We start from the raw sequence: 141,128 nt of genomic DNA on the forward strand, positions 1-141,128 counted from the left end.
TTTAAGGAGTTATGGCCAAAATAAGTTTTTCATAAAAAAATTTCAATTTTTCAGGATTTTCATCGGAATTTTGATTTTTTGGGGGTGGTCACGAATTAAGGTCCTTTTGGCTCTAGGACGCATATTTAAGGAGTTATGGCCAAAATAAGGTTTTCATAAAAAAATTTAAATTTTTCAGGATGTTCATCGAAATTTTGATTTTTTGGGGGTGGTCACGAATTAAGGTCCTTTTGGCTCTAGGACGCATATTTAAGGAGTTATGGCCAAAATAAGTTTTTCATAAAAAAATGTAAATTTTTCAGGATTATCATCGGAATTTTGATTTTTTAGGGGTGGTCACGAATTAAGATCCTTTTGGCTCTAGGACACATATTTAAGGAGTTATGGCCAAAATAAGTTTTTCATATAAAAATTTGATTTTTTTAAGGATTTTCATCGAAATTTTGATTTTTTGGGGGTGGTCACGAATTAAGGTCCTTTTGGCTCTAGGACGCATATTTAAGGAGTTATGGGCAAAATAAGTTTTTCATATAAAAATTTCAATTTTGTCAGGATTTTCATCGGAATTTTGATTTTTTGGGGGTGGTCACGAATTAAGGTCCTTTTGGCTCTAGGACGCATATTTAAGGAGTTATGGCCAAAATAAGTTTTTCATATAAAAATTTCAATTTTGTCAGGATTTTCATCGGAATTTTGATTTTTTGGGGGTGGTCACGAATTAAGGTCCTTTTGGCTCTAGGACGCATATTTAAGGAGTTATGGCCAAAATAAGTTTTTCTTATAAAAATTTCAATTTTTCAGGATTTTCATCGGAATTTTGATTTTTTGGGGGTGGTCACGAATTAAGGTCCTTTTGGCTCTAGGACGCATATTTAAGGAGTTATGGCCAAAATAAGTTTTTCATAAAAAAATTTACATTTTTCAGGATGTTCATCGAAATTTTGATTTTTTGGGGGTGGTCACGAATTAAGGTCCTTTTGGCTCTAGGACGCATATTTAAGGAGTTATGGCCAAAATAAGTTTTTCATATAAAAATTTCAATTTTGTCAGGATTTTCATCGGAATTTTGATTTTTTGGGGGTGGTCACGAATTAAGGTCCTTTTGGCTCTAGGACGCATATTTAAGGAGTTATGGCCAAAATAAGTTTTTCATATAAAAATTTCAATTTTTTCAGGATTTTCATCGAAATTTTGATTTGTTGGGGGTGGTCACGAATTAAGGTCCTTTTGGCTCTAGGACGCATATTTAAGGAGTTATGGCCAAAATAAGTTTTTCATATAAAAATTTCAAATTTTTCAGGATTTTCATCGAAATTTTGATTTTTTGGGGGTGGTCACGAATTAAGGTCCTTTTGGCTCTAGGACGCATATTTAAGGAGTTATGGCCAAAATAAGATTTTCATATAAAAATTTGAATTTTTTCAGGATTTTCATCGGAATTGTGATTTTGTGGGGGTGGTCACGAATTAAGGTCCTTTTGGCTCTAGGACGCATATTTAAGGAGTTATGGCCAAAATAAGTTTTTCATATAAAAATTTCAATTTTGTCAGGATTTTCATCGGAATTTTGATTTTTTGGGGGTGGTCACGAATTAAGGTCCTTTTGGCTCTAGGACGCATATTTAAGGAGTTATGGCCAAAATAAGTTTTCATATAAAAATTTCAATTTTTTCAGGATTTTCATCGAAATTTTGATTTTTTGGGGGTGGTCACGAATTAAGGTCCTTTTGGCTCTAGGACGCATATTTAAGGAGTTATGGCCAAAATAAGTTTTTCATAAAAAAATTTCAATTTTTCAGGATTTTCATCGGAATTTTGATTTTTTGGGGGTGGTCACGAATTAAGGTCCTTTTGGCTCTAGAACGCATATTTAAGGAGTTATGGCCAAAATAAGTTTTTCATATAAAAATTTGAATTTTTTAAGGATTTTCATCGAAATTTTGATTTTTTGGGGGTGGTCACGAATTAAGGTCCTTTTGGCTCTAGGACGCATATTTAAGGAGTTATGGCCAAAATAAGTTTTTCATATAAAAATTTCAATTTATTCAGGATTTTCATCGGAATTTTGATTTTCGGGGGTGGTCACGAATTAAGGTCCTTTTGGCTCTAGGACGCATATTTAAGGAGTTATGGCCAAAATAAATTTTTCGTATAAAAATTTCAATTTTTTCAGGATTTTCATCGAAATTTTGATTTTTTGGGGGTGGTCACGAATTAAGGTCCTTTTGGCTCTAGGACGCATATTTAAGGAGTTATGGCCAAAATAAGTTTTTCATAAAAAAATTTAAATTTTTCAGGATGTTCATCGAAATTTTGATTTTTTGGGGGTGGTCACGAATTAAGGTCCTTTTGGCTCTAGGACGCATATTTAAGGAGTTATGGCCAAAATAAGTTTTTCATATAAAAATTTCAATTTTTTCAGGATTTTCATCGAAATTTTGATTTTTTGGGGGTGGTCACGAATTAAGGTCCTTTTGGCTCTAGGACGCATATTTAAGGAGTTATGGCCAAAATAAATTTTTCGTATAAAAATTTCAATTTTTTCAGGATTTTCATCGAAATTTTGATTTTTTGGGGGTGGTCACGAATTAAGGTCCTTTTGGCTCTAGGACGCATATTTAAGGAGTTATGGCCAAAATAAGTTTTTCATAAAAAAATTTAAATTTTTCAGGATTTTCATCGGAAATTTGATTTTTTGGGGGTGGTCACGAATTAAGGTCCTTTTGGCTCTAGGACGCATATTTAAGGAGTTATGGCCAAAATAAGTTTTTCATATAAAAATTTCAATTTTTTCAGGATTTTCATCGGAATTTTGATTTTTTGGGGGCGGTCACGAATTAAGGTCCTTTTGGCTCTAGGACGCAGTTTTAAGGAGTTATGGCCAAAATAAGTTTTTCATATAAAAATTTGAATTTTTTAAGGATTTTCATCGAAATTTTGATTTTTTGGGGGGTGGTCACGAATTAAGGTCCTTTTGGCTATAGGACGCATATTTAAGGAGTTATGGCCAAAATAAGTTTTTCTTATAAAAATTTCAATTTTTCAGGATTTTCATCGAAATTTTGATTTTTTGGGGGTGGTCACGAATTAAGGTCCTTTTGGCTCTAGGACGCATATTTAAGGAGTTATGGCCAAAATAAGTTTTTCATAAAAAAATGTAAATTTTTCAGGATTTTCATCGGAATTTTGATTTTTTGGGGGTGGTCACGAATTATGGTCCTTTTGGCTCTAGGACGCATATTTAAGGAGTTATGGCCAAAATAAGTTTTCATATAAAAATTTCAATTTTTTCAGGATTTTCATCGAAATTTTGATTTTTTGGGGGTGGTCACGAATTAAGGTCCTTTTGGCTCTAGGACGCATATTTAAGGAGTTATGGCCAAAATAAATTTTTCATATAAAAATTTCAATTTTTTCAGGATTTTCATCGAAATTTTGATTTTTTGGGGGTGGTCACGAATTAAGGTCCTTTTGGCTCTAGGACGCATATTTAAGGAGTTATGGCCTAAATAAGTTTTTCATAGAGAAATTTCAATTTTTTAAGGATTTCCATCGAAATTTTGATTTTTTGGGGGTGGTCACGAATTAAGGTCCTTTTGGCTCTAGGACGCATATTTAAGGAGTTATGGCCAAAATAAGTTTTTCATATAAAAATTTCATTTTTTCAGGATTTTCATCGGAATTTTGATTTTTTGGGGGTGGTCACGAATTAAGGTCCTTTTGGCTCTAGGACGCATATTTAAGGAGTTATGGCCAAAATAAGTTTTTCTTATAAAAATTTCATTTTTTCAGGATTTTCATCGGAATTTTGATTTTTTGGGGGTGGTCACGAATTAAGGTCCTTTTGGCTCTAGGACGCATATTTAAGGAGTTATGGCCAAAATAAGTTTTTCATATAAAAATTTCAATTTTTCAGGATTTTCATCGGAATTTTGATTTTTTGGGGGTGGTCACGAATTAAGGTCCTTTTGGCTCTAGGACGCATATTTAAGGAGTTATGGCCAAAATAAGTTTTCATATAAAAATTTCAATTTTTCAGGATTTTCATCGGAATTTTGATTTTTTGGGGGTGGTCACGAATTAAGGTCCTTTTGGCTCTAGGACGCATATTTAAGGAGTTATGGCCAAAATAAGTTTTTCATAAAAAAATTTCAATTTTTCAGGATTTTCATCGGAATTTTGATTTTTTGGGGGTGGTCACGAATTAAGGTCCTTTTGGCTCTAGGACGCATATTTAAGGAGTTATGGCCAAAATAAGGTTTTCATAAAAAAATTTAAATTTTTCAGGATGTTCATCGAAATTTTGATTTTTTGGGGGTGGTCACGAATTAAGGTCCTTTTGGCTCTAGGACGCATATTTAAGGAGTTATGGCCAAAATAAGTTTTTCATAAAAAAATGTAAATTTTTCAGGATTATCATCGGAATTTTGATTTTTTAGGGGTGGTCACGAATTAAGATCCTTTTGGCTCTAGGACACATATTTAAGGAGTTATGGCCAAAATAAGTTTTTCATATAAAAATTTGATTTTTTTAAGGATTTTCATCGAAATTTTGATTTTTTGGGGGTGGTCACGAATTAAGGTCCTTTTGGCTCTAGGACGCATATTTAAGGAGTTATGGGCAAAATAAGTTTTTCATATAAAAATTTCAATTTTGTCAGGATTTTCATCGGAATTTTGATTTTTTGGGGGTGGTCACGAATTAAGGTCCTTTTGGCTCTAGGACGCATATTTAAGGAGTTATGGCCAAAATAAGTTTTTCATATAAAAATTTCAATTTTGTCAGGATTTTCATCGGAATTTTGATTTTTTGGGGGTGGTCACGAATTAAGGTCCTTTTGGCTCTAGGACGCATATTTAAGGAGTTATGGCCAAAATAAGTTTTTCTTATAAAAATTTCAATTTTTCAGGATTTTCATCGGAATTTTGATTTTTTGGGGGTGGTCACGAATTAAGGTCCTTTTGGCTCTAGGACGCATATTTAAGGAGTTATGGCCAAAATAAGTTTTTCATAAAAAAATTTACATTTTTCAGGATGTTCATCGAAATTTTGATTTTTTGGGGGTGGTCACGAATTAAGGTCCTTTTGGCTCTAGGACGCATATTTAAGGAGTTATGGCCAAAATAAGTTTTTCATATAAAAATTTCAATTTTGTCAGGATTTTCATCGGAATTTTGATTTTTTGGGGGTGGTCACGAATTAAGGTCCTTTTGGCTCTAGGACGCATATTTAAGGAGTTATGGCCAAAATAAGTTTTTCATATAAAAATTTCAATTTTTTCAGGATTTTCATCGAAATTTTGATTTGTTGGGGGTGGTCACGAATTAAGGTCCTTTTGGCTCTAGGACGCATATTTAAGGAGTTATGGCCAAAATAAGTTTTTCATATAAAAATTTCAAATTTTTCAGGATTTTCATCGAAATTTTGATTTTTTGGGGGTGGTCACGAATTAAGGTCCTTTTGGCTCTAGGACGCATATTTAAGGAGTTATGGCCAAAATAAGATTTTCATATAAAAATTTGAATTTTTTCAGGATTTTCATCGGAATTGTGATTTTGTGGGGGTGGTCACGAATTAAGGTCCTTTTGGCTCTAGGACGCATATTTAAGGAGTTATGGCCAAAATAAGTTTTTCATATAAAAATTTCAATTTTGTCAGGATTTTCATCGGAATTTTGATTTTTTGGGGGTGGTCACGAATTAAGGTCCTTTTGGCTCTAGGACGCATATTTAAGGAGTTATGGCCAAAATAAGTTTTCATATAAAAATTTCAATTTTTTCAGGATTTTCATCGAAATTTTGATTTTTTGGGGGTGGTCACGAATTAAGGTCCTTTTGGCTCTAGGACGCATATTTAAGGAGTTATGGCCAAAATAAGTTTTTCATAAAAAAATTTCAATTTTTCAGGATTTTCATCGGAATTTTGATTTTTTGGGGGTGGTCACGAATTAAGGTCCTTTTGGCTCTAGAACGCATATTTAAGGAGTTATGGCCAAAATAAGTTTTTCATATAAAAATTTGAATTTTTTAAGGATTTTCATCGAAATTTTGATTTTTTGGGGGTGGTCACGAATTAAGGTCCTTTTGGCTCTAGGACGCATATTTAAGGAGTTATGGCCAAAATAAGTTTTTCATATAAAAATTTCAATTTTTTCAGGATTTTCATCGGAATTTTGATTTTTTGGGGGCGGTCACGAATTAAGGTCCTTTTGGCTCTAGGACGCAGTTTTAAGGAGTTATGGCCAAAATAAGTTTTTCATATAAAAATTTGAATTTTTTAAGGATTTTCATCGAAATTTTGATTTTTTGGGGGTGGTCACGAATTAAGGTCCTTTTGGCTATAGGACGCATATTTAAGGAGTTATGGCCAAAATAAGTTTTTCATATAAAAATTTAAATTTTGTCAGGATTTTCATCGGAATTTTGATTTTTTGGGGGTGGTCACGAATTAAGGTCCTTTTGGCTCTAGGACGCATATTTAAAGAGTTATGGCCAAAATAAGTTTTTCTTATAAAAATTTCATTTTTTCAGGATATTCATCGGAATTTTGATTTTTTGGGGGGGTCACGAATTAAGGTCCTTTTGGCTCTAGGACGCATATTTAAGGAGTTATGGCCAAAATAAGTTTTTCATATAAAAGTTTCAATTTTTCAGGATTTTCATCGGAATTTTGATTTTTTGGGGGTGGTCACGAATTAAGGTCCTTTTGGCTCTATGACGCATATTTAAGGAGATATGGCCAAAATAAGTTTTCATATAAAAATTTCAATTTTTCAGGATTTTCATCGGAATTTTGATTTTTTGGGGGTGGTCACGAATTAAGGTCCTTTTGGCTCTAGGACGCATATTTAAGGAGTTATGGCCAAAATAAGTTTTTCATATAAAAATTTGAATTTTCTAAGGATTTTCATCGAAATTTTGATTTTTTGGGGGTGGTCACGAATTACGGTCCTTTTGGCTCTAGGACGCATATTTAAGGAGTTATGGCCAAAATAAGTTTTTCATATAAAAATTTCAATTTTGTCAGGATTTTCATCGGAATTTTGATTTTTTGGGGGTGGTCACGAATTAAGGTCCTTTTGGCTCTAGGACGCATATTTAAGGAGTTATGGCCAAAATAAGTTTTTCATATAAAAATTTTAATTTTTTAAGGATTGTCATCGAAATTTTGATTTTTTGGGGGTGGTCACGAATTAAGGTCCTTTTGGCTCTAGGACGCATATTTAAGGAGTTATGGCCAAAATAATTTTTTCTTATAAAAATTTCACTTTTTCAGGATTTTCATCGGAATTTTGATTTTTTGGGGGTGGTCACGAATTAAGGTCCTTTTGGCTCTAGGACGCATATTTAAGGAGTTATGGCCAAAATAAGTTTTTCATATAAAAATTTCAATTTATTCAGGATTTTCATCGGAATTTTGATTTTCGGGGGTGGTCACGAATTAAGGTCCTTTTGGCTCTAGGACGCATATTTAAGGAGTTATGGCCAAAATAAATTTTTCGTATAAAAATTTCAATTTTTTCAGGATTTTCATCGAAATTTTGATTTTTTGGGGGTGGTCACGAATTAAGGTCCTTTTGGCTCTAGGACGCATATTTAAGGAGTTATGGCCAAAATAAGTTTTTCATATAAAAATTTCAATTTTTCAGGATTTTCATCGGAATTTTGATTTTTTTGGGGGTGGTCACGAATTAAGGTCCTTTTGGCTCTAGGACGCATATTTAAGGAGTTATGGCCAAAATAAGTTTTCATATAAAAATTTCAATTTTTTCAGGATTTTCATCGAAATTTTGATTTTTTGGGGGTGGTCACGAATTAAGGTCCTTTTGGCTCTAGGACGCATATTTAAGGAGTTATGGCCAAAATAAGTTTTTCATATAAAAATTTTAATTTTTTAAGGATTGTCATCGAAATTTTGATTTTTTGGGGGTGGTCACGAATTAAGGTCCTTTTGGCTCTAGGACGCATATTTAAGGAGTTATGGCCAAAATAATTTTTTCTTATAAAAATTTCACTTTTTCAGGATTTTCATCGGAATTTTGATTTTTTGGGGGTGGTCACGAATTAAGGTCCTTTTGGCTCTAGGACGCATATTTAAGGAGTTATGGCCAAAATAAGTTTTTCATATAAAAATTTCAATTTTTCAGGATTTTCATCGGAATTTTGATTTTTTGGGGGTGGTCACGAATTAAGGTCCTTTTGGCTCTAGGACGCATATTTAAGGAGTTATGGCCAAAATAAGTTTTCATATAAAAATTTCAATTTTTTCAGGATTTTCATCGAAATTTTGATTTTTTGGGGGTGGTCACGAATTAAGGTCCTTTTGGCTCTAGGAGTTATGCCCAAAATAAGTTTTTCATATAAAAATTTCAATTTTTTCAGGATTTTCATCGGAATTTTGATTTTTTGGGGGTGGTCACGAATTAAGGTCCTTTTGGCTCTAGGACGCATATTTAAGGAGTTATGGCCAAAATAAGTTTTTCATATAAAAATTTGATTTTTTTAAGGATTTTCATCGAAACTTTGATTTTTTGGGGGTGGTCACGAATTAAGGTCCTTTTGGCTCTAGGACGCATATTTAAGGAGTTATGGCCAAAATAAGTTTTCATATAAAAATTTCAATTTTTTCAGGATTTTCATCGAAATTTTAATTTTTTGGGGGTGGTCACGAATTAAGGTCCTTTTGGCTCTAGGACGCATATTTAAGGAGTTATGGCCAAAATAAGTTTTTCATATAAAAATTTCAATTTTTTCAGGATTTTCATCGAAATTTTGATTTTTTGGGGGTGGTCACGAATTAAGGTCCTTTTGGCTCTAGGACGCATATTTAAGGAGTTATGGCCAAAATAAGTTTTTCATATAAAAATTTCAAATTTTTCAGGATTTTCATCGAAATTTTGATTTTTTGGGGGTGGTCACGAATTAAGGTCCTTTTGGCTCTAGGACGCATATTTAAGGAGTTATGGCCAAAATAAGTTTTTCATATAAAAATTTGAATTTTTTCAGGATTTTCATCGAAATTCTGATTTTTGGGGGTGGTCACGAATTAAGGTCCTTTTGGCTCTAGGACGCATATTTAAGGAGTTATGGCCAAAATAAGTTTTTCATATAAAAATTTCAATTTTGTCAGGATTTTCATCGGAATTTTGATTTTTTGGGGGTGGTCACGAATTAAGGTCCTTTTGGCTCTAGGACGCATATTTAAGGAGTTATGGCCAAAATAAGTTTTTCTTATAAAAATTTCATTTTTTCAGGATTTTCATCGGAATTGTGATTTTTTGGGGGTGGTCACGAATTAAGGTCCTTTTGGCTCTAGGACGCATATTTAAGGAGTTATGGCCAAAATAAGTTTTTCATATAAAAATTTCAATTTTGTCAGGATTTTCATCGGAATTTTGATTTTTTGGGGGTGGTCACGAATTAAGGTCCTTTTGGCTCTAGGACGCATATTTAAGGAGTTATGGCCAAAATAAGTTTTCATATAAAAATTTCAATTTTTTCAGGATTTTCATCGAAATTTTGATTTTTTGGGGGTGGTCACGAATTAAGGTCCTTTTGGCTCTAGGACGCATATTTAAGGAGTTATGGCCAAAATAAGTTTTTCATAAAAAAATTTCAATTTTTCAGGATTTTCATCGGAATTTTGATTTTTTGGGGATGGTCACGACTTAAGGTCCTTTTGGCTCTAGAACGCATATTTAAGGAGTTATGGCCAAAATAAGTTTTCATATAAAAATTTCAATTTTTCAGGATTTTCATCGGAATTTTGATTTTTTGGGGGTGGTCACGAATTAAGGTCCTTTTGGCTCTAGGACGCATATTTAAGGAGTTATGGCCAAAATAAGTTTTTCATATAAAAATTTGATTTTTTTAAGGATTTTCATCGAAATTTTGATTTTTTGGGGGTGGTCACGAATTAAGGTCCTTTTGGCTCTAGGACGCATATTTAAGGAGTTATGGCCAAAATAAGTTTTTCTTATAAAAATTTCAATTTTTCAGGATTTTCATCGGAATTTTGATTTTTTGGGGGTGGTCACGAATTAAGGTCCTTTTGGCTCTAGGACGCATATTTAAGGAGTTATGGCCAAAATAAGTTTTCATATAAAAATTTCAATTTTTCAGGATTTTCATCGGAATTTTGATTTTTTGGGGGTGGTCACGAATTAAGGTCCTTTTGGCTCTAGGACGCATATTTAAGGAGTTATGGCCAAAATAAGTTTTTCATATAAAAATTTGAATTTTTTAAGGATTTTCATCGAAATTTTGATTTTTTGGGGGTGGTCACGAATTACGGTCCTTTTGGCTCTAGGACGCATATTTAAGGAGTTATGGCCAAAATAAGTTTTTCATATAAAAATTTCAATTTTGTCAGGATTTTCATCGGAATTTTGATTTTTTGGGGGTGGTCACGAATTAAGGTCCTTTTGGCTCTAGGACGCATATTTAAGGAGTTATGGCCAAAATAAGTTTTTCATATAAAAATTTCAATTTTTCAGGATTTTCATCGGAATTTTGATTTTTTGGGGGTGGTCACGAATTAAGGTCCTTTTGGCTCTAGGACGCATATTTAAGGAGTTATGGCCAAAATAAGTTTTTCATATAAAAATTTCAATTTATTCAGGATTTTCATCGGAATTTTGATTTTTTGGGGGTGGTCACGAATTAGGGTCCTTTTGGCTCTAGGACGCATATTTAAGGAGTTATGGCCAAAATAAATTTTTCGTATAAAAATTTCAATTTTTTCAGGATTTTCATTGAAATTTTGATTTTTTGGGGGTGGTCACGAATTAAGGTCCTTTTGGCTCTAGGACGCATATTTAAGGAGTTATGGCCAAAATAAGTTTTTCATATAAAAATTTGATTTTTTTAAGGATTTTCATCGAAATTTTGATTTTTTGGGGGTGGTCACGAATTAAGGTCCTTTTGGCTCTAGGACGCATATTTAAGGAGTTATGGCCAAAATAAGTTTTTCATATAAAAATTTCAAATTTTCAGGATTTTCATCGGAATTTTGATTTTTTGGGGGTGGTCACGAATTAAGGTCCTTTTGGCTCTAGGACGCATATTTAAGGAGTTATGGCCAAAATAAGTTTTCATATAAAAATTTCAATTTTTTCAGGATTTTCATCGAAATTTTGATTTTTTGGGGGTGGTCACGAATTAAGGTCCTTTTGGCTCTAGGACGCATATTTAAGGAGGTATGGCCAAAATAAGTTGTTCATATAAAAATTTGAATTTTTTAAGGATTTTCATCGAAATTTTGATTTTTTGGGGGTGGTCACGAATTAAGGTCCTTTTGGCTCTAGGACGCATATTTAAGGAGTTATGGCCAAAATAAGTTTTTCATATAAAAATTTCAATTTTTCCAAGATTTTCATCGGAATTTTGATTTTTTGGGGGTGGTCACGAATTAAGGTCCTTTTGGCTCTAGGACGCATATTTAAGGAGTTATGGCCAAAATAAGTTTTTCATATAAAAATTAGAATTTTTTAAGGATTTTCATCGAAATTTTGATTTTTTGGGGGTGGTCACGAATTAAGGTCCTTTTGTTCTAGGACGCATATTTAAGGAGTTATGGCCAAAATAAGTTTTTCTTATAAAAATTTCATTTTTTCAGGATTTTCATCGGAATTTTGATTTTTTGGGGGTGGTCACGAATTAAGGTCCTTTTGGCTCTAGGACGCATATTTAATTTTGATTTGTTGGCTCTAGGACGCATATTTAAGGAGTTATGGCCAAAATAAGTTTTTCATATAAAAATTTCAATTTTTCAGGATTTTCATCGGAATTTTGATTTTTTGGGGGTGGTCACGAATTAAGGTCCTTTTGGCTCTAGGACGCATATTTAAGGAGTTATGGCCAAAATAAGTTTTCATATAAAAATTTCAATTTTTTCAGGATTTTCATCGAAATTTTGATTTTTTGGGGGTGGTCACGAATTAAGGTCCTTTTGGCTCTAGGACGCATATTTAAGGAGTTATGGCCAAAATAAGTTTTTCATAAAAAATTTTCAATTTTTCAGGATTTTCATCGGAATTTTGATTTTTTGGGGGTGGTCACGAATTAAGGTCCTTTTGGCTCTAGAACGCATATTTAAGGAGTTATGGCCAAAATAAGTTTCTCATATAAAAATTTGAATTTTTTAAGGATTTTCATCGAAATTTTGATTTTTTGGGGGTGGTCACGAATTAAGGTCCTTTTGGCTCTAGGACGCATATTTAAGGAGTTATGGCCAAAATAAGTTTTTCATATAAAAATTAGAATTTTTTAAGGATTTTCATCGAAATTTTGATTTTTTGGGGGTGGTCACGAATTAAGGTCCTTTTGTTCTAGGACGCATATTTAAGGAGTTATGGCCAAAATAAGTTTTTCTTATAAAAATTTCATTTTTTCAGGATTTTCATCGGAATTTTGATTTTTTGGGGGTGGTCACGAATTAAGGTCCTTTTGGCTCTAGGACGCATATTTAATTTTGATTTGTTGGCTCTAGGACGCATATTTAAGGAGTTATGGCCAAAATAAGTTTTTCATATAAAAATTTGAATTTTTTAAGGATTTTCATCGAAATTTTGATTTTTTGGGGGTGGTCACGAATTAAGGTCCTTTTGGCTCTAGGACGCATATTTAAGGAGTTATGGCCAAAATAAGTTTTTCTTATAAAAATTTCAATTTTTTCAGGATTTTCATCGGAATTTTGATTCTTTGGGGGTGGTCACGAATTAAGGTCCTTTTGGCTCTAGGACGCATATTTAAGGGGTTATGGCCAAAATAAGTTTTTCATATAAAAATTTGATTTTTTTAAGGATTTTCATCGAAATTTTGATTTTTTGGGGGTGGTCACGAATTAAGGTCCTTTTGGCTCTAGGACGCATATTTAAGGAGTTATGGCCAAAATAAGTTTTCATATAAAAATTTCAATTTTTTCAGGATTTTCATCGAAATTTTGATTTTTTGGGGGTGGTCACGAATTAAGGTCCTTTTGGCTCTAGAACGCATATTTAAGGAGTTATGGCCAAAATAAGTTTTTCATATAAAAATTTTAATTTTTTAAGGATTTTCATCGAAATTTTGATTTTTTGGGGGTGGTCACGAATTAAGGTCCTTTTGGCTCTAGGACGCATATTTAAGGAGTTATGGCCAAAATAAGTTTTTCATATAAAAATTTCAATTTTTCAGGATTTTCATCGGAATTTTGATTTTTTGGGGGTGGTCACGAATTAAGGTCCTTTTGGCTCTAGGACGCATATTTAAGGAGTTATGGCCAAAATAAGTTTTTCATATAAAATTTGAATTTTTTAAGGATTTTCATCAAAATTTTGATTTTTTGGGGGTGGTCACGAATTAAGGTCCTTTTGGCTCTAGGACGCATATTTAAGGAGTTATGGCCAAAAAAAGTTTTTCATATAAAAATTTCAATTTTTCAGGATTTTCATCGAAATTTTGTTTTTTTGGGGGTGGTCACGAATTAAGGTCCTTTTGGCTCTAGGACGCATATTTAAGGAGTTATGGCCAAAATAAGTTTTCATATAAAAATTTCAATTTTTTCAGGATTTTCATCGGAATTTTGATTTTTTGAGGGTGGTCACGAATTAAGGTCCTTTTGGCTCTAGGACGCATATTTAAGGAGTTATGGCCAAAATAAGTTTTTCATATAAAAATTTCAATTTTTTCAGGATTTTCATCGAAATTTTGATTTTTTGGGGGTGGTCACGAATTAAGGTCCTTTTGGCTCTAGGACGCATATTTAAGGAGTTATGGCCAAAATAAGTTTTTCATATAAAAATTTCAATTTTTTCAGGATTTTCATCGAAATTTTGATTTTTTGGGGGTGGTCACGAATTAAGGTCCTTTTGGCTCTAGGACGCATATTTAAGGAGTTATGGCCAAAATAAGTTTTTCATATAAAAATTTGATTTTTTTAAGGATTTTCATCGAAATTTTGATTTTTTGGGGGTGGTCACGAATTAAGGTCCTTTTGGCTCTAGGATGCATATTTAAGGAGTTATGGCCAAAATAAGTTTTTCATATAAAAATTTCAAATTTTTCAGGATTTTCATCGAAATTTTGATTTTTTGGTGGTGGTCACGAATTAAGGTCCTTTTGGCTCTAGGACGCATATTTAAGGAGTTATGGCCAAAATAAGTTTTTCATATAAAAATTTAAATTTTTTCAGGATTTTCATCGAAATTTTGATTTTTTGGGGGTGGTCACGAATTAAGGTCCTTTTGGGTCTAGGACGCATATTTAAGGAGTTATGGCCAAAATAAGTTTTTCTTATAAAAATTTCAATTTTGTCAGGATTTTCATCGGAATTTTGATTTTTTGGGGGTGGTCACGAATTAAGGTCCTTTTGGCTCTAGGACGCATATTTAAGGAGTTATGGCCAAAATAAGTTTTTCTTATAAAAATTTCAATTTTTCAGGATTTTCATCGGAATTTTGATTTTTTGGGGGTGGTCACGAATTAAGGTCCTTTTGGCTCTAGGACGCATATTTAAGGAGTTATGGCCAAAATAAGTTTTTCATATAAAAATTTCAATTTTTCAGGATTTTCATCGGAATTTTGATTTTTTGGGGGTGGTCACGAATTAAGGTCCTTTTGGCTCTAGGACGCATATTTAAGGAGTTATGGCCAAAATAAGTTTTTCATATAAAATTTGAATTTTTTAAGGATTTTCATCGAAATTTTGATTTTTTGGGGGTGGTCACGAATTAAGGTCCTTTTGGCTCTAGGACGCATATTTAAGGAGTTATGGCCAAAATAAGTTTTTCATATAAAAATTTCAATTTTTTCAGGATTTTCATCGAAATTTTGATTTTTTGGGGATGGTCACGAATTAAGGTCCTTTTGGCTCTAGGACGCATATTTAAGGAGTTATGGCCAAAATAAGTTTTTCTTATAAAAATTTCATTTTTTCAGGATTTTCATCGGAATTTTGATTTTTTGGGGGTGGTCACTAATTAAGGTCCTTTTGGCTCTAGGACGCATATTTAAGGAGTTATGGCCAAAATAAGTTTTTCATATAAAAATTTCAAATTTTTCAGGATTTTCATCGAAATTTTGATTTTTTGGGGGTGGTCACGAATTAAGGTCCTTTTGGCTCTAGGACGCATATTTAAGCAGTTATGGCCAAAATAAGTTTTTCATATAAAAATTTCAATTTTTCAGGATTTTCATCGGAATTTTGATTTTTTGGGGGTGGTCACGAATTAAGGTCCTTTTGGCTCTAGGACGCATATTTAAGGAGTTATGGCCAAAATAAGTTTTCATATAAAAATTTCAATTTTTTCAGGATTTTCATCGAAATTTTGATTTTTTGGGGGTGGTCACGAATTAAGGTCCTTTTGGCTCTAGGACGCATATTTAAGGAGTTATGGCCAAAATAAGTTGTTCATATAAAAATTTGAATTTTTTAAGGATTTTCATCGAAATTTTGATTTTTTGGGGGTGGTCACGAATTAAGGTCCTTTTGGCTCTAGGACGCATATTTAAGGAGTTATGGCCAAAATAAGTTTTTCATATAAAAATTTGAATTTTTTAAGGTTTTTCATCGAAATTTAGATTTTTTGGGGGTGGTCACGAATTAAGGTCCTTTTGGCTCTAGGACGCATATTTAAGGAGTTATGGCCAAAATAAGTTTTTGATATAAAAATTTGATTTTTTTAAGGATTTTCATCGAAATTTTGATTTTTTGGGGGTGGTCACGAATTAAGGTCCTTTTGGCTCTAGGACGCATATTTAAGCAGTTATGGCCAAAATAAGTTTTTCATATAAAAATTTCAATTTTTCAGGATTTTCATCGGAATTTTGATTTTTTGGGGGTGGTCACGAATTAAGGTCCTTTTGGCTCTAGGACGCATATTTAAGGAGTTATGGCCAAAATAAGTTTTCATATAAAAATTTCAATTTTTTCAGGATTTTCATCGAAATTTTGATTTTTTGGGGGTGGTCACGAATTAAGGTCCTTTTGGCTCTAGGACGCATATTTAAGGAGTTATGGCCAAAATAAGTTGTTCATATAAAAATTTGAATTTTTTAAGGATTTTCATCGAAATTTTGATTTTTTGGGGGTGGTCACGAATTAAGGTCCTTTTGGCTCTAGGAGTTATGCCCAAAATAAGTTTTTCATATAAAAATTTCAATTTTTTCAGGATTTTCATCGGAATTTTGATTTTTTGGGGGTGGTCACGAATTAAGGTCCTTTTGGCTCTAGGACGCATATTTAAGGAGTTATGGCCAAAATAAGTTTTTCATATAAAAATTTGATTTTTTCAAGGATTTTCATCGAAACTTTGATTTTTTGGGGGTGGTCACGAATTAAGGTCCTTTTGGCTCTAGGACGCATATTTAAGGAGTTATGGCCAAAATAAGTTTTTCATATAAAAATTTGAATTTTTTAAGGATTTTCATCGAAATTTTGATTTTTTGGGGGTGGTCACGAATTAAGGTCCTTTTGGCTCTAGGACGCATATTTAAGGAGTTATGGCCAAAATAAGTTTTTCTTATAAAAATTTCAATTTTGTCAGGATTTTCATCGGAATTTTGATTCTTTGGGGGTGGTCACGAATTAAGGTCCTTTTGGCTCTAGGACGCATATTTAAGGAGTTATGGCCAAAATAAGTTTTTCATATAAAAATTTGATTTTTTTAAGGATTTTCATCGAAATTTTGATTTTTTGGGGGTGGTCACGAATTAAGGTCCTTTTGGCTCTAGGACGCATATTTAAGGAGTTATGGCCAAAATAAGTTTTCATATAAAAATTTCAATTTTTTCAGGATTTCATCGAAATTTTGATTTTTTGGGGGTGGTCACGAATTAAGGTCCTTTTGGCTCTAGAACGCATATTTAAGGAGTTATGGCCAAAATAAGTTTTTCATATAAAAATTTTAATTTTTTAAGGATTTTCATCGAAATTTTGATTTTTTGGGGGTGGTCACGAATTAAGGTCCTTTTGGCTCTAGGACGCATATTTAAGGAGTTATGGCCAAAATAAGTTTTTCATATAAAAATTTCAATTTTTCAGGATTTTCATCGGAATTTTGATTTTTTGGGGGTGGTCACGAATTAAGGTCCTTTTGGCTCTAGGACGCATATTTAAGGAGTTATGGCCAAAATAAGTTTTTCATATAAAATTTGAATTTTTTAAGGATTTTCATCGAAATTTTGATTTTTTGGGGGTGGTCACGAATTAAGGTCCTTTTGGCTCTAGGACGCATATTTAAGGAGTTATGGCCAAAATAAGTTTTTCTTATAAAAATTTCAATTTTGTCAGGATTTTCATCGGAATTTTGTTTTTTTGGGGGTGGTCACGAATTAAGGTCCTTTTGGCTCTAGGACGCATATTTAAGGAGTTATGGCCAAAATAAGTTTTCATATAAAAATTTCAATTTTTTCAGGATTTTCATCGAAATTTTGATTTTTTGGGGGTGGTCACGAATTAAGGTCCTTTTGGCTCTAGGACGCATATTTAAGGAGTTATGGCCAAAATAAGTTTTTCATATAAAAATTTCAATTTTTCAGGATTTTCATCGGAATTTTGATTTTTTGGGGGTGGTCACGAATTAAGGTCCTTTTGGCTCTAGGACGCATATTTAAGGAGTTATGGCCAAAATAAGTTTTTCATATAAAATTTGATTTTTTTAAGGATTTTCATCGAAATTTTGATTTTTTGGGGGTGGTCACGAATTAAGGTCCTTTTGGCTCTAGGACGCATATTTAAGGAGTTATGGCCAAAATAAGTTTTTCTTATAAAAATTTCAATTTTTTCAGGATTTTCATCGAAATTTTGATTTTTTGGGGGTGGTCACGAATTAAGGTCCTTTTGTTCTAGGACGCATATTTAAGGAGTTTTGGCCAAAATAAGTTTTTCTTATAAAAATTTCATTTTTTCAGGATTTTCATCGGAATTTTGATTTTTTGGGGGTGGTCACGAATTAAGGTCCTTTTGGCTCTAGGACGCATATTTAAGGAGTTATGGCCAAAATAAGTTTTTCATATAAAAATTTCAAATTTTTCAGGATTTTCATCGAAATTTTGATTTTTTGGGGGTGGTCACGAATTAAGGTCCTTTTGGCTCTAGGACGCATATTTAAGCAGTTATGGCCAAAATAAGTTTTTCATATAAAAATTTCAATTTTTTCAGGATTTTCATCGGAATTTTGATTTTTTGGGGGTGGTCACGAATTAAGGTCCTTTTGGCTCTAGGACGCATATTTAAGGAGTTATGGCCAAAATAAGTTTTCATATAAAAATTTCAATTTTTTCAGGATTTTCATCGAAATTTTGATTTTTTGGGGGTGGTCACGAATTAAGGTCCTTTTGGCTCTAGGACGCATATTTAAGGAGTTATGGCCAAAATAAGTTGTTCATATAAAAATTTGAATTTTTTAAGGATTTTCATCGAAATTTTGATTTTTTGGGGGTGGTCACGAATTAAGGTCCTTTTGGCTCTAGGACGCATATTTAAGGAGTTATGGCCAAAATAAGTTTTTCATATAAAAATTTCAATTTTTTCAGGATTTTCATCGGAATTTTGATTTTTTGGGGGTGGTCACGAATTAAGGTCCTTTTGGCTCTAGGACGCATATTTAAGGAGTTATGGCCAAAATAAGTTTTTCATATAAAAATTTGATTTTTTTAAGGATTTTCATCGGAATTTTGATTTTTTGGGGGTGGTCACGAATTAAGGTCCTTTTGGCTCTAGGACGCATATTTAAGCAGTTATGGCCAAAATAAGTTTTTCATATAAAAATTTCAATTTTTCAGGATTTTCATCGGAATTTTGATTTTTTGGGGGTGGTCACGAATTAAGGTCCTTTTGGCTCTAGGACGCATATTTAAGGAGTTATGGCCAAAATAAGTTTTCATATAAAAATTTCAATTTTTTCAGGATTTTCATCGAAATTTTGATTTTTTGGGGGTGGTCACGAATTAAGGTCCTTTTGGCTCTAGGACGCATATTTAAGGAGTTATGGCCAAAATAAGTTTTTCATATAAAAATTTGAATTTTTTAAGGATTTTCATCGAAATTTTGATTTTTTGGGGGTGGTCACGAATTAAGGTCCTTTTGGCTCTAGGACGCATATTTAAGGAGTTATGGCCAAAATAAGTTTTTCATAAAAAATTTCAATTTTTTCAAGATTTTCATCGGAATTTTGATTTTTTGGGGGTGGTCACGAATTAAGGTCCTTTTGGCTCTAGGACGCATATTTAAGGAGTTATGGCCAAAATAAGTTTTTCTTATAAAAATTTCATTTTTTCAGGATTTTCATCGGAATTTTGATTTTTTGGGGGTGGTCACGAATTAAGGTCCTTTTGGCTCTAGGACGCATATTTAATTTTGATTTGTTGGCTCTAGGACGCATATTTAAGGAGTTATGGCCAAAATAAGTTTTTAATATAAAAATTTGATTTTTTAAGGATTTTCATCGAAATTTTGATTTTTTGGGGGTGGTCACGAATTAAGGTCCTTTTGGCTCTAGGACGCATATTTAAGGAGTTATGGCCAAAATAAGTTTTCATATAAAAATTTCAATTTTTTCAGGATTTTCATCGAAATTTTGATTTTTTGGGGGTGGTCACGAATTAAGGTCCTTTTGGCTCTAGAACGCATATTTAAGGAGTTATGGCCAAAATAAGTTTTTCATATAAAAATTTTAATTTTTTAAGGATTTTCATCGAAATTTGGATTTTTTGGGGGTGGTCACGAATTAAGGTCCTTTTGGCTCTAGGACGCATATTTAAGGAGTTATGGCCAAAATAAGTTTTTCATATAAAAATTTCAATTTTTCAGCATTTTCATCGGAATTTTGATTTTTTGGGGGTGGTCACGAATTAAGGTCCTTTTGGCTCTAGGACGCATATTTAAGGAGTTATGGCCAAAATAAGTTTTTCATATAAAATTTGAATTTTTTAAGGATTTTCATCGAAATTTTGATTTTTTGGGGGTGGTCACGAATTAAGGTCCTTTTGGCTCTAGGACGCATATTTAAGGAGTTATGGCCAAAATAAGTTTTTCTTATAAAAATTTCAATTTTTTCAGGATTTTCATCGAAATTTTGTTTTTTTGGGGGTGGTCACGAATTAAGGTCCTTTTGGCTCTAGGACGCATATTTAAGGAGTTATGGCCAAAATAAGTTTTTCATATAAAAATTTCAATTTTTTCAGGATTTTCATCGAAATTTTGATTTTTTGGGGGTGGTCACGAATTAAGGTCCTTTTGGCTCTAGGACGCATATTTAAGGAGTTATGGCCAAAATAAGTTTTTCATATAAAAATTTCAATTTTTTCAGGATTTTCATCGAAATTTTGATTTTTTGGGGGTGGTCACGAATTAAGGTCCTTTTGGCTCTAGGACGCATATTTAAGGAGTTATGGCCAAAATAAGTTTTTCATATAAAAATTTCAATTTTTTCAGGATTTTCATCGAAATTTTGATTTTTTGGGGGTGGTCACGAATTAAGGTCCTTTTGGCTCTAGGACGCATATTTAAGGAGTTATGGCCAAAATAAGTTTTTTCATATAAAATTTGAATTTTTTAAGGATTTTCATCGAAATTTTGATTTTTTGGGAGTGGTCACGAATTAAGGTCCTTTTGGCTCTAGGACGCATATTTAAGGAGTTATGGCCAAAAAAAGTTTTTCATATAAAAATTTCAATTTTTTCAGGATTTTCATCGAAATTTTGTTTTTTTTTGGGGTGGTCACGAATTAAGGTCCTTTTTGGCTCTAGGACGCATATTTAAGGAGTTATGGCCAAAATAAGTTTTTCATATAAAAATTTCAATTTTTTCAGGATTTTCATCGAAATTTTGATTTTTTGGGGTTGGTCACGAATTAAGGTCCTTTTGGCTCTAGGACGCATATTTAAGGAGTTATGGCCAAAATAAGTTTTTCATATAAAAATTTGATTTTTTTTAAGGATTTTCATCGAAATTTTGATTTTTTGGGGGTGGTCACGAATTAAGGTCCTTTTGGCTCTAGGACGCATATTTAAGGAGTTATGGCCAAAATAAGTTTTTCATATAAAAATTTCAAATTTTTCAGGATTTTCATCGAAATTTTGATTTTTTGGGGGTGGTCACGAATTAAGGTCCTTTTGGCTCTAGGACGCATATTTAAGGAGTTATGGCCAAAATAAGTTTTTCATATAAAAATTTAAATTTTTTTCAGGATTTTCATCGAAATTTTGATTTTTTGGGGGTGGTCACGAATTAAGGTCCTTTTGGCTCTAGGACGCATATTTAAGGAGTTATGGCCAAAATAAGTTTTTCATATAAAAATTTGAATTTTTTAAGGATTTTCATCGAAATTTTGATTTTTTGGGGGTGGTAACGAATTAAGGTCCTTTTGGCTCTAGGACGCATATTTAAGGAGTTATGGCCAAAACAAGTTTTTCATATAAAAATTTGAATTTTTTCAGGATTTTCATCGAAATTTTGATTTTTTGGGGGTGGTCACGAATTAACCTCCTTTTGGCTCTAGGACGCTTAGTTTAGGAGATATGAGCAAAACAAGTTTTTCATAAAAAAATTTCATATTTTTTAGGATTTCGATGAAATTTTTGATTTTTTGGGGGTGGTCACGAATTAACCTCCTTTTCGCTCTAGGAAGGTCACCAATTAACCTCCTTTTCGCTCTAGGACGCTTAGTTTAGGAGATATGAGCAAAAGAAGTTTTTCATATAAAAATTTCATTTCTTTAGGATTTCGATGGAATTTTTGATTTTTTGGGGGTGGTCACGAATTAACCTCCTTTTCGCTCTAGGACGCTTAGTTTAGGAGATATGAGCAAAAGAAGTTTTTCGTAAAAAAAATTTCATATTTGTTAGGATTTCGATGGAATTTTTGATTTTTTGGGGGTGGTCACGAATTAACCTCCTTTTCGCTCTAGGACGCTTAGTTTAGGAGATATGAGCAAAAGAAGTTTTTCATAAAAAAAATTTCATATTTGTTAGGATTTCGATGGAATTTTTGATTTTTTTGGGGGTGGTCACGAATTAACCTCCTTTTCGCTCTAGGACGCTTAGTGTAGAAGATATGAGCAAAAGAAGTTTTTCATAAAAAAAATTTCATATATTTCAGGATTTCGATGGAATTTTTGATTTTTTGGGGGTGGTCACGAATTAACCTCCTTTTCGCTCTAGGACGCTTAGTTTAGGAGATATGAGCAAAAGAAGTTTTTCATAAAAAAATTTCATATTTTTCAGGATTTCGATGGAATTTTTGATTTTTTGGGGGTGGTCACGAATTAACCTCCTTTTCGCTCTAGGACGCTTAGTTTAGGAGATATGAGCAAAAGAAGTTTTTCATATAAAAATTTCATATTTGTTAGGATTTCGATGGAATTTTTGATTTTTTTAGGGTGGTCACGAATTAACCTCCTTTTCGCTCTAGCACTCTTAGTTTAGGAGATATGAGCAGAAGAAGTTTTTCATATAAAAATTTCATATTTTTTAGGATTTCGATGGAATTTTAATTTTTTGGGGGTGGTCACGAATTAACCTCCTTTTCGCTCTAGGACGCTTAGTTTAGAAGATATGAGCAACAGAAGTTTTTCATATAAAAATTTCATTTTTTTAGGATTTCGATGGAATTTTTGATTTTTGGAGGTGGTCACGAATTAACCTCCTTTTCGGTCTAGGACGCTTAGTTTAGGAGATATGAGCAAAAGAAGTTTTTCATAAAAAAATTTCATATTTTTCAGGATTTCGATGGAATTTTTGATTTTTTGGGGGTGGTCACGAATTAACCTCCTTTTCGCTCTAGGACGCTTAGTTTAGGAGATATGAGCAAAAGAAGTTTTTCATAAAAAAATTTCATATTTTTCAGGATTTCGATGGAATTTTTGATTTTTTGGGGGTGGTCACGAATTAACCTCCTTTTCGCTCTAGGAAGGTCACGAATTAACCTCCTTTTCGCTTTCGGACGCTTAGTTTAGTAGATATGAGCAAAAGAAGTTTTTCATATAAAAATTTCATTTTTTTTAGGATTTCGATGGAATTTTTGATTTTTTGGGGGTTGTCACGAATTAACCTCCTTTTTGCTCTAGGGCGCTTAGTTTAGGAGATATGAGCAAAAGAAGTTTTTCATATAAAAATTTAATTTTTTTAGGATTTCGATGGAATTTTTTATATTTAGGGGTGGTCACGAATTAACCTCCTTTTCGCTCTAGGACGCTTAGTTTAGGAGATATGAGCAAAGAAGTTTTTCATATAAAAATGTCATATTTTTTAGGATTTCGATGGAATTTTTGATTTTTTGGGGGTGGTCACGAATTAACCTCCTTTTTGCTCTAGGGCGCTTAGTTTAGGAGATATGAGCAAAAGAAGTTTTTCATATAAAAATTTAATTTTTTAGGATTTCGATGGAATTTTTGATTTTTGGGGGTGGTCACGAATTAACCTCCTTTTCGCTCTAGGACGCTTAGTGTAGGAGATATGAGCCAAAGAAGTTTTTCATAAAAAAATTTCATATTTTTTAGGATTTTAATGGAATTTTTGATTTTTTGGGGGTGGTCACGAATTAACCTCCTTTTCGATCTAGGACGCTTAGTTTAGGAGATATGAGCAAAAGAAGTTTTTCATATTAAAATTTAATTTTTTAGGATTTCGATGGAATTTTTGATATTTAGGGGTGGTCACGAATTAACCTCCTTTTGGCTCTAGGACGCTTAGTTTAGGAGATATGAGAAAAAGAAGTTTTTCGCTCTAGGACGCTTAGTTTAGGAGATATGAGCAAAAGAAGTTTTTCATAAAAAAAATTCATATTTTTTAGGATTTTAATGGAATTTTTGATTTTTTGGGGGTGGTCACGAATTAACCTCCTTTTCGATCTAGGACGCTTAGTTTAGGAGATATGAGCAAAAGAAGTTTTTCATATTAAAATTTAATTTTTTAGGATTTCGATGGAATTTTTGATATTTAGGGGTGGTCACGAATTAACCTCCTTTTCGCTCTAGGACGCTTAGTTTAGGAGATATGAGAAAAAGAAGTTTTTCGCTCTAGGACGCTTAGTTTAGGAGATATGAGCAAAAGAAGTTTTACATATAAAAATTTCATATTTTTTAGGATTTCGATGGAATTTTAGATTTTTTGGGGATGGTCACGAATTAACCTAAGTTTCGCTCTACGACGCTTAGTTCAGGAGATATGAGCAAAAGAAGTTTTTCATATAAAAATTTCATTTTTTTAGGATTTCGATGGAATTTTTGATTTTTTGGGCTGGTCACGAATCAACCTCCTTTTCGCTCTAGGACGCTTAGTTTAGGAGATATGAGCAAAAGAAGTTTTTCATATAAAAATTTCATTTTTTTAGGATTTCGATGGAATTTTTGATTTTTTGGGGGTGGTCACGAATTAACCTCCTTTTCGCTCTAAGACGCTTAGTTTAGGAGATATGAGCAAAAGAAGTTTTTCATAGAAAATTTTAATTTTTTTAGGATTTCGATGGAATTTTTGATTTGTTGGGGGTGGTCACGAATTAACCTCCTTTCCGCTCTAGGACGCTTAGTTTAGGAGATATGAGCAAAACAAGTTTTTCATATAAAAATTTCATTTTGTTAGGATTCCGATGGAATTTTTGATTTTTGGGGGTGGTCACGAATTAACCTCCTTTTCGTTCTAGGACGCTTAGTTTAGGAGATATGAGCAAAAGAAGTTTTTCATATAAAAATTTCATTTTTTTAGGATTTCGATGGAATTTTTGATTTTTTGGGGGTGGTCACGAATTAACCTCCTTTTCGCTCTAGGACGCTTAGTTTAGGAGATATGAGCCAAAGAAGTTTTTCATATAAAAATTTAATATTTTTTAGGATTTCGATGGAATTTTTGAATTTTTGGGGTGGTCACGAATTAACCTCCTTTTCGCTCTAGGACGCTTAGTTTAGGAGATATGAGCCAAAGAAGTTTTTCATATAAAAATTTAATATTTTTTAGGATTTCGATGGAATTTTTGAATTTTTTGGGTGGTCACGAATTAACCTCCTTTTCGCTCTAGGACGCTTAGTTTAGGAGATATGAGCAAAAGAAGTTTTTCATATAAAAATTTCATATTTTTTAGGATTATGATGGAATTTGTGATTTTTTGAGGGTGGTCACGAATTAACCTCCTTTTCGCTCTAGGACGCTTAGTTTAGGAGATATGAGCAAAAGAAGTTTTTCATATAAAAATTTCATATTTTTTAGGATTTCGATGGAATTTTTGATTTTTTGAGGGTGGTCACGAATTAACCTCCTTTTCGCTCTAGGACGCTTAATTTAGGAGAAAAGAAGTTTTTCATATAAAAATTTCATTTTTTTTAGGATTTCGATGGAATTTTTGATTTTTTAGGGGTGGTCACGAATAAACCTTCTTTTCGCTCTAGGACGCTTAGGTTAGGAGATATGAGCAAAAGAAGTTTTTCATATAAAAATTTCATTTTTTTTAGGATTTCGATGGAATTTTTGATATTTGGGGGTGGTAACGAATTAACCCCATTTTCGCTCTAGGACGCTTAGTTTAGGAGATATGAGCAAAAGAAGTTTTTCATAAAAAAATTTCATATTTTTCAGGATTTCGATGGAATTTTTGATTTTTTGGGGGTGGTCACGAATTAACCTCCTTTTCGCTCTAGGACGCTTAGTTTAGGAGATATGAGCAAAAGAAGTTTTTCATAAAAAAAAATTCATATTTTTTAGGATTTCGATGGAATTTTTGATTTTTTGGGGGTGGTCACGAATTAACCTCCTTTTCGCTCTAGGACGCTTAGTTTAGGAGATATGAGCAAAAGAAGTTTTTCATAAAAAAAATCATATTTTTTAGGATTTCGATGGAATTTTTGATTTTTTGGGGGTGGTCACCAATTAACCTCCTTTTCGCTCTAGGACGCTTAGTTTAGGAGATATGAGCAAAAGAAGTTTTTCATAAAAAAAAATCATATTTTTTAGGATTTCGATGGAATTTTTGATTTTTTTTGGGGTGGTCACGAATTAACCTCCTTTTCGCTCTAGGACGCTTAGTTTAGGAGATATGAGCAAAAGAAGTTTTTCATAAAAAAAATTCATATTTTTTAGGATTTCGATGGAATTTTTGATTTTTTGGGGGTGGTCACGAATTAACCTCCTTTTCGCTCTAGGACGCTTAGTTTAGGAGATATGAGCAAAAGAAGTTTTTCATAAAAAAAAAATCATATTTTTTAGGATTTCGATGGAATGATTTCGATGGAATTTTTGATTTTTTTGGGGGTGGTCACGAATTAACCTCCTTTTCGCTCTAGGACGCTTAGTTTAGGAGATATGAGCAAAGGAAGTTTTTCATAAAAAAATTTCATTTTTTTAGGATTTCGATGGAATTTTTGATTTTTGGGGGTGGTCACGAATTAACCTCCTTTTCGCTCTAGGACGCTTAGTTTAGGAGATATGAGCAAAAGAAGTTTTTCATAAAAAAAATTCATTTTTTTAGGATTTCGATGGAATTTTTGATTTTTTTAGGGTGGTCACGAATTAACCTCCTTTTCGCTCTAGGACGCTTAGTTTAGGAGATATGAGCAAAAGAAGTTTTTCATAAAAAAATTTCATATTTTTCAGGATTTCGATGGAATTTTTGATTTTTTGGGGGTGGTCACGAATTAACCTCCTTTTCGCTCTAGGACGCTTAGTTTAGGAGATATGAGCAAAAGAAGTTTTTCATAAAAAAAATTCATATTTTTCAGGATTTCGATGGAATTTTTGATTTGTTGGGGGTGGTCACGAATTAACCTCCTTTTCGCTCTAGGACGCTTAGTTTAGGAGATATGAGCAAAAGAAGTTTTTCATAAAAAAATTTCATATTTTTCAGGATTTCGATGGAATTTTTGATTTTTTGGGGGTGGTCACGAATTAACCTCCTTTTCGCTCTAGGACGCTTAGTTTAGGAGATATGAGCAAAAGAAGTTTTTCATAAAAAAATTTCATATTTTTCAGGATTTCGATGGAATTTTTGATTTTTTGGGGGTGGTCACGAATTAACCTCCTTTTCGCTCTAGGACGCTTAGTTTAGGAGATATGAGCAAAAGAAGTTTTTCATAAAAAAATTTCATATTTTTCAGGATTTCGATGGAATTTTTGATTTGTTGGGGGTGGTCACGAATTAACCTCCTTTTCGCTCTAGGACGCTTAGTTTAGGAGATATGAGCAAAAGAAGTTTTTCATAAAAAAATTTCATATTTTTCAGGATTTCGATGGAATTTTTGATTTTTTGGGGGTGGTCACGAATTAACCTCCTTTTCGCTCTAGGACGCATAGTTTAGGAGATATGAGCAAAAGAAGTTTTTCATAAAAAAATTTCATATTTTTCAGGATTTCGATGGAATTTTTGATTTTTTGGGGGTGGTCACGAATTAACCTCCTTTTCGCTCTAGGACGCTTAGTTTAGGAGATATGAGCAAAAGAAGTTTTTCATATAAAAATTTCATATTTTTAGGATTTCGATGGAATTTTTGATTTTTTTGGGGGTGGGCACGAATTATCCTCCTTTTCGCTCTAGGACGCTTAGTTTAGGAGATATGAGCAAAAGAAGTTTTTCATAATTTCATATTTTTTAGGATTTCGATGGAATTTTTAATTTTTTGGGGTGGTCACGAATTAACCTCCTTTTCGCTCTAGAACGCTTAGTTTAGGAGATATGAGCCAAAGATGTTTTTCATATAAAAATTTCATTTTTTTAGAATTTCGATGGAATTTTTGATTTTTTGGGGTGTTCACGAATTAACCTCCTTTTCGCTCTAGGACGCTTAGTTTAGGAGATATGAGCAAAAGAAGTTTTTCATAAAAAAATTTCATATTTTTCAGGATTTCGATGGAATTTTTGATTTTTTGGGGGTGGTCACGAATTAACCTCCTTTTCGCTCTAGGACGCTTAGTTTAGGAGATATGAGCAAAAGAAGTTTTTCATAAAAAAATTTCATATTTTTCAGGATTTCGATGGAATTTTTGATTTTTTGGGGGTGGTCACGAATTAACCTCCTTTTCGCTCTAGGACGCTTAGTTTAGGAGATATGAGCAAAAGAAGTTTTTCATAAAAAAATTTCATATTTTTTAGGATTTCGATGGAATTTTTGATTTTTTTAGGGTGGTCACGAATTAACCTCCTTTTCGCTCTAGGACGCTTAGTTTAGGAGATATGAGCAAAAGAAGTTTTTGATAAAAAAATTTCATATTTTTTAGGATTTCGATGGAATTTTTGATTTTTTGGGGGTGATCACGAATTTACCTCCTTTTCGCTCTAGGACGCTTAGTTTAGAAGATATGAGCAAAAGAAGTTTTTCATATAAAAATTTCATTTTTTTAGAATTTCGATGGAATTTTTGATTTTTGAGGGTGGTCACGAATTAACCTCCTTTTCGGTCTAGGACGCTTAGTTTAGGAGATATGAGCAAAAGAAGTTTTTCATAAAAAAAAAATTCATATTTTTTAGGATTTCGATGGAATTTTTGATTTTTTGGGGGTGGTCACGAATTAACCTCCTTTTCGCTCTAGGACGTTTAGTTTAGGAGATATGAGCAAAAGAATTTTTTCATATAAAAATTTAATTTTTTTAGGATTTCAATGAAATTTTTGATTTTTTGGGTGTGGTCACGAATTAACCTCCTTTTCGCTCTAGGACGCTTAGTTTAGGAGATATGAGCAAAAGAAGTTTTTCAAAAAAAAATTTCATATATTTCAGGATTTCGATGGAATTTTTGATTTTTTGGGGGTGGTCACGAATTAACCTCCTTTTCGCTCTAGGACGCTTAGTTTAGGAGATATGAGCAAAAGAAGTTTTTCATAAAAAAATTTCATATTTTTCAGGATTTCGATGGAATTTTTGATTTTTTGGGGGTGGTCACGAATTAACCTCCTTTTCGCTCTAGGACGCTTAGTTTAGGAGATATGAGCAAAAGAAGTTTTTCATAAAAAAATTTCATATATTTCAGGATTTCGATGGAATTTTTGATTTTTTGGGGGTGGTCACGAATTAACCTCCTTTTCGCTCTAGGACGCTTAGTTTAGGAGATATGAGCAAAAGAAGTTTTTCATAAAAAAATTTCATATTTGTTAGGATTTCGATGGAATTTTTGATTTTTTGGGGGTGGTCACGAATTAACCTCCTTTTCGCTCTAGGACGCTTAGTTTAGGAGATATGAGCAAAATAAGTTTTTCATAAAAAAATTTCATATATAAGCAAAAGAAGAAAATTTCATATTTGTTAGGATTTCGATGGAATTTTTGATTTTTTGGGGGTGGTCACGAATTAACCTCCTTTTCGCTCTAGGACGCTTAGTTTAGGAGATATGAGCAAAAGATTTTTTTTATATAAAAATTTAATTTTTTTAGGACTTCAATGAAATTTTTGATTTTTTGGGGGTGGTCACGAATTAACCTCCTTTTCGCTCTAGGAAGGTCACGAATTAACCTCCTTTTCGCTCTAGGACGCTTAGTTTAGGAGATATGAGCAAAAGAAGTTTTTCATAAAAAAAATTCATATTTTTTAGGATTTCGATGGAATTTTTGATTTTTTGGGGGTGGTCACGAATTAACCTCCTTTTCGCTCTAGGACGCTTAGTTTAGGAGATATGAGCAAAAGAAGTTTTTCATATAAAAATTTCATTTTTTTAGGATTTCGATGGAAGATATGAGCAAAAGAAGTTTTTCATAAAAAAATTTCATTTTTTTAGGATTTCGATGGAATTTTTAATTTTTGGGGGTGGTCACGAATTAACCTCCTTTTCGCTCTAGGACGCTTAGTTTAGGAGATATGAGCAAAATAAGTTTTTCATAAAAAAATTTCATATTTTTCAGGATTTCGATGGAATTTTTGATTTTTTGGGGGTGGTTACGAATTAACCTCCTTTTCGCTCTAGGACGCTTAGTTTAGGAGATATGAGCAAAAGAAGTTTTTCATATAAAAATTTAATTTTTTAGGATTTCGATGAAATTTTTGATTTTTTGGGGGTGGTCACGAATTAACCTCCTTTCCGCTCTAGGACGCTTAGTTTAGGAGATATGAGCAAAAGAAGTTTTTCATATAAAAATTTCATATTTTTCAGGATTTCGATGGAATTTTTGATTTTTTTAGGGTGGTCACGAATTAACCTCCTTTTCGCTCTAGGACGCTTAGTTTAGGAGATATGAGCAAAAGAAGTTTTTCATAAAAAATTTTCATATTTTTCAGGATTTCGATGGAATTTTTGATTTGTTGGGGGTGGTCACGAATTAACCTCCTTTTCGCTCTAGGACGCTTAGTTTAGGAGATATGAACCAAAGAAGTTTTTCATATAAAAATTTAATATTTTTTAGGATTTCGATGGAATTTTTGATTTTTTGGGGGTGGTCACGAATTAACCTCCTTTTCGCTCTAGGACGCTTAGTTTAGGAGATATGAGCAAAAGAAGTTTTTCATATAAAAATTTCATATTTTTTAGGATTTCGATGAAATTTTTGATTTTTTGGGGGTGTTCACGAATTAAGCTCCTTTTCGCTCTAGGACGCTTAGTTTAGGAGATATGAGCAAAAGAAGTTTTTCATATAAAAATTTCATATTTTTCAGGATTTCGATGGAATTTTTGATTTTTTGGGGTGGTTACGAATTAAGGTCCTTTTGGCTCTAGGACGCATATTTAAGGAGTTATGGCCAAAATAAGTTTTTCATATAAAAATTTTAATTTTTCAGGATTTTCATCGGAATTTTGATTTTTTGGGGGTGGTCACGAATTAAGGTCCTTTTGGCTCTAGGACGCATATTTAAGGAGCCAAAATAAGTTTTCATATAAAAATTTCAATTTTTTCAGGATTTTCATCGAAATATCGACGCATATTTAAGGAGTTATGGCCAAAACAAGTTTTTCTTATAAAAATTTCATTTTTTTCAGGATTTTCATCGGAATTTTGATTTTTTGGGGGTGGTCACGAATTAAGGTCCTTTTGGCTCTAGGACGCATATTTAAGGAGTTATGGCCAAAATAAGTTTTTCATATAAAAATTTCAATTTTGTCAGGATTTTCATCGGAATTTTGATTTTTTGGGGGTGGTCACGAATTAAGGTCCTTTTGGCTCTAGGACGCATATTTAAGGAGTTATGGCCAAAATAAGTTGTTCATATAAAAATATGAATTTTTTCAGGATTTTCATTGAAATTTTGATTTTTTGGGGGTGGTCACGAATTAAGGTCCTTTTGGCTCTAGGACGCATATTTAAGGAGTTATGGCCAAAATAAGTTGTTCATATAAAAATATGAATTTTTTAAGGATTTTCATCGAAATTTTGATTTTTTGGGGGTGGTCACGAATTAAGGTCCTTTTGGCTCTAGGACGCATATTTAAGGAGTTATGGCCAAAATAAGTTTTTCATATAAAAATTTCAATTTTTTCAGGATTTTCATCGGAATTTTGATTTTTTGGGGGTGGTCACGAATTAAGGTCCTTTTGGCTCTAGGACGCATATTTAAGGAGTTATGGCCAAAATAAGTTTTTCATATAAAAATTTGAATTTTTTAAGGATTTTCATCGAAATTTTGATTTTTTGGGGGTGGTCACGAATTAAGGTCCTTTTGGCTCTAGGACGCATATTTAAGGAGTTATGGCCAAAATAAGTTTTTCTTATAAAAATTTCATTTTTTCATGATTTTCATCGGAATTTTGATTTTTTGGGGGTGGTCACGAATTAAGGTCCTTTTGGCTCTAGGACGCATATTTAAGGAGTTATGACCAAAATAAGTTTTTCATATAAAAATTTCAATTTTTCAGGATTTTCATCGGAATTTTGATTTTTTGGGTGTGGTCACGAATTAAGGTCCTTTTGGCTCTAGGACGCATATTTAAGGAGTTATGGCCAAAATAAGTTTTCATATAAAAATTTAAATTTTTTCAGGATTTTCATCGAAATTTTTGAGTTTTTGGGGGTGGTCACGAATTAAGGTCCTTTTGGCTCTAGGACGCATATTTAAGGAGCCAAAATAAGTTTTCATATAAAAATTTAAATTTTTTCAGGATTTTCATCGGAATTTTGATTTTTTGGGTGTGGTCACGAATTAAGGTCCTTTTGGCTCTAGGACGCATATTTAAGGAGTTATGGCCAAAATAAGTTTTTCATATAAAAATTTGAATTTTTTAAGGATTTTCATCGAAATTTTGATTTTTTGGGGGTGGTCACGAATTAAGGTCCTTTTGGCTCTAGGACGCATATTTAAGGAGTTATGGCCAAAATAAGTTTTTCATATAAAAATTTCAAATTTTTCAGGATTTTCATCGAAATTTTGATTTTTTGGGGGTGGTCACGAATTAAGGTCCTTTTGGCTCTAGGACGCATATTTAAGGAGTTATGGCCAAAATAAGTTTTTCATATAAAAATTTCAATTTTTTGAGGATTTTCATCGAAATTTTGATTTTTTGGGGGTGGTGACGAATTAAGGTCCTTTTGGCTCTAGGACGCATATTTAAGGAGTTATGGCCAAAATAAGTTTTTCATATAAAAAATTGAATTTTTTAAGGATTTTCATCGAAATTTTGATTTTTTGGGGGTGGTCACGAACAGAGAATGAAGCCGACCCATTTTTGTCGGCGGCGGCGGACACAAAATTTTTGCCTCCGGCGGCGGCGGATTGACGGCTGAGCCGATATAAATTTGTTCACTCGACAGCGGACAATTATCCATTATAAAATCAATTTGAAGTTAATCGAATGGTAATGAGATTAGTTGTACAACCTATCTTTCAAACAAATTTACTTTTCGTTCAAATTTTCTGAGCTAAATTTTTGCTAAATTATTATAGCAGATTAAATATGATTGGTTGTGTTCAAAATTTTGGAAAAAATACAACAATTTAATAAAAAATTTTCTGATTTAAATCGATATTTTTGATTACTTGGCGGCTAAATTTGAGTCGAGATGAGTCGACATATTCGGCGGCGGCGTCGATTGGCAAAAAATGGTCGGCGGCGACTGAAATCGGCGGCGCGACTCGGCGGCTTCATTCTCTGGTCACGAATTAAGGTCCTTTTGGCTCTAGGACGCATATTTAAGGAGTTATGGCCAAAATAAGTTTTTCATATAAAAATTTCAATTTTGTCAGGATTTTCATCGGAATTTTGATTTTTTGGGGGTGGTCACGAATTAAGGTCCTTTTGGCTCTAGGACGCATATTTAAGGAGTTATGGCCAAAATAAGTTTTTCTTATAAAAATTTCATTTTTTCAGGATTTTCATCGGAATTTTGATGTTTTGGGGTGGTCACGAATTAAGGTCCTTTTGGCTCTAGGACGCATATTTAAGGAGTTATGGCCAAAATAAGTTTTTCATATAAAAATTTCAATTTTTCAGGATTTTCATCGGAATTTTGATTTTTTGGGGGTGGTCACGAATTAAGGTCCTTTTGGCTCTAGGACGCATATTTAAGGAGTTATGGCCAAAATAAGTTTTCATATAAAAATTTCAATTTTTTCAGGATTTTCATCGAAATTTTGATTTTTTGGGGGTGGTCACGAATTAAGGTCCTTTTGGCTCTAGGACGCATATTTAAGGAGTTATGGCCAAAATAAGTTTTCATATAAAAATTTCAATATTTTCAGGATTTTCATCGAAATTTTGATTTTTTGGGGTGGTCACGAATTAAGGTCCTTTTGGCTCTAGGACGCATATTAAAGGAGTTATGGCCAAAATAAATTTTTCATATAAAAATTTCAATTTTTTCAGGATTTTCATCGAAATTTTGATTTTTGGGGGTGGTCACGAATTAAGGTCCTTTTGGCTCTAGGACGCATATTTAAGGAGTTATGGCCAAAATAAGTTTTTCATATAGAAATTTCAATTTTTTAAGGATTTCCATCGAAATTTTGATTTTTTAGGGGTGGTCACGAATTAAGATTCTTTTGGCTCTAGGACACATATTTAAGGAGTTATGGCCAAAATAAGTTTTTCATATAAAAATTTCAATTTTGTCAGGATTTTCATCGAAATTTTGATTTTTTGGGGGTGGTCACGAATTAAGGTCCTTTTGGCTCTAGGACGCATATTTTAGGAGTTATGGCCAAAATAAGTTTTTCATATAAAAATTTCAATTTTGTCAGGATTTTCATCGGAATTTTGATTTTTTGGGGGTGGTCACGAATTAAGGTCCTTTTGGCTTTAGGACGCATATTTAAGGAGTTATGGCCAAAATAAGTTTTTCTTATAAAAATTTCATTTTTTCAGGATTTTCATCGGAATTTTGATTTTTTGGGGGTGGTCACGAATTAAGGTCCTTTTGGCTCTAGGACGCATATTTAAGGAGTTATGGCCAAAATAAGTTTTTCATATAAAAATTTCAATTTTTCAGGATTTTCATCGGAATTTTGATTTTTTGGGGGTGGTCACGAATTAAGGTCCTTTTGGCTCTAGGACGCATATTTAAGGAGTTATGGCCAAAATAAGTTTTCATATAAAAATTTCAATTTTTTCAGGATTTTCATCGGAATTTTGATTTTTTGGGGGTGGTCACGAATTAAGGTCCTTTTGGCTCTAGGACGCATATTTAAGGAGTTATGGCCAAAATAAGTTTTTCTTATAAAAATTTCATTTTTTCAGGATTTTCATCGGAATTTTGATTTTTTGGGGGTGGTCACGAATTAAGGTCCTTTTGGCTCTAGGACGCATATTTAAGGAGTTATGGCCAAAATAAGTGTTTCATATAAAATTTGAATTTTTTAAGGATTTTCATCGAAATTTTGATTTTTTGGGGGTGGTCACGAATTAAGGTCATTTTGGCTCTAGGACGCATATTTAAGGAGTTATGGCCAAAATAAGTTTTTCATATAAAAATTTCAATTTTTTCAGGATTTTCATCGAAATTTTGATTTTTTGGGGGTGGTCACGAATTAAGGTCCTTTTGGCTCTAGGACGCATATTTAAGGAGTTATGGCCAAAATAAGTTTTTCATATAAAAATTTGATTTTTTTAAGGATTTTCATCGAAATTTTGATTTTTTGAGGGTGGTCACGAATTAAGGTCCTTTTGGCTCTAGGACGCATATTTAAGGAGTTATGGCCAAAATAAATTTTTCATATAAAAATTTCAAATTTTTCAGGATTTTCATCGAAATTTTGATTTTTTGGGGGTGGTCACGAATTAAGGTCCTTTTGGCTCTAGGACGCATATTTAAGGAGTTATGGCCAAAATAAGTTTTTCATATAAAAATTTCAAATTTTCAGGATTTTCATCGGAATTTTGATTTTTTGGGGGTGGTCACGAATTAAGGTCCTTTTGGCTCTAGGACGCATATTTAAGGAGTTATGGCCAAAATAAGTTTTCATATAAAAATTTCAATTTTTTCAGGATTTTCATCGAAATTTTGATTTTTTGGGGGTGGTCACGAATTAAGGTCCTTTTGGCTGTAGGACGCATATTTAAGGAGTTATGGCCAAAATAAGTTTTTCATATAAAAATTTCAATTTTTCAGGATTTTCATCGGAATTTTGATTTTTTGGGGGTGGTCACGAATTAAGGTCCTTTTGGCTCTAGGACGCATATTTAAGGAGTTATGGCCAAAATAAGTTTTTCATATAAAAATTTGAATTTTTTAAGGATTTTCATCGAAATTTTGATTTTTTGGGGGTGGTCACGAATTAAGGTCCTTTTGGCTCTAGGACGCATATTTAAGGAGTTATGGCCAAAATAAGTTTTTCATATAGAAATTTCATTTTTTAAAGATTTCCATCGAAATTTTGATTTTTTAGGGGTGGTCACGAATTAAGATCCTTTTGGCTCTAGGACACATATTTAAGGAGTTATGGCCAAAATAAGTTTTTCATATAAAAATTTGAATTTTTTAAGGATTTTCATCGAAATTTTGATTTTTTGGGGGTGGTCACGAATTAAGGTCCTTTTGGCTCTAGGACGCATATTTAAGGAGTTATGGCCAAAATAAGTTTTTCATATAAAAATTTCAAATTTTTCAGGATTTTGATCGAAATTTTGATTTTTTGGGGGTGGTCACGAATTAAGGTCCTTTTGGCTCTAGGACGCATATTTAAGGAGTTATGGCCAAAATAAGTTTTTCATATAAAAATTTAATTTTTTTAAGGATTTTCATCGAAATTTTGATGTTTTGGGGGTGGTCACGAATTAAGGTCCTTTTGGCTCTAGGACGCATATTTAAGGAGTTATGGCCAAAATAAGTTTTTCTTATAAAAATTTTATTTTTTCAGGATTTTCATCGGAATTTTGATTTTTTGGGGGTGGTCACGAATTAAGGTCCTTTTGGCTCTAGGACGCATATTTAAGGATGTATGGCCAAAATAAGTTTTTCATATAAAAATTTAAATTTTTTCAGGATTTTCATCGAAATTTTGATTTCTTGGGGGTGGTCACGAATTAAGGTCCTTTTGGCTCTAGGACGCATATTTAAGGAGTTATGGCCAAAATAAGTTTTTCATATAAAAATTTCAAATTTTTCAGGATTTTCATCGAAATTCTGATTTTTTGGGGGTGGTCACGAATTAAGGTCCTTTTGGCTCTAGGACGCATATTTAAGGAGTTATGGCCAAAATAAGTTTTTCATATAAAAATTTCAAATTTTTCAGGATTTTCATCGAAATTTTGATTTTTTGGGGGTGGTCACGAATTAAGGTCCTTTTGGCTCTAGGACGCATATTTAAGGAGTTATGGCCAAAATAAGTTTTTCATATAAAAATTTCAAATTTTTCAGGATTTTCATCGAAATTCTGATTTTTTGGGGGTGGTCACGAATTTGGCTCTAGGACGCATATTTAAGGAGTTATGGCCAAAATAAGTTTTTCATATAAAAATTTGAATTTTTTAAGGATTTTCATCGAAATTTTGATTTTTTGGGGGTGGTCACGAATTAAGGTCCTTTTGGCTCTAGGACGCATATTTAAGGAGTTATGGCCAAAATAAATTTTTCGTATAAAAATTTCAATTTTTTCAGGAATTTCATCGGAATTTTGATTTTTTGGGGGTGGTCACGAATTAAGGTCCTTTTGGCTCTAGGACGCATATTTAAGGAGTTATGGCCAAAATAAGTTTTTCATATAAAAATTTCATTTTTTCAGGATTTTCATCGGAATTTTGATTTTTTGGGGGTGGTCACGAATTAAGGTCCTTTTGGCTCTAGGACGCATATTTAAGGAGTTATGACCAAAATAATTTTTTCTTATAAAAATTTCATTTTTTCAGGATTTTCATCGGAATTTTGATTTTTTGGGGGTGGTCACGAATTAAGGTCCTTTTGGCTCTAGGACGCATATTTAAGGAGTTATGGCCAAAATAAGTTTTTCATATAAAAATTTCAATTTTTCAGGATTTTCATCGGAATTTTGATTTTTTGGGGGTGGTCACGAATTAAGGTCCTTTTGGCTCTAGGACGCATATGTAAGGAGTTATGGCCAAAATAAGTTTTCATATAAAAATTTCAATTTTTTCAGGATTTTCATCGAAATTTTGATTTTTTGGGGGTGGTCACGAATTAAGGTCCTTTTGGCTCTAGGACGCATATTTAAGGAGTTATGGCCAAAATAAGTTTTCATATAAAAATTTCAATTTTTTCAGGATTTTCATCGAAATTTTGATTTTTTGGGGGTGGTCACGAATTAAGGTCCTTTTGGCTCTAGGAGTTATGGCCAAAATAAGTTTTTCATATAAAAATTTCAATTTTTTCAGGATTTTCATCGGAATTTTGATTTTTTGGGGGTGGTCACGAATTAAGGTCCTTTTGGCTCTAGGACGCATATTTAAGGAGTTATGGCCAAAATAAGTTTTTCATATAAAAATTTGATTTTTTTAAGGATTTTCATCGAAATTATGATTTTTTGGGGGTGGTCACGAATTAAGGTCCTTTTGGCTCTAGGACGCATATTTAAGGAGTTATGGCCAAAATAAGTTTTCATATAAAAATTTCAAATTTTTCAGTATTTTCATCGAAATTTTGATTTTTTGGGGGTGGTTACGAATTAAGGTCCTTTTGGCTCTAGGACGCATATTTAAGGAGTTATGGCCAAAATAAGTTTTTCTTATAAAAATTTCAATTTTTCAGGATTTTCATCGGAATTTTGATTTTTTGGGGGTGGTCACGAATTAAGGTCCTTTTGGCTCTAGGACGCATATTTAAGGAGTTATGGCCAAAATAAGTTTTCATATAAAAATTTCAATTTTTTCAAGATTTTCATCGAAATTTTGATTTTTTGGGGGTGGTCACGAATTAAGGTCCTTTTGGCTCTAGCACGCATATTTAAGGAGTTATGGCCAAAATAAGTTTTTCATATAAAAATTTGATTTTTTTAAGGATTTTCATCGAAATTTTGATTTTTTGGGGGTGGTCACGAATTAAGGTCCTTTTGGCTCTAGCACGCATATTTAAGGAGTTAAGGCCAAAATAAGTTTTTCATATAAAAATTTCAATTTTTTCAGGATTTTCATCGGAATTTTGATTTTTTGGGGGTGGTCACGAATTAAGGTCCTTTTGGCTCTAGGACGCATATTTAAGGAGTTATGGCCAAAATAAGTTTTCATATAAAAATTTCATTTTTTCAGGATTTTCATCGGAATTTTGATTTTTCATATAAAAATTTGATTTTTTTAAGGATTTTCATCGGAATTTTGATTTTTTGGGGGTGGTCACGAAATAAGGTCCTTTTGGCTCTAGGACGCATATTTAAGGAGTTATGGCCAAAATAAGTTTTCATATAAAAATTTCAATTTTTTCAGGATTTTCATCGAATTAAGGTCCTTTTGGCTCTAGGACGCATATTTAAGGAGTTATGGCCAAAATAAGCTTTTCTTATAAAAATTTCATTTTTTCAGGATTTTCATCGGAATTTTGATTTTTTGGGGGTGGTCACGAATTAAGGTCCTTTTGGCTCTAGGACGCATATTTAAGGAGTTATGGCCAAAATAAGTTTTTCATATAAAAATTTCAATTTTTCAGGATTTTCATCGGAATTTTGATTTTTTGGGGGTGGTCACGAATTAAGGTCCTTTTGGCTCTAGGACGCATATTTAAGGAGTTATGGCCAAAATAAGTTTTTCATATAAAAATTTCAATTTTTCAGGATTTTCATCGGAATTTTGATTTTTTGGGGGTGGTCACGAATTAAGGTCCTTTTGGCTCTAGGACGCATATTTAAGGAGTTATGGCCAAAATAAGTTTTCATATAAAAATTTCAATTTTTTCAGGATTTTCATCGGAATTTTAATTTTTTGGGGGTGGTCACGAATTAAGGTCCTTTGGCTCTAGGACGCATATTTAAGGAGTTATGGCCAAAATAAGTTTTCATATAAAAATTTCAATTTTTTCAGGATTTTCATCGAAATTTTGATTTTTTGGGGGTGGTCACGAATTAAGGTCCTTTTGGCTCTAGGACGCATATTTAAGGAGTTATGGCCAAAATAAGTTGTTCATATAAAAATTTGAATTTTTTAAGGATTTTCATCGAAATTTTGATGTTTTGGGGGTGGTCACGAATTAAGGTCCTTTTGGCTCTAGGACGCATATTTAAGGAGTTATGGCCAAAATAAGTTTTTCATATAAAAATTTCAATTTTTTCAGGATTTTCATCGGAATTTTGATTTTTTGGGGGTGGTCACGAATTAAGGTCCTTTTGACTCTAGGACGCATATTTAAGGAGTTATGGCCAAAATAAGTTTTTCATATAAAAATTTGAATTTTTTAAGGATTTTCATCGAAATTTTGATTTTTTGGGGGTGGTCACGAATTAAGGTCCTTTTGGCTCTAGGACGCATATTTAAGGAGTTATGGCCAAAATAAGTTTTTCTTATAAAAATTTCAATTTTTTCAGGATTTTCATCGGAATTTTGATTCTTTGGGGGTGGTCACGACTTAAGGTCCTTTTGGCTCTAGGACGCATATTTAAGGAGATATGGCCAAAATAAGTTTTTCATATAAAAATTTGATTTTTTAAGGATTTTCATCGAAATTTTGATTTTTTGGGGGTGGTCACGAATTAAGGTCCTTTTGGCTCTAGGGCGCATATTTAAGGAGTTATGGCCAAAATAAGTTTTCATATAAAAATTTAAATTTTTTCAGGATTTTCATCGAAATTTTGATTTTTTGGGGGTGGTCACGAATTAAGGTCCTTTTGGCTCTAGAACGCATATTTACGGAGTTATGGCCAAAATAAGTTTTCATATAAAAATTTCAATTTTTTCAGGATTTTCATCGAAATTTTGATTTTTTGGGGGTGGTCACGAATTAAGGTCCTTTTGGCTCTAGGACGCATATTTAAGGAGTTATGGCCAAAATAAATTTTTCATATAAAAATTTCAATTTTTTCAGGATTTTCATCGAAATTTTGATTTTTTGGGGGTGGTCACGAATTAAGGTCCTTTTGGCTCTAGGACGCATATTTAAGGAGTTGTGGCCAAAATAAGTTTTTCATATAAAAATTTCAATTTTGTCAGGATTTTCATCGGAATTTTGATTTTTTGGGGGTGGTCACGAATTAAGGTCGTTTTGGCTCTAGGACGCATATTTAAGGAGTTATGGCCAAAATAAGTTTTTCTTATAAAAATTTCATTTTTTCAGGATTTTCATCGAAATTTTGATTTTTTGGGGGTGGTCACGAATTAAGGTCCTTTTGGCTCTAGGACGCATATTTAAGGAGTTATGGCCAAAATAAGTTTTTCTCATAAAAATTTCAATTTTTTCAGGATTTTCATCGGAATTTTGATTCTTTGGGGGTGGTCACGAATTAAGGTCCTTTTGGCTCTAGGGCGCATATTTAAGGAGATATGGCCAAAATAAGTTTTTCATATAAAAATTTGATTTTTTAAGGATTTTCATCGAAATTTTGATTTTTTTGGGGTGGTCACGAATTAAGGTCCTTTTGACTCTAGGACGCATATTTAAGGAGTTATGGCCAAAATAAGTTTTCATATAAAAATTTCAATTTTTTCAGGATTTTCATCGAAATTTTGATTTTTTGGGGGTGGTCACGAATTAAGGTCCTTTTGGCTCTAGAACGCATATTTAAGGAGTTATGGCCAAAATAAGTTTTTCATATAAAAATTTCAATTTTTTAAGGATTTTCATCGAAATTTTGATTTTTTGGGGGTGGTCACGAATTAAGGTCCTTTTGGCTCTAGGACGCATATTTAAGGAGTTATGGCCAAAATAAGTTTTTCATATAAAAATTTCAATTTTTTCAGGATTTTCATCGGAATTTTGATTTTTTGGGGGTGGTCACGAATTAAGGTCCTTTTGGCTCTAGGACGCATATTTAAGGAGTTATGGCCAAAATAAGTTTTTCATATAAAAATTTCAATTTTTCAGGATTTTCATCGGAATTTTGATTTTTTGGGGGTGGTCACGAATTAAGGTCCTTTTGGCTCTAGGACGCATATTTAAGGAGTTATGGCCAATATAAGTTTTTCATATAAAATTTGAATTCTTTCAGGATTTTCATCGAAATTTTGATTTTTTGGGGGTGGTCACGAATTAAGGTCCTTTTGGCTCTAGGACGCATATTTAAGGAGTTATGGCCAAAATAAGTTTTTCATATAAAATTTGAATTTTTTCAGGATTTTCATCGAAATTTTGATTTTTTGGGGGTGGTCACGAATTAAGGTCCTTTTGGCTCTAGGACGCATATTTACGGAGTTATGGCCAAAATAAGTTTTCATATAAAAATTTCAATTTTTTCAGGATTTTCATCGAAATTTTGATTTTTTGGGGGTGGTCACGAATTAAGGTCCTTTTGGCTCTAGGCTTTAGGAGTTATGGCCAAAATAAGTTTTTCATATAAAAATTTCAAATTTTTCAGGATTTTCATCGAAATTTTGATTTTTTGGGGGTGGTCACGAATTAAGGTCCTTTTGGCTCTAGGACGCATATTTAAGGAGTTATGGCCAAAATAAGTTTTTCATATAAAAATTTCAATTTTTTCAGGATTATCATCGAAATTTTGATTTTTTGGGGGTGGTCACGAATTAAGGTCCTTTTGGCTCTAGGACGCATATTTAAGGAGTTATGGCCAAAATAAGTTTTTCATATAAAAATTTGAATTTTGTAAGGATTTTCATCGAAATTTTGATTTTTTGGGGGTGGTCACGAATTAAGGTCCTTTTGGCTCTAGGACGCATATTTAAGGAGTTATGGCCAAAATAAGTTTTTCATATAAAAATTTCAATTTTGTCAGGATTTTCATCGGAATTTTAATTTTTTGGGGGTGGTCACGAATTAAGGTCCTTTTGGCTCTAGGACGCATATTTAAGGAGTTATGGCCAAAATACGTTTTTCTTATAAAAATTTCATTTTTTCAGGATTTTCATCGAAATTTTGATTTTTTGGGGGTGGTCACGAATTAAGGTCCTTTTGGCTCTAGGACGCATATTTAAGGAGTTATGGCCAAAATAAGTTTTTCATATAAAAATTTCAATTTTTTAAGGATTTTCATCGAAATTTTGATTTTTTGGGGGTGGTCACGAATTAAGGTCCTTTTGGCTCTAGGACGCATATTTAAGGAGTTATGGCCAAAATAAGTTTTTCATATAAAAATTTTAATTTTTTCAGGATTATCATCGAAATTTTGATTTTTTGGGGGTGGTCACGAATTAAGGTCCTTTTGGCTCTAGGACGCATATTTAAGGAGTTATGGCCAAAATAAGTTTTTCATATAAAAATTTGAATTTTTTAAGGATTTTCATCGAAATTTTGATTTTTTGGGGGTGGTCACGAATTAACCTCCTTTTGGCTCCAGGACGCATATTTAAGGAGTTATGGCCAAAATAAGTTTTTCATATAAAAATTTGAATTTTTTAAGGATTTTCATCGAAATTTTGATTTTTTGGGGGTGGTCACGAATTAACCTCCTTTTCGCTCTAGGACGCTTAGTTTAGGAGATATGAGCAAAAGAAGATTTTCATAAAAAAATTTCATATTTTTTAGGATTTCGATGGAATTTTTGATTTTTTGGGGGTGGTCACGAATTAACCTCCTTTTCGCTCTAGGACGCTTAGTTTAGAAGATATGAGCAAAAGAAATTTTTCATATAAAAATTTCATTTTTTTAGGATTTCGATGGAATTTTTGATTTTTGGGGGTGGTCACGAATTAACCTCCTTTTCGCTCTAGGACGCTTAGTTTAGGAGATATGAGCAAAAGAAGTTTTTCATATAAAAATTTCATTTTTTTAGGATTTCGATGGATTTTTTGATTTTTTGGGGTTGGTCACGAATTAACCTCCTTTTCGCTCTAGGACGCTTAGTTTATGAGCAACAGAAGTTTTTCATTAAAAAATTTCATATTTTTTAGGATTTTGATGGAATTTTCTATTTTTTGGGGGTAGTCACGAATTAACCTCCTTTTCGCTCTAGGACGTTTAGTTTAGAAGATATGGGCAAAAGAAGTTTTTCATAAAAAACTTTCATATTTTTTAGGATTTCGATGGAATTTTTGATTTTTTGGGGGTGGTCACGAATTAACCTCCTTTTCGCTCTAGGACGCTTAGTTTAGGAGATATGAGCCAAAGAAGTTTTTCATATAAAAATTTAATATTTTTTAGGATTTCGATGGAATTTTTGATTTTTTGGGGGTGGTCACGAATTAACCTCCTTTTCGCTCTAGGACGCTTAGTTTAGGAGATATGAGCAAAAGAAGTTTTTCATATAAAAATTTCATTTTTTTAGGATTTCGATGGAATTTTTGATTTTTTGGGGGTGGTCACGAATTAACCTTCTTTTCGCTCTAGGACGCTTAGTTAAGGAGATATGAGCAAAAGAAGTTTTTCATATAAAAATTTCATTTTTTTTAGGATTTCGATGGAATTTTTGATTTTTTGGGGGTGGTCACGAATTAACCTCCTTTTCGCTCTAGGACGCTTAGTTTAGGAGATATGAGCAAAAGAAGTTTTTCATATAAAAATTTTATTTTTTTTTAGGATTTCGATGGAATTTTAGATTTGTTAGGGGTGGTCACGAATTAAGGTCCTTTTGGCTCTAGGACGCTTAGTTTAGGAGATATGAGCAAAAGAAGTTTTTCATATAAAAATTTAATATTTTTTAGGATTTCGATGGAATTTTTGATTTTTTGGGGGTGGTCACGAATTAACCTCCTTTTCGCTCTAGGACGCTTAGTTTAGGAGATATGAGCAAAAGAAGTTTTTCATATAAAAATTTTATTTTTTTAGGATTTCGATGGAATTTTAGATTTGTTAGGGGTGGTCACGAATTAACCTCCTTTTCGCTCTAGGACGCTTAGTTTAGGAGATATGAGCCAAAGAAGTTTTTCATGTAAAAATTTAATATTTTTTAGGATTTCGATGGAATTTTTGATTTTTTGGGGGTGGTCACGAATTAACCTCCTTTTCGATATAGGACGCTTAGTTTAGGAGATATGAGCAACAGAAGTTTTTCATAAAAAAATTTCATATTTTTTAGGATTTTGATGGAATTTTCTATTTTTTGGGGGTAGTCACGAATTAACCTCCTTTTCGCTCTAGGACGTTTAGTTTAGAAGATATGGGCAAAAGAAGTTTTTCATAAAAAACTTTCATATTTTTTAGGATTTCGATGGAATTTTTGATTTTTTGGGGGTGGTCACGAATTAACCTCCTTTTCGCTCTAGGACGCTTAGTTTAGGAGATATGAGCCAAAGAAGTTTTTCATATAAAAATTTAATATTTTTTAGGATTTCGATGGAATTTTTGATTTTTTGGGGGTGGTCACGAATTAACCTCCTTTTCGCTCTAGGACGCTTAGTTTAGGAGATATGAGCAAAAGAAGTTTTTCATATAAAAATTTCATTTTTTTAGGATTTCGATGGAATTTTTGATTTTTTGGGGGTGGTCACGAATTAACCTTCTTTTCGCTCTAGGACGCTTAGTTAAGGAGATATGAGCAAAAGAAGTTTTTCATATAAAAATTTCATTTTTTTTAGGATTTCGATGGAATTTTTGATTTTTTGGGGGTGGTCACGAATTAACCTCCTTTTCGCTCTAGGACGCTTAGTTTAGGAGATATGAGCAAAAGAAGTTTTTCATATAAAAATTTTATTTTTTTTTAGGATTTCGATGGAATTTTAGATTTGTTAGGGGTGGTCACGAATTAAGGTCCTTTTGGCTCTAGGACGCTTAGTTTAGGAGATATGAGCAAAAGAAGTTTTTCATATAAAAATTTAATATTTTTTAGGATTTCGATGGAATTTTTGATTTTTTGGGGGTGGTCACGAATTAACCTCCTTTTCGCTCTAGGACGCTTAGTTTAGGAGATATGAGCAAAAGAAGTTTTTCATATAAAAATTTTATTTTTTTAGGATTTCGATGGAATTTTAGATTTGTTAGGGGTGGTCACGAATTAACCTCCTTTTCGCTCTAGGACGCTTAGTTTAGGAGATATGAGCCAAAGAAGTTTTTCATGTAAAAATTTAATATTTTTTAGGATTTCGATGGAATTTTTGATTTTTTGGGGGTGGTCACGAATTAACCTCCTTTTCGATATAGGACGCTTAGTTTAGGAGATATGAGCAAAAGAAGTTTTTCATATAAAAATTTCATATTTTTTAGGATTTCGATGGAATTTTTGATTTTTTGAGGGTGGTCACGAATTAACTTCCTTTTCGCGTTAGGACGCTTAGTTTAGGAGATATGAGCAAAATAAGTTTTTCATAAAAAAATTTCATATTTTTTAGGATTTCGATGGAATTTTTGATTTTTTGAGGGTGGTCACGAATTAACCTCCTTTTCGCTCTAGGACGCTTAGTTTAGGAGATATGAGCCAAAGAAGTTTTTCATGTAAAAATTTAATATTTTTTAGGATTTCGATGGAATTTTTGATTTTTTGGGGGTGGTCACAATTAACCTCCTTTTCGCTCTAGGACGCTTAGTTTAGGAGATATGAGCAAAAGAAGTTTTTCATATAAAAATTTCATTTTTTTAGGATTTTGATGGAATTTTTGATTTTTTGTGTGTGGTCACGAATTAACCTCCTTTCGCTCTAGGACGCTTAGTTTAGGAGATATGAGCAAAATAAGTTTTTCATATAAAAATTTCATATTTTTTAGGATTTCGATGGAATTTTTGATTTTTTGGGGGTGGTCACGAATTAACCTCCTTTTCGCTCTATGACGCTTAGTTTAGGAGATATGAGCAAAAGAATTTTTTCATATAAAAATTTCATATTTTTAAGGATTTCGATGGAATTTTTGATTTTTTGGGGGTGGTCACGAATTAACCTCCTTTTCGCTCTAGGACGCTTAGTTTAGGAGACATGAGCAAAAGAAGTTTTTCATATAAAAATTTCATATTTTTTAGGATTTCGATGGAATTTTTGAGTTTTTGAGGGTGGTCAAGAATTAACCTCCTTTTCGCTCTAGGACGCTTAGTTTAGGAGATATGAGCAAAATAAGTTTTTCATATAAAAATTTCATATTTTTTAGGATTTCGATGGAATTTTTGATTTTTTGGGGGTTGTCACGAATTAACCTCCTTTTCGCTCTAGGACGCTTATTTTAGGAGATATGAGCAAAAGAAGTTTTTCATATAAAAATTTCATATTTTTTAGGATTTCGATGGAATTTTTGATTTTTTGGGGGTGGTCACGAATTAACCTCCTTTTCGTTCTAGGACGCTTAGTTTAGGAGATATGAGCAAAAGAAGTTTTTCATAAAAAAATGTCATATTTTTTAGGATTTCGATGGAATTTTTAATTTTTTGGGGGTGGTCACGAATGAACCTCCTTTTCGCTCTAGGACGCTTAGATTAGGGGATATGAGCAAAAGAAGTTTTTCATATAAAAATTTCATATTTTTTAGGATTTCGATGGAATTTTTGATTCTTTGGAGTTGGTCACGAATTAACCTCCTTTTCGCTCTAGGACGCTTAGTTTAGGAGATATGAGCAAAAGAAGTTTTTCATATAAAAATTTCATTTTTTAGGATTTCGATGGAATTTTTGATTTTTTGGGGGTGGTTACGAATTAACCTCCTTTTCGCTCTAGGACGCTTAGTTTAGGAGATATGAGCAAAAGAAGTTTTTCATATAAAAATTTCATATTTAGATGGAATTTTTGATTTGTTGGGGGTGGTCACGAATTATCCTCCTTTTCGCTCTAGGACGCTTAGTTTAGGAGATATGAGCAGAAGAAGTTTTTCATATAAAAATTTCATATTTTTAGGATTTCGATGGAATTTTGGATTTTTTGGGGGTGGTCACGAATTAACCTCCTTTTCGCTCTAGGACGCTTAGTTTAGGAGATATGAGCAAAATAACTTTTTCCTATAAAAATTAAATTTTTTGGGATTTCGATGGAATTTTTGATTTTTTGGGGGTGGTCACGAATTAACCTCCTTTTCGCTCTAGGACGCTTACTTTAGGAGATATGAGCAAAAGAAGTTTTTTCATATAAAAATTTCATTTTTATACCCTCCACCATAGGATGGGGGTATATTAACTTTGTCATTCCGTTTGTAACACATCGAAATATTGCGCTATTTAAGACCCCATAAAGTAAATATATTCTGGGTCGTGGTGAAATTCATAGTCGATCTGAGTATGTCCGTCCGTCTGTTGAAATAACGCTAACTTCCGAACGAAACAAGCTATCGACTTGAAACTTGGCGCAAGTAGTTGTTATTGATGTAGGTCGGGCCATATCGCTCCACTTTTACGTATAGCCCCCATATAAACGGACCCCCAAATTTGGCATGAAGCAAATTTCATCCGATCCGGCTGAAATTTGGTACAGGGTGTTAGTATATGGTCCTTAACAACCATGCAAAAATGGTCCACATCGGTTCATAATTATATATAGCCCCCATATAAACCGATCCCCAGATTTGGTTTACGGAGCCTCTAAGAGAAGAAAATGTTATCCGATCCGGCTGAAAGTTGCTACATGGTGTTAGTATATGGTCTCTAACAACTATGCAAAAATTGGTCCACATCGGTCCATATTTATATATAGCCCCCATATAAACCGATCCCCCGATTTGACCTCCGGACCCACATGGAAGACCAAAATTCATCTGATTCAGTTGATATTTGGTACGTGGTGTTAATATATGGCCTCAAACACCCATGCAAAAATTGGTGGAAATCGGTGTATAATTATATATAGCCCCCATATAAACCGATCCCCCGATTTGACTTGCGGTGCCCCTTGGAAGAGCAAAATTCATCCGATTCGGTTGAGATTTGGTACACGATGTTAGTATATGGTATCCAACAACCATGCAGGAATTGGTTCATATTAGTCCATAACAGTCCCATATAAACCGATCCCCAGATTTGACCTCCGGTGCCTTTTGGAGAAGCAAAATTCATCCGATCTGGTTGAAATTTGGTACGTGGTGGTAATATATGATATTTAACAACCATGCCAAAAGTGGTCCATATCAGTGCATAATCATATATAGCCCCCATGTAAACCGATCCCGATATTTGGTTTTGGAGCCTCTTGGGGGAGCAAATTTCATCCGAGTCAGTTGAAATTTGGTACATTGTGCTAGTATATGGCCGTTAACAACCATGCCTAACTAGGTCCATATCGGTCTATAGTTATATATAGCCCTCAGATAAATCGATCCCCAATCACACAAAAATTGGTCCATATCGAGTTCATAATTGTATATAGCCCCCATATTTCAATTCTGGCTCTACGTACAGTGCAAAAGTCCATATCGATTCGTAATTATTTGTAGACTTACCTACACATACCTTTTTTGTCTAATATATACCACGTATGGACTAACTCACAATTTAAAAAACGATTTAAGATACCACAACCCAAGTAATTCGATTGTGGATGACAGTCTTTCGTAGAAGTTTCTACGCAATCCATGGTGGAGGGTACATAAGATTCGACCTGGCCGAACTTACGGCCATATATACTTGTTTTTATTGATGTTGATATTGTTTGAAAATTATCAATGTAGATACGTATGATGAAAAACATAACACTTCTCTTATTTTCTTGCAATGGCTGTAGCGAGCTAGGGATTGTAACGACAATCAAAAGTCGACTTTTCAAAATTTGCAAAAGTGGGTTGGTTTTTTTTTATTTTATCTAGTTGACTTTTCAATATTTCAAAGTTTTAAAAAGTCGATTTGTTTACTTTTGGGCTTTGGAAGACAGTGTTGTCAGCATTTTTCTGACTCTTGTCCCCAAATTAGGACGCTTTCGCCCCTAAAAACTTCAAATTAATTTTTTCTTATTTTTTAATTTTTTTAATTTTGATAATTAATTTAATTTATATTTTTTAATAGTTTTTTTTTTTGGTAATTTTCATAATTTTTTTGTTAATTGTTTTAATTTTTGTGCATCCGTTTGTTTCAAATTCTGTTTAGTCACTTATTGATACTATTTTTGTTATTAATTTCTAGTTTTTAAGCTCATAATTTTTATAATTTGTAATTATTGCTATGTTTGTGTAGTTTTGGAATCCGTATATGGCTTTGCGGCTTGGATTCGCCAAGAAAATAAATAATTAAAATAAAAAAATAAAAAACAGTAGTATTTCAAAAATTGAAAAAGTATTTATTTTTTCTCATACCATCTTGCGATCTGCAATAAGATCAAGATTTCGAAATACAACTCCAGGACACAGGTGATCGTCGTCCAAATGTTCGGGAAATGAAAGTGGTAGAATTTATGAACGTAAGCAATAATATTGGATGGAGGATCAATATGAAGGTCAACCACCTTCATCATGTCTATATTTATGAGATATATGATGAATACTTATACGAATCAGTGATGAATACTTTTAAGGGGGCAATATTTAGGACCGAGTATTAGGTTAGGTTAGGTGGCAGCCCGATGTATCAGGCTCACTTAAACTATTCAGTCCATTGTGGTACCACATTGGTGAACTTCTCTCTTATCACTGAGTGCTGCCCGATTCCATGTTAAGCTCAATCACAAGGGACCTCCTTTTTATAGCCGAGTCCGAACGGCGTTCCACATTGCAGTTAAACCACTTAGAGAAGCTTTGAAACCCTCAGAAATGTCACCAGCATTACTGAGGTGGGATAATCCACCGCTGAAAAACTTTTTGGTATTCGGTCGAAGCAGGAATCGAACCCACGACCTAGTGTATGCAAGGCGGGCATGCTAACCATTGCACCACGGTGGCTCCCACCGAGTATTAACGAAATGAGCCACGCTGAGTAAAATTCTAATTAAACGATTGGGCCCCCAAAATAAAACTCTGTGTCCGTTTCTAGTCGAAATGCTCCATTTGCACCCTTCTATATGTCGTGGAATAAAGAGAACCTAGGACGTTTTTTTTTTTTTTAATTTGGACGATTCAGCGTGTGCTTCTGTTCCAATAAAAATATCCAAGTAAACCATTATTCTAAACTAGATTTATTATACTAAACCGATTTCAAAAATATCTCCACAAAACCCCCCAATGACAATGGTCCAATAAATAGGGATATACAGTTGTCTATTGAACCTTTAGCCATATAAATAGCCATATAACCGTTAAAAATTTTTCCCAATAATGACAAAGCTTTTCCAAGTCGGGTTTTTGGCTTAAGGTTCGTACTAAGTTCGGGTTTTGCCGCTAAAATTGAAAATACATCTGTAAAAGTAGAATAAAATCATAACTTTTTTCCGCAAATTTTATTATAACATAACTTTGTGGGGAATAATCCAAAGCAACTATTGATAATTTTTTGATTACCTTTAAAGCGATTTATCAAAGAAAAGTAATCGTGAAAAAATTACTTTTTGAAGGCCAGTATTAAGTTGACATTATCGCGCTAAATTAGTCATTTTTAACGGTTACTTTTCTCTAATAATTCTTTTCACCGAAAATAAACATTTCAAATTTTTGCATTGGATCATTCCCCATCAAGTTATAATAAAATTTGCAACAAGATATAATTTTATTCTTTTTTGCACATTTGATTTCGATGTTAATGGCTAAACTCATACTTAGTACCCACCTTTAGGGTGATAATGCGATCTTAATGCCGGCCTTTGCGAGTAGTAAAATTTTCGATTTTTTAATTTTACTAAAAGCGTCTTTCAAATTTTGCACATATTGTAAAGTTGACGCTTCACTCCGTGACATCCGACCTTAAGATGGTCGTATATAAAGAGCTACAACAATGCTGTATCACAATGGACTGAATAGTCTAAGTGAACCTGACAATAAATCGGGCTGCTCCTTTAGCCTAACCTAACCTACAGCACCACATAACCTTTTTAATTCAATTCCGACTTTTTCGTTAAGCGATCGAGTAAATTTTGGTAACAATAAAAAGTCGATTTCGGACAACATTAAAAGACGATTTGAATTGATTTATAAATATCAAAATTTAATTTGTAATATTACAGAAAGTAGAATAGTTGAAAAGTCCATTATAGCAGGTGCAAAAGCTTTGAGAAAATGAGATGATCAAATAGTCAATGGTGTTTTTGTTGCATCCCATCATAGCAGAGGTTTTTACATCATTATATTTACTATTAGTTTATGGAAAAAGATGTTTAAATTTCGACTTTCTCAAAATTTTTTATTCAAATATGTATTTTGAAAAATCGACCTTTCGAAAGTGAAGGTTAATCTTTGAACGTTTAGGAAAGTCTCTACACTAACCACAGATTTTTAGTTCTACGTAGGGTGTGTTAATCGTCTGATAACTATAAGAAAAATGTTTACAATTTGGATTCTAACATAATTGATATTGTCTAGAAAAGTTTATATATGTCCATTTGTTTGTTAAAACTATTTGTCTGTCTGATTCTAGTTAGGGAAGCCGACCGATAAGTATCTAATATCGCTGTCAGATGCAAAAGAAACGGAGGAGGTGTCGCTGTATTATAGCGGATTTAAGCAACAATGCTAAAGCACCAATAACATTTGACTCTTATTTTCGTAAATTCATATAGAAATCCCCCGTGCTCCGTGAACATAAACTAACACTATATCGTATTGTCAAACTTCCGACTGAGGATACTCAAGATAACAGAAACGCTGTATATTTCGAAATATAGCGTTTTCTCCACCTCGGAAACTTATTTTTCCAAAATGGAGGTGGAGGGAGGATGTTATTGAGTTAAAATCGCCAATTTACCAAAATGATTGTTTATTTTTATATGGAAAAATCCATCATATACAAGTACATATTTGGAAATCTCAATTTTCATGAAGCATCCGTCTGCTTATTATAACTATAAGAAATGCATATAAAAACCAATGCGCTACTTACATACATGTCGCTTAGATGACTTACACATCTAAGCACAATTTTTGATTGTTTTTCTCCCTAAATTACTTACACCTTTTCTTTTGTCTAAAAATTAAGTACATAAAATTTCACTAAACACTCAAACATTTCCACATAAAAAGATTGAGACTATGGAGAAAAATCTTTGCTACACCAATGACACTCTATATTTGAGATCAAAACTTTATTAGTAGTTTGGAAAAATAGAAGAAAAAAAAACAAACACCTCACAAAAAACCGTTGGGATATAAAACCGTTGTTGGGAGTAAAAATTGCTTTTTGGCGCTATCTGGCAGTGATGTCAACTCGCGCGCGGGAAAAAGCACCAAATATATAAATTCTAATGCGCTTTACAGACTATCAGTTATTCCGGACGACAGTGCTCGACTTGTCGGCGATGACGAAATAATCGGTAAATGTGTTATCGATCCCATAAACATGCAGCACTATCGATTATGCCTTCGGACTTAACTTATAATGTGCACAATAATGGGATATGTTCGACACGAGCACTGTCGTCCGAACATACTGCTGCATGTTTATGGGATCGATAACACATTTACCGATTATTTAGTCATCGCCGACAAGTCGTATCGATCCGACACACTGTAAGATTCTGTACAAACACCGACATTCCGTCCGGAATAACTGATAGTCTGTAAAGCGCATTGACTACACCTATGCCATTAACCTAATACCGACAATCAAAGTGCAACAAAAAAGTCACCTAATAATTGCACTCATGCGATACATTTTTGTGGTAACTTGGCGTGGTACTACTTCTCAATAGTGATGACGAGTTTTGGATGTCGTATACGATTTTTTCGACGTGGAGAGGATTCTAAGAAGCGCCGTCAAATTAAAAAAATTTCCATTTCTTATTTCAATTAGAAGTGTCATTAGGAATTTGATACAAACGTGTTTAATAACATCTATATCAAGTTCAGAAATTCTGCACTCTTCCGTAGTCTTTTCAAAAGAATACCCTAAATAACAATATTAGGGCTGTTTTCTTTTAGCACTGGATATACTAAGCCGTTCAGGACTAATGCTTAGTACTAAGTTCGTTTCTGCGAAAAACGAATATCATCGTATATCTCCGTAAATAGGGTCTCAATCCCAGGAATGTTAACTTATTTATGCGAAATAATATGCCTGCCTATTTTTTCGTGCGAAAAATCCAGGGTTGTATAAATATGTGTCTGAAAAAGCTCAAAACAAAGGTTTCGCATTTATTCCGCGCTAACTTTTTTTATATGTATAACAGTTTTTCGTGCGAAAACGTGATCTTATGGTGTTTTCTTTTCCGAAAAAAGTGCTTTGCCTTCATTTTGTCTGTACAGAATGCGCATTTTTAAAATGTTGCTAACAACCTAACAAAATGCTGTCGTTTCAGCGGGCTGAAAAGAATTCAAAAAAGGAAACAGGGCAATCGCAGCACTCGTTTGTCGGCGGTGCTGAAAATGCCCGCACTTTGCCTCTATGCGTGGCGCTATTTTAACAAAAGAATTCGAAGCCTTTTCGCACTTTTGCCTGTTTTTTTAGAAAAGAACCCAAAAAGTACATTTTCCGGGCAAAATACAAAAAAGTGCGCATTTTATACAAGAAAAGAAAACGCCATTAGTACTAGGCTTAAAAGAAAACAGAGTACTCGTTTATCCAGGACATCTCAAAAAATATGCAACACTGTCATCAGCTGTTTAAAAACAGAAAAGAAGTGAAATCTTGCATTTTTAATGTATGAACTGCTCCAATTAGTAATAAACTGCTGCTGCGATTATTTATGACACTGAATCACTTTGAATTTCATGTTTTTCGATAAAATAGGCACAATAAATTGATGTTGTGAATCGAAGAAGCGTCACTTTATCCAAATACAATCTGGCAACATCGGCGCGACTTGCACTGATGAGATGTTCTGGATAAAACACCAGTGCAACAATGTTCTGGATAGCTCATACAAATGTTGCATCCAGTGCTAAAAGAAAACAGCCCTATTGATTAAAAAAAAAGGATCAATACCACCTTCATAACATTCAGGGCCATTTTCATGTAGCTCCGTTAGGCTTTAACTGTCAGTTAACAGAAAGTAAATTGCAAATATTTTCTCTCCGATTAACTTTAACTGAAAAATTTTCGTCAGTTAAGTTCCTAACTGGCCTATGGAATATAAAGGCAAGATGACAGCTTCGTATATAATACGGTTTAAAAGTTGGTTAGTTAACGGAACACTAACGGAGCTTTATGAAAATGGGGGTTAATATCTTAAGTTTTTGACAGTCTAATCAGAATTGTTGTATGAAAATATATCGTCAATTAAACTCAATGCTGTTCAAATTAAAAAAAAAAAAAACACTAAATGAAAACTCAAAAAGTTGGTGATTTTTTTTTTTTTGAAAAAGCACTAATTTGGTGCTCAAAAGCACCATATTGACATCACTACTTTCTAGAGGCTTTCGTTTTCACTACGTTAATACGTTTTAATTTAGGTTACATACTACTAGTTCTAACTGGTACCTATTTTTACAACCATGAGCTTTAAGTTCTTAATGCCGCAGCCTTGCAACCCTGAATTGTTTTTGTTCGGGGCGAGAGGAAAAAAAAAACATACAACAAATATAGTTATTTTAACAAAAAAAAAATATATTAATTATGACGATATACGAGCAACCACAACAGCTGTACGCATATCATAGGAAATAACAACAACAAGCGTGGAGTAATTAAGTATAATTGTTATGCTTTGCAAAGAATTGGATACTTTGACAATATCATCCATCTCTCGTCAAAAGAAAAGAATATATGTCGTTGAAAAAAGGAACAAGAAGAATATAAAATAGAACTTAACCATAAAGCGATTGTAAATAATATATTAACGTGTTTGTGTGTGCGTGTAGATGGTGTGTTTAACAATAATTGAAACATTTTTAACTATTTTGGGCCAATGTTCAACGAAACGAAAAGGAGTGGTGGTAGTGCGATAATTTTCGAAGGAATCCTGGATTTAGTCCTGGAATAGTGTGTGCTGCAGGTTACTACTATTGATTGGTGTAAATCCGAACATATATATATATATTGATACATGTGAATTTATTTGTGTGAGCAAAAAGTGTGCGTCTGTTGGTTCTTAAATTGGCTTGTAAAACTATTGACCAAATTGAACCGACACACACACGCCAGAGGAGAACCAACCCATTGCTATTATTACGGCGGACCTACTGTTGCACGGAAAAAGCCGATGCTATTTACTAAAAAATATGCCAAAGATATATATGAAGAAACCATTATCTAGTATGGTCATACGAAATCGGAACAACATCAAAGATGTAGTCATCACGGTAAGTTTCCAGAATGCTTAGTATAGCTCAAACTATAATGTCCAAGATATATTCTTAGACGATTTCTGAATTATTATAGGTTAGAGGTTTTTGGTGGCTATAATTTCCGAGTATATATTTGTCATTTGTCAATGTTGCCATCATACGAGAGACCATAGAACTAAGTATATCCACAATTGGGCGAAACACGTCATCGAGAACATTTGATGGGATTTTCCGAAATTTGAACAAAAACGTTGTCTTCTTTAAATGCCATAAAACAGAACAAAAACCGGACAAATGACAACAAGTGCCAATAACTAACAACGGCTAAACGCCTTTGTTAACTATTAATACATACGTGTATCTGTACCAGTTTCCGCACGTTTCTATTTTCTTATCACTATAGTACACGTTGTTTACAAACTAAGTGCTATTGCATGCATATGCATCTGGGATATTAGAATATTTTAGATGTAGGAAAAGTCAACTTAGATTTGTATAGCTTCTACAAACAAATTGTAATTGATTTCAAGTCGTTTCATGGCCCGTGGAATTTTAGGTATATCAGATATTTATGTTTCTACTATGAAAGGGAAAATACGGAGAAGTCAACGTTTATCAATGATTGCAGCTAATAGTAAACGATTGCAATACACAGAAATGCTTATTTAGTAGTTGTTTTAAACTGAATTTTGTCACTCGAAACTGAAAGCAATTTTAAATTTCTATCATTTTTTTTTGTAGATTATATATTGGGATTGCCAAATCCATTTTGCAATATCCCCAAAATTCCATCGCTTAAAAGACAAAAAAAATATTTTTCACATATACATCTCGATGCTCGAGGAGTCCCCCTACAATTCTAAGCCATACATTTAGAATCCCAAGAACATTTTCAATATCTGAGTTTGGCATTGGCAAGAGGACTAAAAGATGTATGTTCCACATATAAATCTTTTGCAATTGGCCATAGTGGACACAATCTCTCGTGGATCTATCTTTCACATATAAATCTCGATGCCCATCCTGTTTCCATGTGGTATTTCCCTCGAGGAGTCCCCCTACAATTCTAAGCCATACATTTACAATCCCAAAAACATTTTCAATATCTGAGTTTGGCATTGGCAAGAGGACTAAAAGATGTATGTTCCACATATAAATCTTTTCCATTTGGCCATAGTGGGCACAATCTCTCGAGGAGCATGGCTTTCACTTTTTTGTAGGCCATATGTATATTGGGAAACACCTACACGTATTGCAATATCCCATTTTTATTATTGAATCTATCTATCTATCCATTACTTTCTTTCACATACAAATTCATTTGGCTTTAGAGAACTCATATCTCTTTTCTTTCGTATATGCTGCATTAATGCGATTCAAATTTTTGGGAAAAGAGTTTGTAGCAATCAAATATTATCAATCTCTACCCGTTTGACAAATTTATGTAAATTTCTATTGAGGATTATATAGCAAATTAGCATTATAGCTATGCGTGTCAAATTTGGTGGAAATCGGTTCAGATTTAGATATAGCTCCCATATATAGCTTTCGCCCGATTTACACTCATATGACCACAGAGGCTAATTTTTTGCTCCGATTTAGTTGAAATTTTGCACAGGGAGTAGAATTAGCATTGTTGCTATGCGTGCCAAATTTGGTTGAAATCGGTTCAGATTTAGATATAGCTCCCATATATATGTTTTTCTGATTTCGACAAAAATGGTCAAAATACCAACATTTTCCTTGTATAATCGCCACTGCTTAGTCGAATAGTTGAAAAAATGACCCTAATTTTCTTAAACTTCTAATACATATATATCGAACGATAAATCATAAATAAACTTTTGCGAAATTTCCTTAAAATTGCTTCAGATTTATATGTTTCCCATATTTTTTTACTAACATTGTGTTCCACCCTAGTGCATTAGCCGACTTAAATTTTAATTCTATAGATTTTGTAGAAGTCTATCAAATTCTGTCCAGATCGAGTGATATTTAAATGTATGTATTTGGGACAAACCTTTATATATAGCCCCCAACACATTTGACAGATGTGATATGGTATCGAAAATTTAGATCTACAAAGTGGTGCAGGGTATAATATAGTCGGCCCCGCCCGACTTTAGACTTTCGTTACTTGTTTCTTTTGTAAACTAAGTTTTCTAATCCAACATAATTCCCTCACAAGAATGATATACTAATTACAGCGGCTCTTAAACTATCCCACACGATAGTTTGTAAATTGTAGTGCGACTTGTCCTTAACTTAAAAATGCCTTTGTTTTGAATATCTCCTATTCATACAGCGAACATTCTGTTGAGGTCTTGAAACCAGATCGGGAGAATACAGCAAATATAAAAGTAATTCGAAGGCAAATTTATAAATTTTTCCACCATTTCAAGAAGCTTGTGACACCGTCCATTGACTAAGAGAAGCATCACTTCCATTTTATTCAAATACGGCTATTTTTTGTGTGGTGGTTTTGTACAACAATGATATATGTTCTCAAGGACTATTAATCAAGTTTCTTAATCTACTTTGTCCATAAAGCACGAATAATAATTAATTGTAAATTAAAATAATCGCCTGTTTCAGTATCAGGCTAATATGAAAAAAAAAAAATAATGTGAGAGAACTTTTTCATGACATTCATACGAATACATATGATTGTTTTTTTTTTCTTTTTTATACAAAATTCGTAAATATGTTTTTTTATTTTTATTGAAAAATCTATTTGATAAAAAAAAACGACGATGTGTGGATCATGGTCAAAATCGAGCTATTCTTTATTTATTTAATAAAACGGATTACATTTCTATAAAATTTCTACATCGACTAGATTCTGTTTTAATAGCAAAGAAGAAAAACAACCACTGTATAAAATGTCTAAGTCTAAGTACCACAAATTCCAACTAGTGATATAACAGATGTTGTTTTTTTTTTAATAATATCGTATGTTTGATTTGTATTATATTGACATTTATGATACGATTTCTATTGGCGAATGAAATACAGACAAATCTTTATTGATCAACTACACTAGATGGATATCTTATCGTAAACCATATATTTATTCCAATGCCAATAGAGGTGGTTAGTTAAACATTTGAACAATTGAATTGAATATATTCCTTCGATGTCGTTATTCGATTAATCGAATAGTTTAAATTTTCAGATGCTTAGCAGTTTTCAGTATGGTTTTCGGACAGGTACTTCCTCATTGCTCTTGGATTTGACGGAGACGATAAGGGGGTTTGTTGATACTGGTGAGAGTGGTGTGCTACCCTGTCAAATGCTTTGGATTTAACCAAAGCATTTGACAGGGTAGATTACCTTAAGCTGATTGCTAAATTGAGGACCAAATTTTTATTTGGTCCTGATGCCTGTAAATTGATTTTTTCGTACTTATCAGACCGCTCCCAATTTGTCAAATTTGATGGCATTACGTCCGATACACTTTCAATTAGTAGTGGCGTTCCTCAGGGCTCGGTCCTAGGTCCATTGCTTTTTATCATTCTATATCTTAATGACCTTTGTAGCTACATTCCAAAGTACTGTATTCCTTTTCTGTATGCTGATGACATCCATCTCTTTTTTAATAATAATAGTTGTATTTCTCAGCTTCAAACAAGTGTTGACTGTGTCGCGAATATGGTTGGTTCTTGGTTGGAGTCAAATAACTTAGATGTCAATGTCTCGAATTTCAAATACTTGCTTTTTGGACCAGTACTTGAACAGCCGTGGAGAATTGATGTTGCTTATAAAGGTACGCCAGTTACAGGTGTTGATGAGATGAAATGTTTGGGTGTTTTTCTAGACGGAAAACTTAATTTTGGGGCCCATATTGATTACTTGTTTTCGAAGGTATTAATTTCCCTAAGAAGGCTCTACAGTACTAACATGTACTTACCCTTGTTTGTCAGGAGAAACCTTGCATTTGGTTTACTTATGTCGAATATTTGCTACTGTATTGAAGTGATTTCCGGTACGACTGGGAAGAATATGCATAGGCTGGAAAGGATATTCAATATGGTAGTACGTTTTGTGTTCAGTTTGGGTCGATTTGACCACGTTTCGGAACAAGCTATTGAATTCCTTTGGATGCATTTTGCACTGTACGTTCAATTGCGGAACCTGATCTTCTTTTATAGGGCCATCCATTGTGGATCTAGGTTGCTTTTTCTTGATAAGGTGTTTTTCTCCAGATCGACTCGCAATCCACAGATTATGTTGCCTCGTATATCGCATTCTATATGTGACCGTTCCTTCATTGTCCGCGTTGCTCGTATATGGAATAGACTACCTTTAAACCTTCGCAGTTTCAATTTTCCTATTAATACTTTTAGAGCTAGGTTTTTGGAGTTTTCTTTACCACGAATATAATCATTGTTAACGCATTATCCACGGTTGTTCCATAACTCTAAATACACATTTGCAAGTCCTTTGGCTGGGGAACCATTTTTCAACGCTTAGTAGGAGATATCTACTATATCTTAATATATATTTAACATTTAGTATACTTACTATTTATAAATATTTTTTATTAGTATTTCTATTTACTACACCATTGTCTTAAAGATTTTATTTAGTTTTTTTTTATATATATACCATTGTTGAAGTTTAAATTTTATTACAATTTTGTGTGATGCAGGCTTTTAGGTCTATTTATTGACATTTGTATCACTTTGTACGATAATAAATGAAATGAAAATTTAATCATAGGTAACAATGCTTTGCCAAAGGCATGGCCTGAGGTCGTAGTTCAAAAATCACTTGCTGATACAGTGCGCCAACTGATATTGCAAGATTGTCATATGACCTATCGTGAGATTGAGACAACCTTAGGCATTAGTGGGCGGGACCACAATAAATTCAATATAGAATGAACATTTTACCGTCAAAGAAATTTGTTCGCATTGGATCCCAGACAATGAATCAATCGCTAAAAATGTCTCGTGATGATTGATCAAACGAAATGTTCCAAAAATATGACATCGTGACATGTCATGAATCGAGGTTTTAGGCGTATGAGCCCGAAAGTAAACAGCAGTCGACTCTATGGAAGTTTCGAGATGAGCCAAATCCAAGTAAACGCAAATTAACGGTCAACGTTTTTTGACTGCAGCAATTCGCCAGATTTATCTTTATCGTCGCCTGGTCTGATAAATGACGTTTCATGGCAATCCGTCATTTCATTGGGATTAGACCACCTCCCTATAAGTCTCACCATTAACCGACCCTCCGGTTTTATAACCTCTGAACGACGGACGTTGATCAATCAAAAGAAAGCCAACTGGGAACACTTCAGAGAATACACAGATCGCCGCTTCAGTGAGCTCCCGTCCCCCTCTCATGTTCATGTTGCCTAGAGGGTGTTCCGCGACATCATCAACGCAGCAGCCGCTCGTTTCATACCCGCTGGTTGAGTAAAGGTGAATCGTACAGACCGATATCCCTTCTCTCGCCGGTAGCAAAGACACTTGAGGCACTACTCCTTCCCCGCCTTGTGGAGAAGTTTCCAGCTGCCCACCATCAACATGGATTCCGTAAAGTACATAGCACGACGACAGCCTTGCATGCCATTTCGGCACATATTAATATGGGACTCAATCTCGCAATCCGTGTCATAGGACGGTCCTCGTGGCGCTTGACCTATCGAAGACATTCGATACGGTTAACCATGCCACACTCTTCGAGGACATCGAAAATATGTCCCTACCGGCAGGAACGAAGCGTTGGGTTCTGAATTATCTGAGCGGACGCTAGTCGTATGAGGAACAGAGAATGAAGCCGATCCATTTTTGTCGGCGGCGGCTGACACTAAATATTTGCCTCCGGCGGCGGCGGCTTGACGGCTAAGCCGATAAAAAATTATCTATTCGGCGGCGCAAAGTTATCAATTATAAAATCAATTTGAAGTTTTCCGAATTGTAATGAGATTAGTTGTACAACCAATCCTACAATCAAATTTACATTTCATTCAATTTTTTTGAGCTAAATTTTTGTAAAACTATTATAGCAACTTGATACTAATTCATTGAAGGTGGAAAGTTCAAAATATTGGCAAAAACTATAACAAATAATATTAAATTTTTCTAATATAAATCAATATTTTAGATTAATTGGCGGCTAAATTTGAGTCGAGATGAGTCAACATATTCGGCGGCGGCGTCGACTGCTAAAAACGGGTCGGCGACGGCTAAAATCGGCGGCGCGACTCGGCGGCTTCATTCTCTGATGAGGAATTCAGGGACAAGAAGTCGAAACCTCGTAGAGTTAAACAGGGAGGGAGTTCCCCGAGTGGGGTGATATCTCCGGCACTGTTTAACCTCTACTTGTCCTCGATTCCACCCCCTCCTGACGGCATCGTGATTGTATCATAGGCGGACGACTGTACAATCATGACATCCTGGCCCATTGTTGATGACATATGCGATCGTTTAAACGTCTACATTGCTGACCTCACCAGTTATTTTACTGCTAGAAATTCGAGGATATCTGCCACCAAATCCTCAGCCACATTGTTCACTACATGGAAGGCGGAAGTATGTAGGCAGTTGAATGTTAGAGTCGATGGCGAAATAATTCCGACAGTAAATTACCCCAAGATACTCGGCGTCACATTCGATAGCATTTTTAAGTCGTCTGCCCATGCCACTGCAATTTGTAACAAGCTCCGCGGTAGAAACAAGGTCCTCAAGTAACTTGCCGGCAGCACTTGGGGTGCGGGCAAAAAAAAACCGTGCTGACTACTTATAAGGCAATTGGCCGGTCAGTGGTTAACTATGCAACTATGCAGTGTGACACTTCAAACAAGCGACACGCAGTGGAATAACATCCAGACCTGTCAGAACTGCGACAGTATGTCTCCGCAGGGAGTTCCCCAGGTTGGGGTGATATCTCCGGCACTGTTTAACCTCTACCTATCCTATAGACGGCGTACAATCATGGCATACGGGCCATTGTTGATGACATCTGCGATCGTTTAACCGTCTACATCGCTAATCTTACCAGTTATTTCACTGCGAGAAACTTGAGGATATCCCCCACCAAATCCTCAGCCACACTATTCACTACATGGACGGCAGAAGTGCGCAGACAGTTGAATATTAGTGTCGAAGGCGAAATAATTCCGACCACAAATTACCCCAAGATTCTTGAGGTCACATTCGACAGCCTTTACAGGTCCTAAAGTCACTTGCCGGCATACTTGGGGTGCGGACAAAGAAACCTTGTTAACTACCTATAAGGCAATTGGCCGGTCAGTGGTTAACTATGCAGCGCCAGTGTGGACACCTCAAACAAGCGACACGCAGTGGAATAACAATCAGACCTGTCAGAACGCTGTCCTTAGAACTGCAACAGGATGTCACCTTTATGCGGAGACCAAAATCATCCCAGTGCGTCGACGCAATTACATGTTGTCAAAGCAGTACCTCTTGGGTTGCTATCGAAGCAGTCATCCAAATCACCATCTTGTGGATAGACAACCTCCACCCAGGAAAGTAAGGGTTGATCTTCATCTTCTAAAGCGCGAAATCCAGCGTTATAAAATAGAGCGTCTAGATCAGGCAGCATACCAGACAGGTCTGAACAGGATTCATGAGGATACTGTAGCTGAAGCGGTGAGAAGCTACAAGGTTAATCCTGTTCTTGGATGCCGACCACCGCCCATAGCTCCGGAGGAGAGAGACCTCCCTATGCAGACCAGGGTAGTTTTGGCCTAACTAAGATCAGGCAAATGCAGCCGCCTCAATTCCTACTTATCAGTTATTGGTAGCTGACGTGTGTCCCATCTGTAATCAAGGGCCATATGACACTCGTCACCTTTACGCTTGTCCAGCTAAGCCTACCAGTCTCACCACCACATCACTCTGGACACACCCCATCCTTGTCGCAGAGTTCCTTGATCTGGCTACTAATTGAACTACATAAGCATAGAACAATGTACATCAAAAACTGTTACAACAACAACAACAACAATGTTTTTCGACAACTGAAGAAGCGGTTGATGCGTTCAGAATGCATTTTTTGGAGATACCTCAATCAGAGTGACAAAAGTACTTTGACGATTGGTTCAAACGCATTCAAAAATGTATAAATTTTAATGGGGAATTTTATGCTCAATTCAGAGCTCTTAAGAAATCGATAATTCGCTTGCTGCAGGGGTTTCTATGAGTATGTGATCTTTGCTTAACTCAGAAATTTTAATTTTATTTTTCATTCATTAAAAATTGTAACATATATTTCAAATTAGAATGAGTTTCTCAACTCTAAGCTTTTGCTAGATGATTGATTTGAAGTTTGAATTGATAGTAGCAATTATCATTTTTTCTTTATTTTCGTCATTGAAAAGTAATAATATTTCCATGAATCATACTTCCTTTCCCTGTGTTCTACCTGAAAATATGCAATACATTTCCCCATTAATTTAATGACACTTGAATAGACTATAGATAATCTTATCACCTCTATATATTTGAAAGGGGATAAGAAAGTATGGGAATAACATAATCTATGTTTTTCGTGGGCGTTAAGTAAAGATTGGGCTAATTCAATATTTATGCTGTTGTTTTGTTAGACCTACTGTCATATTTATTCCATTTACGAGGGCGGTTATCAATGAAAGAGAATAGTTAGTTTTTCAAAAATAGTTTTATTTTTCAATTGAACACATAGTCCAACGCTTTTCTAGCAATTCCCCAGTCAGAAAAAGACCATCGGAAAAGCGTTGTAAAAGCATTGTAAACGGTTGATGCACGGTGGGAAAAAGCGTTGTTACAACCCCAAAATGATAACATCATTCTACGATGTATCGATTTTCAAAGCGTCATGAAAACAATATTTTATACGTTTTTCCGATGGTTTAACGAACGCTTTGACAACCCCAAATTGATAACATCGTTATACGGTGTGTCGATGGTTTTTACAACCAATAAAAAATTATACAAAACAAAATACGTTGAATATTTTATTGTTATATATATATATATATATATATATATATATATATATATATATATATATATATATATATATATATATATATATATATATATATATATATATATATATATATATATATATATATATATATATATATATATATATATATATATATATATATATATATATATATTAGTGTATATTAACTTTGTCATTCCGTTTGCAACACATCGAAATATTGCTCTAAGACCCCATAAAGTATATATATTCTGGGTCGTGGTGAAATTCTGAGTCGATCTAGCCACGTCCGTCCGTCTGCTGAAATCACGCTAACTTCAGAAAGAAATAAGCTGTCGACTTGAAAATTGGCATAAGGACGAAAGGTTATTGTGTGTACTTTCAAGTGGTTTTAAGTTTAATTGCAGCAGCATCCGGCTTATAAATCAAAACAGTCAATGTTTCTAAAAATAAAAAAAAATTGAACTCGTAACATTTTGACTGCAAAAGGGTCGAAATTCCTTTGGTGTCGTATTTTCGAGGAGTGCAAAGTAAGCGTGCGTGGCATCAATAATTAAGAAAACATGTAATATTTTCGCTAGAGCCAAACAAAAATTGAAGAAAGACAAATAGCAGATGTGCCCCATTGGCTGTTTGCGGGAAATGCTTCACTAATTCTTCACTAATAAATGTTATAATAAAGACTTGATCAACTTGAAAGAGTTGGTCAAAGAAGGACTCGAGGAACCGATTTCCTCTAAAATCAATGGGGCTCTATCCTGACCCAATACTCATATGTTTGCAAAATTTAAAGTCAATTAGTCTAAAATTGCGACCTGGACATTGAATACAAAACCACAGTCTAGTGCAGGGTATAAATATTAACGTGTCAGTGGGCAAATCTATCTTAAAATTTCTATGAGCTCTTCTGACGTTATGCACAACATGTGTTCCAAATTTTAAACCGATAAGTGAATTTTTGTAGTCGTTGCCTCAAAATCGGGTCATTGGCCCCATAGTGCGGTGGTTAAATGAACTAAAAAGAGGAAAAACGTTATGTTATATACAAATATTCGTATATCACACAAAATACTTCCGAGTTTCTTAAAATTTGTAAATTTTACCCCAAATGCGCCAAAAGAACATTCTTGCAATTTTAACTTCCAATCTTTTCCTTCAAACAACGAAATTATCTTTAACATGTGGAAAAAAAGAAATTATGTCTAAAAAAATTCTCGAATTAGTCGAAAAACATTTACATATATTTGTGATATCGGCGTAATGTCATCGTTTGATTTGATGATTTAGTTAAAACTGTCTACAATTGCCTACAATCCTGGTGGGTTAACTGTTTTTTTTTTAGTGTACACATTCAATTTATACGAAAAAGGAATATTATCCTATTCTAAATAAATTCATATCAACAATAATACCTCCATTACTAATTAAAAACCATTAAATATTGATGGAACATGCACGATAATTTTGGGGTAAATATATTTTTTAAAAACCGTCAATTAATTTGTTTAGCAAGCGTTGTTTCAACGTTAGCTTACAACGCTGTTACAATGCTCAATATTTAAAACCATCAGGAATTTCTGACTGGGTCTATCCCTTGATTAAAATAGTTTTCCTCAAGGTCTTCAAATTAGTGGTTTACAACTGTAATTGCATCTTCATTTGAGGTAAAACGCTTGCCAGCAAGGATTTCTTTTACAAGTAAAAATCACCGGGAACAAGTAAAAATCACTGGGAGCAACTCGTACTTTAATTCGTTGATTTTAGCCATTGTTAAAACACTCTTGTGCGCTGGTGCGTTGTCTTGATGAAAAGATATTTTTTGTGTTGTAAGCCAGAACGTTTTTCTCGAATTTGTACATTTAATTGATCCAATAGTACTCTGAATTTATTGTTTTACCCGTTTGCCGATAGTCACTCAATAAAATACCTTTGAAGTCCAAAAAAAAAAACCGTTGTCATAACCTTACCAGCCGATTGAATGGTTTTTGCCTTCTTTGCGGCACTTCCTCCAGCTTCAGACCATTGTTTGGATTGTTCTTTTATCTCTGGAATATAGTGGAGGATCCATGTCTCATCAACAGTTATGTAACGAAGCTTAAACACCATTTTATTTCGCTTAAAACGATCCAAGCAAGCTTGTGAAATGTTCATTCTTATGCGTTTTTGATCGACTGTTAACAAATGCGGCACCCATCTTGCAGAAAGTTTTTTCATCTGTAGTTCTTCATGCAAAATTAAATGGACTCGATCATTTGAGATGCCCATGCTATTAGCAATTTCACGCACTTTTATTCGTCGATCATTTAATACCATATCATGCACTTTGGCTACAATTTCGGATGTTGTTGCTGTTTTTGGACGTCCACTACGTGGTTCATCTTCACTGCTTGTACGACCATGTTTAAATTCAGCAACCCAATTTTTTACTGTTGCATATGAAGGAGCACTTTCACCATATCATTATGAATTTCTTGTCCCGATAAAACTTTTTTATGTAAATATTTAATGACAGCACGCATTTCTAATTTTTCCATGTTCATTCTGATGTGTTTTTGAAAATTGCGGATGCGTCTTTTTTGAACACCTGTTTCTATATGAAGGAGTTGCCAAATCGAAACAAAATTTAACATTTCGATCTCCGTCATTTAACATGACAGAGATGGAAGTTTCCAAAACACTTCAATTTTTTCTGTTTATACCGCGCTTTTTGTGCTAGGCTAAGAATTTCCGAACTGCCCTCGTACTTGCTATTGGGAGCTTATGATGTTCGAGGTGTTCTATGGTTGTAATGTCTTAAGCAAAAATTAATAAATTATTATGTTTACTGTTTATTTTTTCCAATTGCTACTTTTCCACTTCAATGACATTTATGACCATTTTCATGTACAGCGCTTAGAATTTAACTGACAGTTAAGAAAAAGTACATTGAAGATATTTTCGTTACAAGTTAATTTTAACTGAATTTTTTTTCTTCAACAGATAGTTGCTAACTAACATGTGCACATAAGCGTTTGTACGTTTTACATTTTGGTTAGCTTACGTTGTTCTAACGGAGCTCCTTGAAAATGGGTGTTTTTTCTCAAATAATAGAAATCAATTTCTTGACTTTTATTTATTCTCTTGACGAATCCAAGCCGCAAGGCCATATACGTATTCCAAATCTACAAAAACATAGTAACTATTATAAATTATAAAAACTATGTGCTTTTGTATATTAGTTTAGTTTAATGCCATTGGAAAAATAGCTAGTACATTTATTTTTTTTTGTATTGTCTCCTTTTAACTCGGCATAGGAGGTTTACACCCAAAAAAATTTGATAGTAGATTCAGCTGAAAAAGTATATATAGTAGTAAGTTCGGCCGGACCGAATCTTAAATATCCTGAATCAAGTATTATAGTTTCCGTTGAATTTTCAAGGGGGTTTGATGACAGATATTCTACCAAGCAGAGCAGTTCAACTAGTACAATTCCCGAAGATAAATTTAAATATTTTACCTATATCAGATACTGGATATATAAGAACCATTTTTGTTTGAGTTTTAGACGAATCATAAACATCTCGTGTAAGTGTGCAAGAAAATTATGAAATATCGCCTTCACACAAAAAAATTTTTTTTCTGATTCAATCACGAAATTAATTGATTCAATTAATTTTTTAATTGAAATGTCTTCAATCTTCAATCACAGAAATGATAATATCAATAAAAAAAATTAATTGAAAGTCAATTAAAAAATTAATTGGTCCAATTAAAAAATTAATTGATACTATTAATTTTTGTGATTGATTTTTGTTTCAATTAAAAAATTTGTTGTATCAATAAAAAATTTTAATTGAATATTTTTTAAAACTCAGTTAAAATTTTAATTGGAAAAATTTTCGTGAAATTTTTTTCTGTGTTGATTTGAAATCTAAAATTTGTAGATTTTTTTTTAATGATTACAAGAAGTAAAATCTGGAATTTTAACATTCAGTTTCAAGCAATTTTCATGATCAGTGGGCCTTCTGCGCCTTCACTCAAGAAGTGAAATCGGTCTATATGGAGGCCTTATCAAATGCATCGACAAAAACTAAATCCTATACCGGTTTTTGTGAGTCTAAAATACCAGTTTACAATTTCAGACAAATCGGATAAAACCAACAGTTTCTAGAAACCCAAGGAGTTAAATTGGGAGATTGGTTTAATGGGAGCTATACTAAAATATGGACTGATTCTCACCGTTTTCGGCACACCCCTTTATGGTTCTAAAATACCTCTAGATTTGCAATTTCAGGCAAATTGTACAACAACTACGGTTTCTAGAAACCCAAACAAAAAAATCATTTTTTGCACACCTATTTATAGTCCTAAAAAACCTCAAGATTTTCAATTTCAGGCAAATTGTACAACAAATACGGTTTATACAAGGCCAAAATGTAAAATCGGAAGATCGGTCTATATGGGGGGATATACCAAAAAACTGAACCAATACACGGCACACGTATTTGTGGACCTACAATACATCTTGATTTCCAATTTCAGGCAAATTGGATAAAAACTACGGTTTCTAGAAGCATAAGAAGTAAAATCGGGAGTACGTCTATATAGGGGCTATATCAAAACATGGACCGATACGCACAATTTTCGGCACATCTTTTTATAGACCTAAAATACCTTTAAATGTTCAATTTGAGTCAAATTTTATAAATGCAACGGTTTCTATAAACCAATAATCGATTTTTTCGACTTTTATTGACTATTAATCAAAAATCGATTTTCGACTATTTTTACCAATTAAAATTCGAACATTCGATTTTTCATAATCGAATTTCATTGAAATAATGATTATACAAAATATTCGATTTTATGAAATCTATTTTTCCTTTTACGAGTCTTATAAGCACCAGTTGCTAAGAAACACCCAAAACTAGTAAAACATGTTAATTTTTTTTTTATTTTGTTTAATATTTATATTTAAAATGTTAAATATACCATGGATTGCGTAGAAACTTCTTCTAAACACTGCCATCCACAATCGAATTACTTAAGTTGCGGTAACGCTTGCCGATGGCAAGGTATCTTAAAACCTCCTAACACCGTCTTCTAAATTGTATGTAAGTCCATACGTGGTATATATTAAATCAAAAACAGGAAGGGAAGTCTAAAGTCGGGCGGGGCCGACTATATTATACCCTGCACAACTTTGTAGATCTAAATTTTCGATACCATATCACATCCGTCAAATGTGTTGGGTGCTATATATAAAGGTTTGTCCCAAATACATACATTTAAATGTCACTCGATTTGGATAGAATTTGATAGACTTTTATAAAATTTATAGACTCAAAATTTAAGTTGGCTAATGCACTAGGGTGGAATACAATTTTAGTAAAAAAATATGGGAAACATTTAAATCTGAAGCAATTTTAAGGAAACTTCGCAAAAGTTTATTTATGATTTATCGCTCGATATATATGTATTAGAAGTTTAGGAAAATTAGAGTTATTTTTACAACTTTTCGACTAAGCAGATTTTACAAAGAAAATGTTGGTATTTTGACCATTTTTGTCGAAATCAGAAAAACATATATATGGGAGCTATATCTAAATCTGAACCGATTTCAATAAAATTTGGTACGCATAGCTACAATGCTAATTCTACTCCCTGTGCAAAATTTCAAATAAATTGGGCCAAAACTCTGGCTTCTGGGTCCATATAAGTGCATATCGGGCGAAATATATATATATATATATGGGAGCTATATCTAAATCTGAATCGATTTCAACCAAATGTGACACGCATAGCTACAATGCTAATTCTACTTCCTGTTCAAAATTTCAACTAAATTGGGCCAAAACTCTGGCTTCTGGGTCCATATAAGTGCATATCGGGCGAAATATATATACGGGAGCTATATCTAAATCTGAACCGATTTCAATCAAATTTGGCACACATGACTATACTACCAATTGTACTCCTTGTGCAAAATTTCAACCAAATTGGGCCAAAACTCTGGCTTTTAGGACCATATTAGTCCATATCGGGCGAAAGATATATATGGGAGCTATATCTAAATCTGAACCGATTTCAATCAAATTTTGCACACTTGACTATACGACTATGTGTTATGTTTGTACAAAATTTCAAGCAAATCGGTATAAAACTCTGGCTGCTGGGTCCATATTAGTCCATATCGGGCGAAAGATATATATGGGAACTATATCTAAATCTGAACCGATTTCTTCCAAAATCAATAGGGTTCTATTCTGACCCAAAGGCGATTGGACTTAAATTGCGACCTAGACTTTGATCACAAAAATGTGTTCACAGACAGACGGACGGACGGACAGACGGACATGGTTATATCGACTCAGGGACCCACCCTGAGCATTATTGCCAAAGACACCATGTGTCTATCTCGTCTCCTTCTGGGTGTTACAAACATATGCACTAACTTATAATACCCTGTTCCACAGTGTGGCGCAGGGTATAAATATGGGAAACATTTAAATCTGAAGCAATTTTAAGGAAACTTCGCAAAAGTTTATTTATGATTTATCGCTCGATATATATGTATTAGAAGTTTAGGAAAATTAGAGTTATTTTTACAACTTTTCGACTAAGCAGATTTTACAAAGAAAATGTTGGTATTTTGACCATTTTTGTCGAAATCAGAAAAACATATATATGGGAGCTATATCTAAATCTGAACCGATTTCAATAAAATTTGGTACGCATAGCTACAATGCTAATTCTACTCCCTGTGCAAAATTTCAACTAAATCGGAGTTAAAAATTGGCCTCTGTGGTCATATGAGTGTAAATCGGGCGAAAGCTATATATGGGAGATATATCTAAATCTCAACCGATTTCAATCAAATTTGGCACACATGACTATACTACCAATTGTACTCCTTGTGCAAAATTTCAAGCTAATCGGGATAAAACTCTGGCTTCTGGGTCCATATAAGTGAATATCGGGCGAAAGATATATATGGGAGCTATATCTAAATCTGAATCGATTTCAACCAAATTTGGCACGCATAGCTACAATGCTAAATCTACTCCCTGTGCAAAATTTCAATTAAATCGGAGTAAAATATTGGCCACTGTGGTCATATGAGTGTAAATCGGGCGAACGATATATATGGGAGCTATATCTAAATCTGAACCGATTTCAATCAAATTTGGCACACATGACTATACTACCACTTGTACTCCTTGTGCAAAATTTCAACCAAATTGGGCCAAAACTCTGGCTTGTAGGACCATATTAGTCCATATCGGGCGAAAGATATATATGGGAGCTATACCTAAATCTGAACCGATTTCAATCAAATTTTGCACGCTTCACTATACTACTAATTGTACTCCTAGTGCAAAATTTCAACCAAATTCGGCCAAATCTCTCGCTGCTGGGTCCATATTAGTGCATATCGGGCGAAAGATATATATGGGAGCTATATCTAAATCTGAACCGATTTCTTCCAAAATCAATGGGGTTCTATTCCGACCCAAATTAGGAACATGTGCCTAATTTGAAGGCGATTGGACTTAAATTGCGACCTAGACTTTGATTACAAAAATGTGTTCACAGACAGACGGACGGACAGACGGACATGGCTATATCGACTCAGGAGCCCACCCTGAGCATTTTTGCCAAAGACACCATGTGTCTATCTCGTCTCCTTCTGGGTGTTGCAAATATATGCACTAACTTATAATACCCTGTTCCACAGTGTGGCGCAGGGTATAAAAATTAAGAAACATTTTCCCCACATCTAGGTATTTTTCAATTCTATTCAAACCAATGAATATGAAAACAGAAAACATTAAAATCGTTTTTTGATAGTCAAAATTATGAAATAGTTTAAAAATCTAAAATCGATTTTGCGTTTATTTTTAGGTTAATAATCGTTATCGATTTTTCTAGATTTTTATGCCAAAATTTGAATAATCGATTATTCGATTTTCGATTTATAGATCCCAAGTAACGACTGTTTAAATGGTGGACATCCGTCCTATGACAAGCCCATGTTAAATTCAACGCTTCTACGCCAATTTTGCACCACTTCCGGATCCGAAAAGAACATTTTCAGTACTCTGTTGGCGACGCTTTTTTTGTTGGGTATCAAATGAGTATGCAAAATTTGTCTACACGCAAAAAAATAATTCTTTCCTCCCAAACGAAATTTTAGACAAACAAAGTTCGTTTCTTATTTGCTTTTCGCTGTAAGGAAGTGTATTGCGAAGAAAAGTATATACTTTTTGTGATAAACGTTTATTCTTTTCCAGGATGTAAAAACAATTTCATAAAGACAAACTAAAAAAAAAAAACATTGTTTTCTTGCTAATTGCATTTTCCCTCACATCTTTCTCCAATCCACGAGGTTTTTTAGTTCTTAACACCTTTTCCTGTAATACCAACAATGTAGAAGAAATTATCCGAATTTATAAATTTTTAAAATTTGTTTACCTTTCGCCTGGTCGGAGAATCGAACCGCGGACCATGCACTTTGTAAGCCAACACACGAACCACTGAGCTATGTACCTGTAATGGTCATCAATAGATAAATATCCATATAAGTTATATTTATATAGCATAGCTTGCGGCGCCCACGAACCGAATAAACAAAGTTTATTTAACAGAAACAAACATTTAGTTTGGCACCGTGGAGCAGTGGTTGCTACGTCCGACTTGCATGCCAAGGGTCGTGGGTTCGATCCCTGCTTCGGGGTTCGATCCCAGACCTAAAGTCAGAAAAGAACAGTGTTTGATATAAACGAAATGGATTGTGTTGTTGTTTCAAAAATAACTTTTTTTATTGAAAAAATAAAAATTTTGTAACAAACGAATTTTTTTGGTGATAAAAGTTTAAAATTTTCGAAGCAATTCAAAAAACTCTAACAAAATAAAAACGTTTTCGGTACACGTTTTCCAAACGTTTTTTTTCTTTGCGTGTAACTCTCCTATATATGTTACTATATGCTATGTTAAGTTAAAATTGCTTAAATAAAGTTTATTGACAAAGATCTTCTATAGATGCAATTATTGTTTAATAGACGATTGTTATTTACCTTTGAATTTTCCTCAAATAAATATTAGCATTACAATGTACATATTTACATTTTTAACTCATTCGTGAAAAATGACTATAGAACGAAAAACAATAAAATAACCAACAAAGAAGATTATGACAATTACTCATAAGTGTGTTAGTTATCTTGGAATTTAGCACATTTAGATCGAAAAAAAGTGTAATTAGTTTTTAGAGGCATTTAACACTTTGCCTATTCAATTGGTGTCTAATAATTACTCGAAAAAAATGAAGAGAAAGGAATATAAAAAAATAGTTTGCAATACATATTAGACGTGTTTTATACAATCCAATTGATAGACAGTGGTTCGAAATAGCTTTTTTAATAATTCCGAAATTTTTTAAATATATCCTAGAACTAAATATTTTTTTTAATTCGTCTTAATGTCTACATTCAACCATAGGGTCTGTAGGTAGACCAACCATTCACTCAAAAAAAACTTGCACGAAGGGAAGGTCAAAATCTTTGATCTTCCCTTAAGAATTTTGGTATTGATTCCGAGGCTAGGATGCTGCTTCTTTAAAATAAAGACATGTTTTTAGGGGCCTATCTAGCCTTAAATCTAAGCTCTATAAATTTTGAATTAGAATACGGATCTCATCGAATTGGCGTTCTCCTTTTTATACCCTCCACCATAAAATTTTATTTCTATAGAAAATTTTGTCAAACTTAATTATATACGTATTTAATCGGCCATTTTAAGTTTAATATATACCACGTATGGACTACGTGGTATATATTACGGTATTAGGAAGTTTTAAGATCGACAAAAGTTACCGCAACCCAAGTAAATTGATTGTGGATGACAGTCTTCAGTAGAAGTTTCTACGCAATCCATGGTGGAGGGTACATAAGCTTCGGCATGGCCGAACTTACGGCCGTATATACTTGTTTCTTCTTCTTTTATATGAAAAAAGTATTCATGTACAAATAAATGTCAGTCTAAAAAAATTGTAACAGATACTTCAAAATAAAACAAATGTTCTCTTAATTTCAAACAACGTTAAATCTGGCAGATGCTAAATCCTTAATATAAGTATAAGCCTATATTTGAAGCTTTTTTATCTTTAATCCATAGATTCAATAACTCAAGTTAATTTTAAGATTATTAAAAAAAATTTTGACTTACATCAAAGACATTCAACTTTACCAGAGAGACGCGAATTATAAATATTCGTGTCCTATATTTGAAGAAGGAAAATTTTTAAAACAAAGAATAATAGCTTTATTTTAATTTCAATTGTTTATTTTAAAGAAATTAGTCCTTAATATTGTGTAAATCGCATGTTTTAATTACAACCAAAGGGACTGTTGGTAGACGAACCCTTCACTAAAAAGAAACATTTACTCGAATTAGAAGATTATGACCTTCGCTTAAAATTAGGATTTTGGTCTTGATACCAAGCCAAAGATGCTGCTTCCTTAAAATAAAGACAGGGGCTGTATAGGCTCGATAAATTTAAATCTCGTACACAGAAAACAATTTCACGAAAATTTTTCCAATTAAAATCTTAATTGAGTTTTAAAAAATATTCAATTAAAAATTTAATTGATTCAACAAATTTGTTAATTGAAATAAAAATCAATCACACAAATTAATAGTATCAATTAAATATTTAATTGGATCAATTAATTTTTTAATTGACTGTCAATTAATTTTTTAATTGATACTATCATTTCTGTGATTGAAGACATTTCAATTAAAAAATTAATAGGATCAATTAATTTCGTGATTGAATCAGAAATTTTTTTTTGTGTGTATATTGAATTTTCGTGCTCTCAACAAAATATATCAACAAAAGTATCATTTTTGCAATTTAATTGCAACGGGCTCCGTGGTAAGATTAGTGAGATCGTGGACTTTATAAATCGGAAAAGGATCAGGGTCGCAGCGATCCAAGAAACCAAGCTGAATCCCACCTGCAGCCTAAGCCATTGCGATGGATACAATGTGCTACGAAAGGATCGCACAAGAAATGGAGGTGGTGGTCAGGCTTTCATATTACACCGTTCCGTGCAGTATAGACCTATCCCGCTTTTTTTCCGACAAAGATCATCCCTGTGCGAAGACACAACTACATGTTGTCAAAGCAGTATCACCTGGGTTGTTATCGATGTAATCATCCAAACCACCATCTCATGGATACACAACCACCACCCAGGAGCGTAAGGGTTGATATACAGCGAGAAATCCAGCGTTACAAAAGTGAGCCTCTATATCAGGCAGCATATCAGACAGGCCTGAACAGGATTCATGAGGATACTGTAGCTGAAGCGGTGAGAAGCTATAAGATTAACCCTGTTCTCGGAGTTCGACCACCGCCCATAGCACAGGCGGAAAGATACCTCCTACGGCAGACTAGGGTAGTTGTAGCCCAATTAAGATCAGACAAGTGCAGCCGTCTCAATTACTATTTATCAGTGATTGATAGCAGTGTAGCTGACGTTTGTCCAATTTACATCCAAAGGACACACGACACGCGTCATCTTTTCTCTTGCCCGACTTACCACCAGATCACTCTGGACACACCCCACCTTAGTCGCAGAGTTCCTCGATCTGGCCACAAGCTGAAGTACTAAAGCGTATAACATAAAATGGATGAAATCACATAACACTGTTACAACAACAACAACAAAAGTATTTATTCACTCAAAAAAAGTTTACTTGGATGCAAAGAATTTGCCATTCCCTTAAGGATTTTGGTATTGATTCCGAGCCAAAGATGCGGCTTCTTTAAAATAAAAATATTTTTAGGGACCTATCATGCTTTAAATGTAGGATTAATATAATTAAAATTAGGATACAGATCTCATCGAACTTACGTTCTCTTAATTCCAAAAAAATGTTTAACCAAATATGCTAAATATTTTTTTATCTTAAATATAACGATTCAATATGTCAGTTAATTTAAAGATGATATCTTGAAACAATTATGTGTTTCTTAACTTTAAGGAAAATTTGCCTTAGTTTAAAGACATAACAGGTTGGCTGATAAGTCCCCGATCTACAAAGAAAAACACATTTTTTTGTCAAAATTCGTTTTTATTATTCAACAAAGTTTCCTTCAAGAGCGATACAACGACTAAATATAACGACCTTCCAATTTTTTGATACCATTTTGGTAGTACTCCTTCGGTTTTGCCTCAAAATAGGCCTCAGTTTCGGCGATCACCTCTTCATTGCAGCCAAATTTTTTCCCTGCGAGCATCATTTTGAGGTCTGAGAACAGGAAAAAGTCGCTGGGGGCAGATCTGGAGAATACGGTGGGTGGGGAATTCATGATTTTTTGCCATCGTTCTCAATGACTTGTGGCACGGTACGTTGTCTTGGTGGAACAAAACTTTTTTCTTCTTCATATGGGGCCGTTTTGCCGCGATTTCGACCTTAAAACGCTCCAATAACGTCATATAATAGTCACTGTTGATGGTTTTTCCCTTCTCAAGATAATCGATAAAAATTATTCCATGCGCATCCCAAAAAACAGAGGCCATTACTTTGCCAGCGGACTTTTGAGTCTTTCCACGCTTCGGAGACGAATCACCGGTCGCTGTCCACTCAGCCGACTGTCGATTGGACTCAGGAGTGTAGTGATGAAGCCATGTTTCATCCATTGTCACATATCGACGGAAAAACTCGGGTGTATTAGGAGTTAACAGTTGCAAACACCGCTCAGAATCATCAACACGTTGTTGTTTTTTGTCAAATGTGAGGTCGCGCGGCATCCATTTTGCACAGAGCTTCCGCATATCCTAATATTGATGAATGATATGGCCAACACGTTCCTTTGATATCTTTAAGGCCTCTGCTATCTCGATCAACTTCATTTTACGGTCATTCAAAATCATTTTGTGGAATTTTTTGTTGTTTTCGTCGGTAACCACCTCTTTTCGGCATCCACTGCGTTCACCGTCCTCCGTGCTCATTTCACCACGCTTGAATTTTGCATACCAATCAATTATTGTTGATTTCCCTGGGACAGAGTCCGGAAACTCATTACCAAGCCAAGTTTTTGCTTCTACCGTATTTTTTTCCTTCAGAAAACAGTATTTTATCAAAACACGAAATTTCTTTTTTTCAATTTTTTTCACAATAACAAAAGTTGCTTCACAAAAGACGCTCTATCTCACAAACTAATTGACTTACAGACGTCAAATTTTGACACGAATCATTTGAAGGTTGGTACTATATAAAAATAATATGCATTTAATACTAGCGACGCCATCTATGCGTCAGACCGGGGACTTATCAGCCAACTTGTTACAACGGAGGGACGCAAATTTCCAAAATTGTTGTCCTAAATTTAATAAAAACATTTTTTTGCAGCAAAGTTTATAAACTTTATTTAAATTAAAATTTCATTATTTTAAAGAAATTTGTCCTTAATATTTTGTAAATTGCGCATCCTAAAATTTAGATTGCGTAATATCACGTAAATATATTTTGCAGTGTGTACAAATAAATGTCATTTTAAAAATCCTAATTACAACAGACATTTCAAAGCAAACAATTTTCATAATTGCAAAAAAGACCATTCCTTGATATAAACGAAATCGATTGTGATTTTGGAATATTTAAATATATAATACAGGTTAGGTTAGGTGGCAACCCGATGTATCAGGCTCACTTAGACTATTCAGTCCATTGTGATACCACATTGGTGAACTTCTCTCTTATCACTGAGTGCTGCCCGATTCCATGTTAAGCTCAATGACAAGGCACCTCCTTTTTATAGCCGAATCCGAACGGCGTTCCACATTGCAGTGAAACCACTTAAAGAAGTGGTAAATATATATATTTTTTGTAACAATTTGATGATAAAAGTTTGAACTTTTCGAAGAAATTTATTGAGTTTTTGATTTGCCATTTTCCTCCTAATCTTAATTATTTATTTTTAAAAATAAAATAAATATCCGTTTCGTTTGAGAAGAAACAATTAGTTTTGCAAGCACACTCCAAAAAAAGTTTACTCGGATCCAAAGATTTTGACATTCCAATAAGGATTTTGGTATTGATTCCGAGCCAAAGATGTGGCTTCTTTAAAAATAAAAACATTTTTTAGTGACTTATCCGGTTTTAAATCTAGGATCAATAAAATCAAAATTGGGATACAGATCTCATTTATCGAATTTTCATTTTCTTTTCGCGGTATATTAATAAAGCTATTCACGTACAAACAAATGAAATCCAAATTATGGCAAATACTTCAAAGTATAAAATGTTTTCTTAATTCCAAAAAAACTTTAAATCAAAGATGCTAAATCCTCAAAATAATTCTTTGCCTATATTTGATTTAATGTTTCAGGTAATTTAAGGACGATTTCTTTAAATCAAAAATTTAAAAAAAAAATTACTTTAAGGAAAATTTGCCTTAGTTCAAAGACATGCGACTTTAACGGAGGGACGCAAATATACACAATTTGTGTCCTAAATTTAATAAAAAAAATTTTTAAGCAAAGATTATAAACTTTATTTTAATTCAAATTTCATTATTTTAAAGAAATTTGTCCTTAATACATTGTAAATTTCGCATCCTCAAATTTAGGTTGTGTAATCTTTAATAATACAGTATGTCAAGAAAGTCTTTTGACATTGCCAAATATTTAAAATTCCAGAAATAATTGAAGTAAAAATCGAGTTGTTAATTCGTTTTGAGAAAAATAAAATATGTATACTTTGCAAAATACATAAAGGGTGATACGGTCAAAATTTGGTCATTATAAACTTGACGTATTTCTTTCAATTTTGCATTTAAAAAACCTGAACACCCCTCATTTTGAAGGTGTGTGTGTGTAGAATGTTGCTCCTATTTTGATTTTGGAATTCACTCTTCAGTTGTCAAAATGCCGTCCAAGCAAAAAGAGCAGCGTATCAAAATTTTGCTCGCGCATCGCGAAAATCCGAGCTACTCGCACGCAAAGCTGGCAAAATCGCTAAAACTTGCCAAATCAACTGTTACAAATGTAATTAAAGTGTTTGGGGAACGTTTGTCGAAAGCCAGGAAGTCTGGATCGGGAGGAAATCGAAAACCGGAAGCCGCTGAGACGACAAAGAGAGTTGCCGGTAGTTTCAAGCGAAACTCTAACCTCTCTCTCCGAGATGCCGCAAATAAGTTGGGTGTATCGTCTACAACCGTTCATCGAGGCAAAAAACGAGCCGGACTATCGACTTACAAGAAGGTAGTGACTCCAAATCGCGATGATAAACAAAATACGACGGCCAAAGCGCGATCCCGGAGGCTGTACACGACGATGCTGACGAAGTTTGACTGCGTGGTAATGGACGACGAAACCTACGTCAAAGCCGACTACAAGCAGCTTCCGGGACAGGAGTTTTATACGGCAAAAGGAAGGGGAAAGGTAGCAGATATTTTCAAGCACATAAAACTGTCAAAGTTCGCAAGGAATATCTGGTTTGGCAAGCCATCTGTACCTGTGGCTTGAAAAGCAGCATTTCCATAGCTTCCGGGACTATCAACCAAGAAATTTACGTGAAAGAGTGTTTGAATAAACGTCTGCTGCCTTTCCTGAAGAAACACGGTTGTTCCGTACTTTTTTGGCCGGATTTGGCATCTTGCCATTACGGTAAAAAGGCCATGGAGTGGTACGCCGCCAACAAAGTGCAGGTGGTTCCCAAGGACAAGAACCCTCCCAACACGCCAGAGCTCCGCCCAATTGAGAAATACTGGGCTATTGTCAAGCGGAACCTAAAGAAGACCAAAAAAACTGCTAAGGACGAGCAGCAGTTCAAGGCAAACTGGCTTTCTGCGGCGAAGAAGGTGGACAAGGTGGCTGTACAAAATCTGATGGCAGGTGTCTAGCGTGAGGCCCGGTAATTCGGATTTGGAAAAGCGAAAGCCTAACTGAATATTTTTCCTGAATTTTATACTAATTGAACTTGAAAAAGAAATTTAATTTGATTTTTTAAATAAACGATTTCACCGATTTACACGCGTTTTCCCTTGACCAAATGTTGACCGTATCAGCCTTTAATAAAATATTTTTTAAAATTAAATTATATTTAATTTTGGAACAAAACATAAGTTTTATCCTATTGTCAAAACACTTTCTTGACATACTGTACGTAAATATTTTTTTCAGTGCAAAAAATATAACTTCCTATGTATTTTTTAGTATACATCTGGCAACACTGACACTTACCAGTAAATGATACATAGAAATCCCCATAAACATTTTCTATTAGCATAGAAATAAATGCATTATAACCTTTGTTGTTAATACATATTTATTTAAATTAAAAAAAAATAAAAACAAATATCAAACAAATTAGCATTATAACATACACTTCCCATGACATTGATTATAAATCTCTTATAGTGCATAAATCTCTTACTTTGTGTGTTATCATCATGTCAATGGTGGGGAATTTCGTATGCCTATCGGCACGCTTATATCCAACCTCAGAGTGTATTGTGGTAGGTTTAAAAGACAAGAGAACTTGTTATTTTGGCCCCCCACTTGGGTAAGGGCAAAACGAAAAAAAAAATCAACAAAAACAGTGAGAGTGAATATTGATGAGAGAATATAAACGTTTTGTTATTGGCGAGAGAGTACATACATTTTTTTTTCATTCTTAGCGTTTGTGTTTGTTGTGCTTTCATGTTTCATTTGTTTGAGGCATTACACTAACAATTCGGTTATTGGGTATATGGGACAGCCAATGTGTTCGCTTGGAGTGAGTGTTGGAGCAGACAAACGAAAGCGAAAGATGTGAAAAAAAAAATTCTTATTGTCTGTTTTCTATCTTTCTTGGGGGAATGAAATTTAAGGAATGCACGAACGAAGATGAAGGTCTCAAGACAATCAAATGTAAACATAACTACGCATATCTAAATCTGTATGTATTTGTCATAGTCGATTGAAGATAAGATATGTGTCTCAGAGCAAACATGTGTACACACTGTGTGTCTGTAGATTATACAATGCCAAGAACTTTGGAGATAGATGAAAAGCCCTTGATTTTATATTCCAGATTAATGCCTAAATAGCCCTTTACACATGTATATTAGTTGGAAATTATCTTATGGCGATTAGAAAAGCAGAATGAAAGAATAAAAAAATAAACAAACATTCTACATACATTAGCCCCGAAACTTTGTCTGTCATTGTCAATGAAAAGCTTTCTGGTTAAAGAAAGCTTTTCTTTAGTTACTCATCTCCATCAACTGTTGCCCTCCCCATTCTGAGTTTCCCTGGACCATCACTAATACCTAAAAGGTGAATACCAAAGCTGCTCTATACTGCTACCGTTGATGGCTTCACAATGAGAAAGAACTTACAATTTTTGGTCAGATGAATTTGAAACATGCACGGGCAATGTTCACGCGTACTATCATAATGGTTGTCGTTTTCGTTTGTCGGTTTACACCACCAATACCATTATTAAAATAAAAACAAAAACAAGAGATTTGTGTGTGGGATTCTTTTTCATCGGTAGTCGTTTGTTTTTTTCTTCCGAGGTTTGATAAAAAAATTTTCCGTTTTAAGTGAAGGAAACCCCAAAAAATAAATAAAATAAAATCTAATATTAGCTTTAAAAAATAATAACCAATAAATGCTATCATTTCTAAGATATGTGATATTGTTTCAACCAAAATAATATATACATATATAAAATTAACATTCGAGGATATTTCTCAGATTTACCCAATCACAAGTCAATATAGATTTTGTGTTCGTGTGTTTTTTTTCTATTGAAAGGAAACAAAAATCGAAAGTGGTGATATAATTACAACACTTTAATGAATGTGTGTATACATAAAAAAAAGAAACAACAACAACTACAGTCACGACATATTAAAATCACAGTAATTGATCAAAACAATAAAAAACAAAAACAAGAAAAATAACAATAACAGCACCAATGTCCGCCATAATGATTACTTTCATATAGAGAATGAAAGAGAGATGCTTTGGAGTGAGAGCAAGAAGTGATGATAATTGAATCAATCAAATGGAGAAAATTGGTTGGAAACAAATATCGATGACATTAATCACATTTCACAATATGTCAGTCATCATATTGTTCATTTAGCTTGCTAAAGAAATTCTAAGAGCGACGTTTTTTGTTTTTGGGCTTTTCTACCATAGAATTACTATATTTCCTTTCTTTGTCATTAATTCAGTGGAGTGTGATATACAGTGTTGCCATTACGCTTCCTGTAATTATCTCCTATATGATAATGTATTATTATCACGATATGAAATATCCTGTTGTTTGTCGGTTCAAGGGTAATTTATATTCTTAAAGAATAAGAGGTGTTTTGCTGGTAATATTATACAAAAACAAGTAAAGAAAGTCTAAAGTCGGGCGGGGCTGACTATATTATACCCCATATTATTAAAAATTGGCATCTGTGGTCATATGAGTGTAAATTGGGCGAACGCTATATATGGGAGCTATATCTAAATCTGAATCGATTTCAACCAAATTTAGTCCCTGTGCAAAGTTTCAACCAAATTGGGCCAAAACTCTGGCTTTTAGGACCATATTAGTCCGTATCGGGCGAAAGATATATATGGGAGCTATATCTAAATCTGAACCGATTTTAATCAAATTTAGCACACTTGACTATACTACTAATTGTACTCCTAGTGCAAAATTTCAACCAAATTCGGCCAAAAATCTGGCTTCTGGGGCCATATAAGTCCATATCGGGCGAAAGAGATATGTATATGGGAGCTATATCTAAATCTGAACCGATTTCAATCAAATTTTGCACACTTGACTATACGACTAAGTGTTATGTTTGTACAAAATTTCAAGCAAATCGGTATAAAACTCTGGCTGCTGGGTCCATATTAGTGCATATCGGGCGAAAGATATATATATGGGAGCTATATCTAAATCTGAACCGATTTCTTCCAAAATCAATAGGGTTCTATTCTGACCCAAATTAGGAACATGTGCCAAATTTGAATGCGATTGGACTTAAATTGCGACCTAGACTTTGATCACAAAAATGTGTTCACAGACAGACGGACGGACGGACAGACGGACACCCTGAGCATTATTGCCAAAGACACCATGTGTCTATCTTGTCTCCTTCTGGGTGTTACAATCATATGCACTAAATTATAATGCCCTGTTCCACAGTGTGGCGCAGGGTATAAAAATATTGACCTAATATGGAAGATTATGCAACTTAAATTTTAAGACTCAAAATTTACGCAATGCTAAGGACAAAATTCTTTAAAATAATGACATTTTAATTAAAAGAAAGTTTATAAGCCTTGCTTCAAAAACTTTTTTCATTAAATTTAAGACACAAATCTTGAAATTTTGCGTCCCTCTGTTGAAGTTGTAGATCTTTGAAGTAAAGCAAATGTTTCTTAAAATAAAGAAAAACATTTTTAATTTAAAATAATCGTCTTTAACTCAACTGACATATTGAATTTTTAAATTTAAGATAAAAATGCTTCAAATATAGGCTAAGACTTATTTTAAGGATTTGCATCTTTGCTAAAGCATTAAGAAAACAGTTTTTACTTGGCATAATTTGGATTTTGAAACTGGAATTTGTTTGTAAATGTATACCTTTATTAATATATCGTAAACAGAGAATAAAAAATCGATGAATGAGATCTGTATCCAATTTTAATTTTATCGATCCTAGATTTAAAGCCAGGGAGGTCAAAATCTTTGGATCCAAGTAAACTTTTTTTTAAGTGTAAATATTGACGAATTATATGACCAACACGTTCCTTTATATCTTTAAGGCCTCTGCTATCTCGATCGACTTCATTTTACGGTCATTCAAAATCATTTGGTGGATTTTTTTTGATGTTTTCGTCGGTAACCCCAACTTTCGGGCGCCCACTGCGTTCACCGTCCTCCGTGCTCATTTCACCACGCTTGAATTTTGCATACCAATCAATTATTGTTGATTTCCCTGGGGCAGAGTCCGGAATCTCATTATCAGTCCAAGTTTTTGCTTCCACCGTATTTTTTCCCCTTCAGAAAACAGTATTTTATCAAAACACGAAATTCCTTTTTTTTTCACAATAACAAAAGTTGCTTCTATCTCACAAACTAATTGACTTACAGACGTCAAATTTTGACACGAATCATTTGAAGGTTGGTACTATATAAAAATACTATGCATTTAATACAGTTTGTCAAGAAAGTGTTTTGACAATGGGATAAAAATTATGTTTTGTTCCAAAATTAAATATAATGAAATTTTAAAAAAATATTTTATTATGTATTTTGCAAAGTATACATACGTACACAGAATTAAAAATTTAATAAAATATTTAATATTTCAATTATTTCTAGAATTTGAAATATTTGGCAATGTCAAAAGACTTTCTTGACATTCTGTATGTGTCAGACTGGGGACTTATCAGCCAACCTGTTACTCACTCATAAGATAGAAATTCACCACTGTGTTAACGCAATGAACTGAATAATCTAAGTGAGCCCGAAATATCGGGCTGCTACTATACCTAAGCTAACGTTTTAATCAAACTCTGGAAACTAAGCCAGTTAAAAAAAATTATAGATTTTTTTTTTAATTTTTAATTAAAACGATTAGTGAAACAATTAAATTTTGCATCAAAATAAAAACACAAAGTCAGTTAAGAAAATGAGTTTTACAAGCGATATCAATTAAATGTTTCTAATGAAACCAATTAATTTTTTACTCAAATATTTTTTATGACCAATTAAAACTGGGATTGATACTATCATTTTCGGGTTTGAAGACATTTCAATTAAAAAATTAATTGGATCAATTAATTTCGTGATTGAATCAGAGTTTTTGTGTGTAAAAAATACAATTAATAATACACTCAAAAAAAAAATAGGATCTGAGCTCTAACACTCGGTCAAAATTGTAATGTTCTGTCAAATTTGTTTACAATTTGTACTGCTAAGCAACTTTTACCGAGACGAAACGAAAATTGGACTAAAACAGTTTGAAACTTGAACATGCAAGTGTACTTTCTAGAGGAAATTTTTATACCATGCGCCACACTGTGGAACAGGGTATTACAAGTTACACTGAAAAAACAGTGAACCCACCAGGAAGAAAACTTTCGGTTAATTTTAGAAAATTTTGAATATTTGTAGAAAATTTTAACTAAACAGTATTACAAACGTTGGCATCGCACCGAGGTCATAAAAATAAGTAAATATTTTTCGACAAATTCAAGAAAATTTATTAGACATAACTAAATTTTTTCATTTGTTAAAGAAAATTTTGTAGTTTGAAGGAAAAACTTGGAGTCCAAAATTGCAAGAATGTCTTTAGTGCCATACGAAGTTCATGATGGATGCATTTTTGGTAAAATTTACAAATTTAAAGAAATTCTTAACTATTTTGTGGAAGGCACGAATTTAGTTAATCTTTATGCTTCATTTTAGTATATTTTTTTCCTCGGTTTTAGTTAATTTAACTAACGTACACAAAAAATTATTAGAGTAAAGGAAACTTTCTCCAAACATAATAATTCCATGAACTAATATAAAGTAACCTAACATATAAAGTTAAATTGGCTTTAGTGAAATAGAGAGTTCACTTTTTTTTGAGTGTAGTGCATATGTTTGCAACACCCAGAACGAGTCGAGATAGGCACATGGTGTCTTTGGCAATATTGCCCAGATCGGTCCCTGAGTCGATAAACCCATGTCCGACTGTCCGTCAGGTTGCAATTTTTCCCAAAAGCCAGAGTTTTACCCTGATTAGCTTGAAATTTTGCACAAGCAGTACAATTAGTAGTATAGTCAAGTGTGCTAAATTGTATTGAAATCGGTTCAGACCAAAGTTGTACTCTGATTTACTTGAAAATTTTCACAGGGAGTAGAATTAACATAATAACTATGCATGCCAAATTTGGTTGAAATCGGCTCAGATATACATATAGCTTCCATAAATATGTTTTTCCGATTTGGGCAAAATGGCCAAAATACCCACATTTCCTTGCCACTGCTAAGTCGAAAACATGAAAAAATTACTCTAATTTTCCTATACTTCTAATAGATATCTATCGACCGATAAATCATAAATACACTTTTGCGAAGTTTTTTTTACTAACATTGTGTCCAACCCCAGGGCATTAGCCGATTTAAATTTTAAGTCTATTTTGTAGAAGTCTACTAATTTTGTTTAGATCGGAACAAATTTTGTCCAGATATATGTATATAGGAACATAAACCTTTATATATAGCACAGCGGTGGAATATCTGGCGACATTACTAAGTGTTTTAGAGTTTCTCTAAATGTTTTCACAATAATGTGAAACGTCCTTCGGACTAGCTAACTATAAAAAGAAGATCCCTTGTCATTGAGAATCGAGCAACGCTCATTGATAAAAAGAGAAGGTCACCACCTGTGGTATCACTACACTGTTAGAAAAATATGTTTTTCATATGTTCCGATATAAACAAAATGTGTTTCGGGCACAATTTTTAAACACAATATATTTAAGTGCTAACATGCAATGTTCCTAAACTAACACAAAATGTTTGGGACACATATGTTAATATGTTAGAATATATTATGTTTGGGGCATGAATGTTTCATAAAAATAAATAGAGAATGAAATGAGAGCAATTTCTGTGAAACCGCTTGTATGTTGTTTCGGAAAAATGTTTTATAATATGGCCAAAAATTTGGTATGCTTAAGTCTAAATATTATTTAATTTGAATAGTAGATTGAGTATTCGGAATAAAGAGAATAGACATTCGGAACCAAGAAAATAGACATTTGAAAAAAAAACAGCATATTTGTATTACAGAAAAAGATGCGAAGAACTCAAAAATTTCGTGGAAGTTAAAAATAAGTGAGGGAATGAACACAATCTTCTTTGGGGAATTCTTCCAAGCATATACTATTTTTGGACTCAAAATGCTTTCAAACATATAATATGCTCACATAAAACAAACATATTAATGTTTCGGCGGTATCCAATAATATATGTGCTTCCTGCAAAATATGTTTGGAACATATGTTAGAGAAGCGATTTTTTTTGAGGGTGCATAAAGTTCAAAATATTAGCTTCAAACGTGTTTTTTAATTAAATTTAGGACACGAAACTTTAAAATGCCCATCCATTTGTTGTCGTATGTCTTTGAAGTAAAGAAAATTTCCTTAAAATAAGGAAAAACTTTATTGAATTAAAGAAATGGTCTTTAAATCAGAATCTTTAGATTTAAGATAAAAAAAAAACTTTTCGATTATAGGAAAACAATGGGCTGAATAGTCTAAATGAGCCTGAAACTTAATCGAGCTGCCACTTTAACCTTTGACCTACACAGAAAAAAATATCACCAAAATATTTTCAATTAAAAAGTTAATTGAAGTTGAAAATTTTTTTAATTAATAAATTAATTGATACAATTAACTTTTTAATCATGATAGAAACATTAAGTTAATTAAGTCAATGATTGAAAATTTTTAAAATTTTAATTAAAAAATTAATTGATACAATTAACTTTTTAATCAAATTCGGAAGACTAATTCAGTTAAAAAAATGCTGATTTTTTTTTAATTAAAAATGTATTTCAAACAATCATTTGTTAATCCAAATAAAAACTCTAAGACAATTCAGAAAGTAATTAAAAATAGTTATCTTTTTTAAAATAAATTAATTGAGTTTTGCAATCAACATCAATTAAATTTTTAATTGAATCAATTAAAAAATTAATTGAAAATTGCTAAAAAATCAATTAATTTTTTAATCAAGAATTTTTTCTATGCCCAATCAAAACTGTGATTGATACTATCATTTTCGTGATTGAAGACATTTCAATTAAAAAATTAATTGGATCAATTAATTTGGTGATTGAATCAGAATAAAATTTTTTTGTGTGTAACCTAGGTTAACGGTATGGTCACACTGAGCAAATATTTGACAGAAATCAAAAAGAAAAAATTCGTTGCCACAGACAAACTACCAAACATTTATATCTTATATTAGATATATTATATAACAATAGGAGTATTTTTAAAAAATGGTATTTAGATATTTCCAAAAAATGTTCCGAATTATCAACTCGTCGTTGTTCTTGGTCAAAATTAGCCTTTATCATACGTAAATATCTTCAAACTGCCTATTATTTTAGTTAATACCTTATAAAAGAAATGATTTTACTTACATTTTTAATAGATTTCGAGCCTAATGTGAATGGGCAATAAGTTTTCACTTTTAAATATTCTCTCAAAATCATCATTATATATTTTCATGAAAATTACATTGCAAAACTTGTCCTTTTTGGGCATACAAATTTGTTTTGTTGAACATGGCAACACTGTATTTATTGACATCTGCTTTTAATCATAATAAAAGTCCATAATTAGTAATTTGCGGTAAAAAGTTTAAACAATTGTAATATTTGAGTGCTGCTGTTGGTTGCGTATGTTTGTGCCAGTGTGTGTATGCATGTGAAAACATATTAGAAAGCCAAAAATATTTTCCAGATTTTCAAACAAAATAGTAAACACATAATAATACTCTCAGTCCAAAAAAAAAAACATTCTCTGTCATCTTGTTCTCTTTCTCTCACCCTCACACTCTCTCTCTCTTGAAATTGAAAATGAAAATGAAAGCTTAACTATCACATCTGTTGTGAGTACACGTATTATGTGTGCATTTAAATTGCACACAGGATAAAAACAAAACAAGAAAAAAAAAGAATTTTCAAAAAGAAAAAATGTGAAGAAGAAGAGGAGGTGTGCAAAAAAAAACGAAAGCTTTAATGTTGTGTTCATGCCTTCGTGTGTGTCTAAGTCATCGTTAGTATGAAAAAGGATTTATGAAATTGTCGGCGTAGCACTTCGCATTGAGTGGTCTTATTTTTATACATGCAAAAATTTTTATAGAATTCCTGTAATGAAAGTGAAAACAATGTGAAAAAAGTACTAAAACGAATATTTCCTTAAGGAAATTAAAAAAAAATAAAGCGAATATGTGTATTAAATAAATAAGTCTTTAAAAATAAAAAATAAATAATTTTTCTGTTTTCTCTTTGCTCTTAAGTCGACTATTGGCAATTACGGGATTGAGAAGAGAAAACTCCATCTCATGGTCATGGTTAGAGTTTGAATGACAAAACTTTCTAAAAAATGGAATGACCATTACTCTTGTGATATAATCAAGCTAATGAAATAGCGAAGATTAATTATATTAAAAAAAAAAAACAATAGTAAAGGCTTGCTTTAACAAACAGGCAAGCTGTCAAATGTTTGTTGCTAGACCCTTTTGAAAACCTAAAATAATAGAGAAACAAACAAATCTACAAAAAGAAACGGAATGCCCCTCAACACTTTTAGTAGCCAATCCGACGACCAACAAAACGAAGGCGAGGAGGATAAGAAAGACAACAACTATAAGATTCAAAGGCAAAACGACATTCACATAGACATCATAGGTGTGCTCATACAACGTTAACAAATATCCCTTTTGGAACGAGTTGATGACGACGGATACCACAGCAAAATTGAAATAACTAAAAATGTTTGCAAAATAACATCACAGTCACCACCACACCACTTTCTTTACAATTTGTCTAAGGAGGATTAGTTCCAAGTGCACCACCATACCGCTTGCCAACAAAGAAGCAAAAAATACCAAGAAAAAAAACGGAAAATTGGATACATAAAACATATACCCAAGACTGGTGTTAGAGGACCTACAACTACCCACAACAATAACACCATTATCCTCACTAAAACACACAAGAAGCAAAAAAACATAGACTAAGCACCATCATCAGTAGCAGTCACCCAGAGAGTACGACAACGGCAACTAACTTTCACGAAAAGTGTCCTTGTAATTTTTTGAAGTATCAACGACGACAACCATATACCCCACACATAATATATTGTGTGGTTAGCCATATCCCCTCTCCTCTACCAAGTGTATAACACAACCATTCATATTTTGTGTGATTGAATGTTACATTGGTCTTCATTTGTTTCTTGTGTTGGCTTATATCCAAATTGAGGGAAAATCAATGAATTGAAATAACGACGACGACAACAACGTCAACGAGGTGTAACTAAAAAAATCTATAAAAAATTTATTTCTTTTTTTGAAAAATTACAATAGAAATTTAATTTCTTGTTTTTGTTTTCTGCCATATGTGAAAAAATAACGGAAACCCAAGAGATTGACAGTTATACACCACTGTCACCACAACAGCTGTCTCGTTGCAATATCATATCAAACATATGTTGTGTTTGCAGTTATTGACATATAGCAAAACGTATAGGAATCTGGTGATCTAAACTGAGAGAGACACACAAAAAAGGAAGAGACAAATGGGAAATCGTAAAAAACTCAACACAAAGAGGTGAATACTCCAAAAGCAAGATCAATCGTAACTAAGAGAACGGGGTGAATTATTTCAAAGAGATACCAACAACCGACATTCCTTCAAGAATCTTCAAAATATCAGAGAAAGAAAAAATTTCCAATTATTTTAAGAATTTTCAAATTGTCAATTAATTACTTGAATCAATTTTGTTTTTGGAAAAGTAAATACAAATCAAATGATTACTCAAAAAAACATCAAATGAGTTATGAAACGGAAGGAATAAACTAAGAAAAAGGCATTTGAATAAAGATCTATTGATCCTTTCAATATTCAACAAAAAAGCAAAGAGAAACTTAATTCCTGCTTTAATAATTTGAATACAATACAATGAGCAAACAAGAAACGAGAATTTATTGATTATATAACAAAAACAAAAGAATTCTATAAAGAGTAAGAGGAAACTTGTCCAAAAGCAAAAAATGGAAATGAAGATTTATTAATTACTTGAAGAATCTTCAGAATATCACAAGACGAAAGGGGAGAATTTCCAAAAACGAAAAGTAAATAAAAATTTAATAGAATTTACAGATACCATCAGGAATCATAATAATACCCAAGAGAAAAAGAAAATATTTGCAGAATCTAAGAAAGTGCTCAAAAAAGGGGAAATTTTCATCAAACAAGAAAACGAAATCAATTGATTGCTTCAAGAGCCTCCAAAAATACCAAAGAAAAAGATTTGCAGTCTCTCAAATAAAAACCAACACACAATTGACTCCCTTAAAATATCTACGTACGAGTAAGAAACTCTCCAAAAACTGAGAGAAAGAGGCGAACTCTAAAAAAACAATGATTCTTTCAATTTATCTTAGAAACAGTTAAAAATTATAAGAGCAAGGTTCCATTTGACATATGAGAGGAGAGAAAATAAGATAAATTGCTTCTCCAAGAGCCTTTAAAAATACCAAAGAGAATAACGGGACTCTCCGAAGAAAACAAAACATCAATTGATATCTCTGAATTGAAAAGGAAACATTAAGGCAATCAATCAACCAATTCCCCAAAGGAGAGAAAAAGTAGGAAATTTTCTTCTTTAAGAGCCTTCGCAAATACCCAAGATAAGAGAGCTGAAAGAGTAACCAATATTAATTGAAATTCTCCAAAGAGAGTCTAATCAATTCATACAAAAGAGAAAACAGAAAACCCTTTGCCCCTAGAATTAACTTCAAATTATCAAAGAAAACGAGAGAGAGTTTGAGTACTACATTTTTTAAGGAAAGAGAATGAAAAAAAGTAAAGTGTAACCAAAGCGCAAGAGAAAAAAGAGCACAAAAAACCGGATATCAATTGATCGATAGACTGAATGACACCTTAACCAAAGAAATTTTTCTTTTGCAATGTATAGATAAAATTGATGGTGATCAATAAGTCTGAACTGTGATTGCTAAGCACAACGTAACTATTACTAGAAAATAAGAAAAGCTTTAAGGAAACGAGAAGAATAGAACAGGAGAGCGAGAAGGAGAGAAATATCTACAACAAAATACAACTTTATGGATTAAAGATACAAAAATAAAGTGTCCCGAGTGTGATAAAGAAATCTTAAAAATAACCAAAGAGAGAAATCCTAGTGCAATTAACTAATTTGAGTGCAATTAATGTTAAAGAGTCTATGTTATCGGTTAAGGATCAAATCAATTATTATATAAATCAAGAAAGTAAGAAAGGCGAGAATTACCAAAGGAAGCCGAATATATGCCAAGAGAATAATATCCACTGTCTAGCTACTACAAATACAAAGTCATGATACGTGGCAATGATTCTAAGGCAACGCCTTCGTTTGCTTCCCAAAATGATTTGGAGAAGGTTCATCGTAGCACCCATTTAGACTATGGTGGAGATAATGATACGAGTTTCGAAATTGAGGAACCTGAAGACGAAGAAATTGTTGACCAAGATACTGGAAATCATGGTCGTTCTACGTCAATAAACAGCCGACAAAGTCTAACAAATGACCACGAAAACAAAAGGGAGACAGAACAGAAAGACCAAACATCAGACAATAAATCGAATGGCTTAAATACTCCCACAAATGAAAGTAAATTACCCAATAGACATTCAACTTCTGCTGGGAGTTCAATAAGGAGGAAATCTATACCAAACCACATTGCCACCACCACCACGACAAGGGCCATAATGGTGAATGAAATAAGGCCCCGGGGAAGCGATGACATTGATGTTCATATAGCATTACCAGGTCAATGCAACAGTAGTAGTAGTACAACAGCAGTATTTTGTGCCTCCATACAAGATGATATTTCCAATGAAGATCTATCAGATGCCTCTTGTGACTCATATACTTTTTCTTCCACACCCACCACAGCCGATGTAGCTGATGTCTCGGCTGCAGCTGCCTTACAGCGTTATAATCATAACAGTAGTGGGGGTAGTGGCACAGCCAGTAATAGTAGCAGTAGTGGCCATAGACAATCACTTCCATATCATCAGAATAATCATCATAATGTACCCGCTTATCTAGGCCATCATCATCATATTAATGCTGCCGATGATAATATCTCAGGTTCTTTGGCCACAACAACAACAGAAATTGATTTGGACAATACCACAAATACCCCAAACAAACATTCTGTTAGCCCTAATTTAGCTTCTCTTAGGGCCACTGGTGGTGGTGAAGGTAGTAGTAGTAGTGGTGGTGGAGTGGGAGCTCGAGGAGGTGGAACAAGTAACAATGGTACCACAACCTCAACCCCTTCGCATACACAAAAACCTCGTCATCCTGCTACTCATCGCAGAGTTCATTCAACGGTCTTAAGTGTACCCACTATGCTCCTAACACATCCCAGTGCTGCTCTCCAAGATAATCTACCCTTACGTGGATCCACCTCATTAGATTTACCCACTACCAGCGGTTGCGTTGGTGGTAGCCGTCGAAATCATCAACGTTCATTATCTGCAGCTTCACATCGTTCCGTAATTTCACAGCATTCAGTGCACACGGCTAATACCACATTATCAATTGTAGAACCAAAAAGTCGCATATGGAGCTCCTTGAGTTGGATATGTGTTCATTTTCAGGTGAATATAGATTTGTGTTTTATGTAATTGTTTATGAAAAGTATAAAATTTTCTATTATCATTAAAATTTTTAATCGAATTACATTTGAAAAACTCAGATTTTCAAATGTATTGCAATTCCATCTGAAAATCATTATAATTCAATTTAAATATAATTGCTATTCAATTTGGATAGCTTTGACTTGACATTTTTTGAAAAAAAGAATTTGGGACACTTTTACAGTGGATTTGAAATCAATATTATACAAATGTTGAAGTTTTAAGATACAACAGAAAATGTTCTCAAACATTTACTTCTATGGAAAATTTTCTAAAAAAAACTAATTTTGTCAAAATTTTATTTCTATAAAAAAATTTAAAAATTTTATTTCTATAGAAAATTTTGTAAAAATTGTATTTCTATAGAAAATTTTGTCAAAATGTTACATCTATAGAAAATTTGGTCAAAGTTTTACTTCTATAGAAAAATTTTGTAAAAATTTTATTTCTATAGAAACTTTTGTCAACATTTCATTTTTATGGAACATTTTGTCAAAATTTTATTTCTATAGAAAATTTTGTCAGAATTTTATTTCTATAGAAAATTTTGTCAAAATTTTATTTCTATAGAAAATTTTGTCAAAATTTTATTTCTATAGAAAATTTTGTCAAAATTTTATTTCTATAGAAAATTTTGTCATCATTTTCTTTCTATAGAAAATTTTGTCATCATTTTCTTTCTATAGAAACTTTTTTCAACATTTCAGTTTTATAGAACATTTTGTAAAATTTTTATTTCTATAGAAAATTTTGTCATCATTTTCTTTCTATAGAAAATTTTGTCAAAATTTTGTTTTTATAGAAAATTTTTTCCAAATGTTATTTCTATACGAAAATTTTGTCAACATTTTATTTCTATAGAAAATGTTGTCAAAATTGTATTTCTATAGAAAATTTTGTCAACATTTTATTAGGATAGAAAAGTTTGTCAAAATTTTATTTCTATAGAAAATTGTGTCAAAATTTTATTCCTATAGAAAATTTTGTCAAAATGTTGTTTCTATAGAAAATTTTGTAAACATTTTATTTCTATAGAAACTTTTGTCAGCATTTCATTTTTATAGAACATTTTGTACAATTTTTATTTCTAAAGAAAATTTTGTCATCATTTTCTTTCTATAGAAAATTTTGTCAAAATTTTATTTCTATAGAAAATTTTGTCAAAATTTTATTTCTATCGAAAATTTTGTCAAAATTTTATTTCTATAGAAAATTTTGTCAAAATTTTATTTCTATAGAAAATTTTTGTTTAAATTTTTATTTCTATAGAAAATGTTGGCAAAATTTTATTTCTATAGAAAATTTTGTCAAAATGTTGTTTCTATAGAAAATTTTGTCAAAATTTTATTTCTATAGAAAATTTGGTCAAAATTTTATTTCTATAGAAAATTTGGTCAAAATTGTATTTATATAGAAAATTTGGTCAAAATTTTATTTCTATAGAAAATTTGGTCAAAATTGTATTTCTATAGAAAATTTTGTCAAAATTTTATTTCTATAGAATATTTTGTCAAAATTTTAATTCTATTGAAAATTTTTTCAATATTTTATTTCGATAGAAAATTTTGTCAAAATTTTATTGTAGAAAAAATTTTTGTCAAAATTTTATTTCTATAGAAAATTTTGTAAAATTTTTATTCCTATAGAAAAGTTTGTCAAAATTTTATTTCTATTGAAAATTTTTTCAAAATTTTATTTCTATAGAAAATGTTGTCAAAATTTTATTTCTATAGAAAATTTTGTCAAAATTTTATTAGGATAGAAAAGTTTGTCAAAATCTTATTTCTATAGAAAATTGTGTCAAAATTTTATTCCTATAGAAAATTTTGTCAAAATGTTGTTTCTATAGAAAATTTTGTAAACATTTTATTTCTATAGAAACTTTTGTCAACATTTCATTTTTATAGAACATTTTGTAAAATTTTTATTTCTAAAGAAAATTTTGTCATCATTTTCTTTCTATAAAAAATTTTGTCAAAATGTTATTTCTATAGAAAATTTTGTCAAAATTTTATTTCTATAGAAAATTTTGTCAAAATTTTATTTCTATAGAAAATTTTGTCAAAATTTTATTTCTATAGAAAATTTTGTCAAAATGTTATTTCTATAGAAAATTTTGTCAAAATTTTATTTCTATAGAAAATTTTGTCAAAATTTTATTTCTATCGAAAATTTTGTCAAAATTTTATTTCTATAAAAATGTTGTCAAAATTCTATTTCTATAGAAAATTTTGTCAAAATATTATTTCTATAGAAAATGTTGGCAAAATTTTATTTCTATAGAAAATTTTGTCAAAATGTTGTTTCTATAGAAAATTTTGTCAAAATTTTATTTCTATAGAAAATTTGGTCAAAATTTTATTTCTATAGAAAATTTGGTCAAAATTGTATTTATATAGAAAATTTGGTCAAAATTTTATTTCTATAAAAAATTTGGTCAAAATTGTATTTATATAGAAAATTTGGTCAAAATTTTATTTCTATAAAAAATTTGGTCAAAATTGTATTTCTATAGAAAATTTTTTCAAAATTTTATTTCTATAGAATATTTTGTCAAAATTTTAATTCTTTTGAAAATTTTTTCAATATTTTATTTCGATAGAAAATTTTGTCAAAATTTTATTGTAGAAAAAATTTTTGTCAAAATTTTATTTCTATAGAAAATTTTGTAAAATTTTTATTCCTATAGAAAAGTTTGTCAAAATTTTATTTCTATTGAAAATTTTTTCAAAATTTTATTTCTATAGAAAATGTTGTCAAAATTTTATTTCTATAGAAAATTTTGTCAAAATTTTATTTCTATAGAAAATTTGGTCAAAATTTTATTTCTATAGAAAATTTGGTCAAAATTTTATTTCCATAGAAAACTTGGTCAAAATTTTATTTCTATACAAAATTTTGTCAAAATTTTATTTCTATAGAAAATTTTGTCAAAATTTTATTTTTATAGAAAATTTGGTAAAAATTTTATTTCTATAGAAAATTTTGTCAAATTTTTATTTCCATAGAAAATTTTGTCAAAATTTTATTGCTATAAAAATTTTTGTCAAAATTTTATTTCTATAGAAATTTTCTCAAAAATTTTATTTCTATAGAAGACTTTCTGAAAACTTGTAGTTCTGTAGAAAATTTTTTCAAAAATTTTATTTTTATGGAAAATATTCTTTAATATTTTATTTCGATATAGAGACAGACAATAACTACTGTTACTAGCTAAAATATTAAATTTTTCTTAAACCAGTATAATAAAATAGGTTAGGTGTAGTAGCAGCCAGTTATTTCAAGGTCACTTAGATTATTCAGCTCATTATGACAACACAGTGGTGAACTTCTCTCTTATCACTGAGTGCTAGCCGATTCCATGTTTAACTCATGACCCTTTGTGAGCATGACAATTATGCTAACCATTGCCCCACAGTAACTCCAAATCTAAAATATCCATTCGAAAATTTATTTCACAAAAATATCAATCTGGCATTGCTGAAATTATATTCATTCTTTTTAGCCCAACTTTTTCTCTTTCTCTCCCTTCTATTGAATACCAATGGGTTATATGAGCATATACGTTACATTAATTATGTATGTTGACATTGCGTATACGCCATGTGTGTGTGCCTCTGTGTAGAGTGTTTACTTCATTAACATCAAGCAAATGGAGAAGAAGAAAAAGATTATACATCGTATGTGTGCGTGTAAAATTGGCAATAATAATAAAATATGATACGTATATGTGTGTGTGTGTGAAAAGGGCAAATTAATGAAGTGTGGTTTACAAGTGAAGCTACTTTGCAGATTTCTTCGGTCTAATAATTGAAAGAGAATAATAAAAATGTTTTGAGAATGGAAACTTGTGATTAGAAGAAGTTTCTGGAAATCCTTGTTTACAAATAAATTTTCACAAGACCCTATTCTATGTCCTTCAAATGGCCAGTGTTCAAAATGTAAAGAAAAGCGCCATAATACATTCATAAAAGGTATAGAGTAAAATTTAAAGAGTTTAGGATTATTTTGACCTACTTCAATTAAAACCAAATAATTTAAAATTAGATTAGATTAAAACAAATTAATTTAAAATTATTTACCATAAGCTTGGTTATACTATACTAAAATGTTTTTTTTTATATACACTCAAAACACTGTGAACCCACCAGGAAGGAAAATGTTGAGTTATTCTTGGAAAATTTTAACTAAACTGTATTACAAACGCAGATTTCACAAAAATAAGTAAATATTTTTCGACAAATTAAAAAAAAATTATATATAATTATTTTTTTTTCACTTGTTAAAGAAAATCTCATAGTTTGAAGGAAACAAATTGGAATTAAAAATTTGCAAAAATGCCTTTAGTGGCATACAAAGTTCAAGATGGACGCATTAATAGTAAAATTTACAAATTTTAAGAAATTCTGAACTATTTTGTAGGAGACACGAATTTAGCTAATCTTTATACTTAATTTGTATATAATTTTTTACACTTTATTAGTCCATTTACCCAAAAATTATTAAAGTCAAGGAATCTATCTCAAAACAGCAAAAACAGAGCTTCCAAAAAAGTAGTTTGTATCCCCAATCTGTGATGCGGAAGTAGTGCAAACTTAGATCATCTCCAATGAATTTTACATGGGCTTGTCATAGGATGGAAGTACTCCCTTTTTGGATCCTTTGCATTGTTTTAGAAGTTGTGCCCTGGAAGTTAATTTGAATGAAGAAATTTAAAAAGCGAAAAAAAAAAAAATTTCAACCAATTTCACTTTTTTCATCCATATTTTTTTTTTTACACTATTATTTTCCTATTATCTAATTTTTTACAATTTGAAAACCTTTTTCGCTCCGACCAGGGGTTGAAGCTGGGTTTGTTGGCACCATAACAGAACGCCTTAGCACACTCAGCCACAAACACCATTGAACATAAAGCGTCGAAAGGTCAATTCAAATGTTTGTGGTATGATCGTAATACGACACCAAGGAATAACATTCTAATTGATTCTCGATATGTTCTTTATTAGTATGAAAGAAAAAATAAGAAACGCAGGTTCAATTCTCACCAGCGGCAATTTTTTTATCAAATATTTTTTTAAAAAAATATTTTTTTTTTTATGTTATGCATTGTTTTTATTTTCGGCATATATTTTCGTATAAATATATTTTGTCCATTAAAAATCAACAAAAATATTAAATATTGTCATAATTTGCAAAACCTTCGCAAAAGAACTTCCATGGAAGCGAAAAAGTCAAACGGCACAGGTTCAAATCCCAGCGGAAATTAAATTTATTTTTTTTATTATTTTTTTACTTTTTTATTAATTTTTTATTTTTTATTAATTTTCTTTTTTTTTAATTTAAGTGTCAAAAATTTGCTCTTAAAATAGCCTCATTGCGTACTTTCTAATACTTGTCCACAACGACTGCATCGGAAGTAGAAAAAAATCATTGGGGGATCTCAAGATGCGCTTTAGAAGAAATGGACTTGTCCAAAAGGACTGCAGCGGGAGTGGAAAAAAATCATTGGGAAATCCCACGATGCGCTTTAGAAGAAATGTTTGTGAACTTGTCCAAAAGGACTGCTTCGGAAGTTGAAAAAAGTCGATGGGGGATTCTGGGATGTGCTTTAAAAGAAATGTTAAAGGAACAACTTCAAATTTTTTTGCTGGGATAATAATTCCATGAATAAAGTGTTGACAAGATTTTCTATAGAAATAAAATTTTGACAACATTTTCTATAGAAATAAAATTTTTACAAAATTGTCTATAGATATAAAATTTTGACAAAATTTTCTATAGGAAAAAAATTTTGACAAAATTTCCTATAGAAATAAAATTTTGACAAAATTTTCTATAGGAATAACATTTTGATAAAAATTTTTTATAGGAATAAAATTTTGATAAAATTTTTTTATAGGAATAAAATTTTTACAAAATTGTCTATAGATATAGAATTTTAACAAAATTTTCTATAGGAATAAAATTTTTACAAAATTGTCTAGAGATATAAAATTTTGACTAAATTTTCTATAGGAATAACCATTTGACAAAATTTTCTATAGGAATAAAATTTTGACAAAATTTCCTATAGAAATAAAATGTTGACAAAATTGTCTATAGATATAAAATTTTGACAAAATGTTCTATAGATATAAAATGTTGACAAAAAATTTCTATATCTATAGGAATACAATTTTGACAAAATTTTCTATAGAAATAAAATTTTTACAAAATTGTCTATAGATATAAAAGTTTAACAAAAATATTCTATAGGAATAACATTTTGACAAAATTTTCTATAGGAATAACATTTTGACAAAATTTTCTATAGGAATAACATTTTGATAAAAATTTTTTATAGGAATAAAATTTTGATAAAATTTTTTTATAGGAATAAAATTTTTACAAAATTGTCTATAGATATAAAATTTTAACAAAATTTTCTATAGGAATAAAATTTTTACAAAATTGTCTAGAGATATAAAATTTTGACTAAATTTTCTATAGGAATAACGATTTGACAAAATTTTCTATAGGAATAAAATTTTGACAAAATTTCCTATAGAAATAAAATGTTGACAAAATTGTCTATAGATATAAAATTTTGACAAAATGTTCTATAGATATAAAATGTTGACAAAAAATGTCTATATCTATAGGAATACAATTTTGACAAAATTTTCTATAGAAATAAAATTTTTACAAAATTGTCTATAGATATAAAAGTTTAACAAAAATATTCTATAGGAATAACATTTTGACAAAATTTTCTATAGAAATAAAATTTTTACAAAATTGTCTATAGATATAAAATTTTGACTAAATTTTCGATAGGAATAACATTTTGACAAAATTTTCTATAGGAATAAAATTTTGACAAAATTTCCTATAGAAATAAAATGTTGACAAAATTGTCTATAGATATAAAATTTTGACAAAATGTTCTATAGATATAAAATGTTGACAAAAAATTTCTATATCTATAGGAATACAATTTTGACAACATTTTCTATAGAAATAAAATTTTTACAAAATTGTCTATAGATATAAAAGTTTAACAAAAACATTCTATAGGAATAACATTTTGACAAAATTTTCTACAGCAATAAAATTTTGACAAAATTTTCTATAGAAATAAAATTTTTACAAAATTAGCTATAGATATAAAATTTTGACAAAATGTTCTATAGATATAAAATGTTGACAAAAAATTTCTATATCTATAGGAATACAATTCTGACAAAATTTTCTATAGAAATAAAATTTTTACAAAATTGTCTATAGATATAAAAGTTTAACAAAAATATTCTATAGGAATAACATTTTGACAAAATTTTCTATAGAAATAAAATTTTGACAAAATTTTCTATAGAAATAAAATTTTTACAAAATTGTCTATACACAGAGAATACAGATTGGTTGTGATAACCGAATTTATTGCCAACCTCCTTTTGGCAGTTGCACCAACTATCAGTTGGCAGTTGTGTCACCCGACAAATTCGGTCGACTCAATCGAATTATGGGAACTCCAACTAATACTATATATGGAGTTGGTTGTATCAGACGATGGAATTTTTCGTTGTTCCCTTCATTTGGTTGTGTCACCCATCCCCAATTACAAATTAATTTCATTTAAATTTTATTTTTTTATTTGGTTTAAATACGTTTAAATATTTGTATTAAAGATGTATAGCTAAATACAATGTTAACAATTAATGTCCTTAAAATGTTTTGGCGGTTGGGCAAACAAAATTTAATACACATCCCATTATGATCTTCAGTTGAAAGTCGACTTTTTTAAATATTAAAATGCATAAAAATGGATCCGTATTACTAGTTTTTGCATATAAGTTATTTTTGGTCGCTATAAGTTATTTTGGTCTGTGCCTACAGACACGTTTGGACAAGCAAGCCAATTTTGAAACCACAAGTGATGAACTTCTTCTTATTGCTGAGTGCGTCCCGATAGTGTGTTAGGCATTATGAAAAATAATCTGGCCCATGGCCCTTTGTATCCACTTGGGTCTGTTGTACAACGTTGACATATTGGATTATTGTTTAAAAATAAATCAAATAAGATTAGTTAGATTTTGGTGCACTCATGTTTATATAAACAGTTCAGAACCTACCAATTTATTCACAATGACATCTCTGTGAGGTTCGAAGTACACAAAGCATCCTGGAGATATGTCATTAAATCCGATTGGGGTACGTATGATTTTTATGCCCTATAATATACCCAACATAAATGATCCACTCCTATATCGTTACGTATCTTTTACTTACGTCCTCAAAATAATGCTTTGAACAACATTGTGGATGCCACTTTGTAGCGCTTTAAAAATTGTCATTAGTTACGTTTAATTGAAAAACAAACAAAAAAAAATATCTTCTTTGAGAACCAAGTAATTAACAAAAATTGAAGTGACATTTAAAAATATTTCAAATAGGATTCGGTTGTGAATACTGTATGTCAGTTCTGATTGCTAAATGGCAGTTACGAAATTTATTTAAAGTTGATTGTGCCAACAGAATTTGAAACAAATGCTTCAAAATATATAGATTTTGTTGCTTCAACCATTTGTCTTGTATCACAAACGAAATTCTGTTGAAATGATTGCCAAATGATAGTAAGCATGAAAAGATGATTGCATTAAAGAAAATAGGTTGACACACCTAATATATAATTCTAAATGTAGAATTTTCATTATCAGAACCGATTTCCAACCAAATTGTTCTCTGTGTGTAGATATAAAATTTTGACAAAAAATGTCTATAGAAATCCGATCAGAATTACATTCATATATGTAAGCTAAGATTTAATATTTAATGAATAGTAATTCACATTTACATTTACTAAAATATTCAGATAGTTTTTCTCTCAAAAACTACATTTCCACTCATTACGATTTTACTTCCAAAGTTTATTTCATTATATGAGTACATCATAGTGTATACTTAATTATGACGTATACGTCCATTGTACGCAAAACTTAAAATATCCTTCAATAGACAATAAATTATAACTAAAGCTTACGGTATAAATGCAACTTACTTGTATATAAGATAAATTTTGCTATTCTTCTTTATGCATTCGTAAGTGTCAATGACATATTGCACATCTTATTGAAAACTTTAACTACCGCTTTATTGTTGTACATCATTGAAGAAAACACAGGGTATTTGGTTAACTAGTATTGACCTTCTCATTAATTTGACCAAGGAGAATTACGATATTATGGATAATTGAAAATTCAGTATGGAATAAAATAACTTGCTGTATTTTCCTTTAGTGATTGTGATCACAATTAAAACATTAAAATCGGCTGAATCGGACTATATTAGAGTCCACGGTAAATATACTGAATGGAAGTCGACACTTTTGAACGATAATTTTATTTCCACAAATTACAAAGTCTTAAAAACGGTCAGACCAGGAGACGTGTGACACTTTATTTCTATAAAAAAATTCTCAAAAATTTTATTTCTATAGAAAATTTTCAAACATTTTATTTTTATAGTACATTTTTTCAAAATGTTATTTTGTCAAAATTTTATTTCTATAGAACACAGAAAAAATTTCACGAAAATTTTTCCAATAAAAATTTTAAAAGAGTTTTACAAAATATTCAATTAACAATTTGAATGATTCAACAAATTTTTTAACTGAAACAAAAATCAATCACAAAAATTAATAGTATCAATTAATTTTTTAATTGGATCAATTAATTTTTTAATTGATACTATAATTTCTGCGATTGAAGACATTTCAATTGGATCAATTAATTTCGTGATTGAATCGGAAAAAAAAAATTTTGTTTGAAAATTTTCTCTAAATTAAAATTATAAATTTTTGTAATTTGTGCCGTATGTAAAAACATATTTTCCCGCTTTTCTATTGAAACTTTTCTTGAATTTCTCGGCTCACGGAGCCCGAGACCTTTCCAACGAATGCAAAACCGTGGAAATCGGTTCGTGCGTTCTGGAGTTATTGCGTCAGGAAGGAAAACCTGACTTAAAAAAAATTTTGTCAAAATTTTTATTTTTGTAGCAAATTTTGTCAAAATTTAATTTTTGTAGAAAATTTTGTCAAAATTTAATTTTTATAGAATTTTATATAAACATAAAATTCAAAAACTTTTTTCTCAAAAATTTAATTTTTATCGAAAATTTTCTCAAAAAATTTATATCTATAGAAAATTTTCTCAAAAATTTATTTCTATAGAAAATTTTCTCAAAAAATTTATTTCTATAGAAAATTTTTTCAAAAACTTTACTTCTGGAAATTTTTCTAAAAAAAAAAAACATTTCTATGGATATTTTTTTCTAAAAAATTTATTTCTACAGAAAATTTTCTCAAAAATTTTATTTATATAGAAAATTTTCTATGAAAATAAAATTTTGTAAAAATTTTATTTCTATATAAAAGTTTTAAATTTTTTTTTTTATAGAAATAAAATTTTTGAGAAAATTTTCTGTAAAAATAAATTTTTTAGAAAAAAAAAATATCCATAGAAATATTTTTTTAGAAAAAATTCCAGAAGTAAAGTTTTTGAGAAAATTTTCTATAGAAATACAATTTTTGAGAAAATTTCTATAGAAATAAATTTTTTGAGAAAGTTTTCTATAGAAATAAATTTTTTGAGAAAATTTTCGATAAAAATTAAATTTTTGAGAAAAAAGTTTTTGAATTTTATGTTTATATAAAATTCTATAAAAATTAAATTTTGACAAAATCTTCTACAAAAATTAAATTTTGACAAAATTTTCTACAAAAATAAAATGTTGACAAAATTTTTTTATGAAAATGAAATTTTGACAAAATCTACTATATAAAAATAAGTCGGGTTTTCCTTCCTGACGCAATAACTCCAGAACGCACGAAACGATTTCCACGGTTTTGCATTCGTTGGAAAGGTCTCGGGCTCCGTGAGGTTTATAGCAAAGATATTTCAAGAAAAGTTTCAATGGAAAAGCGGGAAAATATTTTTTTTACATACGGCACACATTGCAAAAATGTATAATTTCAATTGATAACATAATTGTATTTTTTCACATGAAAAATCTTTGGAGAACGTAGAGGGTAATCATGTGGTGAAAAAAGGGTACCTCATTTTTTGATATCTGGTGGGGGAGGGGGACACTTTTCCAAAATTGAGTAAAAGTTCTCAGATTGGAGTGAAATTTCCAATGAAGGTTATTGATGATGTCTAGACAAAGACCCGCTACTTTATTTTTCGATATTTGGTCGCGGAGGTGGACCACCCCTTCATACGGTTTTTGTTTAAAGTACAGTAAAAAAAACAAAAATTCTCTGATTTACTTAAGATTTACAGAGAACACATCGTTAGGTTATGAATTTATAATGGAGTACCTAATTTTTTTAATATTTTGACGAGAAGTGGGACCTCCCCTTGCCCGACTTTTTGAAAATTGGAACAAAATTACGGTGAAACAAACTTTTCCAATTTACTTGAAATTTACAGAGGATGTGGGGTATGTTATATTATTATAATGGATATCTGATTTTGTGATATTCGGAAGGGAAGAGGGGCCTGCCTTTGCCCTGCCGTTTAAAATTTTTTTTCAAAATTTTATTTCGTTAGAAAAATTTCTCAAATTTTAGGTCTATAGAAAATTTTCTCAAAATTTTATTATTGGGCTTATAATTTGCATTAGATTTTCTGGGACGTCTACACAATATACGTTATATAATTTTGACAAAATCTTCTATAGAAATAAAATTTTGACAAAATTTTCTATAGATATAAAAGTATAAAATAAAAAAGAAAGACAATTTTGTCAAAACTTTATTTCTATAGAAATTTTATTTTAATTTCTATAGAAAATTTTCTCAAAAACTTTTTTCCCAAACATTTTAGTTTTATCGAAAACTTTCTTAAATATTGTATTTCGATAGAAAATGTACTCAAAAATGTTATTTCTATAGAAAATGTTCTCAATTTCTATAGAGAATTTTTTCAAAGTACTTGATACAAGAGTATCGTATACGGCTACTGTGCGGATGCGGGAGAGTTCTCGGTATTAGAGGTGTGGACGTGACACGAAATTGACGTGACTCACGAAAATTTTCTTGACTCACGCGTGAGTCGTGAGCCACGCTCATGTTGACGGCGTGAGTATGCGTGAGCGTGATTAACAAACCAAAATGTCGTGCGTGAGCGTGAGTCAGGAAAACAACATCTTCGTGAGTGTGCGTGAGTAACGAATTACGCTCACGAAAAAAATCCCGCTCTCCAACGTAAAACGCTTAAAAGTTAAATTCATTTGCAATTTTAGTGGCAACTAGAATGTTAAGAGTTTAATAACGCTCTGGATTTTAATCGTGCTCATGATTTCAGACACGTCCCTCATGTAAATTACTCATAAAATTATTCGTGAGTCACGGCATATTTCGTGAGTCACGTTATTTTTCGTGAGTCACAACATTTTCGTGCGTGAGTACAAGTTTTCTTTTCGTGAGTGTGCGTGAGCGTGAGACCTACCAAACAATATCGTGCGTGAGTGTGCGTGAGTAAGATATTTCTGTCGTGAGTGTGCGTGAGTAAAATATTATTCACGTGCACACCTCTACTCGGTATGTGTACATTTTTGGCATATTGCCAACTAAACTAGGCTTCGACCGACATTTGTCGCCTCTATTGCTGTAGCACGTGAGATGTTGAGTTTCTGAACATATGGTCTACGAACATCACAATGCGTGTGTCATAGAGTCTACAGTGTGCTATTTTTTTACATAGCACACTGACAATCAGACAAATCACATTTTTTCTCCATCTCAATCTCAGCCAAGAATTTATTCGTCATAAATGTGTTACACAAGTCTGAGTGTGTGATTGCACACACTATTCACATTTGAATGCTGCCGACAAAATAATTTAAATTATATTTATTTTCCACAAGTTCAAGCCTCTGTGATGTTGATGATGATATGTGCTAATAGTCGCGACGTAAACATATTTGACACCGCTTTAATGATTATTCCCTTGGCCTCTCTTTTCGTTTGCTCCAATAATGGCACTTGCCCCTGCCAGGTTTGTATGATAAAAAATAGGATTTTATTCTATATTTAGAATAATAAAAAAATAAATGAATTAGATATATTTTTTTGGTACTAATTCAAGTCACTGGTGTGTTGATGTGGTGATATGAGCATTCATTGTCTGCTCTTTGATGGCGAAAATTGTTTTGTGTATAAGTTTCACCCGGTCCCACTACCATCACTACATCAAACTGTCATTGTGGCAGTGAATATAAGCGAAAAATTTACATGTGAATAAAATATGGGAAATTTGATTGTAGAGATATAGGTATAAGAACACATTTAACATTCGTTATGAAGGATTAAACTTCTCCAGATATTACTTAAAACATAGGTGCACTCAAAAAAAGTATACTTGGATCAAACAAATTTGACCTTCACTTAAGGATTTTGGTATTGATTTCCAGACCAAAAACCCAGCTTTTTTATTATTATCTTTAGAAAGTAACGCTGATTTAAATTTAAGTCCAAAAAATCTAATTTATTACTAAACTCAATTACAAAAACTTCAATTTTCTGGTTGCGATATATTAACAAAGCTATGCCATATCCAAAATTAACAGAAGTTATGCCCAAATTTTATTCCTATAGAAAATGTTGCCCAAAATGTTATTCCTATAGAAAATGTTATATCTATAGGAAGAATGCTATTTCTATAGAAAATTTTCCCAAAATTGCATATCTTTAAAAAAATCTCAAAAATTGTATTTCCTATAGCAATACAATTTTTGAGCCTTTTTTAAAGCAATGCAATTTTGGGAACATTTTCTATAGAAATAACATTTTTTTATCAACAATTTTATTTTCCATAGAAATTTTTTTCAAAATTTTATTTCTATATTCCTATAGAAAAATTTCTAAAATTTTAGGTCTATAGAAAATTTTCTCAAAAATGTTATTTCAATAGATTTTTTTAAATTTATTTCATACAAAATTTTTCTCAAATTTTTTATCTATAGAAACTTTTTGCACAGTTTTATTTTTTTCAAAATTTTACAGAAAGATTTCTCAAAATTTTATGTCTATAGAACTTTTTTCAAAATTTTATTTCTGTAGAATTTTTTTTTCAAAATTTTATTTCTTTACAATATTTTCTCAAAAAGTTATTTCTATAAAAACTTTTTTGCAAAATTTTATTTCTATAGGAAATTTTATTTCCCATATTATTTATTTTATTTCTATATAAAATTTTATCAAAATTTCTTTTTTATAGCAAATTTTATTTCGGTACAAAATTTTTTCAAAATATTATTTCTATAGAAAATTTTGTCAAAATTTTATTTATGTAGAAAATTTTGTCAAAATTTTATTTCTATAGAAAATTTTGTCACAATTTTATTTCTATAGAAAATTTTGTCAAAATTTTATTTCTATAGAAAATTTTGTCAATATTTTATTTCTATAGAAAATTTTGTCACAATTTTATTTCTATAGAAACTTTTGTTAAAATTTTATTTCTATAGAAAATTTTGTAAAAATTTTATTTCTATAGAAATATAGAAAATTTTGTCAAAATTTTATTTCTATAGAAAATTTTGTCAAAATTTTATTTCTATAGAAAATTTTGTCAAAATTTTATTTCTATAGAAAATTTTGTCAAAATTTTATTTCTATAGAAAATTTTGTCAAATCTGTATTTCTATAGAAAATTTTGTCAATATGTTATTTCTATAGAAAATTTTGTCAAAATTTTATTTCTATAGAAAATTTTGTCAAAATTTTATTTCTATAGAAAATTTTGTCAAAATTTTATTTCTATAGAAAATTTTGTCAAAATTTTATTTCTATAGAAAATTTTGTCAAAATTTTATTTCTATAGAAAATTTTGTCAAAATTTTATTTCTATATTAAATTTTGTCAAAACTTTATTTCTATAGAAAATTTTTTTCAAAATTTTATTTCTATAGGAAATTTTGTCAAAATTTTATTTCTATAGAAAATTTTGTCAAAACTGTATTTCTATAGAAAATTTTGTCAAAACTTTATTTCTACTGTCAGAAGTTTATTTCCATAGAATATTTTATCAAAATTTTATTTCTATAGAAAATTTTGTAAAAATTTTATTTCTATAGAAAATTTTGTCAAAATTTTATTCCTATAGAAAATTTTGTGAAAAATTTTATTTCTGAATTTTGTCAAAATTTTATTTCTATAGGAAATTTTGTCAAAATGTTATTTCTATAGAAAATTTTGTCCAAATTTTATTTCATAGGAAATTTTGTCAAAATTTTATTTCTGTAGAAAATTTGGTCAAAATTTTTTATTTCTATAGAAAATTTTGCCAAAATTTTATTTCTATGGAAAATTTTGTCAACATTTTCTATAGAAAATTTTGTCAAAATTTTATTTCTATAGAAAATTTTATCAACATTTTATTTCTATAGAAAATTTTGTCAAAATTTTATTTCTTGGAAATTTTGATTTTATTCGATCTTTCTTTTTTCCAATAGAAAATAATTAATCATATAATAAATAATCTCAAGCTTGATTAATTATTTTCTATTGAAAATTTTATTTCTATAGAAAATTTTGTCAAAATTTTATTTCTATAGAAAATTTTGTCAAAATTTTATTTCTATAGAAAATTTTGTCAAAATTTTATTTCTATAGAAAATTTTGTCAAAATTTTATTTCTATAGAAAATTTTGTCAAAATTTTATTTCTATAGAAAATTTTGTCAAAATTTTATTTCTATAGAAAATGTTGTCAAAATTTTATTTCTATAGTAAATTTTGTCAAAACTTTATTTCTATAGAAAATTTTGTCAAAACTGTATTTCTACAGAACATTTTGTCAAAATTTTATTTCTAAAAAATTTTGTCAAAATTTTATTTCTAAAAAATTTTGTCAAAATTTTATTTCTATAGAAAATTTTGTCAAAATTTTATTCCTATAGAAAAGTTTGTCATAATTTTATTCCTATAGAAAATTTTGTGAAAAAATTTATTTCTATAAAAAATTTTGTGAAAATTTTTATTTCTATAGAAAGTTTTGTCAAAATTTTATATCTATAGAAAATTTTGTCAATATGTTATTTCTATAGAAAATTTTGTCAAAATTTTATTTCTATTGGAAATTTTGTCAACATTTTATTTCTGTAGAAAATTTGGTCAAATTTTTTTCAAAATTTTATTTCTATAGAAAATTTGGTCAATATTTTATTTCTATAGAAAATTTTGTCAGTATGTTATTTCTATAGAAAATTTTGTCAAAACTTTGTTTCTATACAAAATTTTGTCAAAACTTTATTTCTATAAAAACTTTGTCAAAATTTTATTTATATAGAAAATTTTGTCAAAATTTTATTTCTATAGAAATTTTTATCAAAATTTTATTTCTATAGAAAATTTTGTCAAAATTGTATTCCTATAGAAAATTGTGTTAAAATTTTATTTTTATAGAAAATTTTGTCAAAATTTTATTTCTAAAGAAAATTTTGTCAAAATTTTATTTCTATAGAAAATTTTGTTAAAATTTTATTTCTATAGAAAGTTTTGTCAAAATTTTATTTCTAAAGAAAATTTTGTCAAAATGAAAATTTTGGTGTCTGTTTTTTGAAATCCTCATTGGATTATCTGGCATTTGGGTATTGCATACCTACTATATGTATGAAAATCGGTAGCGCCACGGCTACTCAAAAGCACACCTTTGTATAATAGCCTAAAGAGAGTGAGAGAGAGTTCATTATAAAGCAAATTTTTATTCACAAACACTGAGCAAAGTAGAAACAACAGAAATGAATCAAAGAGGGAATGGATCGTATTGCAGTAAGCAAAGCCTTATTTTATTGTGACATTAACAGACGATCCAATAGTACCATTATATCCACATACATGAATATATCCATGGAAAAGTTTAAGCAATAAAACCACAAAGTTAATCAAAAAGCAAAAGGAATGATGACGGTATTGTTCTGTGGTTTCATTGGAGATTGTTTCATTTTTTAATAGTTTAGCGGAATATTGTTTTATATTTTAATTATTTTGTGTAAATGAATTTCCAAAAAAAAAAATACAAAGGAACATTAGTGATATTTAATTATCGTTTCATTTTCTTATCTTTACAGAGTTCTGGAATAGGAGCGCCAAGTGTGCATCATGCTATGGTTGTGATATTTTTAGAATTTTTTGCATGGGGTCTTTTGACAATGCCTGTTATATCGGTAAGTTCATCCACAATGCATTCCAAATATATTCTCTGTCATTAATTTCCAATTTCCAATTCCAATTTCAGGTGTTAAATCAAACATTTCCCGAGCACACATTCCTTATGAATGGTCTAGTCATGGGCATTAAGGGCATATTATCATTCCTAAGTGCACCACTTATAGGTGCCCTATCCGATATATGGGGTCGTAAGTTTTTTCTACTTATAACAGTATTCTTTACGTGTGCTCCCATACCTCTGATGACAATAAATACCTGGTGGTTTTTTGCTATGATCTCAATAAGTGGCATATTTGCGGTAACATTTTCGGTGGTATTCGCTTATGTGGCCGATGTAACCACAGTGGAGGAGCGTTCAAAAGCCTATGGCTTGGTTTCGGCAACATTTGCCGCTAGTTTGGTAAGTAAATTAATTAATATAGAAATACGTAGCGCAAAAAGATTCTCTTGTCCCTAGTTCCCAAGTTTTGCGCGAATCTACAAATGTGGTCCATTTAATACTTATCCTACAAAAAAAAAACGAAAAAACTTTTGGCGATTTAGTTTTCAACATACACTGGTTCCTTTAAATTCGATTCACTTAGCTTCTGGTGCTGATTTTCTAATTTTTAAAAATAGGTTTCCGTGATCCAAAATAGACTTCCATGGTGATGGATTTGACATTCGTCTGATATTTATGATCAGCAAGTGCCTTATTTATGTAAAGATGTCACACTCTGGGATAAATTCTGAGAATACTCGTACGTTGGAATGGGTAGCAGCTTGTAGTTCAATTCATACTATAAACCTATGGCAAGACTTGAGACGTTTTTCTACGCTAATTTTTTAATTCAGCTTCGAATTGGCTCAATAATTCCCTAAAATACAGCTAGTAATCAATATGGATCACACCTTCTGAATCGGAGTAGATATCACCTTTCCAGTCTTAAAATGGCTCTACTGCACGGAGAAAGCAAACATTGCACCCACGTGGTATATAGCTTATTTATACTGAAATGTCGTACAGGATATGACCCTCGCGAACTTTTGAAATGCAAGATAGCTGAGACAGTGAATATTATCCTTTGATATAGCAAATGCTGCGACCTATTAAAACTTGTTAGACTAATTTTTAACGGTAGACATAGGAGAAGAGGACTGACTCACCGGACTCAACTTTCAAATTGCGCCGTGCGATTGGCCTTCTAAGAAAGAATGTTTGACTTTGCCACGCCTATACAATGTACAACTCGTGTAATTTGCTCCAACAGAGTTATAGACCCATTGCTCACCGCTGTGACCATAGGGTAAAGTGGCAGCCCGATTAAGATTCAGGCTCACTTAGACTATTCAGTCCATTGTGATACCGTTGTGACCATGCTTCTTCTCCAATTGGTACAGCATGCAAATAGGTCCCTCGTGATGTTAAGCGAGCAGTCGCTTTTCGGACATTCATAATGGGTCAGGTACCAAGAAGTACCGAGCTGGGATAGCATCTATTTGGTATCTCTAGTTTCCCTAGTCTTCACTGATCGGAGGTTGTCTTCTAGAAAAGTTGATCCAAATTATATTTCTATATAGAAAAGTTTTGCAATATTTTATTTCTAAGAAAATTTTTGCAAAATTGTATTTCTAACATATAGAAAATTTTGTCAAAATTTTATTTCTATAGATAATTTTGTCAAAATTGTATTTCTATAAAAGAATTTTGTCAAAGTTTTATTTCTGTAAAAAATTTTGTCAAAATTTTATTTCTATAAAAACATTTTGTCAAAATTTTATTTCTATAAAAAAAAAATTTGTCAAAACTTTATTTCTATAGAAAATTTTGTCAAAATTTTATTTTTATAAAAAATTTTGTCAAAATTATATTTCTATAAAAAATTTTGTCAAAATTTTATTTCTATAGAACATTTTGTCAACATTTTATTTCTATAAAAATTTTTGTCAAAATTTTATTTCGCATTGTTGTTGTTTTTTTTTTTATTTCAGCTTAAAACCATACATTGACTAAACTACAAGTGTAGCTTAACCAACAGAGGAAAAGAATGTTTGTCAAATTTATTTGGACAAAACCCTATAGACTGCAAGATGGTTGGATGGACGCACGTTTCGGAATTACCACATTCCTCATCAGCATCCTCTACTTGCAGCAAAACTACCAATTATCAGAATAAATTCAGGCAGTTCATTAAACCCAACAATGAACCACACTTGAACCTTCCGAAAAAAGGTTTTGCATGAAAGCCGGCTTATGCCGATATAAATTCGAAACAAACATATCTCTTTTCCTATGCCACTGTCAAATCATCGATTTGAGTGCAGTCCATCCAACCATCTTGCAGTCTATAGGGCTTTGCCCAAATAAATTTGACAAACATTATTTTCCTCTCTTGGTTAAGGTACACTTGTAGTTTAGTCAATGTATGGTTTTAAGCTGAAATAAAAAAAAAAAACAAGTATATACAGCAGTAAGTTCGGCCGGGCCGAATCTTAAATACCCACCACCATGAACCAAATATTAGGGTTTCCTTTCAAATTTCAGGAGGGCTTGAGGACTTGAGGACACTTCCCGAAGATAAATTTAAAGATTTCACCTATGAGGACTATATCAGATTCTGGATTTATAAGAACCATTTTAGTTTGAGTTTTAGAGGAATCATTAACATCTCTTGTAAGTGTGCAAGAAAATTATAAAATAACGTCTTGATTTGAAATCTTAAATCTGTAGAAGTAAAATCTGGAAATTTTACATTGAGTTTCAAGCAATTTTCATGATCAGTACGCATTCTACACCATCAAGAAGTGAAGTCGGTCTATATGGAGGCATTACCAAATGGACCAATAAGAACTTAATCCGATACACGTTTTTGTGAGCCTAAAATACCAGAATATTTACAATTTCAGGCAAATCAGAAAAAACTACGGTTTCTAGAAACCCAAGGAGTTAAATCGGGAGATCGTTTTTATGGGGGCTATACTAAAATATGGACCGATACTCAACGTTTTCGGCACACCTCTTTATGACCCGAAAATACCTCTAGATTTCCAATTTCAGGCAAATAGGATAAAAACTTCGGATTTTAGAAGCCCAAGAAGTAAAATCGGGAAATATGCGGGCTATACCGAAATATGGACCGACACTCACCATTTTCGGCACACCTCTCTTTATGGTCCTAAAATACCTCTAGATTTCCAATTTCAGACAAATTGGATAAAAACTACGGTTTCTATAAGCCCAAGACCCCAAATCGGGAGTTCGTTTTATATGGGGATCATATCAAAACATGGACCACTACTCACAATTTTTGGCACACGTATTTGTGGTCCTACAATACCTTTAGATTTCCAATTTCAGGTAAATTGAATAAAAACTGCGGTTTCTATAAGCCCAAGAAGTAAAATCGGGAGATGGGTCCATATGGGGGCTATACCAAAATGTGGACCGATACTCATAATTTTTGGCACACGTATTTGTGGTCCTACAATACCTCTAGATTTCCAATTTCAGGTAAATTGAATAAAAACTGCGGTTTCTATAAGCCCAAGAAGTAAAATCGGGAGATCGGTCTATATGGGGGCTATACCAAAATATGGACCGATACTCATAATTTTTGGCACACGTATTTGTGGTCCTACAATACCTCTAGATTTCCAATTTCAGGTAAATTAAATAAAAACTGCGGTTTCTATAAGCCCAAGAAGTAAAATCAGGGGATCGGTCTATATGGGGGCTATACCAAAACATGGACCGATACTCACCATTTTTGGCACACCTCTTTATGGTCATAAAATACCTCTAGATTTCAAATTTCAGGCAAATTGGATAAAAACTACGATTTCTATAAGCCCAAGACCCCAAATCGGGAGGTCGGTTTATATGGGGACTATATCAAAACCTGGACCGATATAGCCCATCTTCGGACTTGACCTGCCTGCAGACAAAAGACGAGTTTGTGCAAAATTTCAGCACGATTGCTTCATTATTGAAGACTGTAGCGTGATTACAACAGACAGACAGACAGACAGACAGACAGACGGACAGACGGACATCGTTATATCGTCTTAGAATTTCTCCCTGATCAAGAATATATATACTTTATATAGTCGGAAATCGATATTTCGATGTGTTACAAACGGAATGACAAACTTATTATACCCCCGTCACCATTCTATGGTGGTGGGTATAACAACAACAATGCTTAAAGAACAAAACCAACAATAACAAAACGAAACGATTGGAAAATTTTATTTCTATAAAAATTTTTTGTCAAAATTTTATTTCTATAGAAAATTTTGTCAAAATTTTAATTGTATAGAAAATTTTGTCAATATGTTATTTCTATAGAAAATTTTTCTAAATTTTATTTCTATAGAAAATTTTGTCAAAATTTTATTTCTATAGAAAATATTTGCAAAAATTTATTTCTATAAACAATTTTGCAAAATTTTATTTCGTTTTATTTTATTATTGTTTTTTTTTGTTTGTGATTGCTATAGTTTGATTGCTATAGTTTTACTGAGCATCGAAAGTTGTTTATCACACCAGAACGGAACTCAAACAAAATTTAGTTTAGTTACGGTAGACATGATTATGCAGGGAAAATGGATATACTGCTAATAATTTTTCTTCGAATCAGTCATAGTTATATCGCCATGAGTAGCACCATGTCGTCTTATCTTCTTAACTGGGAACATATAGGATTTTAATAGTTTGCCACATCAACTCACACCCAGCTTTAGCCCTGGAGATATCACAATGGACTGAATAGTCTAAGTGAGCCTGAAATTTAATCGGGCTGCCACTTTAACCTACCCCTGGAAAACAAAAAACTGACATCGTTCTACAACAGATCGATTCCCTTGATCTCATTGACGCTAAAGGTTAACGATGTAGTTCTTGTTTGTGTCTAAATCGCTCTTTTTCATCCTGGCTTTTGATGTGAACAAAATCGCATCAATAAAATACCACAAAAAAAACCCAACCAACAACGGTCAGTTTTTTCGTTGATTCTCTCGAGAGGTTGTTGCTTTACCAAGTTGACTAATGATTGTTTTGCCTTTGCTGAAAAATCGATATTATACAAAGCCATTAGCTTCTGCCTTGAAATGCTATTGTGGACAAATAACAATATTAATTTCATCCCCTAAGGATTGTAATCATAATCGAAAAGTCGTCTATTCCCCCTAATAGAGTTTGAAAATTTGACTTTGTCAAATTTGGAAAAATCGATTTTTCATTTTTTTTTTGAAAAGTTGTAGCTGCGGTAAAAGCTGATAATTACCTATTAAAATAAAGGATATCGTCTATAGATATTCTCGATTTATTTGAAACCCCTCTCCTATATCAAACCTGTAACGAAATTCCTTCCCTATTTAATTTTGGTGGACAGCTTTTTACTCTATTGAGTTATTCGTTTTTAAATGTCTCCTATATTCGAGGTTTAAGACTTTTTTTAATTTTTCTTCATTTCTGTGTTACAGGTAATTTCTCCTGCTTTGGGAGCTGTACTAATGGAAAGATATAGCGATACCCTTGTTGTGGCCTTAGCCACAGCAATTGCAGTATTAGATGTGTTCTTTATACTAGTTGCTGTTCCAGAAAGTCTGCCAGACAAAGTAAGACCATCGTCATGGGGAGCACCCATCAATTGGGAACAAGCAGATCCATTTGCTGTAAGTCTATGCGATGTATTGTAGTATAATATCAAATGCATGCCACCACCACCATATCTGCATAGAGAATTATATAAAATGTGGTTATTCAAAAATATAAATATGGTGGTTACGCATTGTCATAATGTAGCAGTTACAATATGTGATGAATTATTTATTAATGTGTATATGCATATTTATTATTATGTTTTCCATTTATTTTTAATACAGGCTTTGCGTAAAGTTGGCACAGATCATACCGTTTTGATGCAATGTGTTACGGTGCTGTTATCCTATTTGCCCGAAGCTGGCCAATATTCTTGTATATTTGTTTATTTGAAATTAAAAATGGGTTTTAATACCATGGAGGTGGCGATATTTATAGCTGTGGTTGGCATACTCAGCATTAGTGTACAAGTTACGCTGGGCTGTTTTATGAGGTAAGTGACATAAAGAAAGTATAGTGACACGGTTGCCACGGTTGTTAGAATTCGAACAAAAGTGGTAATTTTTTACTTTTTTTCTATAAAAATAAAATGTTGACAAAATTTTCTAGAGAAATAAAAAGTTGACAAAGTTTTCTAGAGAAATAAAATGTTGACAAAATTTTCTATAGAAATAAAATTTTGACAAAATTTTCTATAGAAATAAAATTTTGACAAAATTTTCTATAGAAATAACATTTTGACAAAATTTTCTATAGAAATAAAATGTTGACAACATTTTCTATAGAAATAAAATGTTGACAAAATTTTCTGTAGAAATAAAATATTGAGAAAATTTTCTATAGAAATAAAATATTGAGAAATTTTTCTATAGAAATAAAATTTTGACAAAATTTTCTATGGAAATAAAATTTTAACAAAATTTTCTATAGAAATACAATTTTGACAAAATTTTCTATAGAAATAAAATTTTGACAAAATTTTTTATAGAAATAAAATTTTGACAACATTTTCTATAGGAATAAAATTTGACAAAATTTTCTATAGAAATAAAATGTTCACAAAATTTTCTATAGAAATAAAATATTGAGAAAATTTTCTGTAGAAATAAAATATTGAGAAATTTTTCTATAGAAATAAAATTTTGACAAAATTTTCTATGGAAATAAAATTTTGACAAAATTTTCTATAGAAATACACTTTTGACAAAATTTTCTATAGAAATACAATTTTGACAAAATTTTCTATAGAAATAAAATTTTGACAAAATTTTCTATAGGAATAACATTTTGACAAAATTTTCTATAGAAATAAAATTTTGACAAAAATTTTCTATTGAAATAAAATTTTCTTTAGAAATAAAATTTTGGCAAAATTTTATTTCTATACAAAATTTTATTTCTACAAAATTTTATTTCTATAGAAAACTTTGTCAGAATTTTATTTCTATAGAAAATTTTGTCAAAATTTTATTTCTATAGAAAATTTTGTCAGAATTTTATTTCTATAGAAAATTTTGTCAAAATTTTATTTCTATAGAAAATTTTGTCAAAATTTTATTTCTATAGAAAATTTTGTCAAAATTTTATTTCTATAGAAAATTTTGTCAAAATTTTATTTCTATAGAAAATTTTTCAAAATTTTATTTCTAAAGAAAATTTTTCAAAATTTTATTTCTATAGAACATTTTGTCAAAATTTTATGTCTATAGAAAATTTTGTCAAAATTTAATTTCTATAGAAAATTTTATCAAAATTTTATTTCTATAGAAAATTTTGTCAGAATTTTATTTCTATAGAAAATTTTGTCAAAAATTTTTTTCTATATAAAAATTTTGTCAAAATTTTATTTATATATAATCCTGTCCTATAATATGCTTAAAAACAATTTCTTTTTGCCTTAATTTGAGAAAGATTTTCAGATTTTCTGTTGTTTTAGCAAATTTTTTTTCTGTGTCTACTAACAAATTTCTTTGACTGCTTATCTTAAATTATATATACAATTTTTTCGTATAATATCTAAATTATTAAATAATTATTTCACCATTTTGTATTTTAGAAAAATTGGAGCAAAACGCACAATCATCTTGGGTTTAATATTAGAAATGACACAGCTATGTTGGTATGGCTTTGGCAGCAAAAAATGGTAAGTATTCCAAAAAAGATATTAACAAAATGATATCGATATTCTTTATTATAATTTCTTCTGATGTTTTAGGATGATGTGGGCTGCTGGTATCCTGGCAGCATTAGGTTCAATAACATATCCGGCTATTAGTGCTTTCGTTTCTATACATTCGACAGCAGATAGCCAAGGTAAGCATTTTAATTGGGTAAACGAAATCTTTTAAAAATATTTTAATCAAAATTCAACTTATTTAGTGTATTTATAATGAGCTTTATTGAAACAAATATGTACTAATTTGGTCGACCACCTTTTGACATTTTCCGCCTTGAGACATTATTCCATCAGTGTAAAAATTTTGTGATTTCTAGGCAAAAACGCCGAATAATGATATTCACAGGCTTCTCTTGAAGCCAATTTGGCCCCATTATGGAGGTTAAGCATTGATCGTAGCAGCCCTCACTGGTGTCGGGCTATTGACCGGGTCTGACGCAGGATTTTCAACCCTGTCCAAGGATTTGAGACCATCCATTGAAGTAGTTTTTTTATTAGAAAATACAAACATATCCATAGGGCTACAACAATAACAAATGGCAGAACTATGTGGTGAATGTCAGTCAATCTCTCGGAGTTTTTGTCTAGTCATAAAGGATGTAACGTTGTACTGATGGACAGTTTTGCCATTATTTGAGATTTTTCACTAAGCTAAAAACAAAACCATAAAGAAAATTTTATTTCTATAGACAAATTTGTCAAAATTTCATTTTTATAGAAAATTTTGTCAAAATTTTATTTCTATAGAAAAATTTTGCCAAAATTTTATTTTTATAGAAAATTTTGTCAAAATTTTATTTTATAGAAAATTTTTGTCATCATTTTATTTCTATAGAATATTTTGTCAAAATTTTATTTCTATAGAAAATTTTGTCAAAACTTTATTTCTACAGAAAATAGAAAAATTTGTCAAAATTTCAGTTTTATAGAAAATTTTGTCAAAATTTTATTTCTATAGAACATTTTGTCAAAATTTTATTTCTATAGAAAATTTTGTCAAAATTTTTTTTTATAGAAAATTTTGTCAAAATTTTATTTTATAGAAAATTTTTGTCATCATTTTATTTCTATAGAAAAATTTGTCAAAATATTATTTCTATAAAGAATTTTGTCAAAATTTTATTTCTATAGAAAAATTTGTCAAAATATTATTTCTATAAAGAATTTTGTCAAAATATTATTTCTATAAAGAATTTTGTCAAAATTTTATTTCTATAGAAAATTTTGTCAAAATTTTATTTCTATAGAAAATTTTATTTCTATAGAAAATTGTGTCAAAATTTTATTTCTATAGAAAAATGTGTCAAAATTTTATTTCTATAGAGAATTTTGTCAAAATATTATTTCTATAAAGAATTTTGTCAAAATTTTATTTCTATAAAGAATTTTGTCAAAATTTTATTTCTATAGAAAATTTTGTCAAAATTTTATTTCTATAGAAAATTTTGTCAAAATTTTATTTCTATAGAAAATTTTGTCAAAATTTTATTTCTATAGAAAATGTTGTCAAAATTTTATTTGTATAGAGAATTATGTCAAAATTTAATTCTATAGAAAAATAAAATTTTTTTCTATAGAAAATTTTATCAAAATTTTATTTCTATAGAAAATTTGGTCAAAATTGTATTTCTACAGGAAATGTTGTCAAAATTTTATTTCTATAAAAAATTTTGTCAAGATTTATGAATATAGAAAATTTTTGAAGTACCACTTAGTAGAAGCAAAATATTTTCTTCTTCATAAAAAACGAAAAGGCTGATCAAACAGACAACTAAACACACAATAAAAGTTAGAATATTTACTTTGTTAACCCCTAAAATCAATTGAAAATTTTGTAAAATTATTCTAATAAATCATTTTTTTGCTTTTAGGTGCAGTACAAGGCATGGTTACAGGCATGCGTGGCCTTTGCAATGGCCTGGGACCAGCAATGTTTGGTGTAGTGTTCTACCTATTCAATGTTGATTTGAATAATGAACAATCTGTGGCCAATAGTGATGCACAAGCCGATGACAATTGGTTCAATTTTCCAGGACCACCATTTGTTTTTGGTGGTTTTATGGTGGTATTGGCTATATTGGTGGCTTTATTTATACCAGAAGTTCATGGTGAGGCGAATTTACATAGGACACCAAATGAAAAGAAGCGTAAGTTGTATATAATATAGATAGACCCCATTGCGACATTTCAATTTATTTGAATATTAATTGAATAATTCAATATCTACATTTTGTGTGTTTTTTTTATATTTCTTGTCCAAAACCAAAGGGGCTTCTGTAGATCTACAATATGAAGTGGAAGGTGGTCACAAACCAACAACTCCTTTAATGCGTTCAGATTCAATGGCGCAACTCTAGTATTGTTACCTAATAATAAGAATTTATCATGTTGAATTCTAAGCTTAAAACAAAACCGTAAAGAAGGCTTTTATTACAAACAAAAAAAATCGAAAAAAGAAAAATATACAAAAAAAAAACAGAAACAAAAAACTAAAAGTTATATTTAAAGAAACAAAAAGTTGATTATAATTTTTTTTGTTTTTTTGGAATACTTGAATTTTAATTGTTCGAATTCCTGCCAATTAAAAGAGTCTATAATTGAAGATGAAGAACTAGACGTAAATTAACATAAACAATTATAAAATTTGCTATCATCATCTTATATGTTGCAGGGCATCAACTAGAATTATATAAAAAAAAAAAAAACAAATCACAAAGTTTCACAACTCCATAGAGAATAGCAAACAGATATTTTTACCCCAAATTTTGTTTACTAATTTAATTTAGGGTACATATTTTAATTTTCCTTATAGACTTTTGTTTTTGAACAAACACATACTACCGTTTTTTACAAAATATTTTTTTTTATTATTTAATCTTTATATACTATAAAATCTAAAAAAAAAGAAAAGAAAACATAAAAATATTTTAAAATGGAAAAACAAAAATCATTGCACACTTATCATATAACAAAAAAAAAAAAAAAACAAATGTTTATGTCTATAGATTACACTAGATAAGGTTATTAATTTTTAAGAAACAATGTCACAATATTTTGATAGATTTTACATCCATTTTCCAAATTGAATTCTAAAATTATTTTTTGAATACAATTTTACCAAATTGAAAAATTGAGCCAGAAAAAATTGATCAAAATTTTGCCAAAATTTTATTTCTTTAGAAAACTTTGCCAAAATTTTATTTCTTTAGCAAACTTTGTCAAAATTTTATTTCTATAGAAAATTTTGTCAAAATTTTATTTCTATAGAAAATTTTGTCAAAATTTTATTTCTATAGAAAATTTTGCCAAAATTTTATTTCTATAGAAAATTTTGTCAAAATTTTTTTTAATAGAAAATTTTGTCAAAATTTTATTTCTTAGAATTTTGTCAAAATTTTATTTCTATAGAAAATTTTGTCAAAATTTTATTTCTATAGAAAATTTTGTCAAAATTTTATTTCTATAGAATTTTGTCAAAATTTTATTTCTATAGAAAATTTTGTCAAAATTTTATTTCTATAGAAAATTTTGTCAAAATTTTATTTCTATTGAAAATTTTGTCAAAATTTTATTTCTTTAGAAAATTTTGTCAACATCTTATTTCTTTAGAAAATTTTGTCAAAACTTTATTTCTATAGAATTTTGTCTAAATTTTATTTCTATAGAAAATTTTGTCAAAATTTTATTTCTATAGAATTTTGTCTAAATTTTATTTCTATAGGAAATTTTGTCAAAATTTTATTTCTATAGAAAATTTTGTCAAAATTTTATTTCTATAGAAAATTTGTCAAAATTTTATTTCTATAGAAAATTTTGCCAAAATTTTATTTCTATAGAAAATTTTGTCAAAATTTTATTTCTATAGAAAATTTTGTCAAAATTTTATTTCTATAGAATTTTGTCTAAATTTTATTTCTATAGAAAATTTTGTCAAAATTTTATTTCTATAGAAAATTTTGTCAAAATTTTATTTCTATAGAATTTGTCTAAATTTTATTTCTATAGAAAGTTTTGCCAAAATTTGTCAAAATTTTATTTCTATCGAAAATTTTGTCAAAATTTTATTTCTATAGAAAATTTTGTCAAAATTTTATTTCTATAGAAAATTTTTGTCAAAATTTTATTTCTATAGAAAGTTTTGCCAAAATTTTGTCAAAGTTTTATTTCTATAGAAAATTTTGTCAAAATTTTATTTCTATAGAAAATTTTGTCAAAATTTTATTTCTATAGAAAATTTTGTCAAAATTTTATTTCTATAGAAAATTTTGTCAAAATTTTATTTCTATATAAAATTTTGTCAAAATTTTATTTCTATAGAAAATTTTGTCAAAATTTGATTTCTATAGAAAATATTGTCAAAATTTTATTTGGATAGAAAATTTTATCAAAATTTTATTTCTATTGAAAATTTTGTCTATATTTTATTTCTATAGAAAATTTTGTCAAAATTGTATTTCTATAGAAAAGTTTGTCAAAATTTTATTTGGATAGATTTTTTTTTATTTCTATTGAAATTTGTTTTTACATTCTGCGTTTTCTTAAAATTTAAAAATAATTAAATTTCCTTTTATAAAGGATATTTTTATGTAAAATATTTAGATTTGGATTAATTTTTTTATTTTGAGCTGAGATCATCCACATGTGGCAAGTTCTTAAAATATTTAAGTGAAATGGATAATTTATGATATTTATTCTGATTTACTAATCTTACAATAATTTTCTTAGAAATCGATTACCTTATCAAGTGTAAATCTATATAAAAAAAAAACAAATACACAACACACATAGAATAATTTTGTATGTACTATGTTGTATGTATGTAGTTTAGAGATATGTGTCACATTGAGTGCAATGATGATGTTATTGTGATGAAGATATGGCTGTTTACGGAGGTGCAAGAAAACAAAAAAACTAAGGAAATGATATGAAATGCAATGAATTAAAACTAAAATACATAATACACAAACGCCGGTATATAATTATTCTTTCCAAATACACTACAACACTACCAATCCAAAAGCACAAAGAAATAACAACAATAAAAAGCGATAATGTGGATTATATGGACAAATTTTATTCGAAATATAGAAGAAAATGTTCTTAATATTATTTCAGCATTAAGTAACAAAATCTATTTTGCTTTCTATAAAAAAAATTAATTTTTCTAATAAAAATTGCTTCGATCACAGATATCACCGATATTAATTAAAAAAAAATAATGGGTTCAATTAAAAAATTCATTGAAATAAATAAGAAATGCATTGATTTAATTAAAAAGTTAATTGACTTAACTAAACTTGAAATAAATATGAAATTAATTGTTTGAATTAAAACAATAATTGATTTAATTATTTTTTTAATGTTTTAATTAAAATTAATTAATTGAAATAAATAAAAAATAATTGATTTAATTACAAAAAAGTAATTTTAATACCTAAAAAATTAATTGAAATAATTAAAAAGTAATTAAAAATAAATTTAAAAATAATTGAATGAATTAAAACAATAATTGACTTAATATAATTGAAATAAAAAGAAAAATAAATGATTTAATTAAAACATTAATTGACTTATTTAAAAAATTTAATTGAAATAAATAAAAAAATAATTGATTTAAATTAAAGAAAATAATTTAAAAAAGTATATATTTGAAATAATTAAAAATTTTATTGAAATAAATAAAAAGTAATTAGTTTAATTACAAACATTAAATTGAAATAAATAAAAATTAAAAAAAAATTAATTGAGACAAAAATTTATTGATTTAATTAAAATTTTTTGTTAATTAAAATACTTAATTGAACTAAATAAAACAGTGATTTAATTAAAAATTTTAAATAATTCAATTAATTTTTAATTAAAATTCTATTAAAATTTTGGTGATATTTTTTTCTGTGAATTGATTTTATTTAGATTTGCTATGAAAAAAGAGCAAATAATTGAAAAAAAATTACCACACTTTGTTTTTAATGTCCCTAGTGTATATAGTAATTAATTTTAAATCTTTAGAGTCTACAAAATTATTGTTCATTACCTACAGTTACTACAGATTGTTGTTAATTGTAATATTTTTAGAACCATGTATGTACATATATGACATGATGCCTATCACTATAAAGTATACAAATTCTAAATTACCAAGATTTCAGTTTTACCAAAAATTCAGTTTGCTTAATTGTATATATTTTTTTTAATTTAAAATAAAAATTTTATTGTATTAAAACAAAAAAGAAGAGATGTCTCTCAAACAATTATGTTAAATAATAATAATGCTAGTTAAACTCCATTATTCCCGTCATCAAAAAATCAATGATAATGTTCCCCTTAGATACGAATGTTGTGCAAAGTCGTATTAGAAGTAGAATGATGAAAACCGGTATACCGGTTTATCTTCTTATACCGATTACACTAGTTTACACTGAAAATGTATACTTGATGAGAGTCGACTTTTCTTATGTATTTTGATCTGCTGATTCGAAAAAAAAAAAAATTTTAATTTTTTTTATGGAACAGCGTTTGAGATATCCCGTTATTTTTAGTTTTTTTTCGCTCTATTTTCACTAAACAAATAATATCTCCAGTTAGAAATGTCCGATGATATCGTTGTTGGTACTTAAATGAAAGGTATTAAGATGACGAATAATCGTGTATAAGTGGATCTGGATCTGTGATCCAAAAAATATCGATGCGAAAAAGCCAAATTTTCAAAAAAATCGTAACTCATCCACACAAAAATGCCTCTCGGCCACAGAGAAATGCATTTTTGTGTGGGTGAGTAAACTATTGTTATCGGTTCTGTTGTAAATCCCATTTTCGGTAGTATTTTCAAGACCGCTTTCGGTTTTTATATTTTCAATGTAAAATTTGCCAAATGTAATAAAAACACTTCCAAATACATAGAAAAAATATTTTTTTGTCTTCCATCACGAAATTAATTGATCCAATTAATTTTTAGTTGAAATCACAGAAATGATAGTACACAGAAAAAAAAAAATCAACAAAATTTTTCCAATTTAAATTTTAATTGAATTTAAAAAATATTAAATTGAAATTTTAATTGGTTCAACGAATTTTTTTTTATTTGAAATAAAAATTAATCACAAAATTTAATTGTACCAATTAATTTTTTAATTGGAACAATTAATTTTTTAATTGACTTTGGTGATTGATTAATTTTTAATTGACATCACAGAAATGGTAGTACACAGAAAAAAAATCAACAAAATTTTTCCAATTTAAATTTTAATTGAATTAAAAAAATATATTCTATTAAAATTTTAATTGGTTCAAAGAATTTTTTTTATTTGAAATAAAAATTAATCACAAAATTTAATTGTATCAATTAATTTTTTAATTGGAACAATTAATTTTTAAATTGACGTTGGTGATTGATTAATTTTTAATTGAAATCACAGAAATGATAGTATACAGAAAAAAAATCAACAAAATTTTTCCAATTTAAATTTTAATTGAATTAAAAAAAAAATATTAAATTGAAATTTTAATTGGTTCAACGAATTTTTTTTTATTTGAATTAAAAAATAATCACAAAATTTAATTGTATCAATTAATTTTTTAATAGGAACAATTAATTTTTTAATTGACTTTGGTGATTGATTAATTTTTAATTGACATCACAGAAATGATAGTACACAAAAAAACAACAAAAATTTTCCAATTTAAATTTTAATTGAATTTAAAAAAAAATATATTCAATTAAAATTTTAATTGGTTCAACGATTTTTTTTATTTGAATTTAATTGTATCAATTTTAATTTTTTAATTGGAACAATTAATTTTTTAATTGACGTTGGTGATTGATACTATCATTTATGTAGGGAACCACCGTGGTGCAATGGTTAGCATGTCCGCCTTGCATACACAAGGTCGTGGGTTCGATTCCTGCTTCGACCGAACACCAAAAAATTTTTCAGCGGTGGATTATCCCACCTCAGTAATACTGGTGACATTTCGGAGGGTTTCAAAGCTTCTCTAAGTAGTTTCACTGCAATGTTGAACGCCGTTCGGACTTGGCTATAAAAAGGAGCTCCCTTGTCATTGAGCTTAACATGGAATCGGGCAGAAGTTCACCAATGTGGTATCAACAATGGACTGAATAGTCTAATGGCGATTTCGATTGGGAAAAAAGGTGCAACATTCTCGAAATTGATTGCCAAGGATACTGTCATAGATTTTGGATCCTGTATCCCTCCCAATATTATGAATTAACAATGACTTTGGAATGACACTATTATTTGAGCGAAAATACAATGAGGGAAAAAGTAGTGTAACACCAGGGCAACATATTTTTTGCGAAACGAAACCGCCCTAAGTGAGCCTGATACATCGGGCTGCCACCTAACCTAACCATTATTTCTGTAATTGAAGACATTTTAAATAAAAATTAATTGGATCAATTAATTTCGTAATTGAAGACGAAAAATAGTTTTTTCTGTGTATCAGTGACCAAGGTCAATTAAAAAATTAAGTCGTACATTTTTTTATTTCAATTAATTTTTTTTTTTACCCAAATAAATTTTAAATTGAATATTCTTTACAATTCAATTAAAATTTTTAATTGGAACAATTTTGGTGATATTTTGTCTATGTGGGGGCAATTAAAGAAATGTAGACAATCTTTTTTATAAATAATGGAATTCTTTCGATAAATTTTCCTTTCAAAATACGTGTTTTTATTTTTGTGATTGTTTTTTTTTTCTTCAATTAAAAATTTTTTTTTCATCCAATTAAATTTGTAATTGAAAATTCTTTTTCTAATTAAAATTTTAATTAAATTGTATTTCATTAAAATTTTAATTAGAAAAATTTTGGTGATATTTATTTTATGTGTAGAGGCAATTAAAGAAATTGTGTCAACATTTTAATAAATTATGGAATTATTTCGATAGATTGTTCTTTCAAAATTCGTGTTTTTTTATGTTTCAAGAAATACCATCCACTGGTTTTTGGAAATAGTTCTATTTTTTAAAAAAGTGTTAAAAAAAGGTTTTTGATCACTCTAATTAAAAGCAATGAATTTTACATGGGCCTTTCATAGGCTGAAAGTCATTCTTTTATGCATCCGGTGATTTCATTTCAATTGTTTTTGGAAATTCGTAGTTCTTCATTTGTCCTTTATACCCATTAAAATTAAATATCGTAAAGCAAATGGTTTTTATAGATCACTCAAAAAAAAAACTTCTTGCTCCACAGGGTGTCAAAATACACATTGGTGCAATGGTTAGCACACCCGCCTTGCATACAAAGGGTCATGGCTTCAATTCCAGTTTCAATCCCAACACAAAAAAACTGCTCTCAAATCATCTGGTATTCATTTCGGAAAGGTTAAGGTAAAAGAACTTTTACCTTCACCTTTCAGGCGTATTCATGGGAAATACCTACTCAAAATACGACAATCAGTTTTTGAAATTTTTGAATTAAAAAAAAAAATAATAATAATGAGTTTTTAATGCACAATTTTAATTTTTTATTTAAAATGTTTTAATAATATTTTGTTTATTTTATTTGATCCGGCACCTTCTTTTCTAAAAGTGTTTATATGTTATTCTAATTATATACCAAAGTATTTGAGTCCAAAGTAAATATTTTTGATTATGGCAGATTTATAAAAAAATATTTACATATCGATATATATTTTTTTTATTTTAATCCATAAGATTCCCATACATCCAATAAACACCAACATTTGAAAAACATTTGAATTCCAAAAAAAATCAATGAATAATATTTGAAATCATTTTGAAAGCAAACATTTTTCAAAGGTTTGTGTTTTATTGAACCCGTTCATCATTTTGGTATATATTATTTTTTTTTAATTTAACTTGCAAATTTATTTTTTATTCGCAAATGCATAAGCCAACATCTTTTTTTTTTGTGTATAAATATTATTGTTCAAAGTTTTTTATATGCTAGTTAATAATTTCAATTGTTTTGTAAACATATTAGTTAAGATCGTATTTTTTCCTGTTAGCAATCTAAAAAAATATATATAACATATAATAAATAATTGTATGTATGTATTAGATAACTAAAATTAGAATACATTAACTATAATATATATATTATTTTAATGTATGTTTCTAAGATTTTTTGTTTGTTAAATCGTTTGAAAAAAAAAAAAAGAAAACCATCATGATCATCAACCCACCCACCCATCACTGTTCTCATATGTTAGAATTCCAATTAGTTTTTATAGTATAATATTTAAATTTTCAATCTTTTATATTACATTTGTAGTTTTTTTTTTTTTTTGATTTTAAAAATTTGAGTAATGGCTCAAATAATATGTTATATGAAAAGTTGTAAATTTCTTGCCTTGTATTTTTTCCGAAAAGTCAAATTTTCATTTAAAATATTTCCCATATATATATTTATTTTTAAAATTCGTATAAAATATGGGAAATCGATAAAAGTCTGTAATCGTCTATTAAACCAGATGGAAAGCAAATTTGCTAATTTAAATCCCTAACTTTTTATATAATAATCTTTGCAAAAACACTTTAAAAAATTTTACAAAAAAAATTTAATATATTTATGTACAAATATGGGGATTTCATTTAAAAATAGATCGGTTTAATTTTGTCTTGCCTTTTTATTACACTTTTCATATGAATTTTGTATTTGTTCCATAATATTAATATTTATTTTTACTAAATATTGTGTCTTATTGTGTATTGTAGAATATCAAATGTAATAAGTCCATGAGTTCTTTCTTTCTTTCTAGTACGATTGTGTAATTTATTATTTCATATAGTTATGATAACAACTTGCTCCGAAAGACGTATAAATTGTAAATAAATTTAATTTTTAGCAAAAAGAGTTTTTTTTTTTTAATTTTAGAAATCTCACAAGGCATAGAAATTAAGTTCGATCAAATTCGATTAGTCGACTTTTGATGTTTTCTTAAATCGATTTCTGTTCTCCGAAATCCCATTTTTATGCTGACCAAAATCTATTAATCGCACTTGTAAGATAACTAATGCGTCGTTCATGCTATAAGTTTATCCGGACGATAATGTCCGTGTCCATTATCGAGAGATAACCCAGATATTGATCACACTATAAGTTATGCGCCGTCCACATTATAAGTTTATCCGGACGATAGTAATGTGCCAAAGATATTCCAGATATTGGTCAGACTGTAAGTTATGATCAAATATATGATCGATACTGCAGCTTGTTAATGGGATCGATAACACATTTATCGATATTTTACTTAAGGGCACCTTATACGGTCGGATAAACCTTGCGACACAACACGTTGCGGCTACAAATCCGTTAGTTTAAGGTCATGTTCGCGTATTGCGGAGACGTGTTTGCATAAAATCAAAACTACTTTAATTTTTTCTGGTTGGGAGGCACAAATCTTTACCTTTAAGGTGATGTTCGCCTAACATTATCAAAAACAAATTTATTTTCAAAAACAAGCATTTCTGCAATGAAATTAATGATGGATAGCAAGAAATATATAAATCTAAAACAGAATTGTGGCAAAAACGTAGAAAAATTCCTCTTCCATTCATGGAAAACTAGGCGAGAAGTATTTTGAAATTCATAAAGTAATTTGTAATTTATTAAATGTGGATTACTTCAGGAATCATTGTATTGCCACAAATACCAGGATTTTTATTGTTTTCTTCCATTTTTTAGTAAAAATGGCTTCAACCACAACTTTTCTCACATCTTCATTGTTTATGTTTCTCCTTATTTTTTCATGTTGTCATCATATTTGTTCGTGCTGTGTAAGGGTAAAACTTGAACGAACACACAACAAATAGGCGAACCTCTGTCGTAGTGTTTATTCGACCGTGTAAGGCCCGCTTTACCTCCTAAAATTCTTAGCGCTCGGCCACACTATAAGATTCTTTACAAACACAGACATTCCGTCCGGATCAACTTATAGTCTGAACGGCGAATTATGTTCGAAGACGTAATCGACAGTGCAGCTTTTTAATGTGATCGATAACGCATTTATCTATATTTTTGTCATAGCCACACTATACGATTCTTTGCAAACACAAAAATTTCGTTCCCATAATGCGCCGTTCGCAATATACTTTTATTCGTACAAAGGGTCTGCATCTGGAGTGCATTTTATAATGTTTCCAAGCTCTAAAATTTGTCTACGATAAAGGTGGGTACTAATCTCGAGTTTAGTCGCTAAAATCAAAACTGAAAGTTGTGTTACATACCATGCGTTAATGCATCCGTTGATTGAAGAGTTTAATTTTGTCTTTGAAAGCAACAGTTTAGTTAGATTGCTTCAAATTGAAAAATATCAACCCTTGATGAAAATTGTATTTAACCTTGAGGGGGATTGGTCCACAGCAAATAATCCTCGCCAACTAAGAGGTACTTCACAAACTTTTATAGATTATAATTTTATATAGAAATAACTAAATGACTAAATTTTCTATAGAAATAATTTTTTGATAAAATCTTCTATAGAAATAAAATTTTGAAAAAATTGTCTATAGAAATGAAATTTTGACAAATTTTTCTATAGAAATAAAATATTGAAAAATGTCTATTAAAAATAAAATTTGGACAAATTTTCTATAAAAATAAAATGTTGACAAAATTTTTTACAGAAATAAAATTTTAACAAAATTGTCTATATAAATAAACTTTTTACAACATTTTCTACAGAAATAAAATTTTAACCAAATTTTGACAAAATTTTCTACAGAAATAAAATTTTCACAAAATTTTCTGTAGAAATAAAATTTTCACCAAATTTCCTATAGAAATAAAATTTTGAAAAAATGTTCTATATAAATAGGATTTTGACGAAATTTTCTATAGAAATAAAATTTTGACAAAATTTTCTATAGAAATAAAATTTTGACACAATTTTTTATAGAAATAAAATTCCGACAAAATTTTCTATAGAAATAAGATTTAGAAAATTTTTTCTATAGAAGTAAACTTTTGAAAAATGTCTATTAAAATAAAATTTTGACAAAATTTTCTACAGAAATAAAATTTTAACAAAATTGTCTATATAAATGAACTTTTTAGAAGATTTTCTATAGAAATAAAATTTAGACACAATTTTCTATAGGAATAAAATTTTGACACAATTTTCTATAGAAATAAATATTTGACAAAATTTTCTACAGGAAAAAAATTTTGTGAAAATTTTCTATAGAAATAAAATTTTTACAAAATTGTCTTTAGAAATAAAATTTTGAGAAATGTTTAAATAAAAAAAAAAGTACTATAGAAATAATTTTCTATAGAAATAAAATGTTGACAAAATTTTATTTCTATAGAAATAAAATTTTGACAAATTTTTCTATAGAAATAAAATTTTGACAAAATTTTTTATTGAAATAAAATTTTGACAAAATTTCCTCACGAAATAAAATTTTGTCAAAATTTTCTATAGATATAAAATTTTGACAAAATTGTCTATATAAATAAATGTTGACAATATTTTCTATAGCAATTAAGTTTGGAAAAAAAATTTATAGAAACACAATTTTGACAACATTTTCTATAGAAATAACATTTTGACAAAATTTTCTATAGAAATAATTTTTTGATAAAATCTTCTATAGAAATAAAATTTTGAAAAAATTGTCTATAGAAATGAAATTTTTACAAATTTTTCTATAGAAATAAAATATTGAAAAATGTCTATTAAAAATAAAATTTGGACAAATTTTCTATAAAAATAAAATGTTGACAAAATTTTCTACAGAAATAAAATTTTCACAAAATTTTCTATAGAAAAAAAAATTAACCAAATTTTGACAAAATTTTCTACAGAAATAAAATTTTCACAAAATTTCCTATAGAAATAAAATTTTGACAAAATTTTTTATAGAAATAAAATTTTGACAAAATTTCTACGGAAATAAAATTTTAACAAAATTTTCTATAGAAATTTTGACACAATTTTTTATAGAAATAAAATTCCGACAAAATTTCCTATAGAAATAAGATTTTGAAAAAATTTTCTATAGAAGTAAACTTTTGAAAAATGTCTATAAAAATAAAATTTTGACAAAGTTTTCTACAGAAATAAAATTTTAACAAAATTGTCTTCAAAAATAAAATTTTGACAAAATTTTCTATAGAAATAAAATTTTGACAAAATTTTCTACAGAAATAAAAATTTCACAAAATTTTCTATAGAAATAACATTTTCACAAAATTTTCTATAGAAATAAAATTTTTACAAAATTGTCTATAGAAATCAAATTTTGAGAAATGTTTAAATAAACAAAATTTACTATAGAAATAAAATGTTGACAAAATTTTTCTATAGAAATAAAATTTTGACAAAATTTTCTATAGAAATAAAATTTTGACAAAATTTTCTACAGAAATAAAATTTTAACAAAATTTTCTATAGAAATAAAATGTTGACACAATTTTTTATAGAAATAAAATTCCGACAAAATTTTCTACCGAAATAAAATTTTAACAAAATTTTCTACAAAAATAAAATTTTCACAAAATTTTCTATAGAAATAAAATGTTGAGCAATGTTTAAATAATCAAAATTTACTATAGAAATAAAATGTTGACAAAATTTATCTATATAAATAAAATTTTGACAAAATTTTCAATAGAAATAAAATTTTGACAAAATTTTCTATAGAAATAAAATTTTGACAAAATTTTTTATAGAAATAAAATTTTGACAAAATTTTCTATAGAAATAAAATTTTGACAAAATTTTCTATAGAAATAAAATTTTGACAAAATTTTCTATAGATATTAAATCTTGACAAATTTGTCTATATAAATAAATTTTGACAATATTTTCTATAGCAATTAAGTTTGGAAAAAAAAATTATAGAAACACAATTTTGACAAAATTTTCTATAGAAATAACATTTTGACAAAATTTTTTATAGAAATAATTTTTTGATAAAATCTTCTATAGAAATAAAATTTTGAAAAAATTGTCTATAGAAATGAAATTTTGAAAAATGTCTATTAAAAATAAAATTTGGACAAATTTTTTTATAGAAAAAAATTTTGACAAAATTTTCTATAGATAAAATAGATGTTAGGTTAGGTTAGCCCGATGTATCAGGCTCACTTAGACTATTCAGTCCATTGTGATACCACATTGGTGAACTTCTCTCTTATCACTGAGTGCTGCCCGATTCCATGTTAAGCTCAATGACAAGGGACCTCCTTTTTATAGCCAAGTCCGAACGGTGTTCCACATTGCAGTGCCACTTAGAGAAGCTTTGAAACTCTCAGAAATGTCACCAGCATTACTGAGGTGGGATAATCCACCGCTGAAAAACTTTTTGGTGTTCGGTCGAAGCAGGAATCGAACCCACGACCTTGTGTATGCAAGGCGGACATGCTAATCATTGCACCACGGTGGCTCCCAGATAAAATAGATAAAAAATAATATTTTGACAAAGTTTTCTAAAGAAATAAAATTTTCTATAGATAAAATAGATAAAAAATAAAATTTTGACAAAATTTTCTATAGAAATAAACATTTTCACAAAATTTTCTACAGAAATAAAATTTTCGAAAAATTTTCTATAAAAATGAAATTTTGACAAAATTTTCTATGAAAATAAAACTCTGACAAAATTTTCGATAGAAATAAAATTTTGACAAATTTTTTGATGTCTCTGTATAGAAATAAAATTTTGACAAAGTTTTCTAAAAAAATAAAATGTTGACAAAATTTTCTATAGAAATAAAATTTTGACGAATTTTTCTATAGATAAAAAATAAAATTTTGACAAAATTTTCTATAGAAATACAAATTTTCACAAAATTTTCTATAGAAATAAGATTTTGACAAAATTTTCTACAGAAATAAAATTTTCGCAAAATTTTCTATAGAAATGAAATTTTGGCAAAATTTTCTATGAAAATAAAATTCTGACATAATTTTCGATAGAAATACAATTTTGACAAATTTTCTATATTTTGAAGTCTCCGTCTTCGTCATAGAAGTTTCCCTATAATTTTCATTCAAACTATTATCAGTTTGGATGGATCTTCCCGACCTCCAGTCTAGTACACATATCGCTTTTATTGAAGTGCACTTTACACTAACACAAATAAAACAAATAAAATATTTTAAAATATAATTAAAAAATTTACCGTTGGATATAGGGAACATACCTCAATTAAAGATTGATTAAATTATTGAATGAATGAATTGAATAACATGGGAATGTCTGTTAATATGTATATTAAAAATTTAAATAAAAAATAAAGGTATATAGGACATAAATGCAACTATAAATACAAAGCTAATTAAAATAAAAAAAAATTATAAAACCCATTTGATGAAGATCGTAAATATGCAATATGCTTTAATCATACAATCAAATACAATTTGTAAAAAATAAGAAAAAATATGAAATTAGATTGTAAGTTAATACAAAAAAAAAACAATTTATTTGTTATTATTTTTTGTATGCTATTATTTTCGTAAGCTTGGCATTATTGATTTTTTAATGAAAAAAAAAGAATCTTAGTAACAATTGTTTTATTTTATCGTAACAATAATGAAAACAAAAAATGTAGTATATATGAACACAATTCCTAACAAATAAATTTATTTAAAAATAAAAAAAGTTAGACAATAAGATATTTCATAACGACAAGATGACATGAAACAAAAAACAAAAGGATAAACAACCAACCAACCAACCAAACAGTACATAAATATACATACATATTAATAATGATGGTAGAACGTACGTATTTATTATTTTTAGATGAATGCTTATGATGCTTCAATGTACTTTTGAGAAAAATAAAAAAAAAAAAGTTTTAAGTTGAAATCATAAATAATTGTTGGCTTAATTGTTATGAAATTTTGGACAGAACTATTTCCCAGGGTAATGGCTTTTCTGCAAACCTGAACATTGAACTTGCACCTAAAAATATCAACCTCTGGAAAGAGCCAAGGAGTTATACCGCTTGCACAAAAATGACCGAATTTGGTTCTTTCCTATGAGCAGTTTGTGAACAAACAAAATGGCCGATCGGCCAGCAGAATTCCCACAGGACTCAGCACCCGTCAAACTAGGATGGCTTAAGAAAGAGGCTCCTCGCTTCATTTCTACAACACAGTTGCCACCAAAATCTCCGGATGTCAATTCATTGGACTTGTGCACTTGGGACTTATTATGATACTATAATGGCTTTGCCGACCATTGAAGGCCATAATTTGTGCAATAATTAGTCAAATCGAACAAAACTAAACTGATTCTAAAATTTTATTTTATTTATTAAATGTTTTTGCTTGTGAACAATAAAATTAAAAAAAAATACAGAATGTCTATAGAAAATGTTGTCAAAATCTTATTTCTATAGAAAATTTTGTCAAAATTGTATTTCTATAGAAAGTTTTGTCAAAATTTTATATCTACAGATTTTTTGTTTTCAAAATGTTATTTCTGTAGAAAATTTTGTCAAAATGTTATTCCTATAGACAATTTTGTCAAAATTTTATTTCTGTAGAAAAATTTTCAAAATTTTATTTCTATAGAAAATTCTTTCAAAATTTTATTTCTATTGAAAATTGTCTCAACATTTTATTTCTATAGAAAATTGTGTCCAAATTTGTTATTTATAGTAAATTTTGTCCAGAGCTTGTCCAGGAAAATGTTATTTCTGTAGAAAATTTTGTCAAAATGTTATTCCTATAGACAATTTTGTCAAAATTTTATTTCTGTAGAAAAATTTGTCAAAATTTTAGTTGTATAGAAAATTTTGTCAAAATTTTATTTCTATAGAAAATTCTTTCAAAATTTTATTTCTATTGAAAATTGTCTCAACATTTTATTTCTATAGAAAATTGTGTCCAAATTTGTTATTTATAGTAAATTTTGTCCAGAGCTTGTCCAGGAAAATTTTTAATTTTAATTTTCTCATTTTTTTTTTTATTTTCTCAACATTTTAATCTTTAGAAAATGTCAACATTTTATTTCTATAAAATATTTTGTCCAAAATTGTATTTCTTTAGGAAATTTTTATTTTTGAAAATTTTGTCAAAATTTTATTTCTATAGAAAATTTTGTCAAATTTTTTTTCTATAGAAAATTTTCTCAAAATTTTATTTCTATAGAATATTTTGTCAAAATTTTTTCCTATAGAAAATTTTATTTCGGTATAAAATTTTGTCAACATTTTAGTTATATAGAAAATTTTGATAGTTTTGCTGCAAGTAGAAGATGCTGATGAGGAATGTGCTAATTCCGGAACGTGCGTCCATCCAACAATCTTGCAGTCTATAGGGCTTTGACCAAATAAATTTGACAAACATTATTTTCCTCTGTTGGTTAAGCTACTCTTGTAGTTTAGTCAACACAATGGTTTTAAAGCTGAGGTCAAAACAACAAATAAAATTGTATTTCTATAGAAATTTTTGTCAACATTTTATTTCTATAGAAAATTGTGTCAAAATTTTATTTCTATAGAAAATTGTGTCCAAAATTGTTTTTTTTATGGTAAATTTTGTCCAGAGCTTGTCCACTAGGACCAGGAAAAATTTTAATTTTCTCAAATTTTAATTTTCTCAAAATTTTATTCTATAGAAAATGTTGTCAAAAATTCATTTCTATAGGAAATTTTGCACTAGCGTAGCTAGACAATTTTCCTAGGGGTGGGCTATAGCCCCCCTAGCTAAAAATTTATAGACTGAACTTATTGGTTCAATTATTGTTTTATTTCATAAAAAAGAATACAAAAATAGACATCAAAATAATATATAATAAAGCAATTAAAAGTAGTTCCACACTTTTCCCAGCAAAAAAATTGGGATTTGTTTTAAAGGCACAACTTTAAAAGCACTTCCAAAAATGTCCTCACAAAAAAGTTAATTATATTAACTACACAGGAAGTTTTTTACTTCAGTTTTTTTCATATTTTAATGCGTAATTTTACCACAACCCAAGTAATTCGATTGAGCATGAAAGTCTTTAGCGGAATTTTGTGCGGTTATATATACTTGTTTAATTTTTATAAAAAGAAGAAACAAAAAACAAGAAACAAAAATGTAAAATAGTAAATAGGTTTTCAAATTCTGGGGGGGGCTAAATTTTTCCTGGGGGGGTCTAAGCCCCCTCCCCAGAGGCCTTCCTACGCTTATGAAATTTTGTCAAAATTATATTTCTATAGAAAATTTGGCAAAATTTTGTTTCTGTAGAAAATTTTGTCAAATTTGTAGTTCTGTAGAAAATTTTGTCAAAATTTTATATCTATAGAAAATTTTGTCAAAATTTTATTACTTGAGGAAATTTGTGAAGTACTTCTTGGTAGGGGAAGAATATTTTGCAAAATCTACCAAAACATCAAGAATTCTACCAATCTACTAAGCAGTAAAATATCTACCATTTTTGGTAGAATTCTAGCAACTGTGACAACCATGAGTCCGATACATTAACATAGTAACTTCCGACCTACAGGAATAGCAATCAATAGCAATCTGTATATCCAACGATCTCTATCGATCGACTGAAATGAATAGAAACAGCTGATTTTTGGTTATAAATTCAGCTGTTTGTTTCCATTTCAGTCGATTGATAGAGCTCGATCGACATACAGAAACAGGCTGTTTAGTCTGATTTCGGGAGGTCATGACTATATCGTTTCAGAATTTCACAACCAAGAACATGTCTACGGACGACAATGCTGCTGTTCAACTTTTCACGACATATCCCTAATATTGGCCACACTGTACGTTATGCTCGAAGACATAATCAATCACATAAACAATCGGTTAAATTGATCGATAACACATTTATCGATATTTTTGTTATTGCCAACAATTCGTAGCGTTTGGCCACACTGTAATATTCTTTACAAACTTACAACCTGTTTCTGTATGTCGAACGAGCTCTATCGATCGATTGAAATGCATATAAACAGCTGATTTTGGTTATAAATTCAGCTGTTTGTTTCCATTTCAGTCGATCGATAGAGCTCGTTCGACATACAGAAACAGGTTGTCATATATTTCATTCGGATAAACTTATGATGTGAACGGTGCATTATACGGCATTCACATTACACTCTACAATCCACTTTAAACTTGATAAAATGAGAGAGGTAATGTCAGTTCTACAAAAACGACATTTTTATTGTCTAAACGTCAATAATTTTCACTTCCGATTGTACGGGAAGCAACCATAATTTAGAATATTTAAGTTCAAAATTACAATAAAATTTGCAGAATATTGTTTAACCATTATCATTGTGATAACGCTTGTGGACAGTCCTGTAATCTAAAAAACGTTTAGAGAGTAATTTGATAAAAAATTGCCTTTTAAAAAGGTATTTCAAATATCATAATATGTGGAGTGTAATGACTAAAGCCTACTAAGAAGTACATCTGCATATGTAAACTTCAAGGCATATTAATACAGGTAAAGTCACGAGCAAACATGTGTTCCCCCCATGATATTCATAGTGTCAAGCTATCAGTTATTCCGGACGGAATGTCGGTGTTTGTAAAGAATCTTAAAATGTGTCGGATCGATACGACTTGTCGGCGATGACTAAATAATCGGTAAATGTGTTATCGATCCCATAAACATGCAGCAGTATCGATTATGCCTTCGGACTTAACTTATAATGTGCACAATATATGGGATATGTTCGACACGAGCACTGTAGTCCGGAATGACTGATAGTATGTAAAGCGCATAAGTTGACATATTGTGTATTTGTAGTGTTGTTGTATTTTTGTATTCTTCTGTAATGCCTTGTGTGATATTGTGCAAATAAAATTGTAATCTCATACGATTTCTAAGAAAATTTGGGGGAAAATTTAACATAATTTCCGAAATTTAAATGTCTGGAAATTTGCTACCGTTCTCCTTAAAATTTTTGTATTATCCCTGCCAGCATTTCAAAGTTCCATTTCATCCTCATCGCTACCACAGACTCGTAAATGTCACCACAACCATCGCGAACTGTGATGGGGGAAGCATATCAAAAAGTACAAAATGTACATGAAAGTATTTTGCCATCACTACTGTTAGAAGAGCCATTTTATTTTTTGTGAAACGCCAAGCGCAACCAGCTTGTTATATTTTATTTGAATAAAAACGAAAATAAAGTTCTGAAAACATAGATATTACGCTTAAAATTGTGAAAGGTATATGGTGAACAATTTTCGACTTTCCAAATAGAATAAAGTGATCGTTTTTCAAATGTTTTTCCAGGCACGCTGTCTCCATCGAAAATAAACAAACTGGCTGATAGACGCTGCAATATGTAACTTGCTACTTAAAACTCAACATCATTGTTTTATTAATGCAAAAAATTATGTTAAATGTGATGAGATAAAGTGTTATATTTATAAGAAATTATAAATGTTTAATCAAATCAATAAACATCTACACAATCGTGTTTTACTTGACCACAATGATTCTTCTACAATTACCTTAAAATGCACTTTTTCTGATAGTTTGCAGGGGTTCTTATTGGCGTCCTTCGAAATTGATCTAAATAGGAACCTAATAATTGCACTGATGAGAAACTTTTTCGTAGTAACTTGGCGTGGTACAACTTCTCAATACCCTGCCAGCATTTCAAAGTTCCATTTCATCTTCATCGCTACCACAGACTCGTAAATGTCACTACAACCATCCTACTGTGATGGGGGGCAGCATATCATAAAGTACAAAATGTACTTCTTACATGTATTTTGCCATCACTACTTTTACAAAAGCCATTTTATTTTTTGTGAAACGCCAAGCGCAACCAGCTTGTTATATTTTATTTAAATAAAAACGAAAATAAAGTTCTGAAAACATAGATTTTACGCTTAAAATTGTGAAAGGTATATTGGTGAACAATTTTTGATTTTCCAAATGGAATAAAGTGATTGTTTTTCAAATATTTTACAGACACGCTGCCTCCATCGAATAAAAACACTGGCTGATAGACGCTGCAACATGTAACTCGCTACTTGTAACTCTACCTCATCATTAATGCAAAAAATTATGTTAAATGTGATGTGATAGTGGTATAAATGTTATATTTTTAAGAATTTGTAAATAATTAATCAAATTATTAAATATCTAAACAAACGTGTTTTACTCGACCACAATGATTCTTTTACCACTATCTTAAAATGTGCTTTTTCTGATTGTTTGGAGGGTCTCTTATTGGCGTCGTTCTAAATTGATCTATAAAGGCACCTAATAATTGCACTCATGCTAAACCTTTTTGTAGTAACTTG

At 30.7% G+C, this 141,128-nt stretch overlaps 1 protein-coding gene across 5 annotated transcripts; it reads left to right on the top strand.

The window, feature by feature from the left end:
• Positions 1–54,737: 54,737 nt before the first annotated feature.
• On the top strand, positions 54,738–121,675 carry LOC142233632 (hippocampus abundant transcript 1 protein). Of its 5 annotated transcripts, none has more exons than XM_075304631.1 (10): positions 81,866–82,007; positions 89,531–93,905; positions 111,056–111,151; positions 111,223–111,555; positions 116,619–116,810; positions 117,021–117,229; positions 118,793–118,879; positions 118,952–119,049; positions 120,784–121,059; positions 121,193–121,675. In XM_075304631.1, exons 2-10 carry the CDS (start codon positions 92,613–92,615, stop codon positions 121,267–121,269), a joined length of 2,661 nt encoding a protein of 886 aa, XP_075160746.1. In that variant the 5' UTR covers positions 81,866–82,007; positions 89,531–92,612; the 3' UTR covers positions 121,270–121,675. The 5 variants fall into 5 exon arrangements, with proteins under 5 accessions (XP_075160747.1, XP_075160746.1, XP_075160743.1 ...); XM_075304628.1 differs by having other exon boundaries at positions 81,868–82,007; positions 121,181–121,675; XM_075304632.1 differs by lacking the exons at positions 81,866–82,007; positions 89,531–93,905 and adding an exon at positions 54,738–55,504 and having other exon boundaries at positions 121,181–121,675.
• The last annotated feature ends 19,453 nt before the right edge of the window (positions 121,676–141,128 follow it).

The sequence above is a fragment of the Haematobia irritans genome, chromosome 4 (assembly GCF_050003625.1).
Source record: "Haematobia irritans isolate KBUSLIRL chromosome 4, ASM5000362v1, whole genome shotgun sequence".
NCBI classification, from domain to species: Eukaryota; Metazoa; Arthropoda; class Insecta; order Diptera; family Muscidae; genus Haematobia; species Haematobia irritans.

Excerpts from the sequence above, each read along its gene's own strand:
- LOC142233632 (XM_075304628.1), top strand. The coding sequence starts at position 92,613 with ATGATACGTGGCAATGATTCTAAGGCAACGCCTTCGTTTGCTTCCCAA. Across the intron at positions 93,906-111,055 it reads GGATATGTGTTCATTTTCAG|AGTTCTGGAATAGGAGCGCC; the intron begins GTGAATATAGAT and ends TTATCTTTACAG. Across the intron at positions 111,556-116,618 it reads CAACATTTGCCGCTAGTTTG|GTAATTTCTCCTGCTTTGGG; the intron begins GTAAGTAAATTA and ends TCTGTGTTACAG.